The sequence below is a fragment of the Lontra canadensis genome, unplaced genomic scaffold (genome assembly GCF_010015895.1).
Source record: "Lontra canadensis isolate GAN:19392208 unplaced genomic scaffold, GSC_riverotter_1.0 scaffold3, whole genome shotgun sequence".
NCBI classification, from domain to species: Eukaryota; Metazoa; Chordata; class Mammalia; order Carnivora; family Mustelidae; genus Lontra; species Lontra canadensis.
In genome coordinates this window covers 1,343,804-1,464,454 of record NW_022630997.1, presented here as the reverse complement: position 1 = coordinate 1,464,454, position 120,651 = coordinate 1,343,804, and the positions used below count along the sequence as shown (strand labels likewise).

At 46.5% G+C, this 120,651-nt stretch overlaps 2 protein-coding genes and 1 long non-coding RNA gene across 14 annotated transcripts; all 3 read right to left on the bottom strand.

The window, feature by feature from the left end:
• Positions 1-15,221: 15,221 nt before the first annotated feature.
• On the bottom strand, positions 15,222-53,604 carry RGS10 (regulator of G protein signaling 10). Of its 3 annotated transcripts, none has more exons than XM_032878658.1 (5): positions 53,473-53,603; positions 41,713-41,831; positions 40,431-40,517; positions 29,663-29,806; positions 15,222-15,592 (listed from the first exon to the last, which is right to left on the bottom strand). In XM_032878658.1, the coding sequence occupies exons 1-5, from the start codon at positions 53,519-53,521 to the stop codon at positions 15,446-15,448; spliced, it is 546 nt and encodes a 181-aa protein (XP_032734549.1). In that variant the 5' UTR covers positions 53,522-53,603; the 3' UTR covers positions 15,222-15,445. The 3 variants fall into 3 exon arrangements, with proteins under 3 accessions (XP_032734549.1, XP_032734559.1, XP_032734567.1); XM_032878668.1 differs by lacking the exon at positions 53,473-53,603 and adding an exon at positions 47,805-47,977; XM_032878676.1 differs by lacking the exon at positions 15,222-15,592 and adding an exon at positions 24,366-24,569 and having other exon boundaries at positions 53,473-53,604.
• An 18,171-nt stretch (positions 53,605-71,775) lies between these two features.
• On the bottom strand, positions 71,776-91,682 carry TIAL1 (TIA1 cytotoxic granule associated RNA binding protein like 1). 10 transcript variants are annotated; one of them, XM_032878588.1, is made up of 13 exons: positions 91,463-91,679; positions 88,703-88,764; positions 84,783-84,879; positions 80,020-80,169; positions 79,681-79,735; positions 79,435-79,522; positions 77,478-77,553; positions 76,233-76,341; positions 75,817-75,912; positions 75,628-75,712; positions 75,254-75,377; positions 74,774-74,913; positions 71,776-73,945 (listed from the first exon to the last, which is right to left on the bottom strand). In XM_032878588.1, the coding sequence occupies exons 3-13, from the start codon at positions 84,792-84,794 to the stop codon at positions 73,819-73,821; spliced, it is 1,062 nt and encodes a 353-aa protein (XP_032734479.1). In that variant the 5' UTR covers positions 84,795-84,879; positions 88,703-88,764; positions 91,463-91,679; the 3' UTR covers positions 71,776-73,818. The 10 variants fall into 10 exon arrangements, with proteins under 10 accessions (XP_032734479.1, XP_032734469.1, XP_032734497.1 ...); XM_032878578.1 differs by lacking the exon at positions 91,463-91,679 and adding an exon at positions 89,283-89,345; XM_032878606.1 differs by lacking the exon at positions 91,463-91,679 and adding an exon at positions 89,283-89,343 and having other exon boundaries at positions 80,020-80,118.
• An 8,883-nt stretch (positions 91,683-100,565) lies between these two features.
• Positions 100,566-109,547, bottom strand: LOC116879958. Its single transcript, XR_004385142.1, has 3 exons — positions 109,067-109,547; positions 106,038-106,267; positions 100,566-100,594 (listed from the first exon to the last, which is right to left on the bottom strand). It is a non-coding gene; the product is annotated as an uncharacterized LOC116879958 (long non-coding RNA).
• Positions 109,548-120,651: the final 11,104 nt, after the last annotated feature.

The following is a 120,651-nucleotide window of genomic DNA, read 5'->3' as shown; positions in this document are numbered from 1 at the left end:
AGAAAGCTCCATCCCGACTGACTGGAGTGGCCTCAGGTGGACCTTGCCTTGACCCGGCTGGGCAACGCTGGCGACCAGCAGGCCCTCTTGGGGATTCTGGGATGAATCTTGGGCATTTCCCAGGATGGGCCCCCCACTCCACCTCACCCTCACCGAGGCCTTAGCCCTCCCGCCCACTTTATGGCCTAACGTAAGCCTCTGGTGAAATGAGGACTAAAGATCCCCCTAGAAAATTTGGGGGCCCTGGATTAGATGCGCACCATTCCCCCAAAACACGAGACGCTCTGGGGTGGTGTTCAGACCCAGCGTTAATGTAAATTGGCATCTGAAGAAAAGAATTTCCTTGCCATTTATTTTTAAGTTTTTCTGGCCACAAGAAAAGCCTGTCTGGGAGGGCAGTCACAGAGTCCCGTGGAGCAGGGGCTTAGGCAACCGAGATTTCTTTTCTCACAGTTCTGGAGGCCGGAAGGCCCAGACTGCGTGTTAGCGGGGCTGGTTTCTTCTGAGGCCTCTTCCCAACTCAAAGGTGGCCGTCTCCCCCTCTGTCCTCACTGTGGTTCTGCGTCTTCATCTCCCCCTTTCAGGGGAACACCAGCCAGACTGGATTAGGTCGGTCACCCTCGTGACCTCATTTCCACCGAATCCCCTCTCTAAGGGCCCCATCTTCAAACACGGTCACATGCGGGTTGGGACTTCACCCTCTGAATTTTCGGGAGAGACCCCAACATTCAGACCACAGCATTTAGAGAGCGGGGTCTAACGAGTGTGGGCTGCGACACACCAGACACGATTCTCGAACGCCGTGTACTTGCTATCTCTCTCTCTCACAGGAGTTCTAAGGACCAAGCGAGCTGATCCCCACGGAGTGCCTAGCCGAGCAGCACGTCCGCACTGAGTCCTTGATTCATGTTAGCTGTTGTCACGACCAGAAAAAGAATCCCGAAAGGGCTGAATCCCATGCGTATGTGTTCGTTTGTTTATTGTGCGTGGACTTGGGAGCACAGGTGGGTGTGTATTTATTTTTTAAAATCTAGAAACAACCCATACAACTCCGGCACGGGGACTTGCTCACTCTGGGGAAGGAAAGGAACTGGGAAACAGTCGATGAGCGAGCGGCCTCCGTGGACTCCTCCTGGGGCCATGTTCAAATGCAGGTTCCTGGGCCCCTCCCAGCCCAGGGAACTTTCAGGACAAGGCTCGGGCATCTGCTCTAATTCTAGGTAATTCCGAGGAGCTCTGCATGTTAGAACCACTGCCCCGGAGCCAAGCTTGTCTTCCTAAAGGGCCTGGGGCCGGTTAGCCTCTATGCGGGCCCATCGTGGCTCTCCGCTAGCTTCTAGCTGAAGCAGCCTTTCTCGAGAATGTACGTGATCAGAAGTATCCTGCCATAACTGACTAATACAGAAATGCAGGGGTTTTGTGGCTGCTTTGCTCTGTTTGGGTTTTAAGCCAACCTTTATTCTGAGATCATTGCAGATTCATACGCAGTGGTGAGAGACAGAGCGAGGTCCCAAGTACCCCTCCCCTGACTCCCCCAACGGTGACATCCAGGCCATCCTAATGCAGCAGCACAAGGGGCCCTACTGCTGCCGTTCTGGAACCACCCCTTCTTCCTGGCCACGGCCTCCTCACCCCCTGACGTAGCCCCCACAGAAGGGGCGGGAAGGGAGGCCACCGCAGAGCGTACAGGCTTGAAATGGAACTACAGGTCCAGGAGTAGAAGAGCCCCAGGGCTTGGCAGCATGAGCCAAAGGGGCTCGTTGTTTTAGGAAAATACTCCAGAGACAAACCTGTTCCCGATTTCAGAAGCCCTAACGGCGGTGTGCATGAACTTGAAGTCTACAAGAACCCAGAGGTAGAGGGGAAAGGACGCAGGCCTGGACAGCGGGGCCTCATGCTCTCTGCCAGCCTCTGTTGGGGGGGTCTGGGGGCACCGCCCGTGGGGGGTCACGGGCTTCCTGCCTCTCAGCGTCTGAACTGAAGGAGAAAAGACACCGCTGAGCCCCTTCCCGCTCTAGACCTCTGGGACACTCGAACCAAGCTCTTTGGGCTGAAGAGCATCTTGGAACCTCCATGAAAATAAAAACTAGGCCAGTGAACTCATTCTACCTCTGAGGACACCGTGTGGTTTCTGCAGCCCGAACTTGAGCAACGCGGGGACATCAGGAAATTCTTTCCTTCTGTCGCATCTCATAAAACCTGATGTGGCATCTGCTCCAGCATGCCCCCTTCCATTTCACGTAGATGCGGCCCAAAGAGTTGTCTCAGAAAACTCATGTTATCTCGTCCCTCTGTCCCCTGCCGGCACCCTCGCCTCCTTGGGGACCCCCCGAAGGAGTTTCTTGGGGGAGGAGGGCTGTGCAGAGTCCTCTGAGACGAGCTGCCGAGTGGTTGGTTTGTTTGCTTTTCTTTTTCATCCAAACTCCAAATGCCTCCGACCAGCACCTGCAAATTTTCCTGGCGTATCCTTTGAACTTGCCGCAAGTGACTCAGTGGATCATTCCATGTCTCGGTGGCCGCGTATGTGGCCCTCCCCCAACCCATTTGTGTCAGAGACACCCTGTTCCCCCTCTCCTACCCCACCCCCAACAGCAACAACAACAAAACGGAAATGAGAACTTCCACCGTGCATGCTTGGCTATCTGCAAACACCGGGAGAGCTTAGAAGGCCCCGGCTCCCTGGACCCTGTCCCTGTCACCACTGAGCTGAGCACAGCAGCACCAGTCACCGTGCGGAGAGGCACATCCAGGCGGGAGCAATGTAATTAGCAGCATCGTCTCTGTGCTGAACAGACAGCAAGATGTCACCACCCACATAATGCTTTGGCAAATGCACTGTCACTCATTTTCACAAACAATTCGATGGTTTTTAAAAACCTTTTTAAAAAACCCTTTGCCGGGCGCCTGGGTGGCTCAGTGGGTTAAGCCTCTGCCTTCGGCTCAGGTCATGATCTCAGGGTCCTGGGATCGAGTCCCACATCGGGCTCTCTGCTCAGCAGGGAGCCTGCTTCCTCCTCTCTCCGCCTGCCTCTCCACCTACTTGTGATCTCTCTCTGTCAAATAAATAAATAAAATCTTAAAAAATAAAAAAATAAAATAAACTCTTTGCCTACAACCAGCAAAGAAAGGGCTGGGGGTGGGGGTAGGGGGGAAGCAGGGTGAGAATTCAGCCTGTGTTCCAAAGTTACTTGAGAGTTGTTCTGGGGACAGAGAAGCCAGACCAGGCTGGTGACTCTTCAGGCCAAAGTCTGGCTAGATAGATAGTCTTGTGCCCAAAGGGCAGGCAGCAGGAGAAGCACCAGATTCACGGGGAGAAAAAGTGAGCTTAAATACTCAGGTGTTCCCTGCAGCTGTGACATCTGCCTCTGAGTCTTACTTTTGCCATCTGCTTAATGGGCACAGGGACCCTGTGTGTTCTCTCCAGACTTGCAGTGAGGCTCAAAGGAGAGCACTTGGAGGAGTGAGCGCTTTGTGACCTGTGGGGTGCGAGTTGTTGTTTAGGGAACTTGGAAGACAGTACCATTGCTAAGGTAAAGCAAGTGACCAGCGCCTTCCTGACCACACCCCACAGCACCGAGCACTAACCCCTCCAAGGGTTTAGTCCCACTGGTCTCTCCTCATGAAGCCCAAGGATTAATAAAGGAAACTTCATCAAACCCAGAATCCACACGGTCCAGTCTCAGAGCCCTGAAGAGCCACAGTCCAATGTGTTTTCCTTTTGTTCCCCCCAAATCCTGAAGGAGATCAAGATGCTGAGGTCCAGGAACTTTCTAAAATCCCTGTTTCTCTTCTACTCCCTTCCCTCACGCCCGCCCCCACTGACCTGCACCTCCCCCTGCTTCTCCCTCCTTCCCTCTTCACCTTTCTGGGTTATGTGGCTCTATCCAACCTCTTTGGGCCAGAAAGAGCTCTTCCTCTGTGTGCGTGTGTGTGTGTGTGTGTGTGTGTGTGTGTGTGTGTGACCCGACTGGCAGGGATGGGATTCTCACGGGCAGCTGGTAACAGGGGAAGGCTCCCAGGTTAATATTTATTATCCCACTGAAATTGTTTCTTTGGATGGTGTCCTCCAAGCTCTCCGGAGCCCAGACTTAAGAGCTTACAGAAATGTTGAAACAAATCTTGCCTCTCCGGATATTCCTTCTGTCTTAAATCTCCTTTAAGCTCACTTCCTACTTTCCCTCAGGATGGAGATGAAGATGTGAGTTCCTGTCTTTGTTAAGAAGCATCTTCCAGAACGTAAACCCACAGCTTCTCGGAGTTGCAAGAGGCTTCAAGGGTCAGTACAATCGCAAGTGAAGTCTGCCATCGCCTGGCCGGCCACATCCCACCGGTGCATGCCAGGCCTCTGCCTGAGTGTCTCTGGAGGGAGGGGACGCTCCTCCTGCCACTGGAGCCCAGGATGCTTGGCTTCTTCCCAGCAAACCCTCCTGAAGTTCACCCTGGCCTTCGTTCCCCGGGGGTCTGCCTCTTCCTGCCCCACGTGGCTGGCTCCCTGTGGGGGACTGGAGAAAGTCAAAAGAAATGACCCACCAGTGTCTACCCAGTGCCTAGTGTAAAAGACGTGCCCGAGATGATTGAGCAGATGAATGTTTTTAAGGCACACGATTGAACCTTGACCGATCAGAGTTCCGATGGCTTCTTGTCGGATTCGCAGCCGCAACTGTTCCCGAGCGGGGGACGGGGAAGTTGCCGCAGTGAGGAGGGAAAAGGAGTGGGGTCCCCGGCTGCGGCTGCTGCAGAGGGCAGGTCCCGGGCACAGCCGGCCACTTACCATGGGGGCCGCGTGGCCTCGCCGGGTGCACTCCACATCTGTGGAGATGATGTAGGCGTGAGCTGGAAAGATCTGCATAAACTTGGGGGATATAAACTTACTAAGGAATGAAGAAAGAAACCCTAGAAAGACCCCCAACACTTCCATTTAGAATTTAAATAACTCACTCTGGGAATGTTGATAATTGCATAGAAAAAGAGCCCCCAATCCCCCCCTCCCCACCCCCAGTGAGATTTGGGGGAAATTGTCTTATTTGCTATGGAATGAGAAGGAGAAAAAGAGGCGGTAGGATCACTCAACAGCCCTGGAACACTGTGCCGACCCCATTAAGTTAAACATCCCTCAACCCTAAGTGGTGCCTTGAAGATCCATTATTCGCACCCCTTTCCTCCTACCCCATGGGCAGAACTCAAGAGCTGGGCCGGACTTCTTCATCTCTGGGTGCCACGCACCCCAGCACTTGGGGACTGTCACATGAGATGCGCTTACCCAGTGCAGGGTTCGAGAGAACAGGGGAGTGCGAGGCAGCCCCGAGGCCAGCAAGCTCCCTCCCTCAGCTGGAGCAAGACCCAGGCTCTGCTGGCATTGATGCGGTTTTCCTGTCTTTCCCCATTTTCTTCTGAGAGTGAACTCCGTCAGAGATGAGCTAGAAGGCTTGTCCCAGCACAAGGGTCTTTGGGTTAAATGGGGGGACAGGGGCAGGGTGCTCAGGAGTGTTCATTTTAATACGCTTCCGAGATGTTTCTGAAGCAAAGCAGGCTTAGGAAGTGCAGCTCTAGGTTAGAAGGCAGTGTTTCTGTCCATCTGACCATCTGTCCTTGTTCACGTGACCTTCAAACAACTGGGAATCCTTACAGAGGAAGCTACCAGAAACCACAATCGCCATCCCCAGCTGCCAACGGAGGCCCCCAGATGCCACAGCAAACCACAGGAGTACCCCAGAACGTTCTAAATTCTCAAGGGAAAGACAGTGACCACGAACGTTGTAAATTCGCATGTTCACAATGTCAACGTTAGATCGTGCTACATTCCTTTCCGTGGAGTCCTATCTTTGCAAAGCTGGTTTTGGGTTGTTGCTGTGACAAAAAGTCAGTCCCGCATGAAAACCACTGTGGGACAGGACATAAGGCTGGTGGCATCGATCTGATTCCAAGGTCTGAGAAGCTGTGTGGGGCCCACAGGTCCTCACATGCCATTAGTAAGTATTCTTGGTTATTTTTGAATGAAACAAACATTCTTGTAAATTTTCAGTTTGTGTTAGGTTTTCCCTTCTGTTTTTTTTTTTTTTCCCCCCTAATCAGCTGCTAAGTTGTTAAACAAAAATACTTACGAAGTTGTTTGGACCTTTTAAATAAATGGAATAGTTAAATTTTTGTTTGTTTAGCTTAGGGATGCTGTGAAGTTTCCTGAGACACAGTGGCATTGTGAACTGAGAAAATTCAGGAGCCTCTGGGCTCACGGGAAAGGTCAAGAGAGACCAAGTTATCTTATCCTCGGAAGTAAAGGAAATAGAAGTTAGATGACACCAGGAAGAGATAAGAAATGAAATGTAGGGCATTTAAAACTACACTTAGTCTGATTTCTTCTTTCTGTAAAAACTTAAAAAGATGGGGAGGCCAGTCTGAGAGACATTGCAATATCTGCTCTTTGATTGGATCCTGGTTTGGAAAAAGGACGTTTCCAAATGTTCTCTAGCTTGGAAACTTTGAATACGGAGTAGGTACTAGATGATATCAGGAATAATTATTCATTTTATGAAGTGTAATAAATGCTCTTTTAGGTGAACCATCTTATCTAATTTTTTAAATCATTCAGGGAAAAAATATGAACAGATAGAGGAAACATGTCAGAATGTCAACAATTATTAAGTGTAGACAATTTTACAATCACAATTAAACTTTTATAAATATTTTGAAATTATTCCTATAAAATGTTTTTAAATCATGGTTTAGTGGTGAGTTGAGCGAGACAATTTGTCGGCCCTGAAGAAGCAGGGATGAAGAGACATGGCCAAGTCCTGTGAAAATCTCTCCCAAATTGGCCACAAAATTATACAAAGGCAAAATGGCACCTTGACTGCTAAAGACTTTTGCCACGTGACTGGTTTCCCTAATGGCAAAAAAGTCAGAAGAAGGTCTGAAGGGGCTCTGTGCAAGTCCTTGCTCCGGGTAGCTAGACAAGGAGTTGGGGACAGGGCAGGGACACTCTCCATCTGCTGAGAGACTAAAACATGGAAGGTTGGAAGGATGAGAAGCAGAGTGGGAACCCTGGCTTCCTCGACTCCCCCCTGGTCCCAGAGCTCAGGTCAGTGTTCCTGTGGGACGGACTTCTTGAAGTCCCCCTAAAAACTCTACCCCAGATGCTGCTGGTGCTTCCATATCCACTGAGCCCCTACTTAAGATTTGTCTACTGAACATTAGTTTTATCTCAAGAACACCCCCCCCAACAATAATGCATCCCAGAGAACAGGGGAAGAAAGAGTAAAATTTTAGCCTCTTATCTTGGAAGCTTCAGAAATAATAATTACATCTCAGAACAAACACCAGAGCTAAAAGACGGGGATTTGGAGATATATTTAAAATCCAGCCATGGGAGAGGGAGAGAGACTTAAATCTCCGTTTTAAACCTTTAAGCCTCTGTGCACACGGCAGTTAGTTCCTGATCTCGTTGTTAATGTAACTTTAAGTAGTGGGCCGTTTATCCCACCAAGTCCTAGAGTTCTTTAAGTAATAAACTCGCATCAAAATATTCTTACCAAGGGTTTAAAGAAAAAAAATTATCAGTGACTTTAGAAATGAATGAAAAGAAGAAAACCGTCTCCCACTGATAGCCCGGGGTGTTATCTGGAGTCTCTAGAGCCAGCAGAGGCCAAGGTGGAGGCATGGGGGACAGGTGGGCAGAGGTCATCGTCGTCCTGCCTGAGCAGCCATGGGACTGTGGGAGCCAAGAAGGGTAGAGCAGCTGCCCTACCTTCCTGCCCAGTCCCAGTCTTGGTGACACACCTAGATGCCAAGGTGGTGACCTTGGTCAGAGGGCACACAGTATTTCCAGGGCTGCCTCACCCCTGCATCTGTGCTCTCTGAAGCTGATTGGCACAGAAACCCCTCTATATCTGGACCTGGGGAGGAAGGACTGCAGTGCACTTGCCAGGGTAGTGGTAGGGGGTGGAGGTTGGTGCCCAGGGCCTCAGAGGGCACTCCGGGGGCAGGGACACAGCCTGCTCACTCCCTCCACAGCTCACCAGCTCCCCCGTGAGCCCAAGCCAGGAACTTCAGAAAGGCTGTCCAGCTGGGTCCCTCTGCCCCGAGGACTCTGGGGGTGCCCTGGCCATCCTGCAAAGCACCAGGTAGCTCCTCCCTGGCATGCATGCCAAGGGAAAGTCACTGAGGCTACAAGAGGCTCCCCAAAGGATACCTGGACTCCCTTCCCCATCCTCCTGATGCAAAAGGCCTCTGGAGGAGACTATTGGCTCCCTATTCACTGCGTTTCCCTTGTGGGATGCCAAACCCTGCTGTCAGTGACCCTCCCACAGACTTCCTTTCCTTGCACTTGGCCACTTGGCAGGACTAGGAACCTGGCTCCAGGTGGACAATGGAGCTAACTCCTGGCCTTGTTACTGAATCCCAGACCTACTCAGGTCTCTCCTCACTCTCCTGGCTGCCCTCTGCTGGGGCTTCTTCCTGAGGCCTCACCCTCTCCGGCTTGGAGATCCACCTGCTTTCAGCTTCTGTCACGTTAAGGACATGCAGATCCAGCTTCCTGGCCCTGGGTCTTTCCCTGCTGCCAAAAAAGCAGGAGGAAGAGCCCCAGTCAAGGAGTCAGAAATCAGCCCAGACCAGGAATCTCCCTGTGTGACCTTGGACAGACCACATAGTCACTAGTATTTATTGGATCACTAATATTTATTGACCTGCTAAGGACCAGGCACTGGCTAAGCACATTACATGAATTATCTCCTTGAATCTTACATTGGGACTGATGTTTCCCCATCAAACAGGTGCAGACACAGGCTTGGAAAGATTTATGACTTGTCCAAGATCACACAGCTAAAAAGGGATGGGCTCGGGTTAGAATTAAGACACTCAAACTCCATGACATGATCTTAACCAAAATCCTCCGGCTAACCAATCTTAAAATAATAACAATAATAATAATAATAGAGATAATTGAGTTTCTTCCACTGCTAAGATTCTAGAGGAAGCTACAAGTTTAGTAAAAACAGACACACATTTTCCAATCTCCAGATCATGGACAGTGACCTCATCCACCTAGAAAAATTCAGAGAAATACTCCCTCAGGGAGGGGCAGAATCAACTTGTCTGGGGGACCAGGGTCTCGCCTCTACCATCACCAGGCTCTGTGAATACAGATATTTACTGAACAGACTTCAGCACTGGATTTCTTCCCCTCTTCTTTTTAGGAGGGTTGGGGGGGCAAGTGGCCCAAAAACCACATACCCACAAAGGCATCCTTCCTCTGGAGACCAAGAAGCAGCAAATTCTTTTCCTGGGAACATCTCTATCAAGCAGACATCTGTTACTCTTAGGCGATCTGTATGCCATAACAGTTTAAAAAACAGTGTTTAAATGCTTAAATAAGAAGAAAACAGTTTGCCCGTGTTGCAAAACAGCATATAAACTGTACTGGAATTAGCTCAAGGGAAACATTTATCTTCCCTAGATAATCTTGAATCTGGACTTTTTGGGGGGATGGTGTATAATTATGTTTACTGGCATAGAAAGATGGTCATGATGTATCCCTAATGGAAAAAAAAGTTGGTGACAAATACAAAACTAGTCCACTGAAAGGAGCGTTTGACTCTACCTTCCTCACTGCGGCAAAGCCCCTTCTGCACATCCTGCAGAAGGAAAGGGAGAATAGGCCAAGAGCGGCTGGGTGGTGGCCTGCTCCCTGGGAGAACAGGGAGGAGATTCTCTTTTCTCTAGTTGGAATAGCCAGAGATTGGCCTGAACTGAAATCTGGCCCCACACTGGGCAGTGACAGGTGGTGCCCTGGGTGGGGAGGAGGGGGGTGTCTGAAAGACGTGTGTTCTAATCCCACCACTATCGGCCATGAGCTGTGGTCCAGGTTCCACATCTCTGAAGAGCATTTCCCCTGGGATACAGTGGAAGTGTCCTATCATCCAGTAGGCTTCACCCCAACCTGTGCGAGGTGCCCAGGAAATGGTGGGTCTCTCCCATCCTCCCCATTCTGCATTTTTATGACAATCAGGAGAGTCGGCCATTAGCAAGGGCAACACCAAGGCACCAGACTGTGCAGGAAATCAAATGTCAAGATGCTCCTCCGTTTGGCGTTCATTTGCTCATTCAGGAAGCATTTATGGAGGGCCTGCTGCTACGCGGCTGCTCTGGGCCGGGCACTGGGCTCACAGCTGAGAACACAGTGAAACACACTGGGTCCTGGTCCTTAGGGAGAGAGGGCACACACCTGTAACAGGTAAACAGTCATGTCCCAGGCTCCGAAGGGTTTGGGAATGGGCCTGCGGGTGAAGGACGGCTTAGAGGGGTCCTCAGGAAAGCCCCCTCCCAGGAACTAACATGTGGCCTGACACCAGGGACGGAGCCAGCCATGCACAGTTCAGGAGAGGCTGTGGAAAGCAGCATCGGTGCCCTGCTCTAGGATCTGAAAGTAGGCTGGGGAGCCATGGAGGGGCAGAAGGTGAGGTGGGCTAGGCTCGTCTCTCCTGGCATCTGAACTTTCCTTCTGCGAACAAGGAGAGACACGGCAGGGGCTTGTACGGGGAGCAGCATGGTGAGGTCCTGCCTTTAATGGATGCCACCAGGGAGCAGGAGTGCAGGGCAGAGGACGGACGACCAGGGAGGCTGTCCTGGGCTTCAGGGCTGGCGAGAAGGGAGGCACCTCGGCTTGTCTGGGGCTGAGCTGTGGACACGGGGAGGCACATTTGGGCTCTATTTTGGAGACAATCTAGAGGACCAACTGATGAAGCAGACATAGAAGTACAGGAAAGGGGAGGTTCTCAGGCCACAGCCAGGTGCCCCTACCCAGAGGCATTGTGGGGACTGACAAAGGCCCCCATCCCCAGACGGATGCAGCACTCTGAACGCCCCCTGCCAAACACCCAGGGAGGGCATGACCCACAAACCCTTCACTCAGGCCCCAAGAAGGGGGCCCCCCAGGTTCCTGCTGGATCAAATCTGGGCTCACAAAGTGTGGAGAGTCCATGAGAATCCGAGGACAGTCCAACCTGCTCTACCCAGGGTCTGGGAACCACCTGGGCAGTGATCCTGCCTCCCCTGCATGAGGCTTCTGCCCTCCTAACCCTGGCGCCCGCCCTCTCACGGCGCCCACTGCCTTAGATAGAAGACACTAACCTTGAGAAGAAACACAAATTTAAAAACCTGGTCACTAATGGTACAAGACCATTTAGCCTTAAATAAATGCAAGTTCTAGAACATCTGCAGCCAGAACGAAGGTAAATAACGAGAGACTGTGAGTCATGACTGTGCTTGCCTGGCCGTTTACAGAGCTCGTAAACAAAACGCGCTCCCAGATTCTGAGCCGGGACCTGGCAGTGGGTACCGATCCATCAGGCCTCGACGCTGTAACACAGGAAGGGGCCTCTGTCCTCATGAGCGAAACCACAACGGGAAACTTGGCCAAACTAATTCTTCATTTCCCAGAATGCACCTGAGCCTGGAAGGAAACGCAGATGCTCCCAAGAACAGTGCAGCCATTCTCACCTTTTTGGAAGCAGTCATTTCACCAGGGTCCACGTAAAGCCTGACGTCCTGATATTTAGGGGAAAGAGTAAAGCCACTGAGCTTGCAGACTAAAGGGAGCACAACCACCCAGGCACGTCCCAGTGGCCCCTCTCCTGGGGACAGCGGGGGCACTGGTCACTCCTGTGTCCAGTATTCGGCTGGGATACAACAGGTGTCATTCAGCCTCTGTCCAGGCAGAGGATGGGCCTGAAAGGGAGCTGGGCCCGGGGGGCCAGAATGCATGCACGGTTCCAGCCTCGGACTCTACCGCTCATGGGCAGGCTCCTGTTTGACTCAGATCACAGGCTCTGGTTTTCCCTTCTCTAAAATGGGAGAAGTATCTGTTCCCCTCCCCTCCACTTTTTTTTTTTTTTTTTTAAGCAGGCTCCACACCCAGCATGGTGCCCAGTTCAGGGCTCAAACTCATGACGTTGAGATCAAGACCTGAGCTGAGATCAAGAGTCAGATACTTAACCAACTGAGACACCCTGGTGCCCCGAGTTCCCCTACTTTTTAAGCTTTGGTGTAAGAGGCAATGGGAGAGAAGCACTTGGAGGGGGGCTCTGCATGTAGGTGAGCTCCCCACCCCATGCCTAGGAGGGGGAGCTGCCCTTGAGAAGGCAAGGTAGTAATGGGTGCCTGTGTGGCTCAGTCGGTGAAGCAGCTGCCTTTGGCTCAGGTCATGAGCCCAGGGTTCTGGGATGGAGCCCTGTGTCGGGCTCCCTGCTCGGCAGAGAGCCTGTTTCTCCTTTTCCCTCTGCCTGCCACTATGCCTGCTTATGCTCTCTCTGTCAAATAAATAGTCATTTTTAAAAAAAGAGAGAAAAGGCAGGGTAGTGGGGACCATGCAGAGGACATGGACGATGGCTCACTCCTAGAAAGTCGTATGCGTCAGAGAGTGGATCCTGTGGTGGCATTAAGGACTGCGAGGTCACAGAGGAAAACGTCCCCCAGACCATGCTCTCTGCGCAAGGGAAGGGGAGATCAGGGCACAAATTATGCAGCGGGCAGAGCATTTGTGAGTGGGCCATCATAGGCAATGGGGAGTGACAGAGCCAGCAGCCACCTGGAGGGGACACTCACGCTCTGCCTAGGCATTTGCATAGAAAGATTTGGAACAGCTGCCCTGTCACACACATCTGTGGCCTGCCAGCTGAGAGTGGGAGACCCCACAGGCTGTTTTATTAAGCATTTTTAAAAAAATTTTTTTTTTCTGATGCCTTGACATGGGGGACCTTGCTGACCCTGGAGGGATATCCCTCCCAGGGCTGGCCAGTTCCTAGAGAGAGCAAACCGCTGGGGCTAACTAGCCAATCCAGAGCTCATCTCCCACCCACTTCCTTTCTCGGGTCCTCCCTGGGCTCTTGCCCTCTGGACCACCTGCCCTCATCACCTAGGCCCAGGTACTGGACAGCTAGGGACAGCCCTGGGGCCCCAGGGCCCATGGAGGCTATTCAAACTGGCCAATCCCACGCCTGCTTGCCTCGCTTTCCCTCTCCTGAGGAAACCACAACAGATGCCCTATGCCCACAGCTTCCTGTCGCTCCCTCTGCCTCCTGACCAGGCCTGGTGGTGCCCCGGGCAGCCCTGCGTGGCATGGCCTTCCCCTCCTCTCAGGACCCAGAACAAACTCCCTTTGCAACAGTCATCATCTCTTGATCTCCTCACCACACCTGAGTCAGAACAAAGCCTCCATGTGATACACCTGCTAGTGCCACGAGCCCAGGACTCCTCTCGGCTTCTGTACCCCCGGGGATCTGGGCACCCAGCCTAGTCGCTGGCCCCCTGTAGACACAACTGAGATCCTAATCAACACGTGGGGGGGGTCAGACAGGGTAAGGTGAAGAGCTGGGGAGAACTTTCTATCTGGCTGCCTGGATTCCCCCACTTCCGGCTTGCTCTCACCGTGGCTTCAGGAAGCTTTGCAGCTGGCAGAGATGTGGGCAGCCGGGCAGGAGCAGGCGGAGGAAGTGGCAGGACTGCACGCGGGCGGTGACAGGTCCGTGGCTCGCATCCCCCGGGCGCCCAGCTTTTCAGCCGGCTCCCACGTGACAGGCTTTCCTTTGCTCAACTGTCTTGGGGCTGACTCTGGCTGTTTACTTTATTCAAGCACTTATAAAGCGACCACCACCCTAAGGGGTCTCTGAGCCCAGGGGTTAAGAGGGTTCCCGGCCCTGCTGCAGTGCCCGGCACCTGGCCCGTTAAGGCTCTCCTAAGGGAGCACCAAGCTGCTTGCTCAACTCTCTCGTGACCCCGTTACCCTCTCTCCACAGTGGTGGGGTGGGGTGCAGCCCTGCACTTTTCTGGTTAGGAAACTGCAAATTGCAAGCTGATGATGGCATGTCCTTGGTTGTCTGTCTCAGTGTCACTACCTCTGTCTGTCTCAGTGTCACTACCTCGTCCCGGGCAGAGAGCAGGCCTGTCTGGATATCCTGGGGAAGGCAGAGAACCCCCCACAAGGGGACCAAACATTTGCAGTTTCTGGCAAATGCTCGGTCGGAGGACTTGGTTCTCAGCAGTGAATGGCTCCCTGAAGGCCGCCCCTTCCCCAGGCCCAAGATGGACAGGAAATCTTCGACCGCAGCAAGTAGACAATTGAGGCTGGGGAATCAGGGGGACAGCAGAGCTGTCACATGAGGGGTGGGTCATCATTACCAGCTGCCTCGCTCAGACAGATCCTGTCTCCACCAGTTATCCCGTAATGACCAAACTCAGTTCCCTTCTCTCTCATAGCGATCCTGGTATGATTAATAAACTGCACAGTCACCCTCGACATCAGGGAGTTTTGCAAATGGGAAAGTCTGAGCAGGAAGGCTCACAAGTAACCGAGTGTGGTTGCTGTGTTTATACAAACAGGAGTTGAAGATTTGGCTAACGGGCTGGAGAGGTCTGGCAGCAGATGGTGGGAGCAAGCGGCACTAGGGAACCGTGCCTGACCTTGGGCTCTGCTGGGCTCTGCTCGCAAAGGGGCGAAGGGGGGCTACCTGGGCTGGCTGGGACAGCCCGGGCCAAGCAGGGTTTCACTCACAGCCTCTCTACCCAAAAGAGACTTTCAAAAAGCACTTCTTTCCCCTTGCTGAAGAGTCAAGCCCTGAGTTAACAAGTCCAGTAAAGGGTAGGGCAGAGGAGAGGGTTCCAATGTGTTCCCAGATGGGTTATGGGAGAAGAGGACATCCCTCAACTCCATCATTGGCACAGGCCACGAGCCCATTCACCACTGCCTTGTGCTGCCACAGGGACCCTGACCAATTTTGCATTTATCTTTCTTCCAGTCGAGATCTTGTTTCTGTCAAGATGAACTATTTATCTGTGTTGCATGAAATGTCACAGACTGTAGGCAACACCAAGACAAACCCACACACAAGAAATAACCCTCTGGGGGTGCGCACACACGACTCCCCAAATCTGGAGAGGCTGTCAGTGATGACTTTTCCCAGCCGTGAACTTACTCTTGACAAGTATTTAACCCAAAAGGCGCTTGACAGCTCACACCCCTGGGGGCCTCCGTTTATCAGAGCAACTCATTCTCTAGCTGATTTGCCAAGTGAATCCGTGGACATGCACGGCCCCTCCCCCAGAGGCCGGGCAAAGGCGTAAAGGGTAACAGGTGGTTCTAAGTTTCACCTGGTGGCCTTAGACGACGTTTAATCAAGCTACAAAATGCTCAAAGCATCCAGTGTTTAAGGACTCTTCTGCTGGTGTGTGTGTGTATGTGAACTAAAACTTCAAAGCTATTTGGTTTTTTATGTAAGATTAGTCATCATGCAAAACTCACTGGTCAAGCAGTTAATAAAATACACGTATCCCACGGGAGGGTTTTGTACATTTCAGTCCTTACAGAAAACAAAGCAATTATAAATCCTGCACGGTCCTGAAAGGGAAGGAGTTCCTTCGCCTCTGAAAGCCGCCAGTCCTGCCAGCCCCTCGGGGCTCATGTGTTGTAAATTCTCGAAGCCCTTTTTGCAGCAGTTTGGGCGTCTGCGGCATCTTCTTCCTCTTCCTCGGTTCGCTTGTGTTTCAAAAACAAGTCAGACTTCAAGAAGCGGCTGTAGCTGTCATACTTCATGAGGTTGAAGATCTAAAGGGGAAGAGGAAAAAGGAATCTAAGGTTGAGAGGCTAATCGGACCATGAGTCATTCTCTCAAATGTGTATCAAATTCCTAGCGTGTGCCAAAGAGGGCAGCTACGTGAAAAACCCACAAAGCAATAAGTCTGGTGCCGGGCAAGGAAGATTTCCTGGGTGGTTTTGGTCATTAGGAGACAGACTCAGCGGAATATAATAGTTAGCCACACGAAAGAATCTACCTCTATCTTCCTTGGAAGTACAAATGCACACAGCACTGATTCACACCATGTATCAAGAGGTCCGTTAAGAATCTCCACTCTGTTTGGTTAGATAACACAGATAGATAACAAATAGGGATGTATTTCTCCAGAAACTTGAGATGGCAGAACAGAAACCATTCCTGAAGAAGGGGTGGTGACTGGAAAGGCCACTGTCATCTCAGATGATGCCAACCTTGTTAAGAACCCCCACCCCAGAAGTCTGGCATCCAAAATCTCAAATTAGCCTGTTATGATGCCAAGAAACAAAACGGGGCTATTTGAATGCAGGCCGGGGAGTGAAATGACGGTGTCAGCAAGGAGAGGCTCCGGGAACAGGCCCTAATTAAAGCAAGCAGCCGCTGGCTGCGGCAGGCGGACCCCAGCACGCTCACACAGCCCAGGAGCACGGCTCTGGGGAAGCGAGGACTCTCAGATACGAAGGCAGGACCCCTCACGGAGCCTAACTCTCCTGGATTATCAGGCTGCGTCCTGCCCCGCAGGTCCTCAGAGAACTGCCCCCCTCTTCTTAGCCATGGTCCCTGTTCCCAGCATCCCCTCCCCTCCACTCCCACCGGATCCTTTGCCCCCCTCCTCCCTTGCCCTACGAAATCGGTGGAAAAAAAGAGAAGCATTTTCCGGCTGTTGCAGAATACGGTCTCTTGAGAAATCTTCCTCCTGTTTCTCTCTCTCAAATCTTTCAACTGAATTTTCAGGACCTTCTGCAGGAGAAAAATCCACACCGTGCACCCCGGTGTCTTTGCTTCCTGCACTGCGATGGGCTCAACAACTGGGAAATTCCAGGGCTATCTAGAATGTCACTCACTGCCAGGCAGGTTATCAAGTGGGTGGTAAAACCCTGACATCTTTTAAATTCGACCTCTCCCAACACACACGCAAACTATTTTGAAAACTGAATGTCGAATAGAGTCGAAGAACTCAGAACATCTGCCTGGGGGACGGGAGACCTGGAACCTTCTGCCTTTATACCTTCCTTTTCCTGAGACGGCTTCACCCACAGGAGAAGCACCTGAATCCCTCTGCTGCCGTCTGAGTCCACTGCTCAGGGAAAGATTTAGGACTTTGTGTTTTCCTTAAACTCTTGCACTATGGCCTGCCCGTCCCCGGGTGCCCTCCAGCCCTGCCTCGGATCTGCAGCTGTTCAGGAAGAACACGCCCCCGTGAGTCCCCACCTTGTGCCTCTCGAGACCGTCACCTTTTATAGCAGTCTTGCAATCTGAGCCTGATGGGCTGACATTTGGAGAAATCATTCACTTTAAAACAACAATAAAAAAAAACAAAAACCCTCCCAGAAAACACAAAAATCAGAGCCAAGGGCAAGGCGGGGGGTGAGGAATGCCATTATCGCTTGGCGGCCTCCCACTAGTGTGCCCTGCAGGTGGGACCGCCCTGAGGCACCTCCGTGATTCAGCTCTCCCGGGCACAGAGCTCCCAGGGGGCCCCCCTGACGTGCCTGCCCTGGTGGTCTGGTTCGAGGCTCAGAGTGACTCACGAACACCGCCTTCGTGAGGACCCCTCCTGGCAGCCAGCCCTGCACCCCCCCTCCCACTCCAGGTCCACAGCAGATGGGACCCAGCACTGCCAGCAGGATGCGGTTGGACCCAAGTGTCTCGTCTGAAGTCTCCGCGTGTGGGAGGACAGCATCCTGTTTGCCTGCCGTGCTCAGAGGCTCACACTTCAGAGAAGAGAAGAAAAAGGCCCCCAGGGACGGAGCAGGCAGAGGACAGAGGCCAGGGGGTCACTTTGGCTGAGGGGGGCTGCTCCAGGCAGGCAGGACTCAGCCTCCAGGAGATCCCCAGAGGCCACAGGCTCTTGGCACTCCAGGGTGCCAGCGAACGTGAGGGGACAGGGCTGCAAACTATTTAACAGGAGCATAAGGGCCACTCCCTACCATGGGCAGGTGTGAAATGCCCAGGAAGGCTTTTGGGCTCGGGTTCCCTCTGCCAGGAGCCTTCACCCGCCTCCTGGAGCTATGCAGTCACCAGGCAGTGACTGCGGCCATCAGACCCCTGTAGGAGAAGGAACAAGGAAAGAACCACATTTTTCGGGGCTGCAAGCTGCCTAACAGCTCATCCTTGCCCCCAGCAAAGGGTCTCCTGGACACTGGCCTTGGAGTGCACAGAACAGGGGGCTCGAGTCCCAGGGACCCCCATGGAGCTGCTGAGTGAAAACAGCTGGAGGATAGAGAATGCTCCTAAAAATCCCTTCCCAGAAAGTGCCCAAAGGCAGTGTCTCCAGCTGTGGACCCCAGGCCACAGCCTCATTGGTCACAGAGCAAGTGGCCGTGACTGGGGTCCTGTAAATCCTCGACCAGTGAATGAACAGAAATCATCCAATGTGCAGCAACAGAGGGCTGACAACATGCAGGTTGGGGGGGGGCGGAGGAGGGACAGGTACCATCCCCGCCGAGGGCACTTTCCAGCCCAGCACCAGGCCATGCACGGAGCATCCTCTCTGTCGAACCCTCACCAAGACCCTATGACACCTGCTTTCAGAGAGAAGAAAAAAGGCCTCAGAGACTCGGGGCTTTGCCCCACAGGCGGCATGTCCATCTGCTGGGGCTGCCATGAGACATAACCCAGACTGCGGGGCTCAAACAACAGAAAGTTCCTTCCCACAGTGCTGGAGGCTGGGTCTCTAAACCGAAGGAGTTGGCAGGGCGGGCGTCTTCTGAGGCTTCTCTCCCGGGCTTCACATGGCCCCAACTTAGGGTGGCTCGACTTACAATTTTTTGACTTTATACAACACACATTCAGCAGAAGGCGTACTTGGAACATTGAACTTGGATCTTTCCCCAGGCAAGCGATAGGCGGTCTGACCCTCTCTGGTGATGCGGACCCGCCACCATGGGTGCCAACAGCTCACGCTGACAACCATCCTACCTCCATATAGCCGCTCTGTTTCCACTTCCAGTACAGTATTCCATAAACGACGTGAGACATCCGACACTTCATCTATGAAATCGGGTTTGCGTTGGATGACTTCACCCAGCTGTGGGTTAATGTGAGTGTTGGGAGCACGTTCAAGGGGGCTAGGCTGAGCCGTGAGGTTCAGTAGGTTAGATGTGTTTAATATCCTCTTTAACTTGCAGTATTTTCCACTTACTGTCAGGATGTAGCTCCATATTGAGCTGAGGAAGATGTGCACGTGGCCGTCTTCCCCCTGTGTCCTTACTCGGTCTTCCCTCTGTGTCTATGTCCTAAACACCTCTTCTTAGAAAGAGACCAGTCATACTGGATTAGGGCCCACCCCCAATGACCTCATTTTACATTCATTATCTCCTAAAAGGCCTTATCTTTAAACACAGTCCTGAGGTCCTGGGGCTTGGGACTCCAACACCAGGTTTTGGAGAGGACACGGTCGGCAGCAACCCAAGAGAGATGGGTGGGATGCGGATGCTGGCCACCTTGCCCCAAGCCTGTACTCGGAACTACTAGGCTGTCCCACTGCTCACCTGGCAGACCAGGAGGCAGTCACTGAAAATGAAGTCTGCAAAAGGAGTTAGACGTGGAAAGAATGCAACATGTGAATGTTACATGTCTAAACACTCAATTTTAAAAAATGTGCTGAAATGAAAAACAATGATCCCAAACGTGTTTCTCAAGAGTGTATCTGTGTAGGGGCGCCTGGGTGTTTCAGTGGGTTAAGCCTCTGCCTTCGGCACAGGTCATGATCTGAGGGTCCTGGGATGGAGCCCCGCATTGGGCTCTCTGCTCAGCAGGGAGCCTACTTCCTCCTCGCTCTCTGCCTGCCTCTCTGCCTACTTGTGATCTCTCTCTCTCTGTCAAATAAATAAATACACACTTTTTTTTTAAAGGTTTTATCTGTGGGGGCACCTGTTTGGCTCAGTCAGAAGAGCGTATGACTCTTGATCTCGCGGTCATGAGCTTGAGCCCCATGTTGAGTGAAGAGATTACTTAAAAAAAAAAATTTTTTTTAATGTATTTGTATGTGTAATGGGAAACAAATATCCCTGAAATTCAGTATGGTGGGTTGAATGGGGGACCCACAAAGTGTACGTCCACCGGGAACCTCAGAACGTGACCTTAGCTGGAATAGGGTTAGTTGAGGATCTCGCGATGAGACCGTCTTCCAAGGAGTGGTGTCCTCCTGAGAGGAGGAGAGGACACACGGAGGGACACAGAGAGACGAGGTCCCATGAAGGCAGAAGCCGTGATCAGAGCGAAGCAGCCACCAGCTAAGGAACACTGGGACGCCAGCCCCCACCAGAAACCAGGAGGGAGCAGAGAAGCATTCTTCCGTAGAGCCCGCGGGAGGGGCACAGCCTTGCCAAAACCTCGATTTCAGACTTCTGGCCTCCTGAACTGAGAGAATAGATTTCTGTTGTTTTAAGCAACTCCGTTTAGAACCATTTGTTAAGACAGCCCTTGGAAACCAACAGTCAACTTCTTGATTTCCGCTCACTCCTACTTGAGCGCAGAAAATGGGATGGCCCTCGGTGTTCCAGAAGGTCCCTCTCTGATGGGAAGAACTGGCCTCACGGGGCCTGAACGGAGAGTATCACCTTCCAACACACCTCAAGTTGTCCGCGGGGGAGAGAAAGCAGGAGATGGAGACAAATCGGGGCTGGGGATGGGGCTCCAGTGGGCAGACGGCATCCGAGCAGAGTGATGCGGCAGACAGACCGTCCTCCCGAGAGACAGGCAGCGGGTGGAGACAGGCTGCAGGCTCTGGTGGCCCCACATCTGTCTGCAGCCTGCCTCGACGGTAAACTACTCAGCACCGCTGCGTTGGGCTCACGCCTGCAGGCAGCTGGAGAGGAAACTCTCCGTGATCCGGGCCAAGGGAGCCCTCCTGCCCACGGACATCGGTGGGCCAGGTCGCGCCACCCGACCAAGGCCCCTCCGTCCCCAGGTCCCAGGGTGCTACTGATTAGGCTTGGCCTTTCTGTGAGGGAAAACATCCACGCGGTGCTCCAACTGGAGGTTGTTCCAAATCTGCCGTTCCAAGAAAGGACGCCCTTCCAGAAGCACCTTCGTCTGTGAGAAGGCAGGACACGTCACCAGGCCTGAAGGCCCCCCGGTGGGGATTTCATCTCTGTCTTCAGAAGCGCGTTTCACACCTAATCGCTGAACACCTCTCAGACAGCAGGGACATGGAAAGACCTCCGTGCGCATCCCCCCTCCTCTCCATACCCCTCTGCCATGTTACTTCAGCTGGATGCAAGGGGGAAATAAAGCCTTTAAGGCAGCAGGAAGTTCTCATGAGATTTCGTATTTGCTTCAAGAACCGGGGTCTTGAAAGAAGGCAGCAAGCGCCATGTCTAATTGCACGTTCTGGAACGTGCTCTCTGCCCACACATGCAGAGCACAGACATGCTTTCCTACCCACGTGTACCGACAGAAAGCATGAAGAAAGCAAGCTCCCTCCCTCTAGCCCTCAGGCCATGGAATGACCAGAGGCCGTGGGGCAGGGCACACACAGGGATGTCCCCACCGTGCAAGTTCAAGACCGCCTCCCTGTCTTCTGAGTGGGGTGCCACTCAGAAGGTCTGAGGGCGGCCGGCAGAGAGCACCTCAGCTCAGCTCTTGTCCCAACCAGCCAGGCTGTGGAGGTTTCTCTTCTGCTTCCCGGACAGGCTGCCAGAGACAGACGCCATGCTGGGTAAGATCGAAGCTCCAGAAAGAAGGTGGGCATGGATCGAGAAGGAGACCTCCCTGCTAGAGGGCGATACCCCTCACAGGCCCATGGTTCTGGTGCTGTCCCATGGAGCAGGGGGCACTTGGTCCACTTTTTCCTGGAGTCCATCACGCTCAAATCCCAAGCCCAAATGATGTGCTTTCTACGTGGAGAGAAAGTATTTTCTTTTGCTTTCTGCCAAGGCAGAGACTTAAAAATTATTCTAGCATCGCCCGACCTTCTTCCCCTAAATACCTTTCTAAAGGTATATATAAAAAAAAAAAAATCAAAGTATTTCAAAGGCTGTCTTTCCTGCCCTCCTGAGGCAAACAGCTGTGGGAGATGCAGGGAGCCAACTTTTCTTCCATCTGAATGAAAACCCACGACCTGCCCTTTCGGGCTTTGCTCACTGGAAAATGCCAATTTCGGGACTGGATTTAATCCAGGGGCAGGTGTCAGCTGGCACCCACGAGATAGAGGCGCCCAGAATCCCCAGGCCCAGCCATCACTGTGGACTTGGAGATCCAGGGCATGGGGGAGGGGGTGGACCCGACCTGCCCCCGGAAGCATGGCAGCCCCTCCCCCACGGCCAAGTCCTCACCCCCAAGCCCACCCCTTCGTCTTGATGTCTAAAAAGGAAGTGTTTCTTTCTCTCTTGGGTTCTGGGGAAATTCAAAGTAAAGACACTGCCAACAAGGGGCCGGACGCATGGTTCCTTTCTCTGTCAAGGATGTGGCTGGGAGCACTGACATCTCACTAAAGTCTTTTCTACTTTTTTTTTTTTTTTTTTTTTTTTAGCATCAGAGGTTGAGAACTTCCTCTCCCGTGGAGAAGGCCGCCTCCCTCCTGCTTTCCCCAGACTAACTTAGCACCAAGCCTGGGCGAGAGGGTCCTGGCAGCACTCGAAACCTGCTTTAGGTATAGGCACTGGCTCCCTCGGAAACATTCTCTTTCATGGTCCCAGAAAACAATGATTTCAAGGTGCCACGTGCAATGAACTTGACCCTCCCATCACCTCCAGTCTCCTCGTTGGCCCAGGGGGAACTGACCTGGCTATTCTGTGGAATTCAAACCAGAGGCTTCAGGGCGAGAAAGGTGTGTAAAATGGTATGGAGACACTTCTAGGAGCAAAGTTGTGTTTTAAATCTTTTGACAGGGCACGATCTCAAGTCACTGAGCAGATTTCAAGGCATGCCATTCTTACCCCTTCAGGGAAGGGTCTGGAAGGATACGAAACACATAGGCGTTACTGCTAGGAGGGAGAGGGAAGGCACGGCCTAAGGGGTTTTAATGCTTTAGTTCAGACCCTCCTGGGTTATGTGAATTTTCTTTTCTTCTCAACAACAAACATGCAGTTATTTATCTACTAAAAATCATTTTCAGGGGCGCCCAGGAGGCTCGGTTGGTTAAGTGTCTGACTCCTGGTTTCAGCTCAGGTCATGATCTCATGATCGTAAGATGGAGCCCCATGTCGGGCTCTGCGCTCAACATGGAGTCTGCTTGAGATTCTCTCCCTCTGGTGCCCCCAGCCCCACTTGTGCTCTTTATAAATTAATTAATTAAAATCTTTTTTAAAATTAATTTTTGAAATTAACCTGTTCAGGGGCGCCTGGGTGGCTCAGCCGTTAAGCGTCTGCCTTTGGCTCAGGTGATGATCCCAGGGTCCTAGAATAGAGCCCCGCATCGGGCTCCTTGCTCAGGGGGGGGTCTGATTCTCCCTCTCCCACTCCCCCTGCTTGTGTTCCCTCTCTCGCTGTGTCTCTGTCGAATAAATAAGTAAAATCTTTAAAAATTAAATGAACCTGCTCAGAATCTTAGGTGACACAGTAACGGGTTGTGCTCATGGCTCTTGCTGGCCAAATGGGCCCCTGGGCCGGCCTTCCTCCCTGGAGCTCCCAGCCATGTGTCCAGCCCGCCGAGCCGACAAGGCCAGCAGGGATGGACGCTGTCATGTCTCGTACAAAGGAAAGCATGTTAGGCTGCTGTGACCAATTTGATCCTTTCATGTTGTAGCTGACTTGGTGCCTGAGGGACTGACAGGAATGTTCTAGAATCAGCTAGGCCAGCGGGACAGAAGAGCCCGGTGGGGCCGGGGAGAGGGATGTGGGAAAGGAGAAGGCAAGAGCCCTGGCAGGTCTTTCAGGGCCAAAGACGGGGCTGCTGTGAGGCGCGCGTGAAAGGAAGGTGGCGGCCCAGGCCGGGAAGAGGACGGCAGGGCCAGGCGGCAGGGTGGAGGGTCAGGAGGACGGCCTGGCCGCGCAGGAAGCCCCACGCCCACGCGGGTTCCCCTCTCCCAGCGTGGAGACCTTGGGCTAGTCGGGTCACCTGCCCCTGGGGTGAACTTTCTCACTTGAGAGCGAAGGCTCTGGGTCCGGGTCCGGCTGCTTTCAGGTGGGGACCTGAGGCTCAGGGAGGGTGAGGCACGGCCACTCTGCCACGGCTCTCTAAGTCCCATCAAGCCGGGGTTTCTCAACCCCAGTACCGTGGCCATTTGGGGCTGGATAATTCTGGGTCGTGTGGGGCTGTCCCATGTGTCCCATTTAGCAGCATCCTGGCTTCCACCCAAAGAGCCCGGTGGTACCCTCCGCCCACCCCCATTGTGACAGCCAGAAAGCTCTCTCCAGACAGTGCCCAGGATCCCCTGCAGGGGGGGAGGCAAAGGGGAGCCAAGTCGTCCCTGGTTAAGAACTACTGCACGAAGTTAAAGTTTATCTTCATGTGACATTCTAAAGGACACGCACAGCCCTACCCACGGAGGGTCCTGAGTAAACACGCCGCAGATAACGAATGCATTTTGCCTCCCAAATGTCTTATCATAACCTCCGTTTCACAAAACAGGAAGCTGACGCCCAGAGAGGGACTGCATCTTACCCAAAGTCTCCCAGCTACCAAATTCTAAAGTCAAAGGAAAGGGGGAAATGTTGGGTCTAAGGAAAAAAAGGATGTGGCTGGCAGGGAGCGACTTTGTAACATCAGGGCACTGACTTTGTAGACGGCGTCATGGTGCAGGTCCGAGGGGCAGCAGAGCTGGCCAAAAGCCCCATGGTACAGAGGTGGACACAGAGGTCACACTAAGAAAAGGGGCTCACTAAGAAAAGGGAAGGCCGGACTGGAACGAGAACCCCCACGTCCCCCTCCCAGCTAACCTGACATGCAGAGAAAATGACGGGAAGTCTGAGCTCAGCATCCAGGAAGTGATGGGCAGTGCGGGAGGGGAAGAAGGCAGGTGTCAGGCCATCTGGGTACGAATGATGAGCCATGGTCAGGAGGCTGCAGGGTCACAGCTCGAACAGAGATGGCTCTGCACCGAGTCATCACCATCCTCTTGCACAGCTCGAGGCCCAAACCTTATTAGCCCGACTGGCACATTCTATAAATAGTTACCAATCAAAATCCTTGGAAGTAAATTGCTTACCACAGCTTCAAGGCCTAACCCCAGCCAGTCCCTCCTGACTTAGTTTCTACCATCTTCCTCACTGACCATATAGTCCAGCCTTACTGACCTCCTCTAGTAGATCCCCACCCCAGGGCCTTTGCACTTCCTGTTGCCTCTCCCTGGAAGGTCTTACCTGGCTTCCCCTCGCCACTCAAGTCTCAGTCACCTCCTCAGGGAGCCCTCCTTGACCACAGGATCCATAGTAGGCCCCTCCCACTTACTCTTAGCCAACCACCTGCTGTATTTACTTCATAGCATTTATCTTTTTCTGTCTTTGTGGTTGAATGGCAGCTGATTTCATCTCTGCACACACAGCTCCTAGCATGGTCCCTGGTACATAGTAGGCTCTCCATCAAGATAGTAACATAAGGGAGTGAATGAAAGAACAAATACCAGCAAACCACCAGAATGGAAATAGACCTGCCAGCAGAGGGTTTTTAAAAGGGGGGGAAAGAAAAGACACTGCAGGAAATTGCAGTTCATTGAAAAAAACAGTTCTTTGTAAGGTCGCCTCCTCCTTCCTGCTTCCCACAACTTAAATTTGTCCTTTGATTCTAGGCTAAGGTTCCAAGGAAACAGCCACAGTCCAACACCAGCCCCCACCCCCACGCCTGCCGCCTGCTCCTGGCCTTCCCGGCATTGTGTTGAGCACACAATGTTTGCACGAACTGAGCTAAATCAGAGAATGATCTCTCTACTTCCATAAGTTTTCAGAGGGATGGAGTTTTAAGCCCCCAAACTTCTCTTGAGATGTCAAAATGTTGGGGCACCTGGGTGGATCAGTGGGTTAAAGCCTCTGCCTTCGGCTCAGGTCATGATCCCGGGGTCCTGGGATTGAGCCCCGTATCGGGCTCTCTACTCAGTGGGGAGCCTGCTTCCTCCTCTCGCTCTGCCTGCTTCTCTGCCTGCTTGTGATCTCTGTCAAATAAACAAAATCTTTAAAAAAAAATGTCAAAATGTTGGGGTGCCTGGGTGGCTCAGTCATTGGGTGTCTGCTTTGGCTCGGGTCATGATCCCAGGGTCCTGGGATCGAGCCCCACATCGGGCTCCCTGCTCAGTGGGAAGCCTGCTTCTCCCTTTCCCATTTCCCTTGCTTGTGTTCCCTCTCTCACTGTGTCTGTCAAATAAATAAATAAATAAATAATCTTAATTTAAAAAAAAAAAAGATGTCAAAATGTCTAACACATCCTTCACAGAACACGCTGACCACAATTTCAGCCTGATGCTTTGAAGGATCAGGATCACGAATGGTGTCACCGTCCCACGGCACAGGGAAGCCCTCGGTGTGGTGCGTGGGGCTTGGGGCCCCCTCGGTGGCTCCAGATATCGCTGCGGTTTCATGTTTAGTTTCGTTTTTCTGCCTCCACTCTGACTGTCACTTCTTGCTGCCCATCCCTGCACAGCCTCCACCAGCATTTCCAGCCCGCCATGACCTGAGATGCCGAGCCTGCCGGAACCGCGTGTACAGCAAGAATAAACAGGACTTGGATGAAGACCCAAGAAGCCTGCTTCAGATCAGATGCACGGACAAGGGGTCTTCTAATTTACTGCTCATGGAGGATCTTCCCACCCTTCTAGGCTCTGGCTATGACCTAATGTCCTGCCCCACCCCCCCACCCCAGGAGGGCTGAGGCTCCCTGATGTCTCCCTGCTGCTTGGGGAGCGTTAGCAGGAGGCTGGACAAAGCCAGAGCCACCGAGAAGGGCAGAGCTTGAGTTCGGTGAATTCTCCTGGTTCTACATCGGTTCCTCCTGGCTTCAAACTCCTGCACTTAGAAAAACAGCGTCCTCCAGGGGGGTCTTTTGGGAGCAGAGAGCCACAAGCCGTGCTGAGCACACATTTTGATGGTCACCAGCAAGGCTTTTGAGGGGCAGAGTTTTCCCAAAGTGGAACAGAAGCCCTCCCCAGGGGCTCCCTGTAGCATCAGCTCAGATTCCAAATACCTTGTTTCCACCCTGTTGTGACTTTGGAAGATGGTGCCTCTTTCTCCCTCTCAAATAAGTGAAATTTTAGCAACAGGAGACACAAGTGCTTTCTTCACATTAAGCACTTTGAACTGCACTGTGGCACATGCATACTTACAGGAAAGAGAAGGATGGAAAATCTAGAAGTCAAACATTATCTATGGGTTTTTTTTCCAGGTATAGAATTATGAATTTTTTCATCTATATTTTGATTTTCAAGCTTCTTTTGTTAAGCATGTATGACTTTTTATAGTTAAATAAAGGTAATTTAAAAAATATTTTTCTTTGGGGACACCTGGGTGGCTCAGCCAGTTAAGCATTTGCCTTCGGCTCAGGTCACGATCTCGGGGTCCTGGGATCGAGACCCGCATTGGGCTCTCTGCTCAGCAGGGATCTTCTTCTCCCTCCCCCGCTGCATCTGCCCCTGCTTATGCTCTCTCTGTCTGTCTCCCTCTCCCTCTCGAATGAATAAATAAAATCTTTTAAAAATATTTTTTTCTTTGTCATTTAAAAAAAGATCGGCCTCTGTCCTTTGTGTTTCCTCCTTTCCGTCCCAGCAAAAACTCCCAGCGTCTATAGCAAGTGGAGTGTGGCGGGTCACAGGGGTCCAGCTCCACCTTGAGACGTGCCTCAGGCCTAACTGCAGGACATCTGGGTCCTTGGGAGCACGAGGTCCCAGTGAGTGGAGTGACGTCAACCTACAGCATTCCTCCCTACTACCTTGGCTTCTGCAGCCCTGGAAGATGGGGTGGGCGGTATTCACCTGGCCTTTCCAGTCCCTCTGCTCCAGCTGCTTTGAAGTGCCATGAGGGACCCCCACGTATCCAGGCTGTGGGCATGGCAGAGAGTGTGTGGTCTTTGAAGGCAGGTAGACGAGAACACATCTGGCCTCTAGCACCTCCTGCTACCTGTGTAACTCTGTACTAACAAACCACTGAGTCTCCTTGAACGTTGCTTTTTGCATCACCAAAATGGGAGTACTAATAATGCATGCAGAAGATTAATGAGATGGGACAAGCCAAGTAGACATGAGACGCTGAAGGTACCCCTGAACAGTAAACACTGCTCTTAGTGAAAATATCCAGGACAGAGGGAGTTCAGTCCAGGTTCTCAACCCTGCCTGTACTTTCAAGCTCCCTGGGAAGCTTGAAAAGACTCTGAGGTCCATCAGGCACCTCGGTGGCTCAGTTGGTTGGGCATCTGACTCATTGGTTCGGCTCAGGTCATGACCTCATGGGTCATGAGTTCGAGCCCTGTGTGGGGCTCCACACTTGGCAGGGAATCTGCTTCTCCTTCTCCCTCTGCCTTTTCCCCCCAGCTCGATCTCTCTCTCTCTCTCTCAAATAAATGAATAAATCTTTAGAAGAAAAAGAAAATACTCAGCGGTCCAGGTGGGGGCAGAGATTCTCATGCAGCTATGGACACAAGAAGTGCCTTTTCACCATACATTCTACTTCCTTTCCAGCCACAAATCCATGTCCATGGCGTCCTTCCCATTGGCTCAAAACCACCACCTCCAGGAAGCCCTCACCAAGTCACCCACACCCACTGGAATTCCTTCAACACCTAAACTTGGTTCAGGATTCAATTCACACGGAGTTTGCACTGCGTGCCCCGTTGCCACCATGTCAACTTGAAAACATTCTCAAACCACTTTTTACCTTTGTATTTGCTACCAATATACTTGTTTCCTAACCTGAGGCTGAGCAAAGATGGATGTTGTGGATGCTGGCACAGGCTCTGGGCTCTCTACTCCAGACGATCCAAAAAAGGCCAACCGAGGCACTGTACCAGTTCCCAGAGTGTGGTGCCAGGACCTGAAGCAGCAACGTCACCTGGGAACTTGTTAGGAAGGCAAAGTCTCAGGCCACCTGGGAACCATCACACTGGCAGGTTAACTCTGGGGGTGAGGCCCAGCGTCTGTCTGATCAAGCCCTCCAGAGGGGTCTGGGCTTGCTCACCTTGGAGGGCTGCTGAATGAAGCTAAAAGCTAATTTCCACCTGGGAGTCAAGGAAGGCCTTTGCTCCCTCGCCCCAGAAGGCGCCAGCAGAAGTTTGATATTGGTCCGTGTTCCCTCGTCGACAAGTGTATAGGTAATATTTCGTAAGCACACTCTGAAGAGTCACATCTGCAAATTCATGTCTAAAATCTCTGGAGTGCAGTTTCGCCCCTTTTCCTATTACCACTGGCATAGCTCATAAAAAAGCTTGCCAGAAAACTAATGTACCCCTTAGAGGTCCATTTCTTAAACTCAACTTGTCCTGCTTTAAGTGGAATAGAGTACCCAACATTAACCTTTTCCTTAAAACTCAGGAGCCTCACTGTGAACTCACTCACTGCCTAAGGCCCCCAGAAGTGGGTGGCCATGCTTAGATATTGGCACAAAAACAGCCCCAGGGTGTCTACCACTGTGAGTCCTTGTGCTTACTTTCTAGATTTTTCTCTGTTCCTACCTTCAGCAGCTACATATTGCTTCCTCAGTATGGGTCCCTCGAATAGCTCCAGCCTCCCTTCTAATCTGGGTTGAGAAGAAAGATAACCCTGCTGGTTCAAACTGTGTGTAGACCAAAAGTAGGCAGGCCTGAGGGAGCCTCCTACGGGTCAAATCCCAAGCCTGGCATTCCAGTCCCCTCTCGTTCACCAACCATGGCCCTTCAGTGCGCCTCAACTTGCCCAGCCAGAGAGATAGCTTCTGGGGAACCTAACATTCTTCCAGCCTGGGAATAAGTGTCACATCCGGGGGCAGGGAGGCAGTCAGATTACCTGGTCCTGGAGTTTCTGGAACATCAATGGGTGTGGTTCTTCTAGTATCTTCTCATTGAGCCGGGATTGCCCCTCGACATTGACTTGTGACGAGGCCTTACTGGACAGAAAGGTCATGTAGATCTCTTTTGCCTTTTCCTGCATCTGGAGGAGACACGGGGAGCCTGTTATCTGGGAGCCCAGCCCTTCCTGCCTGAGCCCAGTTCTCTACACCAGCCAGACCCAGAAGCTGCAGGAAAAGCAGCCCCATAGCCCTTTGGGGCTCTGGCTGCGGTCCCAGGACTAAGCACTGTGTGGGAGGGCTCGTCCTGGGCCCAGCCCCTGCCCCCATCCCTGCCACACATCTGAAGCCACTTGTCCTGTCAGGAAACTTTGACACTATCCATTCGGAAATGAAGACAGAAAGCATCCCGGCCCAGAGTGGATGGTAGTCTGCACCATTCAGGACCATCCTAGGAAGTCCCCAAATGAAGGAGAAAGAAGCCAGGCCCTAAAGGCCCCACACTGCATGGCTCTATTCCCATGAAATATCCAGAAGAGGCAGATCCACAGAGACAGAAAGCTGAGGGGTAGCCCCGGGTTGGGGGAGGGGCAAGGAGGAGTGACTACAAATGGGTAAGGGGTTTCTCTGCAGGGTAGTAAAAGATTTCTGGAACTGGGTTGTGTGAAGGTACCTTATGCTGCTGAACTGTGTACTTTAAAATGATTTAAAACGGTAAAACTGAGAGCCCTAAAAAAATGGTTAAGTGGTAAGATTTGTGCTATGTGCAATTAAAAAAAGTCAAGTTTGGGGCACCTGGGTGGTGTGGTCAGTTAAGGGTCCAAATCCCAATTTCAGCTCAGGTCATGATCTCAGGCTCAGGAGGTGGAGACCCATGTTGGGCTCTACCTTGGGTGTGGAGTCTTAAGATTCTCTCTCCCTCTGCCCCTCCCCCCTCTAAAAAAGTAAAATTAAAATTAAACATAGAAATAAACATAAAAAAATCAAGTTAAACCATGCACAGTATGCCAACCAGTCTTCGAGAACCTACTATGCCCTTTACAGCCATGACCCCATTTCCCTAATCCCCTGAGCATCCAGCAAAGGGCCATTTCCTGGTGACGCCACTTCCCTGATGAGGACACAGAGGAAAGGTGATGTGGCTTATTCCAGTCTTGACTACCCACCCCCACCCCGTCCCTGTTCCACGCCCGTGAGATACATCACCCCCTCCAGGGGTCCAGTCGGTCCACATTCCAGGACAGGGAATATTTTGGTGCCGGGATATGAGTCTAAGCAAAGGGGAGAAGGCTTGCTGCTGCCCTGAGTCCCGAGTGCAGTCCTGCTGGAAAGCATCAGTCCTAAGTGGAGACAGGCCCTTAAAATGCTTCTAAGCACAGCTGGGAAAGATATGCCCACGTGCACTCAGGTTGCTGCAAAAACCTGGAGCAGAAACACTTAGCGTAAGTGCTCTGTCTTAAAAACAGCACGCCTGCTTGCAGCAGCTGCGGAAGGCCGCCTGGCCCTCCAGGGCACCCCCAGAGGGTTCTGTTTTCTCCTAGAGAAAGGAGGCACCTCACTGGCGACGAAGATGGGGGTCGGTTCTCTGAACATCACAGACTTACCCAGTACCTCGCCCCACACCGAGTCGGGAAACAAATGCTTCTGACCTGCAGCCACAGAGCCATGACCGGTTGGGGGCGGGGGCAGGGAGGCTTCCTGAGGCCCAGAAAAGTGCCATTGTCTTCAGAGAGCCCACCTGGGACCCCTCACAGGCTGCCGAGCTCGGCTCAGGGAAGCCCAAGCTCTGGAAACATTCAGACTTCTAGAAACCACCGGAAGACTCCAAAGGAGCCTTGAAAGGAGGGGAGTTTAACTGATTTTGGTTCCGGGGACTAGTTGATAAAAGACGCCATGACGGTCCTACCCCCCAGAAGAGGGTCAACGTCTCAGGCCACAGTGTCATTTCTGGATCAACTATTGCCAAGAACCATTAATTGATGTCCAACTCAACAACACAGGAGCCTCTCGGAGCTTCTCCAAGGGACAAGTCTTGAGGCCATCGCAGAGATCCAAGCACTCTGGAGCTTCTTGCCTTTCCAAGGCCCACCACCGCTCCATGAAGTCATGAGCCTCACTCCCACCACCCCTTCTGTCCGCGAGGAGCAGTTTTGGAAACCACTTCCTGTCTTAACAATACTTGATGAAAATACAATTTCAGCTAGTCTGATCAGCAAACTCCATGCAGAGCTCTGGAAATAGAAATCACTCTGGGGCTCCCTTCCCCCCTTGAACATTCATACAGACACACAGACACACATGTTTTCCAGATGAATCCAGGCTATCTTGGGTGGTTCTGCAAAGGAGAAGTGTAATGAGTAGCTTGAGGCTTGGAGGTGGGGGGCAGGGCAGGAGGAAAGGAAGCAGGTTGGGGGCCTGAAGGTATGCTAGCCTCTGGGGTGCTAAGCCTCATCTACCCTGAGGTCTCCAGCCACCCCTCCTGAGTCTGTCTGGAAAGACTGTGGGGTCCCCGAGGCACACAGTCTGGGGCCAACCTGGTCCATGGCTTCCCCCACCCCTGGCTTCAGCCCCAGAGCTTATCTGGGCTGGGATAGGAAGCGTGACTGAAAAGGGAAACCCTTAGACTGGAAACCCTTAGACTGCAGACCACAAGCCAGTCACGGGAAGGCCTGATGCCCATGCCGAGAACTCTTAACAAAAAAGAAGAACCGGGTCTCTTGAGTTATTTTGGTAGAGTTTCCATAGCTTTGTTAACCCTATTCTAGCTCCCGACGGGACGGGAACAGAAAGTGGTGGAGCGGCCCAGGGCTACGGTTCCAGGTATGAGCTGGAAGGATGGCTTCCCTTCCCCAGCCCTGCCAGCCTCCAGCAGGGCACCTGCTCCATGGAGAGCAGACAGGCCCAGCGTCCGACCCTGCCCGACCAGAAGGTGCTGGAAAAGGATCCCCGCCCCCGGGAGCAGGTGATGACTCCTGGCATCAACGTGAGGCCCGTCTGTGGGAGTGTTTGCCCCCAGATGAGCTTCTCCCAGACACTGCTTGAATCTGGGGCTTTCCTTCCTGCCTGGTGATGCGTCAGCCCTAACAAGACTCAGGCAGAAGTCAGCACTCAAACGCTGCTCCCTCAGCAGATGCATGTTGAGAAGTAAATCCGCTTGAGTATCGGCCCTAGACACAGCAATCAACTCAGGACAACAGAAGCATCAGCATTCCAGAGCTCAGAAGAGCGTTGTTTTGACTGCCCTCGCTCCTCTCCCCCATCCATTAAGGGCACTGAAGCTTTTTCCATGGGGAAAAGAAAACCTTCTTCCACTCCACGTGCCCTTATAGCTAATGACCTCCCCACCCCCTGACTTCTTCCTGACACATCTCAAAGGAAAAGTGTGTACTTTCCATCTCCATCATCTCCGTGCCCCCCTCCTTGGCCTCCTCAGTCTGGCTTCCACACACCCCCTGCCCCCCACCGCCACCGCCAGCTCAGCCTCCCAGCAGCTCCCAGATGTGTGCTGGTGCCTCAGTCCCTCAGACCTTCTTCTGGTCTGCTCTCTGGCCCCTGCCTGCCCTCTCAGCATCCTCTAACACCTTCCCGTTTCTGTCTCCTCTGTAGGTTCCTCTCTCTCTGTTCCCCCATGAATTCTGGGGTTCCCAGTCCTCTGTCCTAGTGAGGATGCTTTCCTAACCATGGGCTCTCCCAAGATTTCAGCCCAACCCTCTCTCCCCAAGCTACTAACCATGGAGATTTCTAGAAATGTGGGCTTGGATGTCCCACAGACACCTCCAACTTAACACCAAAAAGCAAAGTGGCTCCTCCTGGCCAGTGCCGTCTCTACTCCAGGAAGCTGGAAGGCACGGTCCCCAACACCGGTCTCACCCCAAAACTGTGCCTGTCACCGAGATCTGTGCACCAGGTTTACCCGGCCTCCCGCACACGCCTGCACAGCCGGTCCCCGTCCACTCCTGCCCCTCAGCCGGAAATGGACTGCAAGAAAGGACACAGGAGAAAGTTTAAGGATCGAGCCTCTACCTTTACTCATATCAGCTTCAGAAAAAGAAGGAGGCAAAGAAAATATCAAGTAGTCGATGCAAGAATAGTTCTGAGAACTGGCTCAGGAAATGGAAAGCAGTTGGAGGGACGGCGGATGGCTCTGCCAAGAGCAGAGACAACAAAGGTGCACCTGCAGGGGTGGGGAGGGCGTGACAACGGGAGCGTCTGCAAACAGCAGGAACTCGGGGGTGTCAGGTGCCCCAGACGGAAGGGACGAGGAGGGCCACAGAAAGAAGCCACGAGACCTCCCCAGAGCCCCGATGCCCCCCAACCCAGAGCAGTTATCCCCCTCCCTTCTCCATGGGAGACTAGAGTTTTCTCCACTAAAGAAACCGACTCAGGGAAGCTGCCAAACAGAGGCACGAGGAGGGCAAGGATGAGACAGCAAATGGTTAAGCGGAACCCTACCACGGACCGGACCCCCCTGCAAAATCCTCCCAGCCCCGCACGCTGGACGTCCGTGTGGTTTGTACACGTATCAGGTTTGCGGCCACCGCAGAGAGACGACGGGGCCCCAGTCTAGAGAAAACAAAAGCAGAAAAAAAATTCCACAGAAGGATGTGGAAATAAAGTTGAAATCTCCAAAGGAGAAGTAGGAACCAAAAGCTAAAGAGATGAAAAAAGTAAGAGGGAAACAAGGTAAAAGTGAAGGTCTCGCTCCACCCGGGAGAGCAGAGCCGTCCCTGGGAAAGTGGCCAGAGAAAACAGACGGAAAGGAGTGACCAAAAGTCATGACAATCCTAACACCCTAACATTGCCCAGAACTCTACATTTCCAGATTAGAAGGCTCCACAAAACGCCCACACAGGGGATGAACCCCAACCCCCAGAGCTTCTCCCTCTACAGCTGTAGAATATTTGTGATGAAAAGAAGAGCATACGCTCTTCCAGAGGAAAAGAGCAAATGAAACAGAGTTTACATATAAAATACTAATTCTTAACACAAATGGAAGACAATGGGGCAGTGGGTTCAAAGGTCTAAGGCAGTGTCAACCTAGAATTCAATTCCGTTCCATCACAGTATCAGTAAAGTGGGAGAGTAGGGAAAAAATAACATTTTCACTCAACCAGATCTTTAAATGTCCACGGGCCACGTCCTCTTCCTCAGGAGGCTACTCCTGGCCGCGCTGCCCCAGCACGAGGGAGCGACTTGGGACGGGGGATGTCCTGGGTCCCTGAAGCAGGCGAGGGGCCGAGGGAAGGCCTGTGGGGACCGAGGAAGGCCTGCGGACGCCCCGGTGGCAACTGCGGTCAGAGCGCCCCAGGCAGGTCCCCGGGGGAGCCCCAGCTGCACAGGCGAACGGAGAGGCCTGAGCCCACGCGACACCGTGTGGGGAGGCGTTGCAGAGGCCGCTGGAGGTTGGAAGAATAAGAAAAGCACAAGAGGGTCCGAGAAGAGAAAGCCTCACGGCGGCATCCTCTTTGGCTCAGCCGCAAACAAGAGAGAAAAGAGGCTCCTTCGTGAGAAAACAGTGACAAGGCGGCTGGTAAGTGCGGGCTCCGGTACAGCGAGAGGAAGCCGGGAGATAACACCTAGAGCGGCGAAGGGGGCGCGGGGCCGGCCAGGGCTGGGTGCGGACCCCGCCGGGGGCAGCGGAGCCCCGCGCGGGCCAACCCGGACCCAGCCAGACCCAGGCCGAGAGGCGCAGCACAAACCAGGGGGCGAGTGAAATCTGGAGGGTGCTGCGGGGGGAAGGGAACCAGCCCACCTCACTCCCGAAGAAGCGTGGGTCACTTGGGGATGTTTGAATACTTTTTTTTAAATAAAGAAGATGGTGTTTTAGCCTTTTAGGAAAACCTCTGCTTTAGTACTTCTTTTAAAAAAGATTTTATTTATTTGAGAGAGAGAGAGAGAGAGAGAGAGAGAGCACAAGTTGAGGGGGCGGGGCAGAGGGAGTAGCAGATGCCCCCCAGCGCAGGAAGCCTGATGGGGGGGGCTCCACGCCAGGACCCTGGGATCGTGACCTGAGCCGAAGGCAGAGGTTTAACCCACTGAGCCACCAAGGTGTGCCCTTTGGTACGTTAAATAAGAACCTCAAACACTTTAAATCCTGAATCAGGTTGTAGTGTTAAATAATACATAATAAAAATCATAAATACCATAGACCGCTCCCCCTATAACTCTGTTAATTCTAAAACACTATAAAAAGGCAAGGTACCATTCTATTTAAATGCCAGTGCAAGTCCCTCTCGAAGGTATGATGATTAGAAAGCGGCACTGTGGGGCACCAGGGTGGCTTAGCTGGCTATGCGTCTAGCTCTTGGTCATGATCTCAGGGTCATGGGACAGAGCCCCATGTCAAGTTCCCCACTCAGCTCGGAGTGTGCTTGAGATCTTCTCCCTCTGCCCCTCCCCCTACACCCGCATGCTCTCTCCCTTTCTGTCTCAAATAAATAAATCTTTAAGAAAGAAAGAAAGGAAGGGAGCCAGGGTGGCTCAGTGGGTTAAAGCCTCTGCCTTCGGCTCAGGTCATGATCCCAGGGTCCTGGGATTGAGCCCTGCATTGGGCTCTCTGCTCAGCAGGGAGCCTGCTTCTCCCTCTCTCTCTCTGCCTGCCTCTCTGCCTACTTGTGATCTCTGTCTGTCAAATAAATAAATAAATAAAATCTTAAAAAAAAAAAAAAAAAAAAAAAAGAAAGGAAGGAAGGAAGAAACCTGCACTGCCCCACCACTTCCCCAACCCCATTCCTGGCTTGGTTTTTATAAATCTATACAAACTGCCATGTCCCTCTCCACCCTGTCACAGAGTGAACAAGCCCAGTATGCCATGCAGCTGAATGAATGAATGAATGAATGAATGAATGAATCAGGGATACCCAAAACCTTGTTGGAGCTTGTCCTGAGGTTTTATCACTCATAAACACCACTCGGTTTGAGAAGATAGATCCATCTCTCGTTCTAATTCATGGGGGAAGGCACTTTACAGAAAAATTTCAAGCCATAAAGAAACTGGGAACGGAGAGAAGTGCTTTGAAAGCTGCCTGCTGGGTATGAACCCCCTGAAAGGTACAACCACCGCAGGAGCCCCAAGGAGGGCGGGGATGCGGGGCGTCACCCTCCCCAACTTCCTGAAAGCCAGATCCCTGTCAAGACCTTCTCCCTCCCTTGGCAAAGCATAGGCTAGGGCAGGCAGCAGGGGCACAGCGTGGGTCCACTGTTTGGAGCTTCTGAGAAACATGTCTGTCCCTAGGGCCATCACCGTGGCAGGAGGGAAGGGGGCCAGGACCCACCCCAGTGGGTCCTCAGGTGTCTGCTGACCTGAGTGGGGAGAACAGGAAGTAAATGACATCAGGGTGCTCTAGGCACTTGGATACAGTGGGGAGAAGACCAAGATCTCAGACTCCCAGAGCCTGCGTGGTAGAGGGAAGACAAGACAGTACAGAGAGGAAATAAAGAAACTCTACCCAGAAGAGGTCAGATAAATTGGTAAGGACTCTGGAGAGATGCAGCAGGATAATCCTAGTAAAAGAATGAAAAAACAAGCCAGCACAGGGCCTCTTTGAAATAACGAATGGGCACCTGGGTGGCTCAGTCGGTTAAGTGTCCGACTCTTGGTGGTGATCTCGGGGTTGCGGGATGGAGCCCCACGTCAGGCTCCATGCTCAGCACGGGGTCTGCTTGAGAGTCTCTCTCTCCTTCTCCCTCTGCCCCCCCCCCACTCGTGCTCTCTCTCTAAAACAAATCTTTTTTCAAAAAATAAGAAATAAAGTAATGCAGGCAACATGAGGTTCACACCAATCCCACCACTGCCTCCGTTCACTGTAGAGGCCCACCCCCAACAGACTCCCCAGACGAGGTGCATCTTATTGTGAAACTCGGTTGGACTCACTTCTCCTCCTGCCTCTGTCCTCCTCCACTTTTTAAAATTAGTGTTTCAGACCTTACTCCTGGTTTTACTTCCCCTATAGCCAGACCCACCAGAGAACACACAGACTCTGCAGTCTGAGCCCTGGGTCTGTGCTCTGGCCCCGACATCACCAAGCCAGGCAGCATAGGCAAAGCTGTTTCGTGTTCTCCCAAACCGCAGCCCATACCTCTGGAAGGATGGGGGCGGTCATGAGGCTGAGCACGATAACCCAGACCGAGATCATGGCCCCACAGGCCCCACGGAGGCTTGCTTCCTTCCCAGCACTGCTGTCTTCTCAGGCGCCTGGGGGGTGAGGCCCTCACTTCACATTCTAGGCTTCAAGACACGAACCTTCACGGGGTCATATGCTGGGTATCAGGGGTGGGGGTACAGCGAGGGGTTCTCAGATTCTGGAAACACTGTCTGTGGGATGAGGATGGGCCAGTATAACCCAGCCCTGTAGCCTTGCAGTGTTCACCTGGACTCAGGTTCTCTGGGTCTGACCTCACCTCCCTCCCAGCCTCAAGCCCAACAGAGCCAGCCTGTGCCTCAAGCGCCACTCTCCCACCACCTGGCCTTCCTCTGGCTCTTCTCTCCAGGCTGTCCTCTCCCCATGCTGTCTCCACCCCAAACTCCCCTTCAGGTGTCTGCTTCCCCACCGACCCCCGCCTGGGCTCCCACAGAACCCCCACTTTCCATTTCTCTGCTCAGCACACTTGCAAAAGCTTGATTAACAAGCTGCTTTCCTTCTCGATGCCCGTTCCTTAAAGAAGCTCATATGTCTTGTCCCCGCGTGTCTCCCACACTCGTTACAAGTGTGTAACGAGTGGCCCTGAGCAGGCCCTCCACAGAGATCTGGTGGACTCTGCTGAACCCGAGAACACACGAGCCTGGTGTGCAGGGAGAGCACCCAGGTGACCTCGGAATGCTGGTCCAAGTCCCAGCTCAGCTGTGGGGGCCTCAGCTTCCATGGTGGCCGAGTGGTGGAGGGAGAGACACCGACCCATAGGTCCCTCTCACCCTTGACACACAAAGAATATAGCAGAAGAACAGATATCTGTTTGCCTGCTTGGCTTTCACCTAAGGTTTTAGCCCGAGGCTGGACAAATCAAATTGCACAGTCCAGCATTTCCAGACAGTGGCCCCTGAACCCTGCCCTGAGTGCTGGGGCCAAAGGAAAACAATGAGCACTCCTGTCTATAGGGCAGGATCCCAGCTTTCCAGAACTGGCAGACCCACCCACTCGCTTTACCCTAGAGGCCATTCACTGCCCAGGAGGCTCAAACAAAGTCCATCCAGGGACGAGAAGAAGCCTGAAGGAATCAAATACCAAGGGTCTTCCCTGGGAAGCCTTTCTAGGCTGACCTAGGAAATTTGAGCTAAAAGGAATCTATCTTAGCATCCATCCTTGCCCCCACAGAGAGGAAGGCGGTAGAAGGAAGTTTCCCTGCTCCATCTTGGGGGAAGTGTGTCTGAGTCAGGAAAAGACTCTGAACAAATCAATGATGAACATTTTCGAAGCTGTTGTCTACAAACATGTCACGGCCACTGGCTTCGCAGAGTCCAGGTTTGGAGATAGAGGCTCAAAAGCTGGCAGGCCATGAGCTACATCTGCCCATGGATATGTTTTGTTTGGCAGGCAAGGTTTTACATTTTCTACAAATTAGTTCCAACATTTATAAAATCTAATTGTTTCCTAAGAATCCAAACATCCAGCTTCTCTGGATAACCAGGCAGCACTGGGCTGAAGATGCCTTAGGAAGAGTCCAGCCCCTTAGGGTTCTGTGGGGCAAGGGTGGGCAAGTGAAGACCTAAGTGGGCAGAACTCAAAGCACAGAAAGCCCAGACAGCCACAGGCCCCAAAGTGTTCACTGCCAAAGTCAGCTACAGAATCAGCCACAGCTCCTGGAGGTGGGGCGGCTATCCACAATGGCCCCAGTACCCACCATTCCTTATAGCCTCACACCAAAAGCTTCACGGATTCGTGTTTACTCACTGGCCCTTGTAGGCATGTAGCTGGTAGCCTCTTAGAAATACACATGCATAGACCTCATAAACACACCCAACCCACAGGCCTTCTTCCCCATAATCTCCTCTACCTCCCCTTTGCACCCAACCTTTAAGGACGGAAAATCTGCTGACATCAGAATTAAAGGCTACCTCCTGCAAAGAGCACCCATTTACCCAGGAGAACAGTCAGAAACTTTCTATGCGGGACGCCTGCCAACTACAGGATGTTTTGTAAGATACGTTGAATAATTGACAATCTATCTGATTCGAGTTGCACTTTTATCACCACACATCTGTTTATCGTTTTACTACATCCGTACAAAATGCCGACATGTCAAACTCTGGGGAAGCATCTTCATAACTTATTCATGAAGAAAAAAATCATGTGCAATGATAAACTTGAAATGACAGAAATCGTTATTTTTACTTTAACTATTTGTCCATTGGAACAGCTCCATTTAAAAATTAACACACTTTGGGGTGTCTGGGTGGCTCAGTCAGTTAAGTGTCAGCCTTTGGCTCAGGTTGTGATCTCAGGGTCCTGGAATCAAGTCCCGCATCAGGCTCCCTGCTCAGCAAGGAGTCTGCTTCTCCCTCTGCCCCTCCCCCCAGCCCATATGCCCTCTCTCTCTCTCTCAAAAATAGATATATAAAATCTTTAAAAAAATTTGACACTTTGAAAAATTATTAATATTTGATCAATGCATAATTTAAAGCTTCAGTCTTCCCCAAATCCAATATGGTTCAGATTTCTTGAGGCAATTTCAAAGTCTGTTGGAAAGGCAGCTGTAACTTCATAATGAGAGAGAAAAAAATGATCAAGAACTCGAAGAACTCAAGAACTGATTACAGACTCGAAGACATACCTGCTTCTTATCCTGTGTTTTCTTAAAATCTTCGCAGGCTAGCCAAAATAAAACATTTTCTTCACTGAATTCCTTTTTTAAAAATTCCTATGGATAAAAAGAGGAGAAAATATCAAGCAGTGTTCTACTTTAAGGAAAGAAAATAACAAGTAATTTCCTTCAAGGGCCGGTTTGGCAAAATGGGACTAATGAATATGGTTCTGTCACCCTTCGAAAACTCCATCCTGAAAAACAAAGTATATGTTTAATGTTAAAGCTAGAATTTCATATGCATTTGAATTTACTGACTCGGACATCGTCAGGAAGACTAAAAATGAAACAAGAATTTACTCAGAAGTCTAAGATGACAATAAATTACCAAAGAGTAAATTTAAGTGGGAGATATATTAGTTCCTTCCAGACAGTGTTTAAACAAAGTACATTCCTCTAAAATCAGCCCCATTTTTTTTTTAAACAAAAGAAAAGAAACAAATTAAGCATGTCTAAAAATGCCACGATGAAAACTATGTCAAGCTGGAGGTGTGTTTTCTTTGGGCAGAAGTAGGGGTGAGCAGCACGGCCTGCCATCCCACTGGGTGCAGAATGGGGTCCCCCCTGAGATCTAGATGGTGCCCCCAGAGGCTGGATGTCCAGGAATGTCAGGAGCCCAGCCCACCACCCCCTCCCCCAGTGCTGCAACAGGGACCAACAGCATCAGGGCTAACGCTGACCTGAGCCAAAACTTAAAGGCAGAAGGCGGTGGGACTCAATCAGATATAGGGTCCTCTTGAAATTCACATGTGGTTCTTCTAACTGACCCCTGGGGTTTCTGCCAGCCAGGGGTTCTTTCTAGGCAGCGCCGACACGCCCCATCCATCAGCCCTCCTCTCGGAGTTCAACTTCACTTCTCCAGCCGTTGTCCTCCTTTCTCACCGGGTCCATAATGAATCCCGAGAATCCCGGAGAACCAACCTTCACATCAGAGACCCAGACCACCCCCTCCCAGGGGTCACAGAGCTGGAAAGGCTTTGGGGATTCTGCCAATGAGCAAAGCACCTCTTTGCCCATCACCCCCTCTCCCTCCCATCCAACTACAGAAAAACCAGAAACAGCCTGTGCGTGCCCCTCCGCTCTGGCCCCAGGCTATCTGGGAGAGAGTCTCTCCCTTGGCCATAGCAAGTGAGAAGTCCTTATTCTCAGGTTGGGACACACAGAGGGAAAAACCAGCCTGTGTTCCCCCCAACAGGTGTCTACCCTTCTTCACAGGCTGCACCGATCCCAGTAAACAATGAAAAAGGCAAACCCTAAATCTTTTCACGCCTTCTGGGTCTTCGAGCAGATTCTCCAGAGAGGCTGCCCATTTGGCTGTGCTCTTGGGGTTCTGTTGGCTGCTGCTGGGACTCCCATCGCTGCCGTGGATGTCTGCAAAGCAAAGTTCAGACTGTGTATTTGGCCCAAAGATACTTTCACGTAAAAATATCTGCAAGTAATGGTCACTGTCATCACCATTGTGGCTAATACAGGTTACGTGCCAGAATCTATGGCAGGCACTTAACACGGGGAACCCATTCTAGTTCCCATGACAACCTTAGGAAGGAGGCACTGCCATTTCCTCCATCTTACATGTGAGGGAAACTGAGGCTCAGAGCGATGACAAGGGGGCCTTGTCCTTTCCCACCACTCTCCATCCATCCTTCCCCCACCTACATGTCCTCTGGCCAGCCCTCAAGCCTCCCAAGGACTTCCTCCCAAGAACCCTGCCACAATGGCGGCTGCTTCCCCGTTACGCTTTGGGCACAGTCTGGTAATTATCGCGCTGTCTTGTGATGATTTGCGTGACTGACGCACTAGTCCAAAAGCTTCTGTGTTATCTTTACGTTGTATCCGCAACACATGTAGCTCATTGCCCGGCACATAAATAAAAGTGTGCACCGGGGTTGGGCCAAGGGTGGGAAAAGGGAGACACTGGCTGCAGGTACATGATTTTAGGGGGTTGCTAAAAAACTCAGGCATCAAGATAAATGGTATTTTCATGCAAGATTTTGAAAAATCAAAATATGCAAAGAATTCCATAATGTGGGGCGCCTGGGTGGCTCGGTTGGTTAAGCATCTGCCTTTGGCTCACGTCATGATCCTGGGGTCCTGGGATCAAGCCCCATGTTGGGCTCCTTGCTCAGTGGGGAGCCTGCTTCTCCCTCTCCTTCTGCCTTTCCCCCTGGTTATGCTCTCTCACTCCATCAAATACATAAATAAAATCTTAAAAAAAGAAAAAGAATTCTTTAACAAACAAAATACCAAAATTGTGAATAAAAACAGGATTGGTATTACTGATTTTTCCTTTGTCTCCAATACGGTTCAGCATCACACCATTCCTGCGTGTATAGACGGGATGGATGAATGACTCTGCACACCTGCTGCCTTCTCTTCCTCAAGAGCAGAAAAGTCTCTTGGCTATAGGAAAGGGGACAGGGGACTTCCAACTAACACACTTTGACTACTTGCTGAGAGGAAGTGACAACACAAACATGCCTCATTTTACAGAATTTGGTCCCTTCCTGGAGTCAAGGGGGGAAAACAAAACATGGAATGTAACTTCGGAAGGGCCCAGGTTCCAAACCCAATTCGGCCAATTCAGACTGTGTGTTAAGGGGCAAAATTCTGTGTGCAAGATAATCTTCCTGTCTCGCTGGTTATCCAAAATACTAAAACGGGAAGCCTATCGGGCATCTAGAAGCTCACAGAGGACCCTCACAAATGTTAGTTCCTCTCTCCTCTTCCCTAAAATAATAATGTATCAAGTGAACTCTTTTTATAGCTAATACTTCTCTCCATTGCCTTTTCTCATTCGAAGTGGATGCCTATTTCTTTTTTTTTCTTTTTTTTTTTTTTTAAGATTTTATTTATTTGACAGAGCTCACAAGTAGGCAGAGAGGCAGGCAGGGTGCGGGGGGAAGCAGGTTCCCCACTGAGCAGAGAGCCTGATGTGGGACTCGATCCCAGGACCCTGAGATCATGACCTGAGCTGAAGGCAGAGGCTTTAACCCACTGAGCCACCCAGGCGTCCCGTAGATGCCTATTTCTATAAAGAAAAGTTTGAATGTAGGAGAAAATACGCTTTTAATTTAAAAAATCAGCAAAGCAGACCATTTGAAAAGGACAAATGAGAAAAGTCCTATGAATATTAATTGTTGCAAACCACTAGGACGCCGTACAGTTTTAAACGTTTTTGGAAGAAAGTTGTATCTGGATACATTGGCCTTCACAGTAACTCAGCTGCCATGATCTTTCCTGTTCTATTGGGCCAATCCACGTGTTAATTTCTCCAGCAGCTGAGACTCTGTCCCCCAGCGTCTGGGAGAACCACCTGGATTGTAGACATTCGCTGGCTGACTGGGCCTGAAAAGCAGAAGCCAGAAGCCCGCCAGGGAGTGGGGACTGTGTTTCAGTGCGCACTGGTGATAGAGCACATAAGAGAATTTGCGAGACCGATCTATTCCTTTCACGGAGAAGCAAACTCACTCAAACACGGCACAAATGGACCTGATTCTTCTTTAAAGTGAATCTTTAGTCCGTGGATATTACATTAGTTCCCCTGCTCTCTTCGAAAATGCTAGAACGGCAAGCCTCTAAACACAATGAACACTGGGTTTCTTCCCGACAAAGTAAAAATCGAATCAAGAGATCACCATTATAAAAAAGTTCTGCAAGAGGGTTCATTCGGCCAAGCATTTCACCAACTTATTCCTGCTCGTGAGTACAGCCTCACAACTTGCTACCCTCCCTCAGGAGATCGTCTCTGAAGTAAATACACGCAGAGACACAAGTGGGCTGCTCCCGGGAGCAGTCTTAGGCAGCCAGAAATTTCTCCTGCTGTCACACAACACCTATTCTGCCCGTAAGTTTCCAACCTTGGTCTGAAAGGGTTTTAAAGGTCCTGACATTCTTTTCAACAATAAACCAGACCACACCTTAGTGTTTGCTGCCACACTATCTTGCAAATAAATACACTCAGTGGATTCCCATTTAAAAATCCAAAAGAGTGCTCCTTTGGTTAAATAGGAGATAAGCTTTCTGACCCCACCATTTGATAACTGCCACCTCCCCCAACCCTTAATTTATACTCAAATTACTTTGCATATTAAATTTCTGTGCCAACTTTCACTTGATCGAAAACTCTTATAACTCAATACGCACTAGTCTGGTCTAGTCCCTGTATTTTATAGACTGAGAAATAGAGGTTCAGAGGGTAAAATGACCTACCCAAGGTGACCCAACTAAAGAACAGCTCGATGGAACCAGTATTGGGACTTCAGTGTGAAAGTGACCATCCCCCCCACCCAGGGCCACCCCCGCAGAACCCCAGGTCTGCTCCAGAACATAGCACCTGGCAAATAAATGGCCCTTTCTCTTGGTTCTTGACTGGGCTATCCTCTCCCTGCCATCGAAAGTCATGAATTGCATTGGCCCCGACACGGTTACAGAAGGGCACAGAATTTCCAGGGCTGGCTCAGGAAGTCCACCAAGATGCAGCTTCTCTCCACAACCATGGCCACCGGAGTCTGGCTCTGGTGCCCTGGATAAGACAAATTCCTTCTTGCCTTTTTGTCCACCTTCTGCCCCCACCACCCTTACTGTGGGAATCCACCCATACTCTGTCTGATGTGTGTTTTTGCTTTTCCCAGGAGTATTGGTTAGAATTTTTCCAAGACTTCCTGACTGCCTTTCAATTTCAGTAAGAGCTTTTGCCTACGCCTTTTTTCCTTAATCTTTCTTGATTGGTATCAGTATAGGTAGATAGCTCTAAATAGAACCGCATTTGCAAACTCCACTCATTTAACGGTGCATCTCTTTTCCAAGTTATGCTCCTGACCACCAGTGAGACTGAGCAGAGCACCCCCCACCCCCCGCCATCTGGCACTGCCCTAGAGATCATCCCTCAACGCGGGCCATTTCTATTACCTCAGGAGACTTTCCCTACTTCCCAATGCATGTAAGTAAAGGCTCCTAAGACAAGTTCACCTGAAATGTTACAGTCAGTCCAGCAATTGTAAGAAAAAGGAATAACCTTTCTCTATAAAAAGTAGGTTTACTTCTTGAACTTAAGAATAAAGCAAAGCCAAGAGTTCCCAGCTTCCCAACTCCTGGCACCTGGAGCCATAAAGGTATAATAATATTCTTTGCTTTTTTGTTGACAAAAGTTGCCATTTTAGATGGATTACACGAGAAGTTAAACTTGGAAGGCACAGGTGGAAAAAAAGTCAAACATACTTTTCTAGCAGCTTTAAGATCACTCAAGCTAGTAAGGAGCTATTGCTGATGACTTTTGTTTCAATTTTGTCCAGCTCTGTTTATCTTGTCTTGTTGTTTAGTTTACCTATTAAAATATTTTTGCAATGAAAAAAAATTTTTTTAACCTCCTGCGGTCTTTAAAACATTTTAGGTCAGATTTTTGTAGGCACAATACTTGTTTTTCTTTTTTTTAAAAAAGATATTATTTATATATTTATTTGAAAAAGAGAGACCGAGATAGCAAGAGAGAGCCAAGCAGGGAGGAGAGGGAGAAACAGTCTCCCCACTGAGCATGGAGCCCAATGCGGGACTCGATCCCAGGACTCTGGGATCATGACCTGAGCTGAAGGCAGACGCTTAACCCACTGAGCCACCCAGGAGCCCTCACAATACTTGTTTTTCAATAGATTTATGCTCAGAGCAATCTATGATTAGCTAGGAACAACAAGGGATACTGACACATTGTTTGTAGTATGCTGGGGACTGCTTCAAGCTTTTTCTGTGGGTTTGATCATTCACACCTCACAGTGAGCCTGTGGTGTGCTTAATATCCCCACTTCCGATGGGGAAGCACAGACGAGGCACAGGAACTTGTAAGCGTCGCCCAGTTAACAGAGCGGAGACCACGCTCCAAGCACGGCTCCAGAGCCCATGCACTTTATCATAAGGTTCTACTGCCATTTTTGTTTTTAATAACAGCTGATCTCCACTCTCACAAAGGCCAGAACATAACGGCCTTGAAGAGGAAGACAACTGCACCGTGGGAAAAGACTGAGAAAACCAAGAGGGAATTCAGCACAGACAAAAACCCACACCAGACCAGGCCAGAACCATCTAGCATGCAAACACAATGTACATACGCTTTCCATTTACATTTATGCTGTTCTGTGTGGTTTCTGACTTCAGCAAAAGCCATTATTTCACAGATACAGATGGCTGAGGCTGGTGGCTTACAGCATATTTCGTAATGCATTATTTATAGATGCTATGATGTCATATCTACCAGAGACTTTCTCCAGACATTAATTCCTTGGAAATCCATACTCAAAAGACATCTGTAACACTCATTGGAGCTGAAGGCTTACAGTGTGGATTCCTGCTATTAGTCTGCAGGAAGGTCTAGGTTAATGATCCTGCATAGACCATTTTCCCAAGTCAAATAATGTCCTAGTAAAATCTCAACACCCACCTTCCTCAAAGCAGAATCAGGGTACATCATCAAAGAGCCTATCCTAAGTACCCCCAAAACTTCTAGCATTATTAAAGAAAACATATGAAATATTCAAGCCCAGGAAGAGGCAGAAATGTTCATTCCCAATTCTAAAGCAGTCTGATGCAACACACACACACACACACACACACCCCGAAACTCCCGTAAACATTCAAGGAAAAGTGCACACCCCAAGAACCTTATGTAAAACCTCACATCAGGGGCACCTGGGTGGCTCAGCCAGTTAAGCGTCTGACTCTTGGTATCAGTTCAAGTCAGGATCTCAGGGTTGTGAGATCGAGCCCCGTGTTGGGCTCCGCACTCAGCGCAGAATCTGCTTGAGGTTCTCTCCCTCGCCCTCTGCCCCTCCCCTCATTCTCTCTCACAAATAAATAAAATCTTTAAAACCTCATATCAACAATTCCGCATCAAACATATTACTTTTTTTTTTTTTTAAGTCATCCAAACTTAGAAGCAGAGAATCAGTTGGTTACAACTAGAGATCTATGTAGGGCTCCGGAGAAAGTGGGTCACAGAAACACTCTATCTAAACGTTACTTAAGTGTTTACTAGCTCCAGAATCTAAGGTCGGAGAATGACCACCCTTCGAGCATGCAGTTCCCTTGGTGGGGAGGTTTGCGTGAAGTGCAACGAGCAGAATATAATAATAAAAATTGGAAAAGTTTTTAAAATAATCATAATAGCAAGCATCAAAGACCAGAGAAGGCGAGCAGGCTACAGAGGGTTGGCTGGACTCAGGAAAGGCTTCGTGGCGTTTTTTTATAAGAAGCCAGAGACCTCAGAGAAAGCCAAGGGCTGGGGCGGTGCCTCCCGGGGCACCGGTGCACCTTTAAGCGGAGGACATCTGCCAAAGGGGGGTGGGGGCCGCTCCTTACGTTCCATGCTCTGGGGTCCACCTGAGGAGTCTCACGAAGCCCAGAAACCCACTGCCTTCTCAGAGACGTTTCGTGGGAGACAGGCCGGGGGCTGTGGGGCTCCTGAGCACCCTTGGGTCTGGAGGAAAAACAAGACTCCACATCCTCTTTTGAGTGGACTAAACAACAGATGGCCACTGGCTTCCAGTTTCTACCAGAGGGAAGGAAATCAGAACGCCAGACTGTTATTTGTAGCCTCCCTAGATCTCTACTTTCTAGGCAAAGGCCCAGAAAAAATAAAAATTACCCAAGAGCCCTACTCTGTGGGTGAAAAAGAAGACCCTGTCCTCATTTCCCTCACTTTCCAGAAGCCCTGTGCCGCCGCCCCCCTCCCCCGGGGGGCCTGACACTCACGCACAAATGTGCCCTCACTCCCCCCGGGGCCCCCACGGCTGGGCGAGTAAGTGACATTCTCCCTCCAGCGTCCGAGAGGCTGCGCGTTTCTTGAGGAGGAGCTGAGTCCCCCCGGGGGTCCACCGTGTCTGGCGCTCATGTTCACGTTTATGTTGATGGATGTTTTCTGATAGATTGGGGGCGAGACAGCGAGCAGGACGGCTGTAAAAATAGCTCCGGACTGAGCACTTGCTATAGGTCTGGTCTCCATGTCACAGCGACCCTCTGAGGTTGGGCTCATAAGGGGCCCATTTTACAGAGGTGGAAACTGAGGCACGGTGAGGTTAAGTAATGTGCTCCAAGGAGAAAGCAAAGAAGTGGATGAGGTGGGGCTCCGCCCCAAGTCCTCGGGCTGCAGAGCCTGCAAAGGCAAGAAGGACAGTGACAGACGCAGTAAGTGAAAGGCAAGGCCCTTTTTCTCACGGAACTTAAAAATTAATTGAGAAGACGAGACCAGGAGTTCCCAGATGGCTGTCTGCCCACAATGCCACAGGATGGCATGAAGCTTTTTTCACCAGTTCATGAAGAAATGAAAATAAGGGGGTGCCTGGGTGGCTCAGTGGGTTAAAGCCTCTGCCTTCAGCTCAGGTCATGATCCCAGGATCCCGGGATCGAGCCCCGCGTCAGGCTCTCTGCTCTGCGGGGAGCTTGCTTCCTCCTTTCTCTCTCTCTGCCTGCCTCTCCGCCTACTTGTGATCTCTGTCAAATAAATAAAATCTAAAAAAAAAAAAAAAAAAAAAAAAGAAAGAAATGAAAATAAGGATAAAGAAATATTTACCACATAAGCTGTCTTGATATGGTCAAGGCGGCCCTGGGTTGTTTTTAGGAAAGAGATCATTATATTTATTTACATGGTACAAAATTCAAGAGACAGTGGGAGCACAGGGGAGCACGACTTCCTGTCAGCTCTGTCCCTCAGTCACCCAGTGCCTCTCCCTGGACACAACAACCTCTAGAAGATTCCGTGGATCAGGATATTTCCTTACATGAAATTCTGTCTTTACTCTCTTGGGTATTCAAATGCCCTTTCATTTATGGAATGATAAAGATGGTTGATGATGGCATTGTTTTTAATGTCCTGACAAGAGAAAGGAAGAAAGGGGAGGAAGGGAAGAAGGAGGCAGGAGAAGAGGAAAGGGAAAAGCTGTCAGCTCCATATTCATTTATATATTTTAACTCTAAATATATTTTAACAAGATGACTAAATGGACATTGTGTGAACTCATGCAGGTAGCTCTGGGCTTGGGTCAGAAATTTGAGTTCTCTGGTCTGTCCCTTCTGAAATGGGTGGTGGCTCCAGAAAAGACCCTGCCCCTTGGCCTCTGTGGCTGCCCACAGAGAGACAAAACAGCCTGCATTTCGGGGGCAGAAAGGGAGGGAGGCAGGAGTCTGGGGAGAGAGGCCCTGCTGGGGCAGGGGGAGACCCATCTTTGGAAGAAGACTCAGGACAGAGGACACCCCTAGGAAGCAAAGGGGCAGAAGCGGGAATGCACAGCCCCCCACGGGCAGAGTGAGAGCAGGGGGAATGGGCCTGGGGCAGAAGGCAGGCCCGAGGGGGGGGGGTCCCAGAACACTGTGCAGAAGGAACAGCACAGCTGACCCACAGGCACCCTGCAAAGCCCTGGAGGGATGGGAACCGGCTTAGAAGGGAAATGAGACCCCGGAAGTCTGCAAGGGGCTGTTCCCCCCGCAGGGGACGCCTCCTGATGGCTCTTATCGGGTAGCTGCTGCTGCTGTCGCCTGCCCCGGGGCCCCTCGGCCCCCACCACCCCTCTTGGGGCTGCTCCAGAGGAGAGCTATCTGGGGGAAGCAGAAGACAACCAGTGAGAGTAAATTTAGTACAATTTAAACAGCAACTTTCTAAGCCCAGCGCCCCAGGCCGAGGGGATTACTCAAGCACAGCAGGACGTGTGCCTCAGTCTACCCAGGAAACCCCAGGAAACGGCCTGCCTGGCACCTGCCAGGGTTCCCCAAATTTCTAACAGTGCAAGAAGGAGACATCGATCACATGCAAAGCCAATGAAGAAGGCAGAGCTGCAGTAGGACCTGACTGCCGCTGGTCTACAGGCTGCCCTTGGTGGCATTCGGAGCTGGTGGCATTCGAAGCTGACATCCCAGACACAGCCGGCTTGTAGGCTAACCATACCAGTCTAAAACAACAGCCCTTGGCCCAGCCTGGCTTCCCTGTCCCCAAACTGCTCTCCCTGAAGCCACAGGCCAACAGGGCCCATGATGTTCCGCAGGGAAAGTTTTCCCAGAGACCAAGACTGCCGGCTGTGGGGTTGTTAAAACAAAGACCTTAAGTTGCTATGTTGACTGTCATCTTTAAATAAAAACTTAAGCCCAGCAATAAATCGAAAACTGGTCCCAAGGGTTTAACGGGCTAGTGTACAACCGGCCCCCGGGGGGAGAGCCAAGCCTGCCTGGCAGGATGGGGATCCCCCCACGGATCGCCCCTCGATCTGCTCGCAGAGGGAAGACTGTGGCTTCGGCTTTGCTTTCCGGGGAGCAGCATCACAACTACCACTGACGGTGTGAGTCCTTGTGGGGGGCGAGGGGTGGACAGACAGACTTCAGTGGCACAAGAACCAACTAAGGCATTTGTTGAAAATGTAGCTTATTCTCTCCCCACCTCAGGTCCCCAAGATGGAATCAGTGGGTCCAGGGTGTGGCCTGGAAAGCTGCATTTTATCCACGGCCTTTGCATCCCCGGCGGGTTCAAGAACATACTTTGAGAAATCCCCTTAAGGAAAATAAGGGAGTCCCACTTTGAACCTTGGAATTAGGGGTTAGGAACTCCAAACTCTGAGCTTGAAGACATGGTCTCCAGTAAGTTTTTGCTGAAAAGCAGGAAAAGCCTATACAATAGAAGGTTCTGGGAGCCAGGACTGAAACTGGGTCTGTATCAGCGGACTGCAGGGCTGGATCCAGCACTTGTGGGGCTGGAAGCTTATACAATTTGGAGAGCCAGTTTAAGGAAAATAATTCAAAGTTACCAAGTCAAAATGCAGTACAGGGTCCCATGGATCTCTTGGCAAGCTTCCCAGTACCTCTGCCTCGGGGCCCACATGCCCTTTCTCACTTGACTCCTTCTTGTCGCACTGCTGGATGGTGATGCCCAAAGGGCAGGGCCTCATTTGCCCTTTCCCATCAGTGGGGTACACTCTAAACCTAAAGATCCATTGTTGTTTGGGCTCTCAGCGGCCAGGCACCCCATGCCAATCCATGGTGCTTAGCTACTAATCTTTCTATCTGTCACCTAATCTCATGTTGTAAGGCTGAAAAGTGACGGCCCCAAAAGAGGTACACTCCACTAGTGTCTCTAAATTGCCCCAGTCTTTCTGGGGTACAACCCTCATCCCTATAACACCCCCCAAACCAGAGATACCCGCAAATGATGCGAAGCAATGAATACCCAGGCAGAGGTGTTCAGAACATGAAAGGGGGGAAACTGACCATTATTCCTCACGTATTACATGCCAGGCATTGCACTAGAGACCTCGTATGTTGTGTGTTTAATCCCAAGACTCTATGAAACCCACTTTACAGATGGGAAAACAGATGCAGAGGTGTGCCAGGAAACCAGCTTTCCTCGATAAAAAAAAGTTTGATCTGCAGTCTTTGCCCATTTCCATGGTAAAAGTATCCACCAACAGCCAATTTCAAGCTATCTGTGACTTGGCACCCAGTTCTCAAATTTCCCAATAATTTAGCAATTGGCTCAGAGGTCAAGTAACTTGCTCAAGGTCACTGAATGATAGAGTCAAGGTGGGAACCAGGAGCTGAGCTGGAGTCCAGACTGCCTACTGCACCACAGGCCTGTGCAGAGGCACCAACAGGGAACAGCTAAAAGGAACACCCCCAAAGGAATCCTTGGACCCACAGACAACCCAGAAAGAAGTACAAGCCCACTGACACCCATACGAACTCTTTACAATAACCCTGTGAAGTCCTACTTTACTAAGGGTGTCCTGAATATTAAATGCAATGATTTGCATAAGGTAATGGACAGGAAACCAGCTCCATTCAAGGGCTCAAAGAGGGATAGCTGTTTTATTCCCCTTCTGCAGAACCTCATTTGCACGCGACACAAAGTTTTTACAACAGTGGAGGTGGGATTTGGTCCCAGCGGTCTGGTTCAACCGCCCACCCAGTCCCTCCTCTTAACTGCACTGTCCCTCATAAAATAGGATATTCAGTGAAAACAGGACCCACCAACATGTTCAGACTCTTAGCACTAAAGCTGCCACCGTCAGAGTGGGAGGTAGCAGAAAAGCCTCTGAACTCCACAGTCAGGCCAACCTGGGTTTCAAAGATTCTCCATCCCCCCTAACTGGTTACCTAACAGCTCCTAGCTTCGGTTCCCTCTTCTGGAAAGTAGCCTTCACAGTACCTGTTTCACAAGGGCGCCCCTAAGGGTGGAGAGAGAACGCAGAACTGGGTGACCAGAGACCTGCGCCCACATTAAGAGCTCAAAGGAGCACAGCCGTAACTGTGAACGAAAAGGGTAAGGCGGTTGGCATCAAAGGCATGGTCTCATTTTCACCGCGGATTCTCTGTCCTATCAAATCCCTGCAAACTGTGGCTCAGCCTGGTCCATTGTGGCAGCCAGGGCAAGTCCACGGTAATGTCAGCGCTCCCCTGGAGCGAACTACAGACGTGCCTTCTCTCCACCCTGGTGTTCACCCTCCTGGGCGGCCCCACATTTCGGCTCCGCAGCGCAGAAATGAAGGCGCTGGGCAGCCCGGGTCCCGCTGCCAGTCCGATGCTTGGGGTCCAGCCCTGCCACCTCCGGGCGCCTCGCGGGCATCATTCGCACCAACGCCCGCAGCGGAGAGAGACGGAGAACTCCCCAAGGGAAGGGACCCGTGCGACTTTCTGCTTTCGGATCTAGAGCCCATACTCCCTCCAAAGTTTGGGGGTGCATGGGATCTCCTTTCTTCTCCCAGACCATCACTAAAAAGAAAACTGCTGTTGTTCTTCCTTTTGTCCAAACTTCCTCCCCGCAGCGCCGCTCGGGGCTCTGCGCTCCCGCCGCCGCTGCGACCGCAGGGACGCTGGACGGAGCAACGAGCCGTGGCGCGGTCGGCGGGGACCCTCGCCGGGTGGCATCGCCGAGCCGCGCCCGAACACAGGAGGGAGGGAAGGATGCCCGGGACCCTGGGCGGGCAGCGTCGGCCGAGGTGGCTCCTCCGGGCGCCCCGATCCCCAGCCCGCGTGCCGGGGAGCCGCTTACCTGACGGCGGCCGCTTCCTGCTGAGCCGGCTCACGGCGCGGTTGAACATCGCCGCGGTCGCCCGGGGAGGAAGGAGGAGCAGCCGGGCTGCAGAGCAGGAGGACGGAGAGAAGGAGGAGGCCGAGGAGGAGGAGCCCGCCCAGCACCGCCCCGGCGCGCCCGCCCCCGCCCCGCCGCCCTCCCCACCGCCAGGCGCCGCGTGGCGCGCTCGGTGCGCCCTACCCGCCCGCCCCGGCACGGGCCCAGCACTCCAGCCTCGGGGACCTGGGTGGCCCAGGGCGGCCGCGAGTGACCAAACGCCGAGGCCCGGCCCCGCGCCCGGGATGGCGTGCACTGGCCTGGAAGGAGCGCGCGCTGCTGCCTGTGGCTTAGGAGCCCTGCCCGGGCGCCCGCGCGCCCCAGGGGCCCCGCCGCCCAGCGGAGCTCGCCAAAGCAGCCGCCCCGGGCCCCGCCCCCACCCCGCCCGCCTCGCCGCTCTCCGACCATCCCGGGCTCCCGCCCTCTTCCTGCAGCCGCGAGGAACGGGCACGGCGCAGCGGGCGCAGCGCTCTCGGTGGCTCAGTGCGCCTTCGCGAGGCGGCAGGCGGGGGTCCCCTGCCGCTACACGGACTGGGAAGCCGAGGCCTCGAGGTTCTGCAAACCCAGGGTGAAGCCCATGGCCTTCGCCTCCTCGCCCCCGGGCTCCAGGATCCCCGCAGGCCCCGGCCTGCCCGCCCCGCGACTCCGGGGCTGCCCGGCCCTCCCATGGCGGCGAAAGCTGATGGGGCGTCGGCAGGGTCCCGGCCGCGGGGAGAGAGCCGAGCTGCGCTGCGCGGGCGAACTTGGGCGCCTTCTCCCCAAGGCCTGGAGGCTCCAGGGGCGGGCTTCGGTGCAGTTCTGCGGGAACCCTTCGGGTTCCACCGCCGAGAGATGCCTCTGTCCCTCACAGCGACTGGTTGGAGACACTTCTCTAACTTTGGGGACACGTGGTGCAGCTTCCGGCAGGGCCTTTAGCTCAACTCTCCGAGTCACTCAGGTCCACTCTGCGCTCCGGGCTCGATTTCTCCTCTCCCGCCACCAGTCACCTGCTCGGCCCGCCGCGCCCCCCTCTATCTATTGTCTCATTTCTGAGCAAACCAGCCCCCAAAGGGGTGTCATTAGCCTCATTTTCTTGAGCTTTGGGTTTGCGAAGAATTGTCTTTCTGGCGAGTCTTATTTTCCTCCTTGTGGATCCGGCTTTGTCTCCAAATTGGTCTTTATTTTTAGCTGTGCTAATTGCTATTTTTCTAAACCGCTCCCCAGTCGTCGGGCCCTGCCACCCTCCTTTTGCAGTGTTTTCACTAGCTGGCACTTTCTTTTCTATCTTCTATTCTGAGCTGCCCGTTCTGCTCATTTTTCCTCCCTTGTTCTACCCACCCGCTCAGTCCCAATTCCACCCCATCTCTGGATTTCCATGGTTGCTTCTCAGTGCTGCCCCTACCCTTGCCCTCTGAAACCCACTTTTTTGTGGGTTTTCCCACAAAAGAGGTTTTCCTGGCTCCTAAAGATGGTGAAGAGTGCAGGGTTTTGAGCTGCGCCGCAGGACGGTCACTATGGGGACCGGGATCAAGCTCAGAACCAGCTCAAAGGCTCAATTTAAAAACACCTCCTCCTGTCCTGGGCCTACTCTGGGGGTGGGCTCCCCACATGCTTCCAGGTGACCTGGAACACTTGTGACCTACTGCAACCACAGGCAGCGGCTGCCCCCGCTGTAGGAACGGGACTTGGAAACTCAGGCAGAGTCCTGGATCCAAATGAGATCGCTACTTTCTCAAAGCAATGCCAAGGGTGTCTGTGCAGCACATCTCCCCAGAAAACCGCTCTGGAGACCAAATTACAGGTAATCCTAACACAGGAAACCAGGAGACTGGCACAGTGGGGAAGCATCGGGCATAGCTAAATATGCCAGTTTCCAGGTCCAGCCCCACAGTGTCCTGAAATGCCCTGGTGTGGCCTAAGACATACCCATGAATGCCTCCAGAGCTAAGAAGGCAGCCAGGCTTCTCTAAAATAAGGGGAAAATAGTGGAGCTTCAAGCCACTCTCGCAGTCTTCTTAGCATATTAGATAGTGAGTTCAAAAATAAAGACCAGGGTCAAGGTTTAATGTACACAGTTTAAAATTTCTGCTTCGGAACGTTAAGAGACTGTCTCAGTAAAGTTGCTTTAAATATCTAAGTGTCTAAAGATCCAAAAGCCAGTTTTCAACAGGCACTGTGTAAAAGACCAAATATACAAATATAGAGCTTCATGGTTTCTAAAGTTTGCCAAAAGAAAACACACACACACGATTAAGTTCTGCCTGGGGTTTGCATGTGGGCTGACAATGCCCACCATCCAGGCAGCATCACTCACTCTGTGTGGCTCATCTCAGGCCTTCTCAAATGATGATAACCAACCTGGACAGGGAGAGGACAGACAGGTTGGCCTCTTCCTACCCCTGTTGGTTCCATCTTTTGTTGAAAAATCTCTATTCAGCCAGACCAGGAGAAAGAGCCTAGGATGTCAGAGGGATCATTGACTTCAAAGTTCAATATTTTTTGTTCTACTCAAAACTTCTAAAAATTAGTGAGCTCTGAATATATTATAGAATTTCTTACACTTTATTATACATATTGTATTTTAGAGTCATTCATAAAGAATATTCTAGGCCAGTGTAAGATACAGAAGTGCCTGACTTGGAGTCAAGAGACTTGGGTACCAGTCCTGGGCATAGAGCAGCCCAGCCGAGTGTCTTCAAACAGCCTCACGGGACTGGACGAGGAAAGGACGCTGCCCACATTCTAAGGGTGTGGTGTTTACCAGCAATAAACATGAAAGCCACCTGGCAAGGTGCCCTGCACATGTAGGCTCGCAAAAATTTACCGAAATCTGAATTACTCTTGTGCCCCCTTACAGTGCTGCTTAAATAAACTTTATCCTATGTGCAGTGAGAAGTGGCATTTTTAAAAGAAAATATGAGGCATCTGCAGGGGGTTGGGAACAGTGAGGCAACTGACAGGCACAGAGAAAGGGAGAAAGTAAATTGTTACAACCTCTTCAGAAGGCAAGAGAGGCAGGTATGTTAAGATACATTTTTGGCAACATGTATAAAAGCTTTCAAAATGTTTATACCCACCTGACCAGTGAATACTTCCACAACTAGTAATTTATCCCAAAGAAAGACTAAGAGAGGCAAAGATTTCTGGGTACTGTTGAACATCCTAACTCTTCTTTCATGGGTGCTGTTTATAATTCTATAGGTACTCATTAATGGAGTGACTAAGGGACAATATATTCCTATGATGGGATATTTACAGTTGTAAGAACTGATTTATTTTTTCTTTGAAAAAAGTCAGGATACAGATATACAGAAATTTTTCAGTGGGCAAGAAGAGGAAATATAATTGATTTATGTATAGAAATCTTGCAGAAAACTATACCAAAATGTTACTAGCATTTGTGTCTGGATGGGATAAGCGGTGGTTTTAATTTTCATTATTACATTTTCCAGTTTTGCAAAATTTCTGTGGTGTACATACTCTTAAATCAGTGGGAAAAAATCAGTGGTTGGAAACTGGTCAAAATCTCTATGGGGTTTAGTCTACCAATATTTTTTTTAAAGATTTTATTTATTTATTTGACAGAGATCACAAGTAGGCAGAGAGAGAGGAGGAAGCAGACTCCCGCTGAGCAGAAAGCCCAATGTGGGGCTCCATCCCAGGACTCTGGGATCATGACCTGAGCCGAAAGCAAAGGCTTTAACCCACTGAGCCACCCAGGTGCCCCTAATCTACCAATATTTAAACCCACATTTTTACAACATGAGTTTTGCTGTCTTTAAACTCTGCATTTCCATGGAGGGAGCAAGCAGACACCAATGGCCTTTCCCATCTTTGATCTCCCTTGCACTTCAACTCACACATTCATGGCATAGCACAGCCAGAGGTCAGCAGTACCCTGCAGATCAGGAGACAGGCCTGGGACGCCTGGGTGGCTCAGTCAGTTAAGCATCTGCCTTCAGCTCAGGTCATGATCCCAGGGTTCTGGGATGGAGCCCCGAATGGAAGCAGAGCTCCCTGCTCTGTGGGGAGCCTACTTCTCCCTCTCCCTTTGCCTGCCGCCCTCCTCCCCCACCCCAACCTGCTGTGTGCTCTCTTTCTCTGTCAAATAAATATATATATATATTTTTTTTTAAAGAAAGAAAGAAAAGAAACTGAGGCCCAGAGAACTTTGGAGACAATGTGCTACTAGGTCTCCTGAGAGATTTGAGCCGGTTCTCCACCCGCCCCCTGCCACCTCTTGAACCCCTCTCTTAGTTTTCTTTCTGCCACATTTGCTATCCTCTCCACCCCTTCTTCATACAAGTGAGCGCTGCACACTCAGTCTTTGGAGCTCTTCTTTTGCACGCTTACTCCCCTGACCATCTCAAGTCTAATGCCTTTTATACCATTTTAAAAAAATAGACTTTTTAAAAAATTTTATTTATTTGACAGCAAGAGAGATCACAAGTAGGCAGAGAGGCAGGCAGAGAGAGGAGGAAGCAGGCTCCCTGCTGAGCAGAGAGCCCAATGCGGGGCTTGATCCCAGGGTCCTGGGATCATGACCTGAGCCAAAGGCAGAGGCTTTAACCCACTGAGCCACCTAGGTGCCCCCAAAATAGACTTTTTTTTTTTTTAGCAGTTTTAGGTTTATAGCAAAATTGAACAGAACATACAGAAGAGTTCCCATGTGCTTCTTGCCCCCCAACATGAACAGCCCCCCACAGCCACCTCCCCCCAGAGGGGTACGTTTGTTACAACTGGTGGACCTATATGACACAACAGTCCCCCAAGTCCATATGAAATGCCATCTTGACACCGCAGAACACACTTCCTTCTCCAGCCGGGACTGGCCTGCCTGCCATCTTCTCTTGGATGCCTGATGGCACCTTCGAACTGAGCGTCTCCGGAGCGGAGCCTCCGCGGCTGGCCCACGCCGGCTCCCTCCAGCCCTCTCCTCTGTTCCGGGGCGGCTCCACGTCTCAGCTGCTTAGACTAATAATCTGGGAGTCGTTTCTGATCATTGTTTTCCTCGTACCTCCCATCTCCTCCTTCGAGGCATCCTGCAGTTTGGACCTGAACGCAGAAGTCTGCGCTCACCGTTTCCATCCCTTCCACCGCACCACCCGCGGCCTGGCCTAGGGCGGCAGCTTCCCACACGGCCCCCGGCCTCTGCCTCCCCACGGTCTGTTGGAAACCCAGCACCCGGAGGGGGTCACTGAAACAAGGGAAGTCTCCGCTTATCAACCCTCTGCCCAGATTGCGCTGGGGCCCCCGTTGTCCCAGGAGAAAGCCCACAGGATAAAGACGGAGCAGGCCCCAGGAGACCAAGACCTCCAGTCCCCTCTGAACCCCTTTCCGGGTCTTCCTCTGCCCCGCAACTCATCTGCTCCCACCTCACCTCCTTATCCCGCAAACACCCCCACAGCTCCCACCTCATGACTTCTGCACTGGCTATTCCCTCTGTCTGGAACCTGGAACACCGCCCCCTCCTTTCACCTCCCCCACCCCTTGTGTGCATGGCACACTCCCTCGGTGGCTTCAGGGCTTTATCCAGAAGTTACTTCACCCGTGTTTAAGCTGGCAAGCCCACCTCCTGTACTTCCACGTCTCCTTTCCTCCATCCCTGCAGTGGGGTTCCACGGAGCATGTAGCACCTTCTAGCACAGCGCATTTTAGTTGTTATGTTTGCTGTTTCTCCACAGGGTCCCCGCATTCCCCCTACCTTCCATTCTCCCTGGAGTCCCAGCTCCTGAACGGGGGCCTGTCACACAAGGATCACTCAATGAAATGTGTTGATGACCCAAAAGAATCCTTTTTTTTTTTTTTTTAAGATTTTATTTGTCAGAGATAGAGAAGACAAGCACAGGAAAAGGCAAGCAGAGGGGAAGCAGGCTCCCTGCTGAGCAAGGAGCCCGATGTGGGACTCAATCCTGGACCCCGGGATCATGACCTGAGCTGAAGGCAGATGCTTAACCACTGAGCCACCCAGGTGTCCCGACCCAAAAGAATCCTTACCCGCCTCTCCCAAATCCCCAGCCAGATGACAGAGAAGCTGCTAAACACAAGGTATATTTTTATAGTAAGGTACACACCCACCTGGACAAGGTGTATGGGAAAGGAGGCAATAATGGAAGAGAGATTTCAACCAACCTGACAGCTGATGGGAATGCAGAAACCATTAACTCAGAAATTCTACTTCTTACATATCTTACACTCAGAAGAAATAAGTGTCCACACTAAAACTTGTACCTGAATGTTCATGGCAACATTATTTTTATTTTTATTTATTTATTTGAGAGGAGAAAGAAAGAGCATGAGAGGGGGTAGGGGCAGAGGGAAAAGGACAAGCAGACTCCCCACTGAGCAGGGAGCCCGATGCGGGTCTCTATCCCAGGGCCTGAGATCATGACCTGAGCCGAAGGCAGATGCTCAACTGACGGAGCCACCCAGGCACCCTCATAGCAACATGATCGATAATAGCCCCAAAGTGGAAACAACCCAAATGCACATCAACTGACAAATGGATAAACTGTGCCATATCCTTACACTAGAATATTATTTGGCAATAAAAAAGAATTACATTCTAACGTGCGCTACAACACAGATGAACCAAAAAAAAAAAAAAAAAGTATCACACTGGGTGAAAGAACCGTCACAGAATAGCATACATCATACAATCCCATTTATATAAAGTCTAAAACAGGCACATTGGTAGAGACGGAAAGCAGATTAGTGGTTACCTAAACCCAAAGCAAGGACAGAGTGGGCAGGGACTGCTGATAAAAAAAAAAAAAAAAGAAAAAGAAAAAAAAGAAAAAGCTTGCTTTTGGGGGGATGATGAAAAAGTCCTAAAATTAGATTAGGGTGATGGTTGCACAACTCTGTAAATATAGCAAAAATCATTTAATTGTATGTTCAATTAGGTGAACTCTATGTATACAAATAATATCTCAACAAAATTGTTTAATTTTTTTTTAATTTAGAAAGATCCAAAACAGATCACATACAAAAGTTCTGAACTTTTGTTCGGACTCCTTGGAAAGCTACTGGAAGATATGCTGCACCAAAGACAGGACTTCATGGGTTAAAAAGCACATTCACACATATTTTCATTCAATCTTGACTAACACGGTGATAGGGGAATTGATAGATGTAGAAACCGTGTCCAAGAGGTCTGGAGAACAGCTCGATGTCCTAGGTACAGGTGCAAGTGGAGGGTTGGACTTCAGGTCTCTTGGCTTCTAGTGCTCTTTGCACGACTGCCTCCCACCCAGGAAAAAATGATTAAAAAAAAATCCCTGTTCCAGGTGTCTATTTTGGAACACTGTACCCAGGTGTTATTTTTAAATGTTAAAGAATCCAGAGTTCTTAACCTGGACCTTCCTTCCAATCTAGATTCAAAAACGTCCTCTGAAAAGCAAACAATAGAAACAACAAAAGTGCGTGGGTGCACGCCTACACACGCTCATGTAAGGTGTGACCGGACCGTAATACTGTTCTGGGGTTCCTGAACAATCGCACTGCCAACACACAACCCATTCAGTGTGATCACAGACACCCTGCAGAGGCGACTGGGTAGCCGTCCCTGCTGAGATCTTTTCAAAAACTTCTCCTTTGGGATGTCATATTCTGCTGGGTATTTCTAATCGTGAACACTATCTTGTGGACCTATCTTGCAATTGTGGGAAATGGCCAAAAGCTATGTAGTGAAGACCTGTGGACTGGGGCGTGTGAGATGATAGTGAGGGGCCAAAGTGCGGACAGGAGACAGAGCTGTAAGATCTCTGGGCAACTGACCGGTGTGCCTTATAAGCCGAGCCCCAAAATGACTTCAAAAGGACCAGAATTTGGGGAAGAGAATTCCAGCTGACCCCTTTTAATGACAAACACATATTTCACATCTTGGATATATAAAATCTGGCATGGTTAAAAGAGATTCACTTTACAAAAGCAAAAAGTTACATTAGTAAATTCTGTGGCCATCATATAATATACCTACAAATGTTCCTTACTACTCAATAAAAACAATGGATACTTTGCGAACTAATCAGCCCCATAAGACAGAATTCAATAAAAAAAATTTTTTTAAATCATTTTAAACCCAAGCCTAATTGCTATTTTTAAAATGCAGAAGTTTTAATGATTTTTATTCTGTATTCTGGTTATTCATCTATGCTTATAAATTAATCTCTAAAACTCTTTAAAATGCTTTTTTAAATCATAAAACCCAACCAAGGTAGTTAGAAAGCAATCTTCAAAAGATAGATCACTTGTTAAACTGCTCCCATTTGTGATTTCCTAGTACCTTTTGCCCAGCCACCAAGTTTGACCGAAAAGCTACTTAATAACTGCTTTATATGTGGCTGTAGAAAATACATCAAAAAAGGTAGTAAATATGTAAGAAAACCATCTGACAAAAGCACAGGGACTATAAATCATATTGTTCTTGCTTAAATTTTAGCTCGATGGGAACTTTCTTGAATCACTGCTTTCTAGATAATACAGTCACCAAGTTCTCCGGAATTGTTGACCATGTTCTCAGGCTCACAAACTTGATATTTTTTACGGTGTTACAGAGCATTACATGTGAATTTTTGCACACTGGAGGAAAAAAAGCTGAAATAATATACAAAGCCATAACTCAAGATTTTTAATATATTGGGGTGGAAAAATACGTGTGTATATAGGTGTGTAAACATGTATGAATATGTATGTGCACATACATGTATGCATATATACATACTTAAATGGGCATGTAAGCAAGCTGAAAAGCAGTGAGGTTTGTTGGCACAGCTGCTAAATTCATTTTTTAAAGTGTGTGTGTGTTTTTTTTAATCAATCTCTTACAACCGAAGTGGGTCTCAAACTCGTGACCCTGAGATCAAGCGTTTCATACTCTCCCACCTGAGACAGCAACCCACAGCTAAATGCATTTTAGAGACCTCTGTATAGCTTTCATCTCTCAAGAGCAGGCATTAATTCCACACAGAGGTCTGGCAATCATCAGACCCAAAGTTTAAGCCCAAAGATCTTTCCATAAGGAGTTACCTGTATGGGGAGGCAAATACCACAAATTTCTGGTTCTTAGCATCATTAGATAGTATTGAAAAAAAAAAAAAAAAAACAAGAGAATCCATTAACGGTACTTTGTTTCATATGCTTCCAGTCATAAATACCAAAACACTTTCTTTAATAACTCTAAGTCCCACACATTTACATAATAGGCTATAAAAGTGCCATTTTGGATCCAGTCCATATTTTGAAGGGATTTATAGATACAGGTAAAATTTGTTGCCAGGCATCATTTACAACCTCGCACGATCTTTTCCAGCTGAGGCCAAGTCTGTTCTCAGCCACCACTACCCTCAACCTTTTTTAGTCATGGTCACCAGAGAGTTTTTTCACCCTTAACATAAACAGCAGTAAATTCTCCAAGTGCAAACATACCATTCGTGACTTTACAGGCTAAACAGATACTGGGCAGTTGAGGAATAAAGATTGTTATCTGGTACATTTTGCAGACATTTGGAACTTCCTGGTAATGGACCCACCTTCTTTTTTCAGGTCTAGTATTTTCAATACATTATATTTTAGATATGGATATATTTTAGATTAAAAATGCCAGATTAAAACCACCATAAGGCAATTTAAGAGGAAATCCACTAATAAGCTGGTGACTAGCTGAGATCGTAACTCTCCCTAATGTCAAATGTCTAAATTCTGTGATATAAAATGGGCAGTTAATATAAAGGCAAAGATGTGGAAGAGTAGTATTTCTCAAGAGGAAAAATATCTAAGAACAGTCACCTAACAAAAGGAAAGTTGAATAAATTTTGCATGGAGACCCAGATGTGGTGAGCAGTGGACGAACCTGAAAGATAAATAACTAGCCTCAGGCGGAAGTTGTTTTCCGGCTTATTACTTTTAAATGTGATCTATACAATTTAAAAATCATGTACTTCTACTGTGGTGGTGAAAATACACAACATAAAATTGACCATTGTAGCCATTTTTTAAATAAAGATTTTATGTATTTATTTGAGAGAGAGAGTGAGAGAGAGCATGAGAGGGGAGAAGGTCAGAGGGAGAAGCAGACTCCCCATGGAGCCAGGAGCCCGATGCGAAACTCGATCCCAGGACTCCGGGATCATGACCTGAGCTGAAGGCAGACGCTTAACCAACTGAGCCACCCAGGCGCCCCATCGTGGCTATTTCTAAGTATACAGTTCAGCATAATTGTATTTGCTGCCCGTTCCCATGGTTGTGAAACAGATCTCCAGAACAATTCATCCTGCCAATCAGAAACGACATCCCCAAAACAATTCCCTCTTCCCTTCAGCCCCTGGTAACCACCATTCTATGATTTGTTTTTCTGAAATTGACTACCTTAGAAACCTCGTGTAAGTGGTATCGTTCAGTGTTTGTCTTTTTAAAGTGAGCGGCTTGGGATGCTTGGGTGGCTCAGTGGGTTAAAAGCCTCTGCCTTCAGCTTAGGTCATGATCCCAGAGTCCTGAGATCAAGCCCCGCATCAGGCTCTCCGTTCAGCGGGGAGCCTGCTTCCCCCCATCCCGCCCTCTGCCTGCCTCTCTGCCTGTCAAATAAATAAATAAAATCTTAAAAAAAAAGGTAGAGTGGCTTACTTCATTTAGCCAAGGTCTTCAAGGTTCATGCAGGTCATAGCGAGTCAGAAGTCCCTGCCATTCCAGGCTGAGAGCTGGCCCGTGTGTGGATATATAGTCTGTGTCTCCATTCACGCAGTGATGTACACGAGGAGCTTCTCCATCTTGAATAGCGCAGATATAAACATAGGTATACAACTCTATCTCCAAAAATCTGCCCTTTTTTGGACATACACCCAGACATAGAATTGCTGGATCTTACGGTAATTCTAGGTTTAATTTTTGACAACATTCCATGCTATTTCCCTCAGTGGCCGCACCCTTGTTATATCCCCAACAGCACACAAGGTTCTACTTTCTCCACAGTGTCACCAACACCTGTTAGTTTGGGGGATGGGGTTCCCTTTACAGTAACACACACACACACACACACACACAGATATACTTTTTGCATCCATGGAAAAGTTTTTGGTTTCAGTTACTGAATGTTGAAAGAACTTGGAAACAGTTGTCCAAAACTTTTCAAATATTTAAAAGTGCACATCATTGATTGAATCATTGTTCCCAGAACTTTTAAAAATTCTAACTTCAAAATCTTTTTTTTTTTTTTCAGATTTTATTTATTTGACAGAGATCACAAGTAGGCAGAGAGGCAGGCAGAGAGAGAGGAAGGGAAGCAGGCTTCCTGCTGAGCAGAGAGCCCGATGTGGGACTCGATCCCAGGACCCTGAGATCATGACCTGAGCTGAAGGCAGCGGCTTAACCCACTGAGCCACCCAGGCGCCCCTAAAATCTTTTTCTTAATTCTAGACTTCAACTTCTCTTGAACCCCTGCCTTATTCTAGTCCATCGGGAAGATAAGGAAGGGCCCATTCACCAGTAAACACAGGAAGGGCTGCCAGTGGCAGAGCAGGGCAGAAGGGAAGGTGTTGTCCCACACTGGCCACCCTCAGCGATTTCCCTCCCAGTCACTGGCACCAGCACCTTCGGGAACAGCAATGGGAGCTCTCAGGAAGAAGGGGACTTGCCTGTTCCCCAGAACCGCTAAGAACTGGGGCTCCCACCAGCAGCAGCAGCCTCCTAGACTTTGGGAGATTCCTAAGCAGCAGGTGGGAGGCACAGGAACTATGTCTTGGAAAACAGAATGGCCTGTACTGCTTCATTTATTCTAACTATCAGACTGCTACTCCAAATGTACACAAGCACCTATCTCCCTCCTGTCCCAGTCCTACTTTATTATCTGCCATTAAGCCCTTCATATTAGTTTACAAATTAACCTCCTATAAACCCATTTATTCACTCAACAACTATTCATTAAGCACATAGACACCATGAGTGGTAAATGAGATAAAATCTCTACCCCTGTGGAATTTATAATCTAGTAGAATACCATTAATCAAATAATCACATAAATACATGTCTAGAGTCTCAAGGATCATAAAGAAAAAAATACAGGGATAATGAAAGCAAAAATGAGGGACCCTTAAATTACATGTAGGGCTCAGGCAGTCAGAGACTTCTGAGAACAATGACAGGCTGATGTAAACAGCCAGGTAGGTGGTGGTAGATGCACCTTCTAGGTTAAGAAGGTATATGCAAGGGCCCCGAAGTGGGAGTGCTCCGTGAATATAGGAAGTGAAAGATAGGCAGGGTGACTGGAGCTTGCTAGCAGAGAGGAGGGTGGAGGGGTGGCGGAAGCTGGATGGATAGGCAGGCAGCTGGTCCTGCAGAGCTGAGAAGCCTGTTAAGCACTTGGGATTTCATGCTAAGTGCAATGGGAAGTTACTGAGGCATTTTCAAGATTCATGTTAATAGGTGTTTTAAAAAAATAATAATGCAACTGTTATAGAATAAGCTCTTAAGATTTGTTATGTGAATAAAGAAAGGTGCAGAACAGTGTATACAACATGTTATCGTTTCTGGAGGAAGGGGAAAATTAACGTTAATATATAAATGGGTATCTCTAGAAAAATACCAGAGACCAGTAACACTAGTGCTTCTTGAAATGGGAACTAGATAGTATGGCTAGGAGAGAGGAGCGGAAGTTTTTACCGTATATCTTTTTGTATCTTTTGAAATAGGTATCATGCTTAAGAATTACCTACATAACAGTAGACTAAATTAAAAATTAAAAAGTCACGCTGGCTGTTGTGACTGGCTGTTCTTAGGAAAGAAGGAAAAAACCCCAAAACTTAGGAAAGATACCAGAACAGTTAAAATAAAAACCGACGTTATGTACTGTTGGCAACGTGGGGATTAAGTGGAATTTTCATACACTGCGCCCAAGTGCAAACTGATGTAACCATTTTGGGAGATGTGGGGCAGCATCTTCTGAAACCCATCAGACACACACGGTAGAAGCCCAAATTTCATCCCTAGGTATATACTCAACAGAAATGAGTACCTCTGTTCCCCAAGACATTTATAAAAATTCATTACAGCACTATACATAAATACCAAATGGAAAGCCAAGTGTTTAATGAAGAGTAAAATGGATAGATTGTGGCACCCACTCACACAATACTACATACAGCATTGAAAACTGGGCATGCAACAACTCAGAGCATTAAGTAAATCAGATACAAAAGGATATAAACTGCTTAACTTTGTATTTATATAGTTTGAAAAAAAAGCAAACTAATCTATGTCACAGAAATCAGGCTACCAGTTATGTCAGGGAAGGAGTGGCGTTAGCCAGAAGAGCAGGCAGGCTTCTGGGTGCTGGCAACATTGTTGCCCGTTCTCCTGCCACGGTGTGATGGGAGTTCACTTTGTGAATGGAGCTGGGCACACAGGTGTACTCCTCTGCGGAATGCTCGGATACAGTGCTCGGATACAATGCTCAGATACATATTCGGTCTATGCGGTAGGAGCTCCTGCAGGGTTGCAGATGAAGGGCGGTAGCCGGACTGGGCGGGCGGTGGGGGACAGGGATGGGTGCAGACAAGAACTATAAACTGACGGGCTTTTTGTTATTTCCATTTTTGCATTCTGTCATCAGCCTAGTAAGTCTAACAAAATCATCAGCAAATCTAACGTCAAAACAAAGCATTTGCTTGAAAGAGGTAATAGACTGGAGTGAGATTTTAAGTATCTGTGAGTAATTGGAATTTCCAGATATGAATATTTAAAACCTTTCTCTTTGACAGAAGAGCTAGATTCAGAGAACATTTAAGAGTTAACCAAAGAATACAAAGTCTTCCATAAATATTCACGCTTCAGGACTGAAGGGCAAACCAAACTTTAACCAAGACAACATTTTAATTGTGCGCTCACGTGGCAGACACCATTCAGGTGACCTGTTTTCCAACACTGTACAAGTCTTTTGTAAGTTGCCTTCTCATCCTCACTTAACCAACAAAGAAACTGCCTTCTGCTCTAACCAGTTTAATCAGTAAATACACTGAGGCACACACTGACTTTAGATCTAGTCTATGTGCTATATATATAATTGCCACTTTAAGAATCTCATCTGTGTCACTTCCCATGGCTATTTCCAGGTTGTCTGTTACACTCCAATGGTGCCTGTCCAGAAACCCAATTCCTGCCTTGCTGATAGCCCCTCTTCCTAAAGAAGTAATCCTCCCTAAGCTATCTGGCACCACGGCCCAGTATCACTCACATTCCTGAAAGCGTGCTATGCAGGGGCAGCTAGGATTCCTACCTGGTGCACCCCAGGGCATTAGCAGAAGGGGTACATCCTCATCACTTTTCAAAGATGCTTAACAAGCTATAGTGGGTAGCAACTACAGAGATGATGCACTCCCCCCAAACAATTTTTTTTCTGGAAAACATGTGACCATGGCCAACAGGGTCTTCTCTGGACAAGAGTTAGAAGAGGAAAAAAGGAAGGCACACCAATTAACTTGATTTCAGATTACCTTCATCCACAACTACGGATCCTCAGAATCTGCATTTTGACAAGCACCCACTTGTGGTCAAGTTCTAGTCCAGCAGAACACCAGGTGGTGTTCTGCTTTTTATTATTATTTTTATAAGATTTTTAAATTTATTTGACAGACAGAGATCACAAGTAGGCAGAGAGGCAGGCAGAGAGAGCCGGAAGCAGCCAGCCTCCTTGCTGAGCAGAGAGCCCAATGCGGGGCTTGATCCCGGGATTCTGGGACCATGACCTGAGCCGAAGGCAGAGGCTTTAACCCCACAAGCCACCCAGGTGCCCGGTGTTCTGCTTTTAAAAGGGAGACTAAGGGGCGCCTGGGTGGCTCAGTGGGTTAAAGCCTCTGCCTTCGGCTCAGGTCATGATCCCAGTGTCCTGGGATCGAGCCCCGCATCGGGCTCTCTGCTCGGCCGGGAGCCTGCTTCCCTTCCTCTCTCTGCGCCTGCCTCTCGGCCTGTCAAGTAAATAAATAAAATCTTTTAAAAAATAAGTAAAAATAAAAGGGAGACTAAAATAGGTTTACCTTCACTTCCTCCATCATAGTCATGGCATTCAATATTTACTTAACATCTAGCATGTGCCAAGCACTGTTCTAGAAGTCCTAGGCTTTGGGTCGTCACCAAAAGAAAATCCCTGCCCCCACGGAGCTTACATTCTAGTGGAGGATGACAGAACCAAAGATACAAAAGTAGCAAAGCAATCTGGAAATGCTGTCCATTTTTTAAAAATAAAAGATTCCTGGTTATAATAAACTAAATGTGGATTTTGAATCCTATCTTAATCCCATTTTACTGAAAATGCTCGAAGGCAGTATTTGGAACCACAGCATCTGCCCAACGTTCTAAGAGCCTTCTAGATACATTAATAGACACACATATTAAAGGAAACTGAAAAAAAAAATGATCAGGGTCAGTAAATAAGACAAAGGTGTTGGTAATATTTTATTTTCAAGGACCTGCTAAGTGTCCTAGTCTTCCTGGTAATATGTGCATGTCGTCTTAAACTAAGAAACAGGAAATATCAGCACTGAAGCCCTGATCACCAGGGTTTGCTACACCTGCCTGGGGCCTGTCTGTTCCCACGTCAACGACATTTGCCCCCTCCTTTATCCTAGTCACCACCCCTTTCCCAGTCCAAATTCTCATTAAACAGATAACCAAGGCTGAGCAGGGCCACAGGCTAAAATATAACCTAGTCAAAGGAAACTAACGTTTTTACAAGTTTAGTCTTCTCCAAAATGAAGCAAACTAAGATTAAATGGGCATTCTCAATTTTGTTTAGCTAGGTTAAGATTTATGAATTAGTTTTACTTCTGTGAGCAAAAGTAATAATATAAACCACATACCAAACAATTCAACTCACAACTCTTAACCAGTAAGATGAACCATGAAAATTTAAAAACATATACGACGTATCAACCCTCAGAACAGGCAGCGCTGCATATGGCTACATACTTCATATACCCATTTTGTCCAGATGGTTTTGGACTTCTCTTCATCGGTATACCAAAACCCAAGGAAGAAAGAACAGAGGTGGAAAAATCACAGTTGTGCAAGTTATGATTTCAAATGGTTTATAGCAAAACCTGGGTTACCTCAAAAATGCAATTTTCCAGTATCAGCTGGGAATTAGGCTCTTTGCAAATGCCAATCGGTTCACCAGAAAGAAGCAGAGTCAAAACAGGAGATCTGCAGGCAAGCTGAGTCCAGCTACAAGACCAAGTGGACAGCTCCACTGGGAGAGCTTACTTCCCAACGTGCTGCTTGCCTGCCCCTCTTCTAACAGCTGGCAGACAGCTCTCCAGCTACATTCGTCTGGTAGACTTTCCAAGCTGACTTCAAAATACTAGAATAATGGTATCACTTTCCCAGTGGAACACTCCAGCGCAACAATGCTTAGTGAATTGCAAAAAACACAACAATCTGGAAAAGTTAAAATTCAGTATCTGTATTAAACTGAGTTAGAATATTAAGGAAATCATTTATTTGATACATACCTTTTGTCAGAAACTGTGACTTTCATTGACATTCTTGTTTAAAAACCAAACTATGAACGTTATGTGGATTAAGCTCTCTCTTCCCTCAAAATCCTAACTAGATCAAAAAGTCAATTACCAGTAGCGCCCTGACTCTTTTGCCCAAGATTACAAAAAAAACCCAACTATATATAATTCCCCACCCCTCCCCTATTTCCTAGATATAAACTGAACTTCTTTCACATTTAGGTTTTAAAAACCAAAAGTCATTCTTGCCACCCAAAGAGGTATTCACACAAAGTAATAATTCACCTTGTGAATTCACCTTGTGAATCAGTTTCTAGCCTCCATACTAATTGTCATAGCAGATCCATTTAAATAAACTGGAGCCCACATTTCCTATCAACCTGTACTTACTAACACATTTGTTGAAGTTGTAATTATTCACATAATTTCCTTGTTTCAAAATAGAATAGATGGCAATCTAATTCATAGTAACCTATTTGGACACATAAGTAGGACACTTTATTACTGTACACAGCAGAATTTGTATTTAACAAAACCTTCTCATTTGGACCACTTAACAGAAGGCTAAACTGAAGTCTAAATCATTTTGCAGCTTTCCAATGCATACTAAAAATGCAATTTCAAAGTTCAAAATATTTTAAGTTGAAATCCAAATGCTGATTTTTAACAAAGAGGAAGATTTAATTTGGGCACACCAGCTAGAAGTCTCAGGATAAATTCTTTTCCTATTTTTTTCTGTTTGTTGAGTGCAAACTTTACTCACAGATACTATCAAAGATCAACCTAGCTGTGGTAAAACAACGGGTTTCCATTATCTGGGAACTCTAAATTAATGAAATTTTACTATATTAATATTCAGTAGAGCATACTTTTTTAGAAGCATGCAAATTTCTATTGTTCCATATCCAGAAATTAAGTTTTAATTAAAAAAAATTTTAATTCAACAAAGCTAATGGACTTTTGACACACAGAACATAGCAACAGATCCTGAATAAATGTTTATTCCACATACCTTACTAATTAAAACAAAATTGCTTATGTCATGACAGCCTGGAAGGAATAATTAAGTAATAAACGACAATAAGAAAAAACCACTTATCAGACAGTCTAGTCTTTATTGAAAGACTTACTTCAACTGTGGTTTACAGCTTTGGCTTACGTTGGCCAGTCATTTTAGCCTCTCACTGCCAGCAGACATAAAAATTACGTGGGAATGGTATGGGGGAATACTAGTAAAGAGATTATTAGAGCAAAGATGGCAGTCAGAAACACATCACCAAAATAAATCTCGAAATATTAATAAGAAACATTTTCTCGTATGCCAAAGAATCTCTGCTGTTGTTTTTAATGAACATGGAAAAGGCAACGATTCTTGGGCTTAAATTGATCAAGATAGCACTGACTTCACTTTGTTATAAAATAGACTTGAGTCTGTGTTAGCTTGACAGTTGAATTTTAAAATGGTGCGTTTCATTTGGATAAGTAGCTTTGTATTTAAAAACCATTTAATATGAAATAACTTCCATTAACTGAGCTGATCATGAAATCTTTGTTTCATATTGAGACGAAGGACACTTTAGAAATAGGTTTTCTATGGCGCTAAAACTAGCTTGGATCATTTTATGAAAACCTAGAACCACCAGGAAAACACCGCAGCTATTGTTCGCTGCTACCACAGTCAGCTACTTAATCTACTGGCAGACCAAAAAAGGCAAACTGAGAATATTGATATATTTAAAAAAAAAAAAAAAAAAAAAAGTCTTTAGTTGTTCAAGTTTCACATATATTCAAGAAATTTTAAACGAGGAGGCATAATTGATATAATTTGAGTGTTCTCCTTATAAAATATAAAGTAACTTTACCATAACATCCCCCAAGGACACTAGCCATAAACAAAGAAATAAGGGTAACTTTTATACAGAAGAGGATCACAGAGGACTCCTGTGGTTAAAACTAAAGTGCCGTAAAAAAAATCTGGCCTGAAGATGAATTTCAGACCCCGCAAATATTCATGTTTAATACATCTGTTTTTCTAAATGGGGGAAGAATAATACCAAAATTATCGTAGTCACCAATTTATAAACCCATCATTATTTTAAAGCTGATTGTAAGACCTTAGACGTTTAAAAAATAGTGCTTTGTGGGTATTAATTGCATCTTACTCTGGTAAGGGTTTTCTCATTTTGGTGCCCAGGCTTCAAAGCAACATTTCAAATACACTGCCCTAAACATTTGCACCCTCTAGCTGTCAGAATTCGAATACATAGGATTTTATCTTGTACATTCTTGTTAGGATAGAAATTTGAGGCAGATTTTATCCACATAGCCAGAAAAATACCTCTGAAGCAAACTTCCGTCTTCTACATCTACCCAATGGGTTCATCTACAAACTCTGCACACGTACAACTCAGCCTCTGATCAGGCTCGTCATCCCATGCACACTACCCACAAGAAAAAAAGTTAAATAAAAATAAAAGTCACAACTCTGTGTACTACTTAAGCTGAATATCCAATTATAAATTGGTACATCAAACTGTCTAAATAAGATGTTTTAGCAATCTTGTTAAAAAAATTCTCGGGCAAAATATATCTAATTTTAAAAAACACCCCAAGATTTTTTTTTTTTTTAAAAAACACTTGTACTATACAACTTATAGGAACCCTGGAATAGGTTTACAAGGTTTTAATCAAGGTATTTACATACCAAGTGATGTAAAGGAAAAAAAAAAAAAAAAGAAATCTGATTTCCAATGACATTTTAAAATGTACTAATGCATCAAAGATTTGTATGAAATTAAAATTAAGGCTTTTTCTGTATAGTAATTTGTATAATTTTAATTTTACATAGTAGCCAACCTTGGAAGTGTCAGTCTTAAACATTCATATCAATCCACGGCATTCAATGCAGTGGAGTGTGTTAAGTGTTACTTCAAATAATTACATTGCTGCTACTTCTATGGTGAAGCATGCTTTTTAAACACTGTAGTTATTCAATATTTACAATGTATATCATTTAAACTTTATGTAAAAGCACAAGTATGACTGTCTGACTTTAATACAAACACCATACTTGGAATTTCCCCCAAAATGAAATGTAATTTACTACAGTTTTAATAATCAACACTTTTTAAAGGTTTAAAAACATGTCTTAATGTGGACCACCAACATTCGCTCAAGTAACTCAGATAATGCTGTTCCTTATTTAGTTTGTAAAATTCCTTTATCAGTCTGGCTTCAGTTTCTTTAGGCATAAAGTTATTTCCTCCAAAGCGACTCCAAAATCATGCAATTTCTTCTCAGTATCACACTTTTTTCTGCTGACTTCAAATGTGGTCCACCTCAGGGGAAGGGAGGGGAGTATCAAGGTTCAGGATGAACTTATATGTGATTCCCAGTTTTCCACGATCCTCCCTTTTTTTGCTCTTTTAAAAACACAGTGAGTTAAAATACTGAACAGCAAGATAAAAATGGAATAGTATCTAAGAATCAAAATGTATTACCCATTTCTCCTATTATATCAAAATTTGTAGTCAGAATTGTCTTTATTGACTTTATTTTAGTTTTTGTACACAAAGAAAAATCATGTTCATATCCATCATGAACAAAAACTTAAAAAGGCAGAACTAGAAGACATGTGTCCTTCACCAAAGCAAAGCTGTGCTAAAGGTTCCAAACATTTCAATTTTTAAAATAAATATTTTCATTTTCCGATGTCTACTTTCATGTCTTCAGAGTGTCACAGGAAACTGAAGCTATCATGAATTACAATTTTGTTTAGAGTCCCAGCTCACTGTGTTTGGTAACTTGCCATACCATATCCAGCTTGGTTAGGAGGAGGTATTACAGGGGGAGGAGCTTGTCCTTGGGGAGGCTGAGCACCAAATCCACCCATCCAAGCAGCAGAAGGTGATTGACTTGGGGGGGGAAAAAAAAATCTTGAGCAAACATGAAGAAAATATTATCCACCCATTTATACAAAAACAAGCAGAGCCCCATCACAGAATAGACAACAAGAAATCAACACACCCACAACAAAGAGAGAAGAAATAAATGACAAGCATCCACACACATACAATACGTATCCCAACAGTAGTCTTAAATTTTTGGTTAACATAATCACAACTTAACACAATGACTTCTCTGAAGAACATCTCAAAACTGATTTTTAAAAAATGACAAATCACCTACCTATCATATATTACACACATGGTACATCAATATAAGAAATTTAAAAATCACAAAATTCATGTTGGAAAGAGAAGGAAGAAGGACCCAGTAAAAATAAAGATCTGGGCTGGTCTGGGGAGAAACGTGCAAAGGACCAACCCACTCTATGAACAAAGGAAAAAAACGCAAGCTACTTTGTACCACATAAATCTTGTAGACTTCTCCCACAAGCCAACAGACACAAATCATTAAATTTCTAAACATATCTAGACAAAGACCTCTTCCATGCAAAAATAAATGAGATAAAATAGATTAGAAATGTAAATGAAATTCTACCAACATCTTATAGAGACAGTAGAAAACATCAAAATGTTACCGCAACCTCACCTTTCACCTAGGTAATAAAAAGCAAATTTTTAGCACTATAAATCACTTTTCAGTAAGGTTTCTATAACACCATGTCGAATAGCCTGATGAATTTACTTTAAATAGATTTCCCCATAGAAAAACACGCTTTTGATTTCTTTTGTCAAAACTGTATCAGTTTCCACACTGGAAAAACCCAGACAACTTACTCTACTCCAAATCCTTGCTGGTTCCACGGTTGCCCGTATACTCCGTAAGGTGGTACTTGCCACCCGTTTGCCATATACTGTCCATACTGTTGTGGGTTTCCATAAACCTGGCTCCACTGCCCCCACTGACTATAGTCGACCTAGGAAAAAACAAATCACCGTTTTAGGGAATAAGTAAGAAACACAGTATTTGAAGAAAGTGGGAGACAAGGAAGAGAAAAACTAAGTAAGCACCCTTATGTGAATAGGACTCTGTTATTTATCATTGTCTAAGTTTATTGGGGTGGTGACACCTGTGGAAAGAAAGTATTAAGATTCAGTTAATACCGCAAAATAATCACTTTCGAAAAAGCATTAATAAAAATAAACTGAAAGCAGCTATATGCTTTATTTTCTGTTTGTTTATTTTACAGTTTCTAAAGCTTTTATGTAGATATGTAAGATGGAAACCTTAAAAAGTGCTGTGAAAAATCGAATTACCTGTTGGAAGTTTTTAGTCATATCAGGAGATTCTTTACCCCAATAGCATTTAACAACATGTCCTTCAATTGTAGTGCCATTCACCGAAACAATGGCATGGGCCGCACTTTCGTGGGTTGAAAATCTAGAAGGGGAAGATATAAGCGTTTTGTTTGTTTTTTTTTTTTTTTAAAGAACTTACACAATAAATAATAGAAACTCATTAGTTTATAACTGTCAACTTGGTGTTTTCCTAAAGTACATTATGCAGGTAGGCTAAAATTCTACATTGCAAAGAACTGCTAAAACAACGAAGGCGGATACCCGAGGGGATCAAAAAATGTAACTGAAAAGAACGGGTCAAATAGCAGAGCAACCTGTAGACAGAATTTTACCTGACAAATGAATAGCCTTTCTCTGGAAAAACTCTTATTTCCATAATTTGTCCAAATGGTGAGAAAGTCTGTCTCATAAGCTGATCTGAGAAACAAAAACACATGAATAAAATACTTAAGGCTCATGACACTGACACTAAGAGGGAAAAAGCTCCTCGGAGAAGGGGAGGAGAAGACCACACACTGTACCTGTTAACCCAGAGGCAATTCCTCCACAGTACACAGTACAATTTTTTGGACTTGACTGGTTTACTACATCTTCAAATCTCAACTGCTTAGTGTTATCTATACACAGAAAGAAAACAAAAATGCTGATGATTGTACAGTCGTATAAAACTGATTACTATGTACAAAGATACACCTCATTGAGGGAGAAAATAGAGAATTTTTTTTCTTGATGCCATGATCTGATCTATAGAATCAGCTGGTTCACAGCCCCAACTATATTAATTATCAAAGCCCAATTATTATTAGACAATTAAATTCAAGATGAACTGAGCCTTACAAAGCTAATAAAATTTAAATTTCAAGAAATCAAGACTACGCTACTTCATGATTTTGTGACATAGCCATAATTTTAACAAGATGCAGTAGATGTATCTTACTTTCTTGTGTACTTTTAGGTGCAGGTGGTTTACGTGTGGCCCAGTTAGTTCTGATCTGACGACCACCCAACCACTGACCTCCCATATGCACAATTGCATTTTCTGCATCCTACAGATAAAAAAGAGAAAGAGCAATTACTAACACAGAAAAGAAAATTGTAGCATATAAGACCAATAAATGAAATAACATGCTGGCACCCCTGGATCCAAATCTTACCAGCACAGGGAATGAATTCAAACAAAACTGAACTAGTATCACAAAAATGATACTAACTATCCCTTGGTATCAACTCCAGTGATACATCAAAACTATATTTATTCACAGATTTCAAAATACTAGTACAACATTTAAGCATCAAGGGAAATTGATCATAATTCAAGTATGCAAGAAAAAATTATAACCCCACTCATTACCAAAAAGAGGGAAAGTAAGACTGCCACAAATATCTTAATCTGATGGCTGACTGAGGTGTAACTTTTACTGAAAAATATACACAACCTCCCAACACTACGGTCTAAATCACCTACCCCGGAATCAACATTCTTGTAGCAAATGAATTACGACTGTGACACAAGATTAATAACTCATTTTAAGACAGAAGACTTCTGCATTAGGATTTAGAATGCTGCCAGTAAAAATGAGTTTATCACAACTAATGGGAATTTGCAATGAATTTAAGCAAAGAAAGAATACAGCTCCTAGCCTTTATCTTGCCACTTCAATAAAACGTAGGTAATTTAAGTTGCTAAAACTGGTCTAAAAAGCTACCATCGAAGCCCACTTTATTATTGGATCTTACAGTTAATACAGATGCTTAAGACATTTTGGTACCTCTTTAAGAATATATGCAAAAATCATGATGAATTGTTTTAATTTTCATTTATATACTTTGCTGTAGTCATTAATATCCTAAGTATGGATGATCATTTAAAAGTTAAAACTGAGATTTTCATGGTTCAGGCTAAATATTATTTAACTTCCTCCAAATTCTGAGATGAGTTCATATGTCCTAATCTTGAGTTTGACTTCCAACACATCTTATCTTCACCAATGCATAAATGCAACCGTGATACACTTTCTTATAACCAGCCTTTTTCCAGCTATTTATTTCCAAGAAAACAATTACACTCTACTATTAAAACACACAAAATTACCTAAAAGGTGTTACAGGCAATATCTAAGAATATTCAAGATTCCGATTAACGACTAAATTTTGGATTAAATTTATATTGAGTTGAACATACCAGTTTGTTATAAAAAGATACAAAACCATAGCCTTTGGATTTTCCAGTTGCCATGTCTTTAACTACTCGGGCATCCCTGTGAAAAGAAGCACAGCTAAATGAGGGAAGTAAGAGTCATCCTCAAAATAAAAACTAAAAGGAACCACACACACTGTATTGTGAGCATTTTTTTAAATAAAATTCCAGTTAGCCCTAATTAACTACTGCCATTCCTGAACTCTCCCTAACGCTTCTTTACCTGTTAGAAAAAAGCAGTAGGACAAAAACATGTAATAAACATGCAACCTAATCAAATAGCCTGCACTTTCTAAACTAAATGCTCAAATTTGAAGATTAATAGGAACAATAGTTTCCTTTTCTAATATTCTATTGGCTAGTGTCCTCTAAGGTTTACTGGTCTATAAATTACTGTAACAATGCTAACTACTTTACCATGCAATCTCTAAATAGTTTAATGTCTTCTGCCTAGTGATACAAAATATATGAAATATTAAAAAATTGAAAAAGAGGTAAAAATAGGAATTAAAAAGGCATACATGGCCTGTTAACAGATTTCTTTATTTTTCTTGGTCAATTCTCTACCATCATTTTGGAGTTTGGGCAGCTGTAAATTTTGAAAAATTGACATTTTCAGAAATTTAAGAAAGGAGAATAAAAAACTAACAACAATGCTAAGCACACCAGTACGAAAACAACAAATTTACACAGAAATTTTAGTGAGTAAGTTAAGATGATTGGAAATATAGAACTCCACTGAATATAGAATGTTAAAATGTAAATACTAAAATATGTATATATAAATAATGTATAATAAGAATAAATAGAAATGAGAAAAAAATCTACAACTGAGTTCCAGTGTGCACAGTTCCTTGCAGTTAGCCTTCAAGATCCTGTCCATTCTTATGAGCAATTCTGCAAAATAACCAGAATGCTATTACTTTTAATTGTGACTTGGACTTTAGAAAAACTGCAGGTCTCAGGTATAAATAAAGATTGAAAAACAGCAACCTGTATTATTTTTTATACTGATTTTTAAAACAGTACTACTTACCACATTTAAAGATTAAAAAGCAAAGCAAATATCAAAATAGAAAATTAAGAATTAAATCTTTCTTTCAAATAAATCTACAGAACAACAAACTGTATACAGAAGAATATTGTTGTTCTTAGGTGAAACATACTCCTTTAAGTAGTACTACAACGTTTCATTTAAATCTACAGAAGTACATAAAATATACGGATTTTAATCAGAAAGATACATTGTAACAGACATTTTATAGAACTTATAAAACCACTTTCAATTTTCCAATATATTTGATTACATAACATACAATGAGATTTGAGCATAAGCTTTGTTAAAATCAAACCACATTTGGGCCCTAACTACCAGAATCAAATACCAATAACAAAAAAACATCTACTAATTAATCCCACATTTATGGCTCAGACAACAAAACATTTTAGTATTATTACAGACTACTTTCAGCTAAAATATCAAAACACATTTATCATTATAATTAAACATGTACATTTCCAATTTAACCACCATATACCCAAGGATTTACCTACTTTTCCTAATTTATAAACTCTTCCTATAAAATTTAATACACAGTATACATCACATTTACTTTTAGTTAACCACCAAATTTTGAAAACATCTGACAGAAAGTTGGACTTTATAATAGGCTTTACCACCCAAACATCTGCTTCAAAGATAACAAACAGAATCACTTAAAAAATTTTAACATATCATACACAGGATTAGATGAAAACAAGACCCCAGAACATTGAAATGACATTAACATTTTCAACAACATCTACTAATCAAAAAAACAAAACAAAACAACAAACAAAAAAATCACACTAACTAGGGAAAGAAAATCTTAATTCCAGTACATGTTAATCATATACAATTTTGCCTATCACTACTGAGTATAGTATTGAGTATGATACTTACGATATTTTACCAAAGGGGGCAAATGCTGATTTGATATCTTCTGTTGTAATTTCTGGACTCAAATCCCCAACAAACACATGGAAGTGATCTGCAATCAAAGCATTTGGTAATCAAATACTTAAAGAGCCAGCTACTAATAAGCCTCTTTCAGGTAACACTAAGGGAAGAAAAACCCTATTTAAGCTGGTAGCGCTGCCAGGATAATTTCAGAACTCTTCCACAGTAAAATGCAGCAGAAGTACTTACTGGAAGTATCTTTTTTCTGGCTACTTGGTGTTGTTGCCCAGTTTACTTTGACCTCCTAAAAATAAAGATTATATTTAATACAATTATTAGGCATGTCATTATGAACCATAACACTTACCACTTATTACATCATTTATCAAACAGGATAATTTTTATAAAAACACTAGGCTGAATAAAAGCAAAACCACCACTCGGCACAGCTGAATATTTGTTTAAAAACTTGCTAAAAAGAACACAAGCTAAAACACACACACACACACACACACACACACACACACACAAGCTAATCTGACATGCAAAAATATATACTCATGAAGTGCCATCATTCTATTATCTTACCTTTCCCAAAATTTTTCTCCCATTCATAGCAGCTAATGCAGCAGCTGCATCTCTGTGTTCATAAAATTCCACAAAGCAATATGGGTCATTGCTTGTATGCTGCAAAACAGAAAATCCAACAGAAGAGTTGACCCTTCTGCTATCGGGTTGCTGAGAAGAAAATCCAGGAAAAAACATTACTGACAGCTAGGAATGTACAAGGTGAGATTGCATAAGCTTATGAAAGCCTAACACTTATAAAAATAAGATTTACAGCTACACCTGACTTTGCACCTCAGAATACTGTTGTACTCAAGCAGAACCATCAAAGCAGTATAGAATCATGACTATCAGTATTAAAGCAAAAAAAAAAAAATACGGAATTCTGGTGAAATATGTTAAATGTAAAACAGAAGTTTATATTAGGCCAAACAAAACCTTAAGGACCACTCCTTACCACTGCTCTTCTCTCTCCCAACATTATTTTCAAAAGGATGAATTCTATTTACGCCTCATAATCCTTCATAAACTATATCCCATGATAAAAGAAAACACAGAAATGAACCAAGTTTACAAACTCTACTTATGATGGAAACTAGGGTGAGTACTGCATAGGAGGAGATGAGATTACGTATTCCTTTTCTGGATAAAGAATGAGAATAAAAACAAAAAAATTTTAAATGTTTAACCAGCTACTGAAATGAACTATCAAACTATCCTAACGAACAGGAGATGCTATATACTTTGAATTTAGTCTTCAAAGACCAGAAAAATATGCTAGTAATCAAGAAAAGAACTTCTGAATAAATATTCCCAGACAATGCTACAATTTTATGTCACCAAAAAAATATAAGAAATCTTTATTAAATATATTCTAACAATATTACACTTGACAGGACTTGGCAAATAGACATTTATAAAGACAATTAGAAAGTATGACCGAAGTTATAGCAACTTTATAATCTAACAACCAAAATGGAAATAAATTTTATATAACTGCAACCGGTATCAAATAGCTACACAACCGTACAAATACATTTTTTTTTTTTGCATAAGGCTAACCAGTGTAAAATGCCCTAAAACAAAACAAAACAAAAAAACTATTTTAAAATGTGGAATTCTAGTTGCACTTACAAGGGGTACAAAATACCAGATAAAATAAAGATCTTTTCAACAACCACTGTTTTTCATTCCAGGAAAGTTTTAGAAGAAAAATCCAAAATAAGACATCTAAAACAATAGTGGCGAAGCAACCAGAAGGCATTTCCTTGAGGGAAAAAAAGTGTGATCATTAATACTGACAAGAAAACTATGGGCTCTCATACAAAAATCCTACTGTAGCCATGTGAATTCTGTTCTTAAGAGGTAGAGAAAGGAAATGGAGAAAAGAGTCCAAAGAAAAACGTGCACTTAAATTCCTCTTGTTAAAGAGTTAACATTTACCAATAACGTTCATTTGTAGAAAGGATTTAAAGGTAAACAGCAACCTAAACTATGCTAGTCAATTTTTCATTTTACATCTATCTCTTCTGCCCTGATGGTCTCTACAGAAAACAATGGTAATTACATCAAGACATACAGAGATCCAATGTAAATCCATAGTAACAAAAGGCTTTAGTAAACTACTCTAACTCATGCAGAATGACTCCAAGTTTACCTAACAGTAAAAGGCTAACCCCATTCAATGTATATGAACATGTGAATGTACACAAACACACACATATTTATCACACTGCATCTCATTTAAGACGCCACTGACTTTTGTCCCAACCCAACTGCCAGAGAATTTTTTAGCCTAAAAACTGATAACATAATAGTATACAGAGAAAGCTAGAATCTAAGATAAACAGTATTTAAAGTAAAAAATCACAAAGCTAAGGAAAAAAAGCATTTTTCATGTACTGAAGTGGAATTTATGGAAAAGAAAATAAACACCTAGATAGTTTGTACTAGAGTTCACGCTCTTGGGAAGCTTCCCATTTATGCCAAGGGACACTCTAAAAAGCAAACATGTCCTTACCTTAATAAGTACTGTCACCAATTTTTGTTGGATGACATAAATGTCAAGACAGAGAAATATGAGATTTTGCAGCTATATACAAGTTTGAATGTAGGAGTTGTAGAATATGGATGAATTAATTCATTTCAAATCCTTCTCCCCACAAATGGCTGATTGTGCACACAAGTTTTAAAAAGAATACTATTAAAATAAATATTTATCAAATGTTTCTCAAAAACTTTCTAGAGAACTCCTTCCACTTTCTCACATCCCATTCTCTCCTAAACCTACTCCAGCTGGCTTCCTACCCAACCAGGCCACTGAAAATTTGTGTTGAGCTCACCAGTGACGCCTCTGCCACCTCTGTGATCCTTTTTCCGTCCTCACCTTGACTCTGAAGCAGAATTCAAAACAGCTAATGACTCCTCCTCCTTTAAATACTCCATTTTAGATTCCACACAACCTCTTCGTTTTCTGGTTTTCTCACTGGAGGATCTTCCAGAAGGCAGCTCTTCCCCCTTTATTCAAACTCTAAACATCACCCTAAGTGTTGAAATGCTCCAGGGCTTAGACCTAGACCACCCTATTTCTATCAGCACTCTCTTTAGTTCAAGGAACTAGATCTTATCTAGTCTCATAATTTAAATACTACTGTCTCTCAGTTTATCCAACTACTCACATATAATGTTCCTTCAGATGTCTAATGGACACCTTCAGTTTAACACTGCCAAAACAGAACTCCTGATTCCCACCATTCTCCCCATCCAGCCTACACCTCCCTTGGTCATGTCCATTTGAGCAAGTAAGTAGTATCAGCATCTACACAACTACAAAGAAGACTCTTTCAAGATGTCTTTTCTAATGTCCTCCTTTCCCTTACAGCCTCCAGCCAATCCAGTCCTACTGATTCCACCTCTAAATTATATTTCAAACTTATCTATCTCTACACCTACCAATCTAAAAAACAAGCCCCCATCATCTCTTACCTAGACTAGTAAATTAAACCCAACTGCTTTCCCTCCTTCCACTCCTAACCCCTTTCAACCCATTCTCCATGTCAGTCTCCAAATAATCTTAAAAATGCAAATGAGTGCCTCATTACTCCACTTAAAACTCCACCATAAACAAAATAAAATCCAATCTCTGTGTCATGGCCCACACTTCCCTAGGTGATTCTGAACTCTGCCTGCCTGCCTCTACACTCATTTTCCACCACTTCCCTCTACTCCCCAGGCTCCAGCCATCCTGCTTTTTGGTTCCATGAATTCACCAAGCTCATTACCAATTCACAACCTTTGTATCTGCCATTCCCTCGGCCTCCAACTCTTAACATAGATGGCACCATCTTGTTATTCCTGTCTCAGACCAAAGAGGTGACATCTTCCTTCACCACCTAGCCTACATAAACACCAACCCTCCAACCCCCCAACACAGAACTGCTTTATTCTCTCCACAGCTCTTATCCCTATCTGCAATTACCTTGTTTACTTGTTTGTTAACAATATTCTCAATAGTATGTAAAACTCATGGGAGTCTCCTCCCTTTTGCTCTCCACTATATCCCCAGAGCTGTGAGCACAAAGTAAATTTTTGATGAATGAAAGAACGAATGAATGAGTAATCAAAGACAGGAAGGAAAGAAGAGGTACTGGAACAGAATAAGGACGATTATTAGTTAGGAAAGACAATCAAAAGGCCAATTTGCTTTACGGGTTTTTCATAGTTCCCCTCCCAGGGTATAACACGAACTCCTTAGCATAGCTTCCGGCCCCTGTCGAACACTCTTGCCTCACCTCCTGGCACCTTTTATGACTAACCCATTCAGAACACCAACCACGCTACGGTCTCTACCTTCCCACTTACTCTCATGAGCACCAGACTGGACCAACATCCTTCTCTCCCACGGAATCCCTTCTTCCTCAGATTCCACGGCCATCCTTCAGTTTCAGCCTAGACACTGACTCCTCCAATAAAGCCTCCCGGACCCAAGACTGTACTGGACCCCAGTGCTCCCACAGCACTTGGTGCTGCATGCTTCCATGGCATTTCTCATCCTCTGTCATTAGTGCCTGGTAACTCCTCTCCTTCATCAGGTTGTAAAATTGTATAGTGCTAAGAACTGTCTTATTCGGCAGCAAATCTCTAGCACTTACCGGAATGGCTGGTAGACAGTAAACAGACTAAGAAGTGTGTGGGAGAATCAAGAGAAAGAAGAGAACAAACTGAAACACGTCTTTGGGCACTGCGACGCAGTCTTAACCAGGAGAGTATAAAAAGGAAGTTTTCTTTGCAAAAAGAAAAATAAAAAGATCGCCCTAACAGTCTGTGTAAAGCTGCTGTCATTAGTACTCACTAGAGATACGCGAGGGGCACGGCGCTACACTGTGCACCTAAGAACCTGCCCTTCTTTTACTACACCGCTTCCGAAACTTTAAATGTGTATCACCTGAATCAGGAACATTCTTATGGGAATTGTACGAAACATTATCTAGCTTCTCAGCTCTCTGAGATAAGTGCTAACAATTTTTTACAAGCACAGTCACTTGAACATAACGATACCCTGAAGAATGACCATATGAGAGTAACGGCACACAAACTTTGTCCTTTCAAATAAAACTCCATCCTAAACCTGCCAGATCGAAGCAGTAAGTCAACACAACAAACATGAACCACTCCATCAGAATAACTTGAGGCTTAATATGGTATTTTAAAATGATACTCATCAACTCATGGATGTCACAACGTTAAACATCACGCTGTCAGCACACGGAACTGGGAGATCTTACCTCTGTTATCATTTTACAGCTTTTACAGGGTCCGATCTGACTGAATAACTGAAGGATAAGGACTTCTGTCACATCTCTGGAGAGGTTACCTACGTATCTGTTCAAGGAAAAAAAGAATACATTATCAGCAATTTCCCTTCAGCTCTGGCTCTAATGCATTATCACTTAATACCTTTTATTTCATTTTAACTTCCTCTGTCTTCAATAAAATTTTTTCCAATTAAGTCTAGTCCAATGCAAGTAAGATTAACCCTCATTTAGGAAAGCAGCCCAAGTGTTCTAAGGTACTAAATTAGGCCACTAAAGTATCACTTCAAACATTTTCTAAAGAAATCAATGTGACCTTGCATACCCCAGAAGCATTATTATTCTGTATCCTACGCATCACTCTCATTTATTAGAATAAAGATAATAAAAAAAATTTAAACCAGTCTCCACATAACTACAATTTCTGGATGTAAAACACAATTCAAAATAATGTGTGTACGTCTCTCTCTCTCTCACACACACTCTCACACACACATATCACCAAAAATACTGATTAATTATAATACCTGATCAATAAAGAGGCATTAGACATAAGGTGAGTTTATCTTAGACCCCCAATAAAAACAATTACGTGAACAAAGACCAGAATTAGAGTAAAGTTAGCAAAACACAGAGATTAGAAGGTTTTGTTTCGTCTTGCTAAACAAGATTTATCGATGACATATCTTCATTGTTTTGTTTTAGGGAAGCAGGGCAAAATGATAAAATTTCCTAGTCTAAAATATATGAGAGCAACAAATACATCGTTATATAGATAAAAAAGCAAATATAAAGATTTCTTCAGAAATTCAGAGGAAATTTAAGACATGTAGGTATACTTTTCACTATGCCTATTTAAAGATCTGGGATTTTTTTAAATTACATATTGAATATACGTATCCTGTATTAAGAAATTCAGAATACAGATAAACTCAGAAAAAAATACCACCACCATCCAGAAATGACCACCCGGTTTCTCTTGTCACATGGATTTAGTATTAATTTAGCTTAATAAATTGCCGAACTTTTAAGTCTTTCTGGTACTCGGTGTATAAATCCTAAAACTCACATTTGTTGTGAATAACCTAATGAACCAAACAATATTTATAAAATTTAACATAGCTTCTCCTGGAAATTAAAAAGATTTATTTTCCTAACGATAATATATAACATCTGGAAACTGAGTACTGAGACCAAAATAAGCCTTGCATCTATGGTTACCATATTAAATACATAACTGCTTTAAGGTGGAACATTCTGAAAGGGAAAAATAAACCAAGAAAGGTAAAGTGTAAAAAAAATTATCTGATTAATAATGAGTAGCAATTTCCCAGTCAGGTAAGAATTTCACTACAACGGGTACTAATATCTACACTGTACTAAAATTGAACCACAAGTCCGATATTACTTAACCACTAAACCAGTGACAAACAGCTTTAGGTCTACTATGCCATCTTTTTCTTATAATTAAAGTAGAGCAGACCCATTGGTAGGCCATGGAATGACACACTTTTTCCAGCAGTAGCAAAAGGTTATAGGATCATAAGCTCACCAGACAACTGCCTGTCCCTTTTTAACTCAGAGGGATTTGTAAGCCTGTATCCAGGGAATAATTTCTTTTTGTACAAGGTAGAACTATCTATAAAGTAAATGAATAAGTGACCTTGGTCTCCTAAATGTTATATTCATTTAGCCTAAAGTGCTAGTTAGTTCATTTCTAAGAGAAAAAAAGAGGAATGGATAAAACTGATTTTCACATATTGTCACTAATAACAAAGTTAAAATAGATCACCACTTTTATATAATGAAATTTAAGTAAACTAAATAGTTTTAAATTTGCATTACTGCTTAAATATTGATTTGTTCCAAAAAAAGTTGCATGGGCATTAGTTACTTTCCACACCTAACAGACACAATTAAAGCTCTTACAGTTTAATAGGATTTTTATTTCAAGTCAATCTTTTCACAGTAAGCTACAAATTTTGAAGAATTTCTACAGGCATGTTTCGATATACTAATTTACACTTCAAGCACCGACGCCAAAGAGCAAAATGATAATCTAAGTTTAGAATGTCATGAAATACAAAAATCCAGGTTAAGGTTTCCTATTTTTTAAATATCTCCTCTAAAAGTTCACTGGTAAAGCAGCAAACTAAATTCCAAACTAATATAAAAAAGGTCTTCCATAACAACACACAGAATATCTTAATTTACCAGACTAAAAGGGATGTAATTCACCATATAATTCCACCTAATTTTACCCAAATCTGACTGCCTTTTTCCTTTACTCAAGTTCTGTAATTCATTCATTTGCATATACCTTCACCCTCCATAATATTCAACAGAGAAACTCCTTATAGCTTTTAAGATACTGTATGACACAGCTTAAGTACCTTACATTACCATAAAATTATGTCCCAAAATAAATACTAACAAAAATATTTAAGGCAGACGTTCAACACCTGACCTGGAAAGAACATCATCTCTTGGCAGTACACTGAAGTATATTTTCTCTTTCTAAATTATAGTTTCCACACTTCACTCTTTCTCTTGTGAAGCAGTCAATATATTCTAAAATTCCAAGTATTTAAGTAGAAAATTTGTACTTGAAGAACACACAAAATAATAGAAAAAGACAAATGGCTCAAATTCTTATATTAAAAGATCAAAGAGAAACACTTAAATTCTAAAACAATTTTTTACTCGAGGAAAAAAAAAAGGCATACCTTAGGTCTATTTTGTCTTCTATGAACAGGAACTGTAGGAACTAAAGCATTAAAAATGGAAAATCATGCTTTTATCCCTAATGTAAGGGTTAAAATCCAATCTGAGACTAGAAACTTGGCAGTTTCACAGTAGGCAAAAGTTCACATTGCCAAACTACTTCCTATGTCCAACTGGGCAGAATTTTAAGTTAAGAACATCATGCCTTTCAGAAGGCTAACCAAGCTTTTTCAACACTTGAATGTGCTCTCACTCTGAAAAGAGTAGCCCTATCAAGGTTGAAATTAATTCATGCACTTTTACACAAGACACTATAGCTAAATTTCCATGAAAGTAACATTTTTGCTTTTGTTCTTGACAAGTTCCTATGTAAGAAGAGATTTTGTAACAATATCCTTCAATGGGCCTCTAATGAACTGATCAATCTGTCAGTATTTCATTTTAGGAAGGAGGCAAGGTGGAGGAAAGGTACAGGGTGAGTACAAGTGAACTGACCACCTACATAAGGGATATCGACACACACACACATTTTAAAGAAACAGAGTATGATTAAGTTGGCCAAGGTGCTTAATTAGAGCAATACAGCAAAATCCCTCATATAGCTCATCAATTTTATAACAGGATCTAATAGTTTCTTCTGTTACTGCCCTCAGATGTTCAGATTATATTCTAAATCACAGCTTTATTTCTTCCTTTTGACAGCCTCTATCAGAAAGAAAGAACAGCCTTAAAGGATGGTACCACATACCATGGTGTAATCCCAGATCCACAATTCCTACTCATTTTGAGGCATTAGATAAATGAAGTTAAACTACAATAGAACACTACTGTAATTTAATGTTGTGTTATAGATTCAGATATACCATGCATCAAATCTGTGCACTCAAAAGCTACCCACAAGTCCGAAATGTGAGTCCCACAAGGTCGATGTCAGGCAGTTTACTTCCAACACCAGATTATACAGCATGATCTCGTTTGTTTTTTTAGATCACAAGTTATTGAATACATATTACCCCAAAATAAATGTCAAATAAGAACAAAGAACATCAGAAAGCAGACCTTTAAAGGATAAATAAACTTTAGGCTCAACATCAAAGCAATTCTATACCACTTTAAATACCATCAAATAAATTAGTAATACTGTAGGTAATGAATATTTAAAGACCTACCTAGGCTATAAACACCATATTGTTTTCTGATGATAGAACCATATGTCTTAGCTTGTGTGTGTCTGCAGGAAAAAAACCTCACTAGTAACACACAGGCATTTTAAGGAAACAGTTTAAGATAAGCTTTGTTAAGAGTACATTCTTTTAAAACATACTGGCCACATGAAAACCTAACCCACAGATCACAATGTAAAATAAAAGGATCTCCATAAACCAACAAAATAAAACCCTACTAGATGTCAACCTCTAAAGTTCATGGTCAAAGTTTTAGTCATGTTACTTACACCTAAGAGAACCCTTTGAGGGGAATTAGGTAAAATGAAAGCTTAGAAAAAACTATACTGTGCATTATTTTTATTAAAATCTGACCAAGAAATCCCAATTCTGAAACATTTGCTTTTATCTCAAAATTCCACATTTGAAGATTTTTAAAAAATATATATACAAATCAACAGACCACACCATGTATGACACGGTCATGTCAGTTCATAATTTTACATTAATTAGGACTTTAAAAAAAAAACAAACTTAATATTAATTCAATGAAAAGAAGTATAATCATTGTAAAATATTTGAGTACCTCTTGTGTTCCAGGCAGTGAACTAAGTGCTGCAGGGTTAAGACCTAGGAAGATGTAGCAGTCCTTGTCTAAAAAAAAACCCTTCCCATAGAGAAGAGTGGGAGAAGGAAAAAGGAAGACAGAATAGTAAAAATGTACTGACATACAGGTACAACTAAGCTCAAGATGTTTCTTTACTCACATGTACGCACGTCACATAATCTTAGACAACTGTAATCATAGACGACTTAAGTGTTTCAGAGAAAGAACAGGAGATTGGAGAAAGTAGAGGTTAAGAAATAAGCGACAAAGTTAGCTCATTAGTCTACTTAAGAAGGGTCCAAGATCTGATGGAGATGAAGATAAGGCAAATGCAAAGATAGTTATAGGAATTAAAGGTAGTGAAATGGCATATTATTTAGCCCGACAAAACCAGGAATTTCTCTTCTTAAGGAACAGACAGATACAGTTAATGAGAAAGGTACCATGAGAATTTACCAATTATTCAGTAGCTATTATGATGCAATGATGACATTTCAGGTTTAGATACAATGTAACTATTCTTTGTTCAATATACACTAGCTAGCACTAAATTCAACTTTCCCAGATGCTTCATCGAAGCACACATGGCTAACTACCCAGCCTTGGCTTCAACAGATCTTAAAGGGCAAATTTCAAATTATCCCAATTCTCTCTTTTCTGGGGAAAAAAGTAAGCAATGGGAGACAGCACAAAATAAAAACATAAATGTTCTCCGGAACAGACTTTTCGCTGAAGCATTTGATGTGCTTAAATTGGCCTCAAATTCTCAAAACAGGATGGCAATTACTTTAGTTGAGACAGAAAAATAGAAATAAAAGAGTGCAAGCCCACCCCACGCCCTCCCCAAAATGAAACAAAAAACCAAACCACTGTAAATAGGTACCTATCTTCTTTACCCAATGGACTTTTCTTTGGCAGAAGAGAGGAGAACCTAGTCAAACTTCCTGAGTACCCACCCACCTTCATCTATTCCCCCAAAGTAATTTCCCCAACAGAGAGCAGAGCCAAGTGGACTATGATCATATCAATACCAGGCAGAGGCAAGAGAAAACAAAGCAGCGATCTGACTCCTGGTACTCGAGGTAGGTGTGCTGAGCTTCCAGAGGCTAGGAAAACCGAAGGTAGCCAACGTTTGATTAGCAATTACTCCGATTTTTTTTTTTTTTTTTTAAATGCAGGAAAAAGAAAGGAGTGCCACACTATCCGGAAAGGAATGCAAATGCTGAGTCATCACTCTTCATTAGGAAAGAAAGGAAAACTCGAATAAGCAGTTGGAAGATGAAATTCATTCATTAGATCAGGCTTCAGGTAAAAACAAAACAAAACAAAAAACAGCAAGATAAAAGAAAAGGCGCTCAGAAGATACACATCGAATAGTGGCCAGACATCACTTGATCCAATTCTGAAGGTCTCAAAGAGCAAACAGATTAGGAGGAGGTAACACCAAAAGAGCAAAAGCAGTTTAACAACTGGTTGTCAGTTTAGCGTAGGTAGTGCTCAAAGTAAACTTCCAAGAAGGGAAAGATGCTCCCGCGGCAAGAGGCATCCCTTTTGCACTTCAAAAGTAGCGGGCGCTTGGCGAGTATCTCTGACAGCGTGGGCGGGGGCACGTGGGGCAGAAAGAGAGCAGGGGGTTGAGTGGAGTCAGAGTGTCCAGTTTCCTCGGAGAGCTTGGCTTGGGAGAAGACCCGGGAGCGATGGAGCTGGGGACGTGCAGGGCGAGAGCGCTAATTCCTCGGGGCCCGCGGGGCACGAGGCTGCGGTCCCACCCCCGGTCCCACCCCCACCCAGGCCCTGCCCCCGTGGGGACCGGCAGCTCCCGGCCCAGTCCAGGGCCCCCACAGCAGAGGGGGAGCAGGAGCTCTCCCGGGCCTGACAGCCACAGCCGTGCAGAAACCCGGCCTAGGAGAGGTATGCAAAGAAGGGCGCGAGAGGAAAAGGTCGAAACAAACCCCAGACCCCAGGAAGTGACTGGGGGAAGGGAGGGCTTCCTTCCCAAGGAAAAGGGGACAGAAGAGGAATGCACTTCACGTCCACGCCACCCCGGCCAGGGAGCCGCCGTAAGTCCCAGCTTCGGCCCCACTCTCCTGTTCCCTCCCTCAGCGTCCCGCGGTGCCCGGGCCTCTCGGCGTCTGGCAACCCCCGTCTCGGGTACTCACAGAGTCCGGGGCTGCCCGTCGTCTTCCATCATGGTGGGTGCGACGGAGCGATCCCGGGACAAGGGGGAGGGCAGGGCTGGGGAGGGGAGGGGGTGGGGAGGAAGGGGAGGGGGGCTCCGGGCACTGGCTGGGGACAGAGGAAAAGCCACCGAACCCTGCTCTCGGGCTCTCTCCCCCCAGCCCGCTCCGGACACTGCGCTCCAACCAGGAGGAGCAGGAGGAGGAGGAGGATGAACAAAATGGCCACCGCCACCAGCCAGGCAGGAAACGGGGCAGAGCGCAGGCGCGGCCCGCCAGGTCACCGCTCAGGCCAGCCGCGACGGCCTGTAAAGGGAATAACTGAGTGGGGGAAAAAACAGGCTGCTAAGGAAACCCTGTGCCCAGTCCCGACGAATCACGTCGTCGCTGAATGCCTTCTGGCCGGCTGAAGCCCAGCCAGCTCATGAAGAGATCGAGTGAAAAGGGAACCGCCGTGCAGCTGAAGGTTCTGGGAATTGTGGTCCTGGAAATGAGAGAGGGAAACACTTCTCCAGAGGATTTCTGGGAACTGTAGTCCAGAGGAGACGGCCGGTGCCCGCGGCGCGCTGGGTCGCGAAGAAGAGACTTCTGGGTAGTGTAGTCATACGTGAGGACGTGCGGCGACCAGGAAGTCGGCGTGCTAGAAGAAGAGAGAGACAATAAAAGCGACGTTAAGGCGGGGAGACGGGAATGGGAAAAACGCTTGCCGGGAAGTAAACTACAAGTCCCAGAGTGCCTCGCGCTGGGGGCTGTCCTAGCCCTGCTCCGAGCATTTCAGGGCTCTTCAGTGGGCGCAGCTTGTGCTACGGCTCCGCCTTCGTCCAGCCTGAGAGCGGTTTCTTTAACTGCGTCCGGATCCGTGCTTTGGCTCCGCGTGGTGTCCGAGTCTGCCGGCCTTTCTAGCCGTCCTCTGTTCATCAAAACAGCCGACCCGTGGTCATCAACCGCCGACCCGCGCGACGTGCTGGAGGGGCTGTGGTGGACGTCGGGTCGGGCTGAGCTGGGAACTGCGCTCTTTGGGTCCCCTCGGGCTTCCTAAGGTCCGGCCGTGTCTTTTGGGCGTGTTTTCCCGCAGTAGGTATTCCTGGCCTAGGCAGGCTGTTTGTTTCAAAGGTTCCCCCATCCGTCATCTCGTCGGATAAGGTGGTAAGTAGAGCGCTCTACTTATCCGTTAAAATGACTCATCGAGTCCGTGTAAGGTGCAGTGATAATGCCCTCAAACCCCTTACTTAATTCTTGGAGTGGGGAAAAAAAAAAATCTTTGGGCAGAGACGTGCACAGACTTAAGGTTGTGTTTGCAGATACCCATCATGTAGACGGGAAATGAAGTCTTCCTTGAGAGGAGGGAGTTGTTTTCAAACTGCTGTAGGCCTGTAGAATGTTTTTTGTTTTTTAAAGATTTAATTTATTTGACACGGAGAGATCACAAGTAGGCAGAGAGGCAGGCAGAGAGAGAGAGGGAAGCAGGCTCCCTGCTGAGCAGAGAGCCCGATGCGATGCGGGGCTCAATCCCAGAACGCTGGGATCGTGACCTGAGCCTAAGGCAGAGGCTTTAACCCACTGAGCCACCCAGGTGCCCCCGTAGAATGTTTTTGTTTTTGTTTTTGTTTTCCCACACCCGTTCACGGTGCGCTTACGTCCCCTCTCCCCACCACCTTTAGGAGAATGTTACCGAATTGGTACCCGTTCCTGGTGAAATGTGATAAAGATTTCTCAGCTTGTTGCCAAACCTTTTTTTTTCCCCCCCACTAGGTGACATTTTAATTTACAAATTGGCATCATTTTGGTCGACAAATATTTTGTTGCCCAACCTTAAAGGTCCCAGTTAAACAGCGCCTTGAGAGTTGGCTTTGCCAACATTTACTGAGGTTGAGGGGGATTATGAACCTGGAAAGCTTCATAGACTCCATGGCAAGGAAGTTGAACTCCTAACTTAAGAGTCAGTGGGAATAGCAAAGCGCCCAGAAACCAGGATCCAGGGTTAAAGTATATAGTTATTTGGGGAGGGAGAAGAGGGGAAGGTATGGTGTAGGGGTCTTGAGAGCTGAGAGAGGTGGGCTTAAAGAATTGTATTGTGAAGGATTTGTATCAGGCTGAGGAGCTGAGCTTTGGCTTTGAAGCAGTGAGGAGTCATTCAAGACTGGGGTTTTTTGCTTTTATTGGACCTAGGTGTAGAACTGGATTTATCATAATCCACCTAATCCTTGATCCATGCCTGGCCCATTGTATTAGTTTCCTATTACTGCTGTGACAAACTTAGAGCCTTAAAATAATAGGAATTTATTATCTTAGAATTCTGGAGGTCAGAAGTCCAAGATCGGTTTCACGAGCCTAACATCAAGGTATTGGCAGGGCTGGTTCTTCCTGAAGTCTCGGGAAGGAATGGGTTTCTTGCCTTTTCCAGCTTTTAGAGGCTGCCAACATTCCTTATTTTTTGGCCTTACCCACCCTCTTCAGAAACAGCATAGCAACTTCTTTCCTCTCTGAACTCTGCTTCTATCCTGACACCTCTTTCCGACTGATCTTCCTGCCTTCTTCTCTCACCTGCAGGACCCTTTGTGATTACACTGGGCCCAGGATAATCTCTCTAACTCAACACCTTTAATCACATCAGCAAAGTCCGTTTTCCCCCCCTGAAACACATTTACTGATTCTGAGGATTAGGATTTAGGCAACTTTGCTAGGCCATTTTCCAGCCAACCACACACAACCCACCTTTATTAATTTAATTGCTTTTAGTGTAATAATAGCTGTGAACTCTCCACCCTAAAAAAAAAAGTTATAGTGACAACAATTTACAACCAAATGTGTGGTTTGCCTCCCCCACCCCCACACTAAGTGATCCTCTTGGATCTCCTCTCATGGGGTGAAAATAATCACCAATCTTCACTATTCCTTGTTCTCCTTTTTATAATTTTTTATTCCATATATGTATTTGTACGGAATATAACTATATACAGAGAGAGACTGTGTGTGTATACAACATATTTTCAATTGTTTTACATATAATAAAAAAAGAGTATGCCCCCCCAAAAGAAAAAGAATATGCCACTACACACCTATTAGAATAGCTAAACTCCAAAAAAATAAATAAATAAATAAATAATAGCTGAACTCCGGAACACTGACAGCACCGAATGCTGGCAAGCATGCAGGGCAGTAGGCACTCATTCATTGCTGATGGGGGCGCAAAATGGTACAACCACCTTCGAAGACATTTTGGCAGGTTTTTTTTTTACAAAGCTAAACCTAGATCCTAGGTATTTACCCAAATAAGTTGAAAAATTAAGTCCACACAAAAACATGTGCGTGAATATTTACAGCAGTTTATTCATAATTGCAAAAAGTTGGAAGCAACTAAGATGTCTTGCGATAAGTGAATGGATAAACTGTGATATACTCAGACAATAGAATATTATCCAGTGAAAGAAAAAAAAAAAAAAAAGAGCTATCAAGCCAGAAAAGCCTATGGAAGAATCTTAAATGCATATTGCTAAGTGAAAGAAGCCAGTCTGAAAGGGCCACATACTGTATGATCCAATTATGTGCCATTCTGGAAAAGGTGTAATTGTGGAGACTAAAAAGATTATGGTTGTCCAGGGCAGAGGAAGGAAGAGGAATGGGTGGTGCACAGAGCATTTTTACTGCGGTGTAACTATTTTGTCTGCTACTGTTTGTTGGATCCCGCAGAACTGTGCAACTCAAAAGAGTGAATCCAAGATGTAAACTGTGGGGACTTTAGTAAATAGTAATGTATCAGTATTGGTTCGTTACTTGAAACAAACATACCACATAAATGCAAGATGGTAATATTACAGAAACTATGCTGTGGTGGGGAGAGGGTGTATTGGAACTTTGTACTTTGGGCACAGTTTTTCCATAAACCTAAAACTGCTCTAAAAAAATAAAGCCTGGGGACACCTGGGTGGCTCCTTCAGTTAAGCATCTGCCTTTGGCTCAGGTCATGATCCCAGGGTGCTAGGATTGAGCCCCATGTCAGGCTTCCTGCTCATCGGGGAGTCTGCTTCTCCTCCTGCCTTCTGCCCCTCTCCCCTGCTTGTGCTCTCTCTGTCTCTCTAATAAATTAATAAAATCTTTTTTTTTTTTTTTTAGATTTTATTTATTTATTTGACAGACAGAGATCACAATTAGGCAGAGAGAGAGGAAGGGAAGCAGGCTCCCTGCTGGACAGAGAGGCCCCAGTGCTGGGCTCTATCCCAGAACCCTGGGATCATGACCTGAGCCAAAGGCAGAGGCTTTAACCCACTGAGCCACCCAGACGCCCCTAAATTAGTAAAATCTTTAAAAAAAAAAAAAAGTCTCTTATAAAGGAATAAATGTGCTTCTGTATCCTTTTGAAATTTTTCTCACCTAATTTAAGATGCAGCCATATTTTATGTATCTGACTTATTCATTTTCACTATTGTGTGATTTCCAGTGTGTGAATAAACCACACTTTGTCTGATTTTTCATTGATAGATATTTGGACTACTTCTGGGTTTTTACTATTATGAATGGTGCTGCTATGAACATACTTTTGTGTATCTCCCACTACATAGGTAACTTTCTTTGGTCTGTTTGGGTTTGTACCTAAAGTAGAATTATTGGGTCACAGGATATGTGAATATTCAATTTTAAAAGATAATGTCAAATATTTTTCCAAATATTTCCATGAGCAGAAGGCAGATTCTTAACTGACTGAGCCACCCAGATGGCCAGATAACCATTTTATGTATGTCTGTATGTATGTATGTTAGTCACCATACAGTACATCATTCGTTTTTGGTGCAGCGTTCCATGATTCATTGTTTATGTAGAACACCCAGTGCTCCTTGCAGTCGGTGCCCTCCTTAATACCCATCACTGAGCTCACCCATCCCCCCACCCCCAACCATTATTTTTTAACTGCAATTACTAAACAGCTCTCCCCTGCCCCCAGTTGATGGGATATGCTCCCTCTGTCATTGTGCAGTTTGGGTCCTCTAAGAAGACACCAAAATGGGATTTGATGTGCAAGAAATTCCCCAAGGGAAACCTGTGAAGGATGGAAGGAGGAGAGAACTGGAGTAGGCCAGGACTCCCACAGCAGAGGTGGGAGACTTGTCAAAGGAAAGAAGGAAGGAAGGAAGGATTAGCTAGCAATTGCCTCAGACATTGTGTGACTCAAAGTCTTGGCTAGGCCATTGAGGTGCCCCAGGGCAAAGAGTGCCCCTTAGAAAAACTCCGTGTAGAGCAGAAATGGCCCAGCCCCAGTAATTCCACCATCTCAGTGACAGGCTGAAAGCCCTGGGAGATGGCAGGATGGCGCCTGCGTGAATGCCGCGCGGGGATGAAGTTGCTGTCTTCTGTCCCGGAGGAGACCTGGAGGCCATCCACCAACTACACTCCTTGCAGCAGCTTCTCTTGCAGGGCCATCTCAGCTGGGCACCTTCTTGGCCACCAGAGTTTCCTTTCTGCCCAGGTTTGTTTCTGGGCTCTCTTATTCCATTGGCCAACTTGTCTATGCCTGTGCCATGACAAAAATAGATCCTCCTAATAAGTTCTACACTTGATCTTAGCCAAAAGGATAAGTTCTAATCCTGGTGGCATTAGTCACATCTTCAGACGTGTCCTTGTTCTTGGTCCTTAATCCTTCATGTGTATGCAGAGCTTTTAAGCAGAGGAATCAGATCAGATCCGTACTATAGCAAAACTCCTCAAGCAGACATGTAGATCATTATAGGGATGAGAGATTTCAGGCTGAGAGAGCTCCTGGGACATAATTTCCATAGTCCAGGCAAGAGATAAGGGGGTATAGATTGAGTGAATTTCGACAGTAACAATGAGAAAAGACAGAAGGTTATGGATCTAAGATACCCAGGAAGCAGAAGAGTGGGAGAGAGGGAAAACAAGAGAATTCCCATGTTAATGGCTTGGCAGTCTGTGCACATGGTGGAGCCCTTCACTGAGTCAGGAAGTACAAGAGGAAGAACAGGTTTCAGGGAAAATTAAGTTTGGTTTTGCATCTGCTGATGGGGCATGTATTTTTTTTTTTTTTAAGATTTTATTTATTTATTTGAGAGCATGAGAGTAGAGAGGTCAGCAGGAGAAGCAGACTCCCTGCTGAGCAGGGAGCCCAATGTGGGACTCGATCCCAGGACTCCAGGATCATGACCTGAGCTGAAGGCAGTTGCTCAACCAACTGAGCCACCCAGGCGCCCTGGGGCACGTATTTAAAGCTGCTTGATGAACATATGGATATAGACATCAGGAGCTCCTGCAGAGGCTCAGACTGGCTTTGGGAGGAATCAGTTTTCAGGAGTCATTGTCATCTGGACGTCTCAGTATGAGGGAAAGCATCACATGGGGAGGGTGGAGAAGATACGGGGGCTGAGAGCATGGGAAGACACTAACCTATCAAGAGAAGTCAGAGGAGGAGGAACTATCTAAAAAAACAAAAAAAATTGATATAGAATAATCAAAAGGAAAAGTTATCTGAAACAGCTTGGGATGGCTACTGTCAGAAAACAAAAATAGAAAATAAAAAGAATTGACAGCCCTGGGGATACAAATACATTATATGTTTATAAAAAAATAATAATAAAAAATGAAAAAAAAATTGACAGCAATGCAGAGAACCCTTGTGCTCTGTTGATGGGAATGTTGAGCAGTGCAGGTGTTGTTATGTAAAAAAGTATGGGATGGTTGGTTGGATAAACTAAATGTGGTATCTGCATAAAATGGAACATTATTTGGCCTTAATACGGTATTTTTTTTTAAAGATTTTAAATTTATTTGAGAGAGATCGAGAGAGAGGCAGGGAAGAGTAGAGAAAGAGGGAGAAGCAGACTTCCTGCTGAGCAGGGAGCCTGATGTGGGACTTGATCCCTCCCCCCCCCAACCCCGGGACTCCCAGATCATGACCTGAGTGAGCTAAAGGCAGATGCTTAACCGACTGAACCACCCCGGCGCCCCCGGAAGGAAGGAATTTTGACACATGCTACAACATGGAGGAACCTCAAAGATGTCATCCTAAGTAGAATAAGCCAGTCACAAAGGACAAATATTGTATGATTCCATTTACATTCAGAAGGATAGAGAGTAACATAGTGGTTGCCAGGGTGGGGAAAAGGGAATTGGAAGTTTCTGTTTACTGTTTAATGGGTAGAGTTTCAGTGTAGGACGATGAAAAAGTTCTGGAGACAGATGGCGATGATGGTTGCACCATGATATGAATGCATTTCATGCCACTAAACTGTACACTTAAAAATGGCTCAAATGGTGAGTTTTATTTTACCACAATCGCTTAAAAGGCTCAGAGATTTCTTCAAGAATATGAAATGTGATGAACACCTAATTTGTTCGATCTTATTGGAAGGAGAACAAACAAGTGAGGGAGTATTTGGGGATACGTTAATAGTAAGTACACAGAAAACCCAATGAACAGAAAATAAGACATTTACCATCTCCTTAAAAAGTTGTGTGGGGGCGCCTAGGTGGCTCAGTTGGTTGAGCATCTGATGCCTTTGGCTCAGGTCATGATCCTAGGGTACTGAGCTCAAGCCAAGCAGGGAGCCTGCTTCTCCCTTTCCCTCTGTCTACCACTTCCCCTGCTTGTGCGCGCTCTCTCTCTCTCTCTCTGTCAAATAAATAAGTACAGCAATCTCAGCCCCTACTGTTATCAGAGGCTGCAGTGTGTAAAATCATCTAGAATCAAGTTAGAAAAATCACAAGCCTATGACCTACATGAAAAGGAAGAAGTCCTCAAATCTGTGGTCTGTGACTTTGAGGACCAGGAATCTGTTAGTCCTCCAGAGGTCTCGACGTCCCCCCCCCGCCATGTCATCCTTGGACTCTCTGGTCTCAGAGTGGGCAAGCCCAGGGTCCTGCTCAACAGGGTCATCAGTCAGGAGACTGCCCTCACTCCTCACCCCCCTGTCCTTCACCCCAAACCCCTAACCTTAGCTTCTTCTATTTGCTCCTTTTCACTGGCTGTCAAGGATTGCCAGAGAAAAAGTGGATAACCTTGTCAATGGTCACCATTACAGATTTACAGTTTCTGATCTCTACAGGGCCCTTAACTCCACTCAATGTTCCTTTGGTGCCTCTGTTTCTCCTCTGTCAAATATGTATAAAATAGCTCACAGGATTGCTGTAAAAAGTCAATGAAATAACATGTAACACATTTGGCTTTTATATACAAATTATTCCCAAGTGTCTCTCTCCATTTCCTGAGCTCCCTGCTTGAATTCTGAATAATTTCATGGGCTCTTCACCCTCCTCAAAATTCCATTCTGACATCTTTGTCTTGGTGAATGACATCATTCCTGCAAGCCAGAAACACTGACCATATACTTTACTCTCTCTCTTACTCCCTATATTCTTTGATCCCACAGTCCCTGTCCATCCCATTTCCCCTCTGATTTGTCATTTACACTCCCCCCACCAAGCCTTTGGTCTATAATTTCCACTGATTGTAGGAATAGCTTTCCTTCCCGGTCCTTCATGCCATTACTCTCTCCTGCTTCTAATCCACTACCCATTCTGCCCCTAATCTTTCTTTCTCTTTTTTTTTAATGGGACTTCAAGTAAACAGAACTGGATTTATCACAATTCTTGGTTTTCAGCGCACTGTCATCATTTGTCCACGTGTGGCCCTTTTATTTATTTATTTATTTATTTATTTTTTTTTTTTTTTAAGATTTTATTTATTTGTCAGAGAGAGAGGGAGAGAGAGCGAGCACAGGCAGACAGAATGGCAGGCAGAGGCAGAGGGAGAAGCAGGCTCCCCGCCGAGCAAGGAGCCCGATGTGGGACTCGATCCCAGGACGCTGGGATCATGACCCGAGCCGAAGGCAGCTGCCCAACCAACTGAGCCACCCAGGCGTCCCCACGTGTGGCCCTTTTAAAATGTATTCATGTTTTAATGAAGTAATGAACAGCGGGGAGCGCCTAGGTGACTTAGTCAGTGAAGTGTCTGACTCGATTTCAACTCAGGTCGTGGTCTCAGGGTTATGAGAATAAGCCCTGCATCGGGCTCCACGTGGCATGGAGCCTGCTTAAGATTCTCTCTCTCCCTTTCCCTCTGCCCCTCCCTCCCCCCTGCTCAGGCACTGACGTGCTCTCTCTCCCAGTCTGAAAAAAGAAAAAAAAAAAAAAAAAAAAGAAATAATGAACAATCATGATCTTGTCAGCTAACCTGGGAACCATTACATTAATAATAACATGGACTTATAGGATTCTTTTATTTCTTATTCCTCTACCTTCTCCCCACAGACAGAAGTCCTATCCTTAAGTTGGAGTTTACCATTATTTTCTAATTAGAATTAGAATTATATGTGTGTGTACATATATGTGTGTGTGTGTATGTGTATATATATATATATATAAATAATTTAGTTTTTCTTATAACTATGGAAAAGTATGTAAGGCCATATGTACTCTTGCTTTTTTCACTCCTTCATACTTCATACCTTGGCTAAAATTTAAAAAAAGATCTGACAATTCCAAGCAGGCAGCTAGAACTCTCACATGTTGCTGATGGAAATGCAAAAATGCTAGGTATCCTACTCCGAGTTAGTTACCCAGTTGAAATGAAAACTTGTATCCACACAAAACCCATATGGAAATGTTTAGAGCAACTTTATTCACATTCACCAAAATGAGAAATATCCTGTAATAGTTAATTTTATGTGTCAACTTGACTAGACTGTGGTACCCAGCTGTCTGGTCCAACGTTAGCCCAGATGTTGCCGTGGGGGTATTTGCACTTGTGATTGACATTTACAGTCCATTGGCTCTACGTAATGGTTACTCTCAATAATGTGGATGGGCCTCCTCAAATTAGTTGAAGGCCTTAAGAGCAAAAACAGGTTTCCTAAAGAAGCCCTTCTACCTTGAAGCTGTAACATAGAACTCCTGCCTGAGTCCCTAGCTTGCTGGTCAACCCTACAGATTTTTGGATTTAACCAGCATTCCTCTCCTCCGATCACATTCCTTGAAATGAATTCTTTCTTGTGCTAGATAGAGACAGGTACTGATACAGGTGATAGAGATACAGATAGATATAGACGTATGTATGCTTGTATATGTATATTTGTGTATATGCATCCTATGGAATTTATTTCTCTGGAGAGCCCTGACCAATACACATCCCAAGTGTCCTTAAACTTTGGAATGGATACACAAACTGGTACCTCATGCAATGGAAAAAACGCTTAGGAAAAGGAATTAGCTAGGCAGGCAACAATAGGAATGAACCTCCGGCATCATGCTAAATGAAATAGACCTGGTTCAAAAGGCTACATGCTGTGTGACTCCATTTGTATGAAATTCTGAAAAGGGCAAAGCTGTAGGAATGGGAAGCAGATCAGTGATTTCCACAGGCTGAGAAGGGCTAGTGGAGGAGTTGACCCCAAAAGGGTATAGGGAGATTTTGAGGTGTGATTGAATTGTTCTATAACTGGATTTTGTGATAGTTACAGGACTAAATTATACCCTCATAAAAATGTGCTAAAAAATGAACAGGAGGCAGTCAGGTAAAAAAAAAAAAAAAAAAAAAAAAATTATTCTAGGGTGCCTTGGTGGCTCAGTTGGTTAAGCAACTGCTTTCGGCTCAGGTCATGATCCTGGGGACACGCATCGGGCTCCCAGCTCCAGGGGAGTCTGTGTGTCCCTCTGACCTTCTTCCCTCTCGTGTTCTCTCTCACTCTCTCTCTCAAATAAATAAAATCTTTAAAAAAAGAAAAAGCAAAAGAAAATTGTTCTACTGAAAAGAAACTATATGGTAACACAAAATTGCCAACTTAAATATATTAATGATACATAGGGATTGAGAATAATTCTGCAATATAGTAGCTATCTTTTACTTATTATGTTTAAAATTTTAATTCCAGGGGCGCCTGGGTGGCTCAGTGGGTTAAGCCTCTGCCTTCAGCTCTGGTCATGATCCCAGGGTCCTGGGATCGAGCCCCGCATCGGGCTCTCTGCTCAGTGGGGAGCCTCCTTCCTCTTCTCTCTCTGCCTGCCTCTCTGCCTACTTGTGATCTGTCTGTCAAATAAATAAATTAAATCCTTAAAAAAAGAAATCTTAATTCCAGCATAGTTAACTGGTGTTATATTAGCTTCAGGTGTACAATACAGTAGTCATCTTAAACATGCTGTCATTAAACTTTTTTTTTTTAAAGATTTTATCTATTTATTTGACTGATAGAGATCACAGGTAGAGAGAGAGGAGGAAGCAGGCTCCCCGTTGAGCAGAGAGCCCGATGCGGGGCTCGATCCCAGGTCTCTGGGACCATGACCTGAGCCGAAGGCAGAGGCTTTAACCCACTGAGCCACCCAGGCACCACGCTGTCATTAAAATTAATTAAGATAGGCACCGTACATAAAGTTAATATGCTTTGACTTTTAATAATATTGCTATTTAAGAAATCTATACAAAAAAAATCAATAAATTGAAACTGATGAAAAAAACAAAAACCCCATGTTGTTGTATGTGGCTATAGTTGATTTTTCGCTGCTGTACAATATTTCCTTGTGTGCCCACTGCAATTTATTCATTCTTCCTGTAATAATACATTTTATGCTATCATGTATGGTATCACTACAAATATTAAATAAAGAATGATTTAATAAAATATTTGTCCTTTTCCTGAAAATCTTTAGTTACTTCCATTGCCTATAGGATAAAACCTAAGGGGACCTTTGGGGCTGCATCAATAGGATGTCCTGGGCTCTGGCTTCTGTCTGGGTTTAGCCAAAGGGGATACCAGCTAGGCTTGCCAGATAAAATACAGGAAGCCCCCGTTAAATTTGAATTTTAGATAAGCAATTTAATTTTTTTTTTAGCAGAAGTATTTCTTATGTAATCTGGCAACCCCTTGTACTGGCAGGAAAGGGAAAAGAGAAAGAATCTCACTTATTCCCCAAACTTCCCACCTGCTGGGCCACTGCAATGGGCTGGCTGTAGGCCCCACATCAGAACTTGCCTGGCAGCCGTCAACACACAGCTCACAGGTTCTAGGAACTGGTCCTTCCTCTTGCTCTGTCACGCCTAAAAGTGGTAATTAATAGCTCCCAGCTATTATTAGTAGCAGGATCCTGTACCGACTTCTTATTGCCGTTACTAAGTCCTGCCCACACTTTTGGAAATAGATCCTGATTCAATTCTTTTCAATTCTCTACTTTTGGTGTGTTGTCCATGCCCTGCTGGATATCGACAAGCCTGGACATGGCTCTTTGAGACAGAATGCACAGCTCCTTCCCCTCTTTTTTGGTGCTCCCCCAGCAATTTATGTCACCCATGGAAGTCCTGTAAGGATCAGAGTGTGGGACCCTCTCTCTGGCCCAACACACCAGATCCGGTCAAGCCCCTCTGATTCTTTCTGCTAGTTGGTCACTGTTCTCTCCTCCCAGGTGGGATCTCCTACCTTGCTTCCCTCTCTGCACCTTTGGTATGAGCGCTGTGCTCTGAGCTCTCTAGGCCCCAGGTCTCTGAGACCTCAAGAAACCTTTACTCTCTGAATAAACCCAGATCTTGTGATGGAAAGGTGGTGGCTTTCAAGGCCACCGTTTTAGTTAAATGTTTGAAAAATCCACTCAGAAGCCCTGTGAACTTCTAGGACCTTCTAGGCCTTCTGTGGCAGACCCTGACATTCTCCCCGGTGAGATGAGAAATGTTACTATCTTTATGGATGAGGGCAACAGGGCAGTGAGAAGATGTCAGCATAGAATAAAGCCTCAGTTACCTCCGTATGTTATGCCATGGTGCGGTATCTAGTAAGTGAAGAGTTCAGTGCCATTGTGCTTAGGAAAGATTTAAAAAAAGAGTTAATAATATAGGTGCCTGGCTGGCTCAGCCCGTGGAGCACACTACTCTTGATCTCAGGGTTGTGGGTTTGAGCCCCGTGTTGGGTGTAGAAATCACTTAAAAATAAAATCATAGGGCTGCCTGGGTTGCTCAGTCGGTTAAGTGGCTACTCGGGTCAGATCCCAGGGTGCTGGGATCAAGCCCGGCATCAGGCTCCCAGCTCAGCGGGGAGCCTGCTTCTCCCTCTTCCTCTGCCTGCTGCTCTACTTGTGCTGTCTGTCTCTGTATCTTTATGTCAAATAAATAAATAAATTTTAGAAATTAAAAATAGAATCTTTAAAAAAAAAGTTAATAATATCAGTCGTTATCCCTTATTAAATGTTCCACCTGGGCTGAGCTCTGTGCACACACCATTAGTCATCAACACACCTGCAAGACTGTGAAGCATTGGGCGCCTGGGTGGCTCAGTGGGTTAAAGCCTCTGCCTTCGGCTCAGGTCATGATCCCAGGGTCCTGGGATCGAGACTGCATCGAGCCCCGCATCTAGCTCTCTGCTCAGCAGGGAGCCTGCTTTCCTTCCTCTCTCTCTCTGCCTGCCTCTCTGCCTACTTGTGATCTCTGTCTGTCAAATAAATAAATAAAATCTTAAAAAAATTAAAAAAGTGTGAAGCATTCCATCCAAGTCTCAGCTCCCACCATCCTACCCTGTGCTCCGGGACGCCAGGCTGGGAATCCGCAAGCCACAAGTCTCCTTTGTCAGAGGAAGTTTGGAAGGTGAAGGAAGAGACTTGTCCCTTCTTAAATCTGTTTACTGCTTCCCCTGGAGCAGCAGATGGTTTCAGTTTCCAACTTCTTTCCTCATTCCTGGCACAGCCAGGGGGCATGGGCAGGGTGGGGGACGTGGGGGGAGAGGCGGGAGGTGGGGTGGGGCATAAGGAGGGTGGGGGGCCACACGTCTGTGCCCAGCTCCAGGACACCCCTCCTCCAAGATCCCGAGGTAGTACGTGGCTGGGAGACCCTTCCTCTAAATTTGTAGGTTCGGTTCCTGTGATGGATTATTACACCGGTGACCACCCCCCCCCCATGGATCCTTCCTTCTGATATCCAGGCTGTGGAGTGGTCCCCTTGGGCGGGACACGGCTAGATCAGACGATCTGCTTTGGCCAATGGAAGCATACAGGAATCCAAGGCTGGAGGAGCATCTGTGCTCTGAGATGTCTTCTCTCCAGACTGTCGGGCTGGGAGGAGCAGGCTACCACTCACACGTCCCAGCCTACCTTCCAGTGCAGGACTGCAGCATGAATGAGTATCGGTGAGACCAGGAGAAGATCTGCCTAGCCAACCAGCCAACCCCGAGAGCGGTAAGTCTCTAAGCTTTGGGGAGGTTTCTTGAGCAATAATAGGGACCTGAAGCAGTTCTGGTCATCCCAGCCTCTTCCCCCCACCACAGGGATGGTGGCTGCTTCCCACAGCTGTTCTCTGGGACCTCAAAACACCTGATCTGTTCTCTCTGGCCTCTGACACACGCTTTACAATTTCCCTGTGTTCTCTATGTGAATGCAACCAGAGTAATTTCTGTTTTCCCGACTGGACCCCATTGACACAAGTGCTACTATATCCATTCTACAGATGAGAAAACTGAGGTTCAGAGAAATTAAGAAATACGCCAAAGGTCACTGCTCACAAGGGCCCCAGGCTGACTCCGCAGCCCTTGCTATACTTCACAGTAACACTATTAATCTACAACAATAGATAACTGTACTGTACCATAAATGGGTTTTTCTAGATGATTATGAGGACAATTATTTGAAGTTGATGTCACCGCAAGAAGGGCTTTTGTTCAAGATCCAGAAGGCTTCAGCTCCCGAGCCAGCAGAGGGAGCTCTGTCCCTAAGGACTCAGCCAGAGGCTGGCGGACCCAGAGGGGAAAAAAGATGACAATTCTCGTCATGGTCACAAGATTTGGAGGAGCGCCTCATCATTGGAGACTGTAGGCTCTTTGAGGGAAAGGGAAAACAAGAAATGTAACAGTTGTTAGACCCGCAAGAACAGTTGTTAGACCCGCAAGAACAATTTAAATGTGTCCATTTAAATTGTCAAAATATGGGACTGGAGCTGCCCTGTGTGCAAAGGATGGTCCTCCGAGAGAAGGAGTTCAAATTCCCTTCCTGTCCTCCTCCCACCTTGTGCTGGATTCCACTCCAAGGTTAAGAGGAGTTTCTCTGGGGTTGACCACATTTCCTAGTGACAGAGTAACTGAGTAAAAAGGACCTTGTCTCCATCCCCCTGTGGTCCCTTCCTGTACAGTAGTAACAGGAGGAATAAAGGAATGGCCTGCTCCCTCCCGGGAGACGTTCTAACTACCCTGATTTTCCTCCCTGCTCCCTTGGCTCCCAGAGCTGCACCAGCCCTGCCCTTGCTCTAGAGGTCTTCTCGCTCCCGCGCTCTGGAAGCACTCTCCCTGATGACAACAGGTCTCTGTGAAACCAGCTCTTCCTCCCAGCACAGCAGCAAAACCTGAGACTCCAGTCTGAGCTCTGGGGTGGTAAATAAATACTAGACCTCAAAGCTTGTAAGCAGCTTTCATAGCCCAGCCGAGGTAGGATAAAGGGGGCAGCAGGGGGCCAGCCCCCTGTACCTCCTCTCCCTGCACCGGGGCTTACAGCGAGCAATCACAGATCCTATGGCCCCCCAGCTGCCTGTTGTGGCCTCCAGTTTGGGAACTAGGGCTAGGTAGAAGTAATAAGCCAAAGATCGAATTTGGGCATTCTTGACCTCCCCTAGCCAAAATGCCATTTTAAAACATGATGTAGTAGGTAACACAAACTAAGGAAATTTATCTTCTCATAATTCTGGAGGCTCTAAGTCTGAGACCAAGGTATTGGCAGGATTGGTTTCTTCTGAACCTCTCTCCTTGGCTTGCAGACAGCTTTTCCCTGTGTTTCAACGTGGTCTTTCCCTGTGTGTACCTCTGTACTAATCTCCTCTCTCCTAAGGATATCACGGCCCACCCTAATGACCTCATATAACTCAATCACCTCTTTAAAAATCCTCTCTTCAAAGCCAGTCACCCGGGGCTGAGGACTTCTACTATGTTTTTTTGTGGAAGGGACACAATTCAGCCCTTAACAATCAGAATGACAATATATTCCATGTATGACAAATAAAAGGAAATCCACATCCCAACACAATGTAGTGAAACTGCTGAATGTCAAAGACAAGGAGAAGGTCTTAAAAGCAACCAGAGAGAAAAGCCACACCTCGCAAAACTGTAGGATGTATCCCCATCAGGCATTCCAAGATCCAGCTTCCAAACGGGGGCTCAGCCCCTGGCCCGTCTCTCAAGAGGTCTTGCCCTGAGATTTGCCTTCTCTGAATTCATGCAGCATTCCAAGCCTGTAATGTGGCCTTCCTATTCATCCGCAGCCCAAGGGGGCCTGGCAAGGCCACCAGACCTTAAATCTGTCTCCCCCACACACCAAATGTTAAAAAGCCATTTAGGTTACAACACCAGTTTAAAATCAGACCTGTGTAGGGGTAGCTACAGTGGGCAAAAGGGGTCTGGATGGTTGTCGGTGTGGGAGATGGGATCAGTCGGATTTCTGGGCCAGAAAAAAGAAAGGTGGCATAGACAGGATATAGTTCACATTGTTGCCAAAGGTCCTGAAGGCAGGTGTCTGTGGTGTGGGAAAAATCTTCCCTGACACCCCTGTCTCTAGTGCTCATGGTCACCAGTACCTGAGGCCTGGCATCTTACAATTTAATTTGTCAGGGGGCGGGGAGTTGGTCTACTCTGTGAGACAGCATCAGTCTTAACCCCTGTGCTGGGCACGCCCTCGAGAGATGTTTTGTGAACCAGTTGATGGGAACCCTTGGAGAATCTTTGTCTGCTAGAGCCTACAGTGGGCTCTGACCTTCTTGGTGGGGGCGGATTTAGAAACAAGCTGTCCTTCCACTGCTGTAGCCACTGCCTCCACCACCATCCCCTCCTGAGTGGCAAGTGGCCTCCACCTCCCCCACTGACCTCCATTTCAGTGCATTCTCCACATTGCAATCAAATGATCTTTTTGAAAAGACGGGAATCAGACTACATCACCGTTTTGCTTAAAATCTTCTGCAGCATTGAGAATGAAATCCAAACTCTTGGCTGTGGTCTGTGAGACCCTGCAAGACAACGGAGCCCACTGGTAGAGTTTTTTCTTTCTCTTCCTCACCGTGATCTAGTCATCTGGACTTTTCTCAGCTCATCAAACATAACCAGCTCTTTCCCACCCTGGGGCCTTTGCCCTTGTTCTTCCTTTTTGCTGAGAATGGTCTTTCCCAGCTCTTCCTGGTGCCAGGCCCTTGGCATCTATCAAATCCCAGCCCATATCTCCTTTCCCTCACCTCCGATGGGAAGTGGATTCCCCTAGTTACTATTTCACCCCTATTTGTTTCCTTCTTGGTGGCAATCATAAGTTCTCTTAGTTTTGTCTGCTTGCTTATTTATGTCTGTCTCCCTACCTAGAATCTGATAGGACAAGGACCCAACTCGTCTTTTGCCCATTGTATCTCTAGCCCCCAGCACCGCACTGGTGTCATCAGTAGGCTTCACATGCTGGGTGCTGTCCAGCTGGGGTCCCTGGACCCTTTAGCAGAATGCTTATACTCCAAAGGAACCCAAAGTCCAACAGAATCACAAGGTCTGCACCTCTGGCCAAGTCCAGCTCAGTTCTCAACCATCCAAGCTACTCTGAAAATGTAAATTGACCCCAGGAGCCAAAAGTAGTTGAAATGCAGAGCTAGCAACAGTTTACCTCCATAAATTCGACTCCCTGTTGCTCATGGTATTAACTCGGTTTCAGGCACTTCCACTTCAATTAAGACTTGGCACACTTCAAAATACCTCTGAACAGCAGGACACTGATTGAATTCAAGGTGCCAGGAAGCCAAATGGAAAAATAATAGTAAAACCACTGGTCCTTTTACATTGTAGTTAAAAGCTTGAACAAACAACTATTACACCTCCTTTCATGTTCTCTTCTGTTCCAAATTAATCTGGAAGAAGCAGAGTAACTTACACTGTTTTTGACCTGCCCTATTAGGCATGTCTGGGCTGGTCCACGGTGCTCTCAATGTGATGCTCCATTTTGTCACTCAGCAGTACTGTTGTCATACAGTGTGGGTCAAGTTTATAAGACCTGTAAGTTTTAGGGCGCCTGGGTGGCTTGGTTGGTTGGGCAACTACCTTCGGCTCAGGTCATGATCCCAGGGTCCTGGGATGGAGACCCACATCTGGCTCCTTGCTCAGCGGAGAGCCTGCTTCTCCTTCTGCCTCTCCCTGCTACTCAGCCTGCTTGTGCTCTCTGTCAAGTAAATAAAAATTCTTAAAAAAAAAAACAACCTGTAAATGTTGAAAAGTTTTGATTACTCAAATGGCTTTCTGCGTGTATTTTCAAATAAAACTTCTCAACAAATACTATAATTGTTTAAATTGTATAAATGTTCATAATTCTGTAATTGAAATGTTTCTCTTTTGGTCATAGAAATAATGGTACACTCATTCAGTGAAATGTTACCTGGTTATTTAAAAAGAATGTGGGAAATCTATACACGTTAATATGGAAGCACGCCAAAGATTATTAAGTGAAAACAGCAAGTCACAGAACAGTAGATATCATATCTCCATGTGCATGAATATGTAAATATATTTTCTTGCAAGCATAGGCTATTTCCAGAGGGAGACCCTAAGCCATCGCTGGAAGTAGAACAGTGGTGGGTGATAATCATTACCATATGTCAGGTGCTTGCCCTGAGCCAGCCATGGCACCAGGCACTTCCCATATGCCTGCATTTAGTCCCCACAATTGACCCTGAGAGCAGGGACTTAACTATTATCCCTCCTTTACAGATGAGGAAACTGGGTCAGGAGAAGTAAAGTAACTTAACTTCAGCATCCTATATTATTTGAGGGTTTTTTTTAACCTTAAAATTTGCATGATTACTTTTCCATCATAAAAAACAAACTCAGGAATCATTTAAAATCTTTCCCTCTTGGATTTTGAGACCAAGAGAGGCAGTGAAAATGCTCAGGCCCAACAAGTTCTATTGTGCCAGCATAATACATAAAACACCATAATAAATAAAAACCCAGATTGTGTTGCTTCTAGCTTGTGCCCTTTTTCTGGCAGGCTTGTAGGGAGAAGGTGGTGAGGAGCTGCTGGAATCATCCGCAGAATTCTGTAGAAGCAGGAGCCCAGGAAAGGCAGGGGGAAGCCCTTCTGATTTTGGATGAGCTGATCCCACTGGTCACCATGGTGACATTAAGGGAGGGCTCCGGACTGAAGGGCAGCACCGTCCCCCAAGTAGCCTAAACAATTCAACATTAGCCACCAGCTGCAACTTTTCATCCAGCAGTACCTGGATAGAACCCATTATTATTAAACACCCCCTACGATGCCTCCCACTCACACTTCATTCCACACCCATGACAACCCGGAGCTCTGTTATCCCCCTTTAACAGCAAAGAATCTGGCACTTGGTGCAATTCAATAATTTGAGTCCCACAGGAAACTGCAAGGTTGGGACTTGAAGGTGGGTCTGTCTGACTCCCTGTTGACTCCCACACTAGGGTTCCCATGGGTGAGCTGCTGGCAGCCAGGTCTCCTATGTTCAGCCCTCCCTTCCTAAGAGCCTTCGCCCAAATTGCGTAGAATACCAAAAAAAAAAAAAAAAAAAAAGGTGCAAGGCTCCTGCCTCATGAGCCAGTCTGTCTGTCCCCAAGTCCCTACACCAGAGCAAAGTGACTAAAGTAGCATCTGCTCTCAGATTGCCCTGTTGCCACCCGTCTGACGACCTCCCAAACTGCCCCATTCTGCCGCCCACCAAACCCGAATTCCAATACTTCGCCCCACTGCATTCTGGAGATGGTGCTCAGAAACTCCACTGCCCGGCCTCTGCGAGAATGAGATTCTCAGAAGGGCCCATCAGGCTCTGAATCTCACACTCCAGAAATCTGACGTCTTGAAGGCAAGGTCCTGGGGCAGGTCCTAAAGGACTTTCTAATGCTAAAAACAATGGTGATGGGCAAAGGCAGGTAGACCCCTCCAGTCTCCTTGTACTTGAAGAGGGGGCTACCTGGCGTCATGTGCACACCCAAGTGCGTGAGCGCGCGTGTGCACACACACACACACACAATTTTATTTATTAATTTATTTTTATTTTTTAAAAGGTTTATTTTTTTGTCAGAGAGAGAGAGAGCACAAGCAGGGGGAACGGCAGGTAGAGGGAGAAGCAAGCTCCCCAGTGAGCAAGGGGCCCAATGTGGGACTTGATCCAGGGACTCTGGGATCGCGACCTGAGTGGAAGGCAGGCGTCCAATGGGCTGAACCACACAGACATCCCTACACCCTGTTTCCGCCCTCTGGGTCTTGGCTTGCTCTTCCACCGGCCTTCACACCACCTACTGGACGTTGAGCTTGGAGAGCACAGCCTCTACCTCAAGCCAGGCTAACGCTTTCCCACCGCTAGGCTTTACTGCCCATCACAAGGTTCCCAGCCTCTGATGTTAAAATGTGGCTCCCGCTTTGGACTGCAAGTCTCACACTGGGGACCAGGTTGGTCAGGGTCTTGCCGGAGGCCCGGAATGCCATGGGTGCTGGGAGCAGGTAGGGCGCCCCGACCAGCAGAGGTGCTCTCAGCCTCCAGGCGGCCTCTCTGCAGTGTCATGGCAAGCTTCCCGCCGGGCAGATTCATTACATAATGCCAGGGCTGGTATGTCTGCCGCTTATCCAAGGTGCATCTGTAAGAAGCTGTAATTGAAATAGCTTCCAGGATGGAAAAATCACTTCTAGAATTTAATTTCCAAGCTTGTGGCCTGGATCGTTCAAGCTGATTACAGGAAATGGTTGGAGTGCTAATGTTCCCTGCGCTGAGTCCAGATGGGTGTGTTTACTAGGCTGAGAAACGTTAATCCTGTCTTTGGCCCCGGAAACGTCTGGCATTCACTTTGGAGGAGAAGAGAAAAATAGGGTCAGTACCACCAGCCAGCCTCCATTATACTTCTCTTAAAGAATGTTTATTCAAAACAAATCAAGGGGGGTGTGGTCTGCCAGTTTGAACCTGGAGCTGCTGGGGGAACGTTGTTGTTCAGGACTCAGTGTGCAGCTGTTACTGATTTTCAAAGTGCGGGAGGAGAATTTTGAAGAGTTGGTCCTCTGGCCGATGTCGAGAGGCTGAATGATGACAGAAGGTGTGCCCCGGGAGAGCGGAGCAGAGATCAGAATCTGCTCTCCATCGTGGGGTGTCGTCAGCAAGATTGTGCATGTGGTCAAATGATGACATGACATCCACGTTGACTGAGCCCTGGGCTTTTTGCCAAACACTGTGCTAGAAACTTCGCATTCTCTCTGTCACGTGATCCAACAACTCTCTGAGACAGAGCCCAATGTTATCCCCTCTTACAGTTGAGGAAACTAAGTTTCAGAGGGTGATTTGTCCAAAGCGGTGCTTGGCAAACACTTTCACAACTTGAAACAATTTTTAATACCCCCTACAGCCATAGCGCCGCCAGCCCCTGTGTAGTGAGAATTCAAGGTCCTCCAGCTGGCGGGTCAGCAGGGGCTCCCCAGGCAATGGAGAAGCAGGTGCCCTGTTGGCCCCTAGCGAACATTCTTGCACACAGCACTCGAGACAACATAGACGACAGATTCATTAACTCAATGAGTGACCAGCCACCTGCCTGCCCAGTCCAAGCCCTCTGAGAGTCTGTCTTTGGGTGTAAGGACAGCAAGCAATGAGGGAAGGGACTAGGGCTTGTTGAAGCCCTGTGGGTCACTCTGGCCTGGAGAGATTTCTGGGCCTCCCTAGCTCCCATGAATGCTAAGGAGACAGCAAGGAAGGGAGGAGTCCCTCTTTGCCACTCAGGAATGCCTCCAGATGCTGGTGCCAGAGAGACCGTGGAAACCCCCTGTGGCCCCTGAGCTCAGCCGTGTGACTCATCCCCACAGCCCCTGCCTTGTGTCACTGTTTGTGGAGCACTGTAATTAGTTAATGAAGTAGCTAAATGATATTTCTCTAGTCATTCAACCACCCCATCCTCAGGGTGGTAATTGTATTTGAGGTTATTTAAAAACATTGTTGTATCCAAATAGAGTTTACATCAGCAGACAGCGTGATTAGTAATCCTGCTATCCATGGTGTGTCTAGAGGGTGCTATAAACTGCCCGGTGAGTGGTGCAGAAATGGCTGCCCCGAGGAGTTCCTCTCCCCCACCCCAGCGGGGCTCCGCTCCCTGAGAGGGGAAGCAGCAAAAGCAACCCGTGGCGAGAATCCAATTACCCTTATTTTAGAACAGACTGTTTGAGGGGATGTCTCCATTAATTTCATTCTCATCTTTAGACAGAAACCAACTCTTCCTTATCTTTACAAGAAAATGTTCTGACACAGACCTTGGTCTGCCTTCCTTTACCACCTTTTTTGGAAATACAAGTGATACAGTTAAAAGCATGGGCGTGGCTTGCTAAGCATCTCTAAGCCTCCATGTTTTTGTCTGTAAAATGGGGGATTTCAGTGTTTCTTGTGTGTCAGGCACGGGTCCAAGTGTTTTGCATGAAAATTATTTCATATGGTCCTCAGGATAACTCTGAGATATTATTAGGTACTGTAACTAGGTATTATTATTATCCCCACTTTTCACGGCAGGAAACCCAGTCACGGAGAGGGTCACTAACTTCTCTGAGATCACTTCCCTACAACTAATGGAGACAGGATCCAAACACAGGAGACTTATTCTAGAACCTATGGAGTAACCACTCTGCTCCTCTGCCTTTTTTTTTTTTTTTACAAGATTGTGAGGATTCAGTGAGATTTGTTAAATAAATATTTACTGTGTGCCAAGTACTGTTCTACGTATGAGAGTTAAGGATAAACCCTTGCCCTCAGGGATCTCACATCCTAGTATGGAAAGATTCTCCACATCAACATTACTGCAACCCCCAGGACAAAGCCAGCTGTTGGGGCTTTAGAAGTTTGTGTGTATTTTAGTTACTTATGTACACATTGTGATACTGCTATCAGATTATAAATTCCCTGAAGACAAATTAATTTCTGCTTCTTTTCTATATGTCTTCCAACTCCTACTCCTTACACATAGTAGGGAGTCAGTAAACATTTATTGAGTAAGCAAACCTATTGATCCTATACATATATGAAAGAATTGCAAAAAGGGCTTTCTCCATGTATTACTGCGAAAGTTCTCAATGTAAAGTCAATCTGTAAGTGATAAGTATATCTGCAATGTAGAATTGCATAGCCATGTCAATTGCTAAGAGGTTCAAATGAGATGTGTATGAAAAGTTCTTTGAAAACTGTGATGCATCAAAAATAGGTAATGAGGGGCGCCTGGGTGGCTCAGTGGGTTAAGCCTCTGCCTTCGGCTCAGGTCATGATCTCAGGGTCCTGGGATCAAGCCCTGCATCGGGCTCTCTGCTCAGCAGGTAGCCTGCTTCCCCCTCTCTCTCTGCCTGCCTCTCTGCCTACTTGTGATCTCTCTCTGTGTCAAGTAAATAAATAAAACCTTTAAAAAATAGGTAATAAGTTATTGGTATATGTAATACAGAGAGGGAGAGAAAGATAGAGACTTCTATGCTTCTAGTGGAGTGGATGTTAATCCCAGGGCATAAACTGCCCCTCGTATGAGGATGGGAACCCACCAACCCACACAAGACAGCCGTGAGTAAATAGTATTCGCACATAAGCCAACACAAGGAAATTTTCTTGTAAGGAAGCAGAAAGGTATATTAGCTGTCTATTGTTGCATATTTCCCCAAAATTTAATGGCTCAAAACAAGAGCAAACATTTATGATTTCAAACAGTTTCTGTGCATTAGGAATTTGGGAACAATTTAGCCGCATAGTTTTGGCTCAGTGTTTCCCACTGTCAAGATGTCAGCCAGGTCTGCAGTCATTGGAAGGCTTGGCTGGGGTGAGAGGAGCCACTTTGCAGGTGACTCACTCTCCAGGCGGTGCGGGTCCTGGCTGGGGATTCGGCTGCTCCCCACATGGGTCTCTCTACAAGGCTGTCCGAGTGTCTTCAAACGTGGCAACTGGTTTCTCCCAGCGGGAGCGAATTCAAGAGACCAAGGCAGAATCTACCATGTCTTTTACATTCTGTCTTGGAAGTCACACACCGTCTCTTCTGTAGTACCCTATTGGTCACATGACCCTGCCTCATGCCTTGTGGGAGGGGACTGAATATGGCAAACCAGGAGGTGCTGACCAGGGGCCATCTTGGAAGCTGGCTCCAGGAAGTGGACCTGGGGCTCTGAAACCATGAACAGTGGCCACAGCGGGCCCCTTAGAGGTAAGAGCTGAAGAGCATCCTGGAGCCAAGCCATTTCTGGGTACTTGAGTGGCAGACATCCCTGTCTTCTTCTTGTCCCCCCTTCCTGTCACCCAGCTACATCCTTCCTATCTTCTGCCAGTCCCTTCCATATTTCTCACTCTCCTTTCCTAAAAGGAGAGCCTGATGGGTCAGTTCCTCTTTTCCCCAGGTTATCACAGGTTCCCTGACAGCCTGCGAGTTAGCTTCTGGGGATCCATCCTAGCCCAGATGTTTGGGGGAGTCAAGCAAGGTTCACACAATCCAAAACATGGACACCTTAGCACAGTGGTCAGGACAGTCTCGCTAAGATGTCCTAGTGGGGGGTGGGGAGGGATGGGACAGAGCTCAAGAAGTATGTCTGCTCAGCATGGCTCTGGCTCACCAGGCACAGCGCCAGACAGAGGGGGCCACAGGTGGGGAGAAGGAAGAAAATTGTGGACAAAGAAGTTGATCCCTCACCTCTCTATTTAAGATGCCCATAACCAAATAATTATAATTTGTTTATAGTAAGACAATACTGGAGGTTCCCTGGAGCAGGCGGGGGCGGGGGGAGACATCTTTTTTTTTTTTTTTAAGATTTATTTACTTATTTTAGAGGGAAAGAGAAAAAGCCCACATGGGGGGAAGGGCAGAGGGAGTGAATCTCAAGCAGACTCCCCACTGAGCCCAGAGCCTGAGGCTGGGCTCGATCTCCTAACCCTTGAGATGATGACCTAAGCCAAAGCCAAAAGATGGGCCACCCTTGGGGAAGCATCCCCTTGGGGAAGACGTCTTAAGAAGACCCCTGCCAGGGTCCTGAAGGGGGAGATGGAGAGGATCCAGATGAAAAGAAGCAAGGATGGCATTTCCAGCAGGAAGGAGCCACAGAAATGATTTGGGGAGGGTGGGACTCTGTAGTGGGACTCGAAGGGAGGGCGGATGGTGAGGTCGGTGACACTGTGTTGGAACGAAGACTGTGGGTGTCTTGCCTCCCCCACCCCCTGCCGCCAACAGCAGCCCTAGAGGAGGGTCAGGTCTAAGGCTTCCTATGAAGATCTGTAGAAACATGCAAGCATCCTCCCCTCCAGGGTCTAGTTCACGAGGAGCTGTTTAGGACTTGAGGAAAGCGGTAGTCTCCATTAAAAAAGACCCCCATGCTTCTGAAGAACTAATGGCTTCTCCCCCTAATGACTAGCTCCCTGTAATAGCAATCCTTCCGAATATAATTCCGCAGGCATCCAAATTAAGCAAGGCTTCATTCAGCACCAAGAAGGCCACATCTGCATAATGCAAAGATTTCTTCAGAAGCCCGAGAAGTCTCCCGGTGGGCTCCTCATCAAATAATTCCTCATCCTCCTGCAAACAACCTCCCAACCAATTCAGAAAATAATGTCTGGAGAAGAAATCCCTTGGAGCAGTTCAGGCCCTGGCAAGAAGCAGCTTAGAGCAGATTCGAGAATCATACCAAGTGAACCCACTGCAGGTACGTGAGTTCCAGATTTTACTATTTCAATGTCCTAGGGCTGATTTTATGTCTCACAGACCACGCTCAGAAGCAAAAGCAAGCTCCTGGACTTTCACTCGGAGAAATGTGTTGCGTTGGTGAAGCCCAGCCTTGGGTCCCTTGGGTCGGGGGGAGCCATTCTATTACAGAAGTTCTTGGAAACTGCATGGCTTGTGGCTAAGCCCCTGCTCCCTGCAGCCAGCCTGCCTGGGTTTATATCCTAGCTCTGACACTTTATACTGTGTGACCTTGGCTAAGTCACTTGGCCTCTCTGCACCTCTGTTTCTCATTTGTGAAATAGGGATTGTCTTAGTCTGTTCAAGCTGTTGTAACAAAATAGCACACCGGGTAGCCTATGATCAACAGAAATTTATTGGTCATCCTTCTGGAGGCAAGAAGTCCAAGATCAAGGTGCCTATGTGGTCTCATTCTGGTGGAAGCCCTCTTCGCGGTTCACGGCCAGTGCCTTCTCACTGGAAGAGGGCTGGGGATCTCTCTGGAGCCTTTTTTTATAAGGCACCCTCATGAATTAATCACATCCCAAAGGCCCCATTTACTGTTACCATCACCTTTGGGGGTCAGGATATCAACATGGGAATTATGAGGGGTTCATAAGCCTTCACCCCACAGCAGGGATGAGAACACTAATACCTCCTTTTCAGTGTTCTTGTGAGGCTTAAGTGAATTATCCTCATAGAAGATCGGGAGTGCCCGGCACATAGAAAGCTTCATGTGTTTGCCACTATTATTATTCTAGTGCAAATTAATTCATCTGCAACTCTTTTCCCATTAAGCTGCAACTGTAACAAATTGTCACTTGCAGTTAGCTGTTCTGGCCATAATAAACAGCACCGATCATCTGGCTATGATCATGGAAGGGGGCCTCCAATCACCAAGCTCTGTGGCTTATTATTCCCAAGTATACTTTGAATCTATCCACTTTTCTCCAGTATAGATAGTAATTATGCAGCAGGCTCTGGACCCAGAGTGCCGAAGTCCAAATCCTGGCTGGGTGACCTAGGGAAAGTTTCTTAACCTCTCTGAGTCTTAGTGTTATCTGTAAAATAATAATAATGATACCTATTTGACAGGGGTTTGCGAGGATTGAATGATCGTGCCGGGGTGCTTGGTCACACATTCAACCAGACCTAATTTTCATGACCCTTATCCCCATTCTACAACCTCTCTTACCTCAGTGTCCGTTAGCCTCTCAACTAGTCTCCTGACCTCCAATCTTGTCTTCCTACAAGACATTCTCCACCCAGCAGCCCAGTGATTTCTTAAAAACTCTGATCTGATCATGTCACTGCTTTGCTTGAAATTCCTGTTGCCCTTGGAATAAGGTCACGCAGCCCTAGAGAGGCCTCCCTGGCCCTTCATGATCCGGCCCAGCCTCCTTCAGCAGCCAGAGCTCTGCTCCCCAGGGCTGCCACCACACAGGCCTCATCTCACATCATGAGGTATCCCCAGTGCAGGCCTTCCCCCCCACCCCCCCAGCCCCATGCCCCCCACCCCCACACCCTTGCCGTTCAGCTAACTCACTCCTACTCACCCAGCCAAGGGCAGCTCACCGCTTGCTTCCTCGGAGACGCCTTCCCCTTCTTCTGGACAAGGAGGACTGTTCCTTCTTGGTGCTAACAGTTGTGATGAAATTATTTGTATCATTTTAATTGCTCACGTAGGAAGTTGGTCTGGAGTTTGTGTGGTTCACGAAACAATCGCAGAGCTTGATGTAATGCCTGCCCTACAGTAGCCACTCAGTACATGTTTAAAGAATTGTGAATTATTGAATGGATAAATTAAACAGATGTGGCCTTCCATCCTCAGGACCCAGCCGGAGTCTGCAGGTGCCACCTGGCAGAGCACTGCTGCACTTTGCCCTCCCTTGCTCTGGGGGGCAGGGGCAATGGGACATGCTGTTGGGAACCTGGCAGGCTGAGGATAGCCTGCCGTGCCAGCAGATCAGAGCAGGAAGGCCCTATTAAAGGCTGGTCATCCTCCTGCGCCACAACCCCCTCCCAGCCTTTGTTAATACTTCCAGTGATTGGGAGCTCACTCCTAATTGTTAGCAAGTTCTTCCCCATTTCAACATTAATTCTGTCTCCTAAAATGTTCCCACCCATTCGTGAGAATTTCCCCCCCTTTTTTTTAAAGATATTATTTATTTATTCGACAGAGAGCACAAGCAGGGGGAGCAGCAGGCAGAAGGAGGGGGAGAAGCAGGCTCCCTACTAAGCAGGGAGCCCCATTTGGGGAGGGATCCCCTTACTCTGGGATCATGACCTGAGCTGAAGGCAGACACTTAATCAACTGAGCCACCAAGCACCCCCCTTTTTTTGAGAGAGAGAGTGTGTGTGTGTGAGTATGAGCAGGGGCGGGAGGGGGAGAGGGAGAGGGAGAGAATTCCAAACAGACTCCACACTGAGTGCAGAGCCCAATTGGGGTTCAATCCCATTACCCTGAGATCCTGACCTGAGCTGAAATAAAGAGTTGGAAGCTTAACTGACTGAGCCTCCCAGATGCCTCCATTTGTGAGATTTTTATTTCCTTCTGTGACTTCTGTATTTTCTGATGTTTATAGAGTGTATATAAATTGCTTTTATAATTAAAGAGAAAACAATGCATTTAAAAAATTTTTGGCTATAAAGCCTAGTTCTGCCATATATATATATAAAATATATTTTTATATTTATATTAATAAGAAACCCTTTACCTTTTATATTAACAACAAACTTTTATATATTTATATTAACAAGAAACCTACTCGCTGGCCTCCTCTCCCACATGAGACTGGTGACGGGAGCCAGCAGATGCACAGTCTGGCTTCCCTTGCCCTAGGACCTGCCTGCTATTTGCTCTGTGGCTGCTATTAACTAGCAAATGCTTTTTTCAACTTTCAAGCGCACTTTTACCAGCCAAGACCTGTAGGCCCTGCAGTACTGTATGGACCCCCAGGGGGCCACCAGGCCTTCCCAGAGGGCCTTCCTCACCAGTTCCCGAGACCGTCTTGGCTTCTTACAGCCAATCAACTGTATGGCATAGCTTCATGGGTGACCCATAGGATATGAGTAAAATTACTCCAGGGCACAGAGGGATTCTGGCAAATCAAAACAGGTTTTTCCTCCAGTACAAGTGGGTTAACCTCTCTGTCCTATGCCTATAAGAGCAACACTACAGTATGCAGAGAAAGACCAGGTTAAGGCTTGTTGGGTGCAAAGTTTCATTTACACAAGACTTAAAATTTAAAACATGTTTCTAAACAAGGATGTATAAATACATGTACTTAAAGATTACTCACATTAAAAAACATTCAAACAGTAAAGCGAATAGTGCTAATTACTCCTCTCAGTTTCCCAAGAATAGGCTTCTTTTCGATAGTGAAAAGTGATAAAACTAAACCAGCTTGGCCTGTCAGGGTGAACAGCTGCTGCCCAGGACAAGAATGAGATCTTTAAACACAAATAACAACAACAAAAAAAGAAAGAAAGAAAGAAAGAAAGAAAGAAAGAAAGAAAGAAAGAAAGAAAGAAAGAAAG

What these genes read in the sequence shown, in the direction of transcription:
- RGS10 (XM_032878658.1), bottom strand. Translation starts at nt 53,521, where the DNA reads ATGTTCAACCGCGCCGTGAGCCGGCTCAGCAGGAAGCGGCCGCCGTCA. An exon ending in CAGGAAGCGGCCGCCGTCAG is followed by an intron (nt 41,832 to 53,472) that starts GTAAGCGGCTCC and finishes TTTGCTTTGCAG; the next exon opens with ACATCCACGGCAGCGATGGG. An exon ending in AAACACAGGATAAGAAGCAG is followed by an intron (nt 29,807 to 40,430) that starts GTATGTCTTCGA and finishes TGTCTCCTCCAG; the next exon opens with ATGCAGGAAAAGGCAAAAGA.
- TIAL1 (XM_032878558.1), bottom strand. Translation starts at nt 91,494, where the DNA reads ATGATGGAAGACGACGGGCAGCCCCGGACTCT. An exon ending in GCTGTAAAATGATAACAGAG is followed by an intron (nt 80,170 to 84,782) that starts GTAAGATCTCCC and finishes TTTTCTTCTCAG; the next exon opens with CAACCCGATAGCAGAAGGGT. An exon ending in GGAGAAAAATTTTGGGAAAG is followed by an intron (nt 79,736 to 80,019) that starts GTAAGATAATAG and finishes CTTTATTTTTAG; the next exon opens with GAGGTCAAAGTAAACTGGGC.